Raw genomic sequence first — 102,189 nt, forward strand, 5'->3', positions numbered from 1 at the left:
CTTAGCCCATGTCCTCATACGCACTGGCTCTGCCCAGAAAAAAATTATTTTCTCATAGACTGCAGAGGTGTCGCAGCTCATAGCCTTGGGAGGACTCTATTACCAGCCATGTCCTGGCATCAGTAGTTGATGAGGATCTTTAGCATGGGGAATTTTCCACCTAAAGATCCGAAGTGGAAAGTGACGATTCGTTATTGGCCTTTGGGAAGTGGTTGTTGGTTATTTTCCTGTTTTCACTATACAGTTGATGAGAAGACTGGGTAAGACAGGGACTGACTGTGTTACTGAACTGACTGAATCAACATTAGCCCATAGGACCACAGACAGGTCCTATCTGGATAGGAATAACCAGTAGCAGAGGTACTGGGAGCAGAGCAAGTCCCTTCGAAGAAGTGTGTAGGTGCATTCAGCTGTTGTATAAGGTGCTGACGCTGGAGCATAGAAAGGCCATAATCAAATTAAACAATTCAGGAAATCTCTAAAGAGCTGCTGGGGTAAGCCCAGAGAAAAACAATGGATTTGCCCTGTTGAGATCACAAGGGTTGATTTAATTATTAGCAGTACGAATGTCTTGAGGACACTGTCTCCAGGGATTCTGAGATTACTACAAAGCTCTAAAGTGTCCATGCTGTAACAGCAAACAGCTTTATAACCCCGATTTGATACATCACCTGTATGCTACAGGCGAATCACCACAGCACTACAAGACTGAATCCAGCCTTGGCTAGGGTGCATTTGTGCTGGGTGAAAGCAACGTCTGGTTGGTCTCACCAGGCCAAGACACATTGGCAGCATCCCCCCATCAGTTCAAATCCTGTCTTGGGAAGACATAAAGCTGAACTCTTATGCTGATCATTTCAAGATTTTGATTTACTCCTGTGAGCAGATGGCAGGAATACAACCCAAGAATGTGTGTGTAAAAGGATATAGGCACAAAAGAAACATCAGATGCTTTCAGTGTCTCGTTGTGTAGGATTTAATAACTATCTCTGTTTCCTGTCCCAGGTTGGCCCAAGGACTGCAGCGAGATCCCTGCTGGCAGCCACAGCGGTGTCTACATCATCCAGCCGAAAGGGCTCCACCACCTCGTGGTGTACTGCGAAATGAATGTGACAAACGGGGGCTGGACGGTCATCCAGAGGAACCAGAAAGACACACCAGTCACCTGGGCCGAGTCCTGGAGCACCTACAAGTACGGCTTTGGGAACGTGCGCAGTGAGTACTGGCTGGGCACCGAGTACATCTATCAGATTGCCAAGCAGAAGGTCTACCAGGTCAGGTTTATCATCCAGGACTCCACAGACAACATCAATTTCGCAGACTACAACCTCTTTAGTGTGGAAGATGAGTCCCATGGCTACCGGCTGAGGCTGGGCTCCTACACAGGGACAGCAGGTGACGCCATGACCTCGAACGATCCCAACACCATGCATGACAACATGAAGTTCTCCACAAAGGATCGGGATCAGGACACTTACAGTAGGAACTGTGCCTACAGCTATGAGGGTGGGTGGTGGTACTCAGCATGTTATTCTGTACGGTTGAATTTCAAGGGCGGCATGACATGGGGCAGCCTCTGCAAAGGGAACTGCAAATCCTCCCTTATCCTCATCAAGCCAGCTCCATATTGTTAATGCTTCTTCCTCTTCCTGTCCATACTGGACATTCTGTGAAGGCTCTGCGTGGCCAAAGAGCTTGAGCCTTTCTGGAGCAGAAAGAGGAGCCCAAGGCTAGTAGGGTTTTAGTGAAATGCCACTTTCCAATTCTCCTCTCTGAGTGCAGGCTCCCCCTTTGCTCAGCTCTTTCCCTCTGTGCTTGTCAATGATTCCTTGTTATTATGTTCAAAATCAAGAATAAAAAAATCACTTGTGAAATTTGTGGATTCCCCATGTACCTTCCCAGCGACAGGAAGACCCTGGAATGACTTTTCATCAGAGTTTCTTAGCTGCCTCCAGAACTCACAGCAAGCAAAAAAGCTACATGCCACAAATTTCCATATACTCTGTGCCTCTCTGCATCCCAATAAATTTGCTTCCTTGAGCTTATTCTCCATTAATGAACATCTGTTCTATATCTCTGATATGCAAATGATTTTCATCCCAGCAGTGTTGTCTTCTGCTAGGGCTCTCCGAAGGCAGTGGAGACACACTGGCCTGGAGGTGCAGGAGAGCATCCTAAAATACCCTCACAGTGCAACCGGGCTGGCACCCACCAGCCCAGAAGGATAGGTTCAGTGAGTGGGTGTCTCTGCATTGCCATCTTGTCCTTCCACCACAGCATGTCCCAGTGTACAGACAGGTTCTCCTCTCTCCTACAACAACATTGGGTCCACACAGCTCCTTATTCAAAGCTACCTGTCCAAATGCTTCCTAAATCCTGCTGGGTCCTTGGCCACCATACAGCAGTGACCTCTGGCCCACAGCTGCTCCCTGGCAGCAGTGCAGGACGTACACGGTGTGGTGCAGTGCAGGATGCACACAGTGTGGTGCAGTGCAGGATGCACACAGTGTGGTGCAGTGCAGGACGTACACGGTGTGGTGCAGTGCACGACACACACAGTGTGGTGCAGTGCGGGATGCACACAGTGTGGTGCAGTGCACGACACACACAGTGTGGTGCAGTGCAGGACACAGTGTGGTGCAGTGCAGGATACATGCGTGGAGGTGCAGGACGCACGCGGTGGGGTGCGCTGCAGGATGCTCGTAGGAGGGTGCTGGGTGCACAAAGCAGAGCGCAGTGCCCAGGACGCACGAGGTGGGCTGAAGTGCAGGATGCGCGCAGCGGGGAGCAGGACGCACGCAGTGGGCTGCGCCGCCGTTTCCCCCCGCCCCAGCGGGGCCGGCCCGGTGCAGAACCGGAGCGCCGTGTGCTCGGCTGCGGCTCCTTTAAGGCCGGCGGGGCCGGGGGGCGGTGCGCGGCGGGGGCGGGCTCGGGGGGCGAGTGGCTCCCGGTGGCGGCGGCGGCGGCGGGGGGGTGCCAGCCCGTGCCCTGGCCCATGTCCCGGCCCATGTCCCGGCCCGCGGCGCCGCCCGGCTCCCCGCGCCGCTTCGGGGCGCTCAGCACCGCGCAGCTCCGCGCCCTGCTGCAGGACGAGCCCCGGCTGCAGCGCGCCGCCCGCCTCAGCAGGAAGGTACCGCCGGGGGTGGGGCGGGGGTCCCTGACCCGCAGCTGGCAGAGCCGAGCCGAGCCGTGCAGCGCTCGCCCCCCGGCGGGATGGAGCCGCCCGCAGTCCGGGCACCGGGCGCTGCGGGGCCGGGCATCACCTGCCGGTCCCTGGCACCGCGGCTCCTTGGTTTTCCCTTGATGCCTGAAATCCCGCCTGCGGAGCCCGGGGGCTCTGGAGGAGCACCAGTACCCACTGGAGGGGTCGGGGCGGCCGCGGGAAAACCTCGGCTTCGGGGTTCCGGCCGGCGGCTGCCCCGGGGCTCCTGGTGCTGGTCGGGGTTTCGGCAGCCGTCGCCTGCCAGGCAGCCTCGGGCCACCAAAACCCAGAGCAGGGCTACCGCAGCTGCCCCCGCTGCTCTCGCTGCCCCGAGATTTGTAGGAGGCTGGAAGGCCCTGGCCCCTCGCCGTGCCCGGCTTTGTTCCCTGCAGCTGGGATGAGCCCCGAGTGCTCCCTGGCTCCAGCGGTTCCTGGGGCTCCTCCGCGGGAACAGGGTCAGGTTATTCTGAAATCGTTCTCAGCCTGATCTCAGCATCTTTCCCCTGGGCCTCTCACAGCTCAGCCCGGCACCACGCTCCGCTCCCCTCGCTGCGTCGGCGGAAGCTGTGTGCGCAGCGAGAAGAGGGTGTGTGTCTCTCTCCTGGCATCCCCGTTAGCTCATGAGCCCTTTCCTCTACAAAGGGCGCTGGGTAGCCCACCGTGGGGTTTGCCGTACTCAGGGTAAGCTGCCCTGTGCTGTGCGTAGCCTGGGTCCAGCCGTTGCATCCCTTGTGGGACTCGCCTCCTCTCCAGGCAGAGCAGAGGGATGGGGACAGTGTAGAAGGAGAGGGTTCATCCCCCTACGGAGGTGGACCCCCTCCTGGCAGGCTGCCAGCTCTGACTGGTTCTGCCTGTTTTTCCCAATGCTGACCCACGCTGCCCCCTCCCCATCCCCACAGTTTCAGAGTCTGCAGCTGGAGCGGGAGATGTGTTTGGCTTCAAACTGCACCCTGGCCAGGGTGAACCTGTCCCTGCGCCCGCGGCTGGAGGACGGGAAGGCTTCCCTAGCCATCAAGTACCAGGAGCTGCGGGAGATACGAGAGTCATGTTGGGACAAGCAGCAGCGCCTGGGTGAGTGGGGTGCAGCGATTGGAGAAGGCAGAGCCTGGCACAGCCAGTGCAACCTGCGTTAATACAAGGTCCCGGGTGGGCTCAGTACCCTCAAGCCTGCCCTGGGGAAATGGCCATCGTCAGGAGCAGTGGGGGGTGACGCTGCCTGTGACATAGCCAACCCTCAGCTGGGACCTGTGCTGTGGTGGGACGCAGGCTTTGGTGGGCAGGTGGCTCCAGGAATATGTTTGGGGGTGTTTCAGTGCAGGGGTGGGGGGAGGAGAAGCTGGTGCTTGGGGATGGAAAACACCACAGCCCCAGCAGTGGGGGCAGCCAGGGGGAGGTTTGTTGGCAGCCCTGTCTCCTGCTGACACAGAGGAGTACCTGGAGAAGTGGAGCCCACAGAGCGCCCTAGGCCATCTTCAAGCCAAGCTTGATGCCTCCGAGGCGGAGTCAGAGGTAAGTCAGGCGAGACCCCTGTGCTGCTGCCTCTTCCTCAGCTGGGCCCCGGACTCCTCTCCATGCCCTCCTGTGTGCCAGGCCCTGCAGAAGAGGCCAGGGGGTGTTCAGCCATTTGGGCTCCCTCTGTCATCCCATGGCTTTCTTGGCTTGATGCTGTCCCGCTGCCTGTCCCACAGGCACAGATAGAGCAGTTCCTGGCCCAGGACCTGCCCCTTGATTCCTTTCTGGAGTCCTTCTGCCAGAGCCGCACACGCTCCCACGTCTGCCGGACGCAGCTGGAGAAACTGCAGGAGCTGCTGCAGAAGGACCAGGTGGGCAGGGACCCCGCGGGCCCCATGGGGCACCCAGGTGCCCTGGCTAGCCCAGCACCAGCCCGCCTTGCCCCGCTGCGGAGTGGAGTAGCCCCCAAAGCCTTCGATCTCTCCTACGGTTTTGTGCCCGCCTTTCTCATCCCCTCGGAGGCTGCTGTGCCCTTTGCCATGCCGGCTGCGCCTCCCAGACATCATCTCCCAGCCCTGGGACACCAGCCAGCCGCCTCTGAGATCCCCAGCCCAGGCTCACCCCTGCACCTCATCGGACACATCCCCCTGCTCAGTCCCCAGCCCTTCCGCAGGCAGCAGTGGCCACGACACCAGAAGCAGAAGCCTCCGCACCGGTAGCAGGGCAGGGACAGGGGATGTCCCCCCTCCTGGCCCTGTGCCTTCACGGGGGCTGCACAGGAACACCCTGGCTGGGGAGCATGTGGGGTGGGTGCATGGTGTTGGCACAGCTCTGAGGGGCTGCAGTGTCTGTTGGGCAGGCACAGGGTTGGGTGCTCACAGGGGGATGGAGGTGCTTTACCGGGGGTGGGATGGGGCAGGTGCCTTAGCTGGGCACTGGGTCCTGCACTTGGGGAGCTGCTCGTGGGGAGGTCTCTGCATCCATAGCAAGAGGAACAGAGACAGGAGGTAGGGGCGGGTGGTTTCTAGGGATGTCAACAGGATCAGTCAAGCGGGAGACAGCAGGGAAGAGGGCCCAGGAGCACTGGGTGCCATGTGCTTTCTAAATAAAGCCTCTTTTCCACACTTTGTGTTACCCCTTGGCTCTGGCTATGAACAGATGGGATGGGACAGGCAGGGAGGAAGTCGTTGTGGGGAGGATGCTTGCCAGGCTTGGAGGTGACTGGCAGTCAAGGAGGATCCTCCAGCCTGGGAAGCCCCCAGGTGTTGCACCTGCACTTGGCTCAGCCCATCAACACTTTGGGGAAGGTGAGAGCCCCCCCAAGGTGGGCAGTGAGTGTGATTTTCCTCCACACAGGTGCCAGGGACCATCTCCCAGCAGTTCAGCCCCGCACATGCTGAAAGACTTTTGGTAACCAGAGATGCCTTGTGCCAGCAGCCAAGCCCTCACCCCCGTGAAGAGTTGTACCCCACAGCCAGCCAGGCTCGCTCATGGCTCTGCAGCAACTGGTCTCATCAGCCTCTGTGCAGCCCTGCAGTGTTTTTAGTACCCATTCCCCATTCATCCTCTTGCACTAGCCCTGACCTGAGCCAGCGCTGGAAAAGGCAGCAGGAGGCCTGAGCTCATCTTGTTTCATCCCAGGCTCCTCTGTTGCTTTCCTTAATTTCGTGCAATGAATGGTGAGACAAGGCTGGGGGGGACAGCCCTGGTTCCTCCAGCTGCAGCCCTGGGCACTCTGCAGTACATGTTCCCTGCTCTGGGGTGTCTCTTCTGCTGTTCCTACCTTTCGATCTGGTTTCAGGCTCTTCTCATGCTTTCAGTCCTTGTCTGGTTGTAGTGTGTTTTTTTTTTCTTCTTTCCCAGTTGCCTGCCCACCCTGCAGCTTGGCACTGTTAGGTAGACTTCTTAGAAATCATCCAAAGCGGCAAGGGACCCTGGCTCTGACCACAAAGCACCCCAAAATATAGACCATTGTCTTGCAGTGTCTGATCACCCCCTCCACCACTGAGGGCACCCCCTCCCTTCTTACTCCAAACTCAAGCCCTCATTTGTGGGACTGGAGCCACTCATCAAATATAACCAGTTAAACAGGTTTAAGGCTAGGATACACTGGGGACCAGCTGCTGTGGCTTTATGGACAGGCGAGGAGATGGCAGTCACTGGAATATATGGGGTTTCACAGAGCACCTTCTGCCTCAGGGTCCTGCTGGGCTGGCCACCACCCAACTTCAGCCAAGGTCCTTTAACCACTGGGAAGCTGCCAAGCGAGGCGAGCCCCTGCCCTGGGGAGGTTCCTCCAACCCTGGAGTTGGTCCTGTCCAGTTTGGAGCATGTACTGCCCCAGGCGAGTGGCCGGACTCCCCAGCTGCAGTGGTCCTGGTGGGCAGCGTTGGTGCAGCACTAGCACACCCTGCACCCCTGCGGAAGGTGGCAGCGGTGGGCGTCTGCCTCTTTGCTCCCAGAGTGCGCAGTCAGCACCCTACCGTAGCGGCAGCTCCAGCCCCTTCCGCAGGCAGGCCTGGGCTGAGGACAAAGTCCTGCACGGGGCACATGATGGAGACACTGGTAACAGGCAGGAGCTGGCAGCGGCACAGGGTGATCCCTCTGTGCCCCTCCTTGCCTGCACCGTGGCTCTCCCTGCCTGCACCAAGTGCTGCCTGCCCCTCAGGGCCATGTTAAGGGGGGGTCAACATGCCCCCCCTCACCCTGGGGACGAGGAAGCATTGCCACCAGGTGTGCACCTGCATTCATTTCTGCACTGGGCCAGGCAGCAGCCTGGGGCCAGCTCAGCCCCTCTGCCAGCTGGTGCGCAGCCAAAGCCCGGAGGGGTAGGCAGGGAGCTGGCCCTGCAGGCTCTGTGGCCTCCCCGTTCCCCCCCCACCTGGCTTTCAGAAGCCAGGCTGGGTAAGCAGCAGTCCACAGCCCAGGAGGGACAGGACACCTGGGAGAGAAAGGGTGCCCCCAGCATGGACACCCTCCAGGAGATCCTTTGAGCTGCAGCCCCAGGTCAGTGGGGGATGCAAAACGTTGGGCTGGGGCCAGCCAGGAAGGGGTGGTGACAGGGTGTCCCAGCTGGGCCCCTCTGCAGCACGCACTGCTGCACTGTGCAGGCAGCAGGGCTCTGACGGAGGAAACTCTGTTAACTGTTAACTCTATTAACAGAGGAGTCGCTGCAGGGGATGCAGTTGAAGGGAGGGAGACCTGCCCCCCATCCACAGGTGCTACCAACCGTGTGGCCCTTCCCCTGGGGAGTAGGGCCACCACAGGCACAGCACCAGCAAGACCAGGGTGCAGAGTTCTGCCCACAGATCCCAGGGCAGGTGAGAGTTGGGGCTGTCCCAGCCATTGTTCCCTCACCCCTGTCTCTGCCAGGCCAGCACCTCTAGGGGGGGACACAATGGCCATCCCTCTGGTGCTGCTCAGGACCCTACTTACCCAGCCTGCAGCTCCTTGCCTCTGCCCCTCATGCCCCCAGCCCGGCCAGCACCCACAACCTACCAGGAGCCAGATTTAATCCCTACACAGACACCAAGGTCAGTGAAGATGGAGCGGGAGGAGGTGTGCTGGAGCTGAGATTCCCCTGCAGCCTGTGGTGAGGCAGATGGTCCCCCAGCAGCCCATGGAGATTAATGGTGGTACAAGGATGCATCTGCAGCCCATGGAGGACTCCACGCTGGAGCAGGTGGCTGCACCCAAAGGAGTTCATAGAGGACTGTCTCTGTGAGAAAGGACCTCACGCTGCTGGAGACTGATGGTGAAGCAGAGATGCATATGCAGCCCATGAGAAGGGACTCCACACCAGAGTGGGTGGCTGTACCCTAAGAAGCCATGACTCCATGGGAAAAGCCCGCGCTGGAGCAATCTGATGGTTAAAGATTGCATCCTGCAGGAAGGACTCACGTTGGGGAAGTTTGTGGAGAGCTGCCTCCTGTTGGAAGGGGCCCCACGTTGGAGCAGGGCAAGAATGTGAGGAGTCCTCCCCCTTGAGGAAGGAGCTGCAGAAACAGCATGTGCTGAACTGACCACAACCCCCATTCCCTGTCCCCCTGCAAGAAGGGAGGGGTGGAGGAAGGTGTTTTTAAGATCTGGCTTTGTTTCTTCTTAACCTCTCTGAAGTAACTGTTAACGGATTAAATTGATTTGTCCCCAAGCCAAGTCTGTTTTGCCCAGGCCCATGGTCGGTGAGTGATCCCTTCCTGTTCTTATCTTGACCCTCAAGTCTTTTGTTAAGTTTTTTTTCTCCTCTCCACCCCACCAGGGCAGGGAGGAATGAGCCAGCAGCCACATGGCAGCTTAGCTGCTGGCTGGGCTAAACCACGACAGAGGTATACATCATAGCACCCCAAAAGTGACAGACTGGATGCCCCAAAGCATCCCTCCATACCCTGCATGCCTTGCTTCTCCTCCTCTGACCACACTGAGCAGCAAAACTATGCGCTGTCTGCAGCACATGAGTACAGAGAGCGCAGTGAGCACAGAGGGTATGTCTCAAGGGCACAGCAACCCCTGTGTTTCAGAGGCAGCACAGAACGGGTCTCCAGCAGGCAGGAATGAAGTCCATGGTGGCCCGGGGAGGCCATCCTACCCACCCTCCACTGACTGCAGGCAGCATGCCCACCCTTCTCAGCATAGCCTCAGGGAAACAGGACCTCCCTCCCCACCCTCTTCCTCAACCTGCTGCAGTCACTGCGTGAAACACCAGCCTGTCCCCTACCCTCCATTTTCCAGCAAGTACAAGGAATATTTACCACTGAAGCCCACCAAAAGAAAGATGTTGTCATTTGGTCACCAGTTTACGGCTGGATATCTTTAATGTTCAGGATACATCATGGAGACCTGAGGAAGAAGAGCAAGAACCAGTAATACGAACTACCCAAACCACCCATTGAAAGCTCAGTTTTGGTGTCCGCGTACTTCATCCCCCGATTTCAGACGCAAGCACCAGGCAGAGCAGGAGAGTCAGCCCAGCCGGCTTACTGGAGCAGCTCTTCCTCGTCCCAGTGTTAGGAGGCAGAGCAATGCAGGCAGCACACCAGCTAGCCTCAGTTCCTCGTGCTTCATGCTGCACTGCACCGGACCCTCTGTCTGCTGGGAAGCTGGCTCAGGACTGGGAATGGAGCCTGTCTGCGGGAACAGTCCACAGCCCCAGGCCTCAGCACTACAGGGATTTAAGAAAGATCAATCCAGAGGACACCTTCTGTTTGGCAGGGCTGCCTTAAAATCCACAAGCAATGACACCAGGAACTGGAGAGGTACTCCCTAGTACCCACCGCTTCCCATGGACTTCCCTAGCTTTTCCAGCCTAGAAGAGATTTCCTGTCAAACTCTGCCACCAAGTGACTTGGTTTATAGCATAAAAACACATCAGTGTGTGACACAGACCCACAACTCCAGAGATTTTCACTCCATAACCAATTACTTTGAACGTCAGGCTCCTGCTCTTCACATGCTGACACTTTGGGACTATAATCCCACACAGAGGCATGGACTGACTGCCAGAGAGGATCCTGGAAAGTGTGCTCTCTGCCCCTGGGCTGACTTTGCTCCAAACACGCACCAGTCTCTGGAGTCTGCAACTGGAAGTGCTTTCCAGAAAAGGCAGAAAGCTCTCCTGTATGGTATATACCCTGTACCAGTACACATTACATTCCGTGCCATGCTCCTGCCTCCAGCTCAGTTCAGTATCACAGAACTCTGCAGCTGGAAAACACAGGGCATTTGCTTTTAACATGTCTGTATTGGGAGAAAACATAACCCAGGGTCACTGTAGTGAGAGGCAAGGGCTTGGCTCCTGCACAGGCTGCTGCCAGCCAGGTCTAGCAAATCCAGTGCAAAGTAACGGAGATGAAGTCTTTGGCACGCTTAGAGTTCACTACCATGAAGCTTTGCTCACTCCATATAGTACCCGCATAGCACAGGTGAAACCTTCACCCAAGGAAAGACCTTCTGGTCTGAGAGACATGAGAGAACAAAAGTTCCTAAAACACTTTGACACTTAAATAGGCAAATACTCTGATGTGCAAACGATGCTTAGGTCCATGTAAAACATAAATAATGCCACTCCGTGCTCAGAAGCACACCACTCCCAGCCACGGACGCCTATGCGGGATGGTCAAGCCCTAGACAGGACAGGCTGTTCCAAACACAGAAGTGTTTTGGGCAGCACCTCCAGGCGATGTCACACGCTGACTAGGACATGAGCCACCATGGGCCCAGGTTTCCTTCTTTGAGGCTGCTGATTCCAAGATGTCCATACTCGCCACACAGCGAGGCAAGCCCTGAACAGGGACAGACAAGGGCAATGATGCAGTTTGGAGACCAACACACCTCAAATTCCCCAAAGATGTAGTCAACAGCAGGTGTGACAGCACAGAGGTGGCAAGTGTCGGATTAACAGAAAGCCACAGGGAGCCATAACTCAGCACCAGTGAGAGCACCCCCCACGAACACACACAGCACACAAACACCACTGACAGCCATTTAATCGCTGCTGTGGCTTAAAACAGGCACGTGGTTCCCACCAAGGTCCAACAGCTGTGCCAAAGGACACGTCACAGTCCACAAAGCGGAGTCCATGAACTGCATTTATCTGTCAGGCACTGTGTCTACATGTCATATCAGCAGAGGGGGCACAATGCAGCCCCTACACCACATCTGCTACGTCACGCTGGTGGCAGGGGCACATCGCAGCCTGCGGAGCAGAGCTCACACTTGTGTAGGTCACATCACAGCCACACGCTGCCTCTGTGCCCGACGGCCATGCCGGCAGAGGGGTCAGGTCCCAGCCCACGGAGCAGACCTTGCACATGGAGCCGGCTGGTTGTGCACCACCTCCGAAGGTCACACCGGCAGAAGGGACATGTCTCAGCCTGAGGAGCAGAGCCCATGCATGGTGCCTGCTGGCCACGTACTGTGTCTGAAGGTCACACTGGCAGAGAGGAAACGTCGCAGCTCGAGGAGCAGACCCCATACAGGGTGCCTGCCAGCTGTGCGGGTGCAGGGGACACCCCTCAGCCGCTGCCATACTCGCTGGTGACACTCTGTCCTGCAGCAGCAGCGGACCTGGGTGGGTGCCCCGGTGGTCGCCCAGCCCCGCCGCACCTCGCTGTCACTTGAGGCCGTAGAGGATAGCAAAGCCCAGGAACAAGAGGAGCCCGACGGAGACGTCAGAGAGGAGCTGGAAGCTCCCCCGGGTCGTGGCGTTTTCCCGGCGGAGACGCAGCTCCTCCCGCCGCGCCCGCAGCGCCCGCTCCCGCTCCAGCTGCTCCCCGTAGTGCGCCCGGTAGAAGGCGTCGAAGTCGAAGGGCACCCGGCCGGGCCAGCGGCGGGCCGGGGCGCGGGGCGGCGGCGGGGCGGGGGCCGGCGGGCGGCCCGAGGGCTGGGGGGCGCCGCGCAGCCCCTCGGAGCTGAGGAGGCCGCGGTCGTACTTGCGGCGCAGGTCGGCGCTGCCCAGCACCCGGTAGGCCTCGCTGACGGCGGCGAAGCGGGCGGCGGCGGCGGCGCTGCCGGCGTTGCGGTCGGGGTGGCAGCGGAACGACTGCTCGTAGTACGCCGTCTTGATCTGCGCCGCCGTCGCCGTGGCCGGGACCCCCAGCACCTCGTAGAGGTCGCGGCGCGGCCGCGGAGCTCCGCCGCTGCCCGTCTGCCCGCCGCGGGACGGCGGCGGGACGAGGCCGGGCCGCGGGGCGGTGGGCAGGAGGCGCCGCAGGCGGCCGAGCGCTGCCGGCTCCATCGCTCCGCCGCGCCTCAGCGCCGGCCCGCCGCCATCTCGGGCGCGGCGCGGGGAAGTGACGTCACGCGGCGGCATGGCGAGCGGCGGGCGGCGGCCCGAGCACCGCGGGCCGCCCGAGCTGGTGAGCAGCCGGGCGGGCGAGCGGGTCGGGCCGCCCGGGGGTCCCGGGCCTCACCGCCCCCGCCTCTCGCCCTCCTCTCTCTCGTTGCAGTTCTACGATGAGGCCGAGGCGCGGAAGTACACGCAGAAGTACGGCGGGGCGATGGCGCGGGGGGTGCCGGGCTCCTGCCGCGGGGCGCCGGCGGGGGCGAGGGGTTTTGCCGTGGGGCGCACGGCGGGGGAGCCCACCGGGGGCGGGGGCGCGGTGCCGCCATCAGGCCCGGGGAGGGCGAGCGCGCCGTGCGGCAGCGGCGGCCGGGTCCGGCGGGGCGGCCGGGGGTGGGAATCCCGCCGCGGCCGTGGCGGGGGGTGCCACGCCGCGGGGCTGCCGCCAGCTGCCTGTGCCCTGCCCGTGCCCTGCAGCTCCCGGGTGGTGGAGATCCAGTCGCAGATGTCGGAGCGGGCCGTGGAGCTGCTGGGACTGCCCGAGGACCGGCCGTGCCTCCTGCTGGACGTGGGGTGAGTGGCGGCCTGGGGCGCACGGGGCGTCCGAGGCTCCGGGCGCGGTGCGGGGGCCAGCCGGGCGCCCGGCGGCCGGGAGCATCCGTGCCCCGCGGTACTGGTGTCTCTGTTGTGGGCTGGAGAAGAGGAGCGGACTGGGGTGGCCCCTGGACTCGGCCCATGGTCACTGCGCTCTCCTCCCTCCCTCCCTCTTCTCAGCTGTGGCTCTGGGCTGAGCGGGGATTACATCTCCGAGGAGGGTCACTACTGGATTGGCATGGACATCAGCCCGGCCATGCTGGGTGAGCAGGCCCTCCTCCCCTCCCTCGCTTGCCTCGCCTCGGAGGTGGTCCCCAAAAGTGTGAACTGGTTGCCTAAGCCATGCTCTGTTCTATGCAGATGTGGCTATGGAGAGGGAGGTGGAAGGAGACCTTCTCCTCGCAGATGTGGGTCATGGCATTCCCTTCAGGCCTGGCACGTTTGACGGCTGTATCAGGTGTGTTTGTGTACATGAGCGAGCTCTCGTGGTGCTCCACATAACCTCCTCGTTTGTACGGTACACATGGCTCACGCGTGGTGCGTAACTGCCCTTACCAGTCGCTGTCTTTGCTCCATGTGACTTGACTCCACCTCTCTGGGACAAGCTGCTGAGATTCTGGATGGTAGAAGTGGCTTTTGACAGCTGTTTCCCAAGTGATGCTTGTCTATTTTTGTGCTGGTGAGTTAGGAAGTTTATTGGAGTAAATAAAATAAAATTAGGGATATTGTCAGGAGGGTTGAGACCAGCTCCAAGGAGGAAGACAAAGTATGTCTGTACCGTTGGTCAGCTGCAAGGTCAGTCCCTGGATCAAAGGTTTGAGGGTTGGTTTTGGAGTGAAGGGCGAGGTGAAGGGGACAGAAACACTTCTCTGCTTAGAGAATTCCTCAGAAAGGTGCTGGGAAGGAGCAGGGACTGTCCGTTGCTGATCTGACTGCTCTGTTTGGGATTGCTTATTGGCAAAACCTGTGTGGCCATGCAAGGGCCACAGCTAAGCACTTGAATTATTTGAGCACCTGGCCTAAAGGGGATGTTTGGTGATTCTTTTGTGCTCGAATAACTACTGTGCCTTGTTGGGTTTTGGTGTAGTGAGTCTCCAGAGGGGCTCATCTAACTGCAAAACAGAAGGCAAAGCTATATGGAGAAAATGAAATAATTTCCCTGAAACCTAGCACATGCTTAGTGCTGGAAGTAAGCTCAAAGGGAGGTGGCAGGCTCTTCGAAAGAATCCATGGCTCAGTGTCCCAGGGGTCTTGTTTTCTTTTGCAGTATTTCCGCCGTGCAGTGGCTTTGTAATGCTGATAAGAAATCACACAGCCCTCCAAAACGCCTTTATCGATTCTTCTCAACTCTTTATACTGCTTTGGTAAGTGTCATGCTCTCCCAGTCAGGCCTCTGCTGGCTTTTACATCCTCACTTGTGCATTTTAGCAAGATTAAGTCAGGTACTGGCAGTAGGACACGTTTCCTGTCTCCTTGTCTGCATGGTGTCTCATGCCTCTGTGATCCCTGCTGCTACCCCGCGCCTTGCTGCGCTGTTGAGGAGGTGGCTCTGCAGTCCGAGCAGCTCTCCTAGGAGAGTTTTCCAGGAAGCTTTGGGGAGGTGGGTGCTAGTATCTGGGCTAGCAATTGCATGACTAGAGGGGTTGCCTGCACTGAGTCAGGGTTGTGACTGACTTTATTTCCTGTAGGCCCAAGGATCCCGAGCCGTCCTGCAGCTGTACCCCGAGAACTCAGAACAGGTACAGGGCATCAGTCAGTGGGGAAGATGTACAGGCAGAACCAGGCAGAGAAGTCGTGTGCTGTTTGGGACTTTGAATGCATCATGTTTCTCCACATTGGGTCTGTGCCTCTGTCCTTCCTGCCATCTGTAAAGCTCTTCCACAGCCCCAAAAAAGCCTGTGGGGAGAATGTCCTATGCAATTTCTGTTGCTTCACAGGTTGTCTTGGGCTGAGCCTTAAAATCAAAGAAATTGGCTGGATACAATCTTAATCTGCTCTGCTGAGTTTTCCCGTACGTGACTGTATTTGAAGACTGGCCTGTAGTCATCAGCACTGAACTGTATCTTCCCAGGGCTGGAAAATCCAGTATCTCTCTCCTAAGTCTACTGTGCTAATAAACCCAGGCTGGACTGAGGAGCAGGGAGAACCAAATAAAGGCAGTGGACTGGGGTCTGGATGGTCCTGCAGAACTGGGAGCTTGGTGCAGAGTTTAACAGGAGCAGGAATGACCCATTGTTGGCATGCACGGTTAGCTGTGGTTGAGCCCAGAGGTCTCTTGGGCATTGCTGGTGGATGACTGCTAAGTAACTTTTGCATGTGCTTCTTTTTCCAGCTGGAGCTCATTACGACCCAAGCCATGAGAGCTGGCTTTACCGGGGGAATGGTGGTAGATTACCCTAACAGCGCCAAAGCCAAGAAGTGAGTCCGGTGTATGTGTGTTTGGGACAAGGCCTGGGTTTAGCAGTAATTTTTTTCCCAAGCTGTTCTCTCTCCCATGATGCAGTCCTGGACAGAGGTTACAGCTTAGATCTGACTCTGTTGTAAAACAATCTCAGTCTTGCTTGAGGACTGGGAATCGTGTGCTGAATCTCAGCTTCATGCTCCTTATTCTTGTTCTTTCAGGTTCTTCCTTTGTCTCTTTGTTGGGGCATCTGGCGTTTTACCAAAGGTGAGGAGCTCCGCGCGACAGCAGAGGTGCCTTTCTGGCTGCTGAGTGACGTGAAAGAGCTGTGGGCGAATGAAAGTCACAGAGTGGGAGCCAGGCAGCTCTGCACATCCAGTTGTGACTTCATTTATATATTTGTTGTCAGTCTCACTAACCCCTGCACTCCCTGAGACCTGGTTTCTTTGCCACAATTTCTGGAAGACCAGTTTGTTCCTGTTCCAGACCTTCCCCTTGCGGAGCCCTGGGTTCCCTGTAACTTAGGGGCATGACTGTTAGCTCTGTCTGCTCCAGAGGAGAGAGAAACTCACCAATTGTGCTTTTCAGGGCCTTGGTACTGAGTGTGCTGATGGAGAAGAGACACACCACGCCAAGTTCACCAATGAGAGGTATCATGTTGGGGGTGAAGCTGCAAGTGCCCCAAGCAAGGAGTGGGGGGGGTATAAGGGCTGGGTTTTACTGACTGAGGACCACAGCGCTGCCATGTGAGAAGTGACTGAAGGGAAGGGACTGGGGGCAGTGGGTGAACCCTTGGCAGGCCAGATGGGCACTGCTTTGCCTTACTGAAGGGCCCTAGACACAAGGAATGGAGCGAGTTAGTTTGGGGGGCTTTGCTGTGGTGTCGTGGGGCTGTTGTTAATGCTTACCCTAGAGCTGCCGCTGAGCGTTCAGTTTGAGGGGCGCTTTCTGTCCAGCACTTGGCTCAAGCGCGGTAGCGTAGGCCAGTGGTGATGGGAGGTGGAATGTTTGTAGTGCTGGTGATGCCAAGCATGGCTGCTTTTTTGTTGGGGAGACAGGCTGCCGTGCATGAAGCCTGATGTTCTCTTTCTTCTGGTGTCAAATTCTTTGCTTAACTCTGCTTAGCTGTGGCCTGGGGATTTCTCCTGCTGGCCAGGTCTCCTCCCATGGTAGTGGTGCAGGGAGGAGCCCCTCTTGCAGCCAGTGGGAGAGACAGAGAACAAAAACCAGAGGAAAGTCGTCGTGGCTGCCAGGAGCTTGTGGCTGCCATGTTTTCCTGCCTCTTACACTGCTGTTCTCTGCGCAAGGAGGGTACCTGATCTTAGAGGGCAGTAGCATAACTGGCAACTTGTTGGGAAGCCAGAGGCTTTGTCTGCTTCGTTTGGAGTAGAGCAGACAATGGGAAGGTGGTTGTGCTTGAGCCCATATTCCCGAGATCCCAGAGCCTAGCGTGCTGCTGGTGTGTTAGACATGGCACAAGTGCTGGCCTGCTGCAGCCTGTGAGGGTGGGTATCCCTAGGCTGAGAGCCAGGGCTGGCTGAGCCTCTCTCATCGTGGGGCTGGTGCAAGGGGTACTTGCTGGTTTTATGAGGCAGAGGGCATGCCCAGTTCTGGGTGGCAGTCCTCGAGGGCAGAAAGCTGTGCCCCCCACCTCAGTTCCTCGCCAGCTGCTGCCTGCTTTCTCTGTAGGACAAGGTTCAGAAACGCCAAGGGCAAGTCTGTGAAAAAAAGCCGGGACTGGATCCTTGAGAAGAAGGAGCGTAGACGACGACAGGGCAAGTAAGTTCATCTGGGTCCTGCCTCAGCTCAGGCTGACTGTGCTGGAGTGGCCTGCTGTCACCTGTTCAAACTCCTGCCATGAAACCACTTCCCTTCCCCTCCCAGAATGACCTGTGGATTGTGCTTAGTTGCTCTCTGCTTTTCTCCACAGGGAAGTGCGAGCAGACACAAAATACACGGGTCGAAAGCGCCGCCCTCGCTTCTGAATTGCTCTGGACACTGCTGGCGTGGAAGATGGTGTGTTGGTCCTTCCAGTGAGCCTCCCGTGGATGGCACAGATGGGCACCCCAGGCCTAGGACATTTTGGGATGGGTCATTGTTGCTCTCGAATGTGTAAACTGGCTCAGGTGCTGCCCAACACCCAACTGCAAAGCTTCCAGCCGTGTTTCCCTGGTGAAGGTAGAGTGGGAGACAGTGCTCTGGCCACTTGGTGTCTGCACTGTCATAAGCCATAGCTTATCTTCCTGAGAGTGCAGTGAGCCATCTGGAGCTCCAGGTGAGCCAGAACATTATATCCAGCCTCCTCACTAAACAGTCAGTGTGTGAGAAATGTTGCTGGTCTCCTGTGTGCTGCCCTCAGTGCAGGCGAGTACTGAGGTGGAGTATAGCACCTAGTTCCCTGCCAGCTTCCCTCTGCCCGCAGGCAGGGAATCAGGCAGTGTAAAGGTGTGTGTCCTATGAGGGCAAATCTTCCTCATGGCAGAAGTGTTATTCCTGTGGTGATGGCTCCTGTGAGCACTTTGCATGAGGCCCACCCTGTAAGCTTTGGTGCTCCCAGGGTGCTGGGGTTGTCAGCACGCCAGCCCTTGAGCTTCATCACCTCCTCCCTTCCCCTGAAACAGAGGTACCAGCCAGAGCTTTACAGTTACAAATGTTTATTCTACATAAAAATTCCACAAAATGGGAAGCTGTTTTGCACCCAAAGCTTTGGGAGAAAAAAGGGAGGCTAGCAGGGAGGGAAAGGGTGAAGGAGAAAAGAGGCAACATACAGTGTCATCCAGCCCAGTGAGACAGAGCAAGCCAGGGTCAAGATCCACATAGAAAACAAGGACACTTAGCTCACAGTACAGCAACAGTACAACTCCACGGGGGGCTCGGAAAGCCTTCAAGTACATAAATTACAAAAAAACCCAATCCCCAGTTCGAGTGCAAGCTGTGCGTGCCCCACACTGTTTGTGGAATACTGCATCGACACGCTCCTGGCGCTGGGAGGGCAGGTGGCACCTGGAACGGAGGTGGTGTAACCCAAAGGACAAAGCGGTCTGAGGTTGGGGGCTGGAAAGAAAAAGTGAAATGTCTCCCCGAAGTACAACTACGCTGTTGGTGATTTGGTCTGTACATGCAACGACGGGTAGGTAACAAGGAACTGAACGGGGCTTCCCGTAGTGCAGGGGTAATTATTGCACCAAAACACCCTCCCCTCACAGTGAGGACAGCGTGAGCCTGCCTGTGCGGTGGCGATGGCAGCCTGCTCCTCTGCCCCCCTCACGTCGGAGCCTGGCACCACCACTGCCTGCAGGATCCCAGCAAAGTGCCAGTGGCAGAACTGCCAATGGTGGCCCTGTCCGGCTCCTGCTGCTGGGGAGCTGCTGCGGTGGTGGTACCAACAAGGAAGGAGCAGGTGTCAGAATGGCCCCAGTGCTGTTCTTGGCCTCGTGCCTTGACAGGGGTGGGCCACAGCCCTGATGTCATGTGAGCTTGTGCCACAAAAGCTGCTGCTTGGAAGAAAAAGTCACCTTGTGCTAGCAGTGGGCATCGCTGCAGGGCGAGAGCCTGAGAGGAGCTTTTTTGCCTTCCTGCCCAGGAGCAGCCCTGCCAGCAGTGTTATTGCTTCCCAGAGGAGGGCTCAGCACTCTTCCTGGCTTAGCAGAGCAGAGCGCAGACTGATGGCAGGGAGCTGCACAGGACCAGGAGCTGTGGGCACTCATGCGTTGCCTCTAGCTCCCCTTCTTGTAGCCAGACGCATCCCCACAGAACCAGGACCCTGCCCATGCCTACCTCCTGCCCTGGAGGGGGCCTCCGGAACTGGTCTACCCGTGCTTGCTGGGGTCCCAGTGCCCCAAGCCCTTTTTCCCACACAGGCTGCAGTGCTGTAGCTCACATCAGTTGTTGCAGGAGTGAAAGAAGGGAGCTCCGGTCTTGGATGTTCCCATGGCTGCACCCGCTGGGGGCTTGGGCTGGGCAGGGCAGGGAGCCTGGGCTGGACACGCTTCCCAAGGGCGACTGAATGCAACCAGGGGCTGTAATTGTGGGACCTTGGATAACAGTAGCAGGGAAAGACATGTCTGAGTTGCTGCTGGGCACGGCTGTGCGTGGGGAACGCAGTGCTGTGTGTTCTTTGCAGCCGGCTGCCTTTCACGCCGTACCCATGGGCACCATACACAGGGCCAGTGCCTGTGCTACAGCGCCCAGCCAGGGTGGAGGAGCATGGGGTTGGAGCAGCCCTGCCCTTGCCCCTGCTACCTGCAGCTGGAGTACCTGCTGCCATCAAGTGCCCTTTTTCTGCTACCAGCATCTGGACTCACGTCCAGCCCTTATCCCAGCGTGTGGCGGTGAGCTTGGCCCCAGGTGCCTACCCTGCTGTGGGCTCCTCTGTAGTGCTTTGGCATGTGCATGGGCCAACTGGAGCCCTGGAGTCTCGGGAGGAATGTGAGGGCAGAGCCCTGCCCCCAGCCCGAGGAAAACGGACAGTAGCAATGCAGGGCCCCTGCGAGCTGCCAGCAGGCTCAGGCCACCCCACAGTGGCTGCATCCCTGTGGCGGGCATGGCAGACGGCATCCAGGTGGTCCCACCGAGTGTGGGTGCCTCACTGGGTGGCCCAGGGGATGAACAGGCAGGACACTGTGCCAGGAGGAGATGGCAGGGGCAGGTGGATGCCAAAAGGTGCACGAAGAAATGGAAGGGGCAGTGAGGCACTGCCATGCTCAGGAGCTCGTAGGACAGAGGAGGAAGGCTGCTGCTCCTACCTTGCAGGGGGACGGATGCAACAAGGGCTGCTCCTGGGAGCGGGACAGATGCTCAGCTGCCTCCAACCCCCAGCCAATGGGTGCCTATGTGGAGAAGTGAGGCTGGAAGCAGCTCTGCTCCCAGGCAAGCACTGCTGGGAGCTGTGGGCATCAGACCCAGCCCCAAAACCCAACGGCCAGAGCCCAGGCCTGGAGGCAGCAGGATCCAGGGCCATGGTGTACTGGGGCTGAGGACAGAAAAATGAGGCTTTGGTGCAGGATGAGTGGCCAGGGAAAACATGCTGGCCCTAAAGTGCCTGTGCCATCTTGCCTGGCCAGGCCAGCACCAGGGTGCAGCACAGGTCCCCACATGGCCTGTCCCCAGGCAACCGTGGTGGCCCCACGCAGCAGCTCCTCATCCCGCATGGCCCCATCAGGCACCCAGCACCAGCAGCAGCATGTCCAGCCCCAGGCACCCACACCGAGGCGAGGGCTTGCCTAGGGAGGGGGCAGCTCTGCCATGGGCAGAGCAGCAGGGATGGAGGTCCGCAGCTGGGTACAGCCACGGGACAGGCAGGCATGGGGGGAGGCAGGGCCTGGCAGAGCGCACCCCTGGGGAAGGGCCCCGTGGGAGAAGCAGCCCAAGGAAAGGTGTTTGCAAGCACAGGCATGGCTGACAGACATGAGAGCTCTGGCTGGAGGCGATGGGGGAAGCTGGAGGAGGTTGACTGGGCAGTGTGCTCCCGAGGACCCCTAACACCCTCGCTCCTCATCCTCAGCTGTTGCAAACAGACTGCCCAGCACAGGAGGAGCAGCAGCACCCAAGGGCACCTCTGTCCCCACCTGGTCCCAGCCAGCCACCCAGGCTGGAGCAGTGATGAGAGCTCGGGTTCCCTCCAGGGTCGCCCTTGCGCCCATCACCATCCCCTGCACCCTGCCTGCACCCCGGGGCCGGCGCTCCCTCCACACAGACGCACCGCACCGCACACACAGCGTCACAAACAACCATGCATTAGAAACTGAAATGCTGCTGGGAGGCTCCGGGGCTGCGTGGTTCGCTCCGGCGCGGCTGCGGCCCCACGGCACGCGCGGCTCCGTCCATCGCACACAAACAGTCCCGCGGGGTGAGTCTAGCCGAAGATGCCGCCGAAGGTAGAGGCAATGACGATACCCAGGATCACACAGCAGATTATGATCATGATCTTCTTCTGCTCAGATGTCCCAGCACCGGCAGGGAGAGAGGGGAGAGGGGACCGTGAGTGTTGGGGGCAGGCTAGCCCCGAGAGCTGGGGCTGCCATCTGCCCTGTTCCTGTTTGCCCGTGGTGGGCTCTGGGCAGCATGGTGGGAGCCAGAGGGGTTCCAGCAGCCCTGGGGCAGGGATGGGCAGCCCAGCTCCCCCTTCAGCCCTGGGCTGGCAGAGCTGAGCTGATGGCTCCCGGGCCCCCGAGCTGCTACGGGACCAGGCGCGGGGACTGGGACAGGCAGCTGGCACTGCGCGCAGGGTCATGCCTTCTCTCTGCTTTGTTTTGCAAGGGCTGTGGCTCTCACAGCAGGCCTGGCCCACAGGGTCCACCCTGTCCCTTTTCTTCCTCCCAAGCTGCACCCCTGCTCCATGGCTCGTCGTCAGCGCTCATGCAGCCTGTGCTGGGCAGCTCTGCTGCAGCTGATGCCACCAGCAGGACCTACGCTGCACCCAGTGGTGTGGGGTAAAGCAGTGCCCAGCTGCCATTCTGCCTGCTCCTCCGCGCAGGCAGGGGTGCAGGCAGGGGTGCCAGGCAGGGGCCTGCCGCCGGGACAGAGATGCCAGCAGTGTAGGCAGGGGAAGACGGGCCCCAGCCAGTGCCATGACTCACCCGTCTGGCTTTGCTCTGGTACTTCACCGCTTTTTTGGTGTCGGACACAGCCCGCTCCACATAGTCCACTGAGTGCTCCACGTTGTACTCAATGCGGTCGATCATCTCGCCCTGTAGAGCGAGGACAGAGCCCCCACGCAGATGTGAGCTCCTTCTTGCTCTGCTGCTCCCTGGCACCGTGTGGATGTCACCATGCCCAGCAGCCCTGCACAGGAGAGAGAGGGAGAGTCAGTTACCTGAAGGCAGTGGGTGCCCCAAGGTACCCTTGGGTGGGGGCTCCAGACCACGGGCTCTGTCCCAGAGGGCTGGGACCTCTGTGCACATCGCAGCAGGCAAGCAAGGGTGAGGGTCAAGGGGGTTCCCCAGCCTGCTCCTGGCCTGGTGGCCACCCTGTTTGATATCTCAGGTGATGTCAAAGCCACAACAGCATCTCCACTGACACCACGCTGCACACTGCTGAAAGAAGAGGCATGGTGGGGGAGCAAGGACAGCACCAGCAGCGCCATGTGAGATGCTCACAAAGCCATGCACATGCAGGGATGACCGCTCTGATCCGCACAAGCACCCTGCTGAGAGCCGAGGGTCCCGGGGCGAGGCTGGTGAGGCTGGACCGCCGGGCCGTACAGGGACTCCTGCCCCGCTCTGCTCTCCCAGCTGCAGAGATGGGCTGGGAATGTGGACTCCTGTGGATGTGGGGACACAGACTGGGGTGAGCTCCCCCAGCCTGCCCACCTCCTTTGGCCCCCCTCCCCACTGCACAGGGAAGCAGCCAGGTCCTGCAGCAGCTGGAGACAGAGTCTGACAGTTCATGCAACCAACAAGGTTGGCGGGTGTTGGGGGAACTCAAAGCCCAAGTGCCCTCCTGCATGGCACCGAGGGAATCAGGGCTGCAGAGCCAAGGGGTCACAGCCAGCAGCTCTGCAATGCTCATTTCTGAGCCTAATGCTGAAGAGCCTTGCAAGCCCAGAGGTGTTCTGGTGTTATCCCCGCCAAGTACTGACCCCCATGAGGCTTCCTGCTGCCCCTGTCTCATGCCCATGACATGCCAGCCTGGCTGCCTTGTCTAAAGTTGCTGCTTCTCCTTCCCACCTGTGCCATGCCTGGAGCAGAGCACGCACCCCTCTGCTCCTGGTGCCAGGAGCTCAGAGCCTCCCACCCCACAGGGCAACACAGGGTGCTGGCACGGTCTAGCCCTTAGAGCGGGGCAGGGTGCTGTGAATTCCCCACGTCTGTCCCCCAAGGCAGGCAAGACAGGGCACCAATGCCACCACGCCATGGCCACGCAAGAGCCACAGACATGCAGGGTGCAGCCATGCAGAGTGGAGCATGCAGCACCAGCAGGGGCTTGGCGGGGCTTTACCTGCCACTGATGTTTCCTCAGGCCGTGGCAGCATGGTGAGCAAGAAGGGGGGGTGAGCAGAGACACCGGAGCATGTGCCCGGCTGAAGGACCAGGTGCTGTGGGCTGGCAGCACAGCCAGGGGTGGCCTGGCAGGACCACCGAGGCTGGCGGCACCCCAAGCTCACCTGACAGGGCCCAGTGCTCTGGGAGAGATGGAGATATCTCCACCTGTGTGGCAGCCAGCTGCTGCCCTTCTCCAGAGCCCATCACTGCACCTCCCACCCCAGCCATGCAGCAGCTCCTGGCTCTGGGGCACAGGATGGGTGGCTCTGGCCTCGGGGAGCCCAGCTCAGCCCCAGTGGGAGCCATGTCAGTCCCAGATACAGTTTTTCCCCTTGGCACCCACCCAGGCAGAGGGACGCCAGCAGCCCTGTCCCCCTCCAGCCTCCCCAGGTGAGCTGGCCACTGGGTCGTGGCATCTCCCTACCTGGCTCTCCACCAGCATGGCCATGTCCATGAACATGTCATGCAGCTCTCGGATGCTGTTCTCCAGTTTTATAATCTCGCTGTGCCGTGTCTCAATCTCATTCAGTGCCTGCTTGGTGATATTTGAATCCATAATGATCTGCAAGAAGACAGGGCCACTGAGCACCATGCTCAGCTCCTCAGATGCCAGGACTAGGGGCACCAAAAGAGAGAAGAGCAGGAGACCCTCCAGCCCAGCACTTTGCAGCAAACTCTCACTCCACCCTCCAGCCAGGATGCGGTTCCTGCTCTGGCAGCATCCTCAGGACAGACCTGAGCATCCAGGTCCCACGTCCTGCATGGGCTCTGCCCATCACTCCTGTACTGGGGCCACCATGGCAGCATGTCCACCAGCCACATCTCCCTGGGACCAGGGGGCTGGGTCAGCTTTTGCCCATGCCGGGCTTGGACCAGGGCCAACATGCGGTGCTTACCCCCGAGGAGAAGATGGCTGGGTTGCCGCTCTCCAGCATATCCTCCAGCTCCTCACTGGTGGTGGTCCTGCCAGCTGCAAGCGACAGAACATGGGTCAGCCATGAGTTCCCTGTCCCGGCTACAGGTCCCACAGCCCTACCGCAGATGCTGGCTCCATGGCATCTCCTGAGAGTGGACCAGTGCAGACCTTTGAGCCACAAGAGCACACCGGGCAGTTCGAGGGGATGCCATCCCGCAGCCCAGCACTGTGTCAGCCCTGTGACCCCTCTTTTTAAGGGTCACAGGGACCCAGCTCACCCAGGAAAGCCTGTCTGTTCCTCCTGGTCAAGCTGCTTGTTCTTGCAGGACAAGGAGTGGTGTGAAAGGACCAACAGCCACCAGCACCCAGTTGGTGGGCTGTGAAGGAGGAGGGATGGAGAGCAGCGAACCTCATCCTGGGCCAGTTCAAGGCCATGAGGACACTGGGCTCAGCAGGGCTCGCTGGCCTGGCAGGCACTGCTGCAGTTGCTGGGCTGCCTCAGTTTTAGCCCTGCAGCTGCATAACAGAAACTGGGCTCCCTCCGTCCCACCGCGACACAGCCCTCCTCCTTGGCCCCAAGTGGACAGTGGGATCAAGTGCACCCTCAGCACATTTGCTGATGACACCAAGTTGTGTGGTGTTGTGGACACGCTGGAGGGAAGGGATGCCATCCAGAGGGACCTGGACAGGCTGGAGCGGTGGGCCTGTAAGAACCTCACAAGTACAGGCTGAGCAGAGAATGGATGGAGAGCAGCCCTGAGGAGAAGGACATGGGAGTGCTGGTGGATGAGAAGCTCAACATGAGCTGGCAATGTGTGCTGGTGGCCCAGAAAGCCAACCATGTCCTGGGCTGCATCCAAAGCAGCGTGGGCAGCAGGTCAAGGGAGGGGATTCTGCCCCTCTGCTCTGCTCTCATGAGACTGCGTTCAGCTCTGGGGTCCCCAGCACAAGAAGGACATGGAGCTGTTGAAGCGGGTCCAGAGGAGGTCACGACTATGATCCGAGGGCTGGAGCACCTCTGCTATGAAGACAGGCTGAGAGAGTTGGGGCTGTTCAGCCTGGAGAAGAGAAGAGTCCAGGGAGACCTTCTAGCAGCCTTCCAGTACCCAAAGAGGCTACAAGAAAGCTGGAGAGGGGCTTTTTACAAGGGCGTGTAGTGACAGGACAAAGGGCAATGGCTTTAAACTGAAAGAGGGCAGATTTAGATTGGATATAAGGAAGAAATGTTTTACAATGAGGATGGTTTCCCTGAGAAGTTGTGGCTGCCCCATCTGTGGAGGTGTTCAGCCCCACAGCTCCTGCAGGAGCAATTCGCCCATCATGAGTGGTTGCTGTCCTGGTTCCAGGGAGGGAGAACAAGGGCTCGAACAGCAAAAATTTACAAACCCTCCAGTTGACTACGCTCAACTCCGCGCAGTCACTGGCAGAGTGACAAGGAGGAGCGTGCCAGGTGCGGTGCATCAAAGGCTATTTGCTCTGCCCAGTCCAAGCCCTAGAGACAGCCCTGAGGGTAAGCAGTGGGATCAGCATCAGCAGATGCCTCGTCTCTTGCAGGCAGAGGCCAGATGGGATGCAGGATAAATGTTCTCATATCGCCTCTCACCACCTCCTCACTGCACTGTTCCCCTATTGCAGAGCGTGCGGACAGTAAAAGCTGCGACGAGGCAAAGGATGAGAGCAAAGACATCACATGGATTAACAACCGGCCAGCTGGAGCAGGCTTGGCCAAAGGCCATAGCTGGTCAGGAAGAGCCTGCTTTAATGCTGAGCCAAAGCACAAGGCCCAGAGGCTGCATCTCGCCCACACTGTCCAGCACACTTGCCAAAGCCGTATAACCAACCTGCAGGACTCCAGAGGACTTCCCAGGAAGTCCACCTTCTTCTGGCTGGTTTGGAAAGGCTGTCATTAGCTCCTCAACAGCAATAAAATCAGACAACTGTGCTAGATACTTGGTTGATCTGTTTCCCACATCACCACAGAGCTACTGCACAGCCACAAATGGGAATGAAAGGACTGAGTCAATGCAAGGTGCCCACAAAGGCAGAAGAGCCTGGGGGAAAAACCCCTGCCCTGAAACTTGGAAAAACACTGGAAAATCACGAGAACTGGTCCTCTGCCTCCCCAGAGAGTTCCAGAGTAGATCTACCTCTTACTTAGCATCTCTAGAAATAAAGTTTCCCGAGGAGAAGAAGGTTTGCCAATGAGCAAAGTAGCGCAGAGCTGCAGCACAAAGGGAGAAGCCAGCTGAGCCCTGAGCAGGCAAGGAGAGAACGGCAAGAGACGATGCACAGGTCATGGTGCAGCAGGGCCAGCAGAAGCTCTGGGACAGGCAAAGACATGAAGCCACCAAGGGGACTTTCCACCTCGAGGCCACTGCACAGTCCTTGGCCCCGCGATGCTCAGCTGGACGGAGTGACCATCCCCAAGGACCAGTTCCCAGGGGATGGGGCAGGACAGCTCCATCAGAGTGTGCAGGGCCCTGGGGAAGCTCCCAGGGAATCTTCCGGTGCCACAGCTCACACCCATCACCCCGCTGATGCCGAATGCCAGTTTGCCCAATTCTGCATGCCACACGCTCTATAAATAGGAAGGATTTCGGGCACCTCAGGGCTGCCGAAGTCCAACATGCCACGGCTGAGTTAACTGTAACGGCTCAGCTGTGCTCCTTCAGCTCGCAGCGTCCCTCCTCCCGGCTGCACGAGCACCCACAAAGCAACAGCTAAGGCTCAGATCGGAAACACCGTGGACAAGGCAGCTTTCCAAGGCTGGGATCCTCTGTCTGGATCTGGCTTTCAAGCTCTCATTAGATGCAAATCCATACAACTCATGGAGAGATGGATAACACTGCCCCATCCACCTGTGCATGCAGAGGTAATGGGTACGAGTGACCTGACCTGCTTGGCCGTTCCCCAGCTCAGACAGGTCCAGCGCTGCAGCGGTGCTGGGATGAGCAGTCTCAGCTACAAAAGCCTTCCCAGCACGTCACAAGCTGCCACCTGCCTCAGGTCCCTCCGGACCCCTTCTGCTCAGCTGGGGGACTTACAGTGCTGTACAGGCATCTCCATTCAATGAGACATTTTTAGCTCAGATAAATCCCGCGGTCAGTCCTGAGATGAAAGTGTGACAGAAATCCTAAATAAGCCCGTCTCAGCATCGGGGGCTCCAGGCCCACCCAGGGCTGCCCAGAGGAGCTGCCGGGGCAGCCCCCAGACTCTCGTGGCTCAGGAGCAGCTTGGGATCATGCACAGCTTGCCTTTCTGAACATCAGTTAACCTGGTCTCGCACAGTGGCGCTGATTAATTCTCACAGTGTCTTTGGAGATGGCAGATGCTTTATTTTCGGCTCCTTGGTCTCACACATAACAAAACTGTTCATAAAAACAAGCAGCTTTTGCACAGCACCTCCATGGCTTCAAAGCTGCACACCCACCATAGAAAGCTCCTCCAAGCCTCAAATTCAACTTCTCTGGCAGCAAAACCTTATTAGATCTAAGATGTCATTTCTCGTAACGGACAAAACAGAGAGGAAAAAGACGAAGGAGCGACACCTCACACCGCAGGCAGCACGGAGGCTCGTGCCTGGGGAGCGCAGCTGCCAGCAGCAGACACGGGGACACCACTGGGGAGGCACGGTCCAGCCAAAGCACAGCCACCAAGTGTCTGTACTGCTGTCACCAACGCCAGGACATGGCACATCCTATGATCTCCCCATGGCATCTGCGGTCACGGTGTGTTTGGGAGCAGAGCAAGTGAGTAGCGGGGGCGGTGAAGGCAACAACTAAGGCTGGGGCAGAAGCAGTGGGAGAGGAGAGGACATCCACTTCATCACGTCAGATGGGCTCCCGGGCTCAGCATGTGCTGGGCAGACAGGGGTGACGGCGAGGGTCACTGAGGCACAGCCTCTGGCACACACAGACATGACAGTGCCTACATAAAGAGAAGGAGCAGATCCTGAGAGGGCTGTGGGGAGCCCCAGGGGGTGGCTATGGCCCGGGGCAGTGGCTCTACATTACCATTTCTTCTGCAACTGTCCCATTTCCAGAGTAAGAAGCAGATGCCATTAGGACAGAGAAGCTCAGCGGGCACTGGGGAGCCTCCCCAGAGCAGCTGAGAAGTCCCTGATCTCATACTTCCAAAACCCGAGTGATTTATTGGCTTTGCTGCCAGAGCTCCCGGCACTTTCTATCTTTGGATTCATCAGCTGAAAACAAGAACTGAGGATTTTACAGAGCTTTGTGCAGTTGCCATATCCCAGCTGAGCCCTGTTCAAAAGAGCCTGTTCAAGAGCCCCCGAGCAGCAGGGACTGATGGTGTTGGCTGGGACACCCCAGGACAAGCAGAGCCCTCTGCCCAGGAAGCACTCCTGATAAAACCTCAATAAGCTTGTTGCTTTTGACGAGCCTTTTTGCAAGAAGAGATTTTCCACTGCCCTGATAGAGGAACAGAGCTTTTGCAAAGGACTGTGCACAGGATCACATACCTTCCCAGCACAGACCCCATCCTGCATCTGCACCTGCTCCACATCTCCACCCTGAAGGGAAAGCAGGTCCCTCACCATCACTAACCAGGACACCTCCCGTGCATCCAACTGCTGCAACACAGTGAGTCCTGAGCAGCCTTTTCCTTGTGCCCTGTCAATGCTGTGTCAGGCACTGACAGCCTGGCAGGACAGACAGAGCGAAGACAAGTATAATTTACTATATCTGCATCATTTAAGCGAAGCAGCAGAGTCCTTCCAAAATCTGGGAGCAGAAAAACAAAAGGAAGGTTTCTTTCAGGTCTGAAGACAAGCAAGGACCTGGCTAAGTCCTTTAAAATCTCCTCCTCTCTTAGAAGGGAGACATAGAGACACCTTAAATTCCTTAAATGCCATTACAAGCCACCCCTGTGGCTGGGTATCACCTACAGAATGATGTTAGCTGATGAACGAGTCCAGCTGGACTGAGTGACACTCATCATCCTGCTTCACATTAAACATCAAGCTCTTGTTGAGCCTCATGTCAGTCAACCTTCCCCTTCAGCCAGTGTGAAACATTTCTATTATCATTATACATCATAAAGACTAATCTTAACAGAGGAAAGGCTTGCAAAGCTGAGACTCCTTCTAGTCCTCCACAGAAACCACCATACCCCACTGGCAGCCAAGTTCCCAGGCATCTCCAGCTCACGAAGGACATTCCCACAGATGACCTTCAAGGACACCATTCTGACTCAAAGATCTCCTACCTTATTATTCACGCTGAGTTTTGAAAGGGAATTAAAACACCCATTTGCTTGTGAGGAAAAAAATCTGGATTAGGCTTCAGACTTTCACTTTGAGCACAAAAACCCATGCCGCCTCTCTGACAAGGAGATTATTTGCAAAATCTCTTCTAATCTCTGCATGCCCCGACTTCTCCCTTGCTTGCTTATTTCCCTAATTATGGTGGTGGTATGGTTCTTTTTTGCTGGGAGATGACCACGTTTCTATAAAACTTGCTTGCTTATTTCTCTAATTATGGTGCTCTCTATGCAGCACTTAAGAAAATCTGACAGGAATTTTGCTGGACGCGGTTTGACACTGACATGCAAGGTACCACCACGTGTCCACCTCCCAGCAGGAGCCGTGTCCCGGTTGCTCCCATGGGTGCACACACAGCCCCGTGCACTCCCGGGTTTTCACGGGAGAGCTCCGCACAGCTGCGGCAGCAGCTCTGACCCGGCGAGAGCCAGTGCAGGATGCGGCCCCGCGGTGCACACAGCCCCTGTGCTGCTCCTCCGCGTTTACTCACTGATCTCCAGCTGCCTCTGAATCCTGCCCTTGCAGCGCTCCCGGTAGTCGGTCTGCGTGGCGTTGTACTCGGACATCACCTCCACGAACTTGCGCGACAGCGTCGAGTGCTGCGGAGGGGAGAGGAAGAGAGAGCCGGGGTGAGGGTCCTGCGGGAAGGAGAGACCTGCCACCCTGAGCCAGAGGAAGGCTCAGCCCTGAGCACCCTCCGCACCTCTGGCAGCCCAAAAAGCATTTTTAGCCCAAAAGCTGCTCTGAGGAGTGTGACAAAGCGCGAGCTGTGAGCACGGGCACGGCTAGCGGAGGGAGCCCAGGGGCCGGGCACACAGGTTGGGCCAGGGGAGCAGGAGACATCTGGGGTAACTGTCCCCATTCCAGAAGCAAAGTCCTACTTTTTCTCCCCACACTGGAGGGCTCCCCAGAGCATCAGCCCCCCAGGGACACCGGGGCTGACTGCCTGCCCTAAACCGAGCAGCTGCCCACAGAGCTGCCAGCCCAGGGCGGGTGGTGCAGTGGAGTCATCAGCCCCCACACACAGAGCATCCTCATCTTACTAGGCTGCTTTCTGTTCTCCAGGGAACATGCTGGAAAACCTTGGAATTACACCTGACCAGGGTCCCCTGCAGTGCTGGCTGCCGCCCCCGAGGGGGAAGCTCACCCCATGTGAGCACTCACACTGAGCCCTGACTTGCTGTCTGACCTGGCTGCCAGGCTGAGCACAGCAAACAGCCCTGAAGATGTTCCAGGAAGATCAGGACAGAGCATCACATGCATCCTCCATCCAAACACTTGTATCTCTTGAAGCAGCCCTTTCCCCAGTATGCCAGAAATTGAGTTTCATAGGATCATGGACTCACAGAACAGTTTGAGTCAGAAGGGACCTTCAAAAACCACCCAGTTCCCCCCACCCCCGCCATGGGCAGGGACACCTTTCACTACACCAGGTTGCTCAAAGCCTCATCCAACCTGGCCTTGAACACTTCCAGGGATGGGGCAGCCACAGCTTCACAGGCTGCCAGAAGATAAAAGCCTTCGGACTGGTGTTTGGGGTTGTGGAAGGTTTTGTTTGGAGGTAGCTTTGCTTGCAATTAAAAAAGGGATGCATTTCCCTCGTCTCATTCTTGGGAGCGGTCGAGCTGTTTATAAAGGCACACAGCTGGAGCTTCACTCTGACCAATGGCACTTGCACAACATGAAGAACCGCCAGCTCCTCACCCACCATGGCTGTTCCCTACGGTGTGTTCCCATCTCCTTCGCCACGCCAGGCTGGAAGGGCTGACAATGGCGTGTTGCAGGTCGCCCTTGGTGGGAGTGAAGCTCTGTCATCCTAAAAGATGTAACGGTGGCTGGAAACAGATTCCAGGGGGGGGTCTCAGGAAGGTGGAGCAGAGGGGGAGCATCCCCTCCCTTGACCTGCTGGCCACGCTGCTGCTGCTGCAGCCCAGGAGACGCTTGGCTTTCTGCACATTGCTGGCTCACGTCCCATTTGTCACCCACCAGTATCCACCAGACTGTCTCTCCAGGGCTGAAAGCCTCCCTTTCCAGAGAAGGTAAATTTGGTGCACAAGTCTCAAGCAAAGCCAAATCTGCTACGGTGTCAAGCAAGAAACACTTGTGTGCTTCTTCAACAGGAGATATGGAGAAATGGTGGAATGTGAAAGGAGAAGAGGCGATGGAAAAAGGGCAGGAAAAGAGGACACTCAGGATCAGAAAGAAGATGATACAGAGAGGCTGACATGATGAAGAGACACCCAACAAGTGGTGGGAGCCACCAGCACAGCCTGAGCTCACCCTTAGGGAGTTACAGCTCCCAGAGCTGAACCGAAGGACTGTGCCCAGCCCTGCCGAGCTGCAGCAGCTCTCAAAGCCTCTGCGCAGGGCGGCACCGGTGCAGCGCAGCATCTCCGCAGGGTCAGACGTGCCCAGTGCACGCCGGCACTCAGACACTTCTACCGGGGGTTGGTACACCCAGAGCAGCCCCAGCCAACACGGCCCTACCTCCAGGAGATGGCACTGGAGACATCTTGAAGTTATACAGGCGTTTGCTTTGCAGCTATTCTAAGCGATCAGCAGCTCGGTATTTATGGCAGAGCCCCAGCCTCAGCCCATCTCATTCCTCCTCTGCTGGCAGACCTCACGCGAAAGCCCCCTGGCAGCTCCAGCTTCAGCAGACAGCTTCTGCTTGAGGGGTGCCCGGCCCAAAGCAAGGTCAAAACGGCTCCTGAGCATCACGGCTGGAAATCCAGCAAGGACATGATGTGCTATCCGAGCGACTCTTCTTCTGTCTTTTCAAAATTGTTTTCCTAAAATCCAGTTCATTCTCATTCAGCTGAACAGTATCAGCATATGTTGATCTGCAGCCAAACATAGCCTGGGTGTTGAGTGACACCCCTTTCTGCTAATCAGTACACCACCTCATACCTCTTTTACTCAAGAAGTTATTTAACTTAGTGTTTATTTTGTCAGATGGTTATTTTATGTTCCCACGGGCATCCCACGTGTCTAAAAAATGCATTTGATTTTTGAAGGAACATGGAGTTTCATGCAAAATGGGCTGGAAAAAGCATTTTAAATGGCTTTCAGTCATTAAATAAAACCACTTGAATATTCAGAGTAAATAAAAAGCACATCAAAATGTACCTTGCATTTGAAAGAAACTCATTAAACAAAAATATTTAACTGAAGCTAGGAAATGGGGTTGTTTCACCTGGGGCCAGCAAGTCTTCACTCCCTGTGGTGAGTCGACCCTGTCTGGATGCCAGGTGCCCACCAAAGTCGCTCCATCACTCCCCTCCTCAGCTGGGCAGGGGAGGGAAAATCTAACGAAAGGCTCATGGATCGAGATCACTCACCAAGTACCGTCATGGGCAAAACGGACTCAACTTGGGGAAATCAGTTTAATTTATTACTGATCAAATCAGAGTAGGATAATGAGAAATAAAAACTAAATCTTTAAACCACCTTTCCCTCACCCCTCCCTTCTTCCTGGGATTAACTTGACTCCTGATTTTTTTTACTGTGATCCAACAGAGGCCACTAGAGCCATGGCCTGGTCTCTCCTGCCTGCATCCTGACATGCTCTGCAGTTCTGGGATGTCCAAGACAATTGCATAGCTCTGACTTCAGAAAATCAGTAAAAGCATGTCCTATTTTCCTAAAGTACACACTATTTAGGAATTCAAGCCCTGGTTTCAAAAGCAGCTGGAGACCACGGGTAACATTGTCTTATGAGACCTCAGGTCATCCGCAGTCAAATCCTTCTGAGTCAACTCGAGACCTGTGAAGATGCCACAGGCTGTATGAGGGGTGTATGAAGCTCAGTCGCCTTCCCTGTCCCCAGCTCCCCCTCAAAGTCCTTTCCCTCGGCACTTCCCCAGTGCTTTCCACTGCCTTCCCAAATCGTGCCTACATGCTGCTTCCCCAAGGAAATATTTTTTTGGCACTTTCTGCCATGTTGTTGACCTTGCCGCGACTCCATTGACTGCACTCTTTCTGTTGGTGTTCTCAAAGTCTTCCCACTAGCACCTACCACGGATATCAGAGATGTTCATGACCTGTCCTCGCTTTCCAGCTGCCTCAGGCCAGGACCTGAGCAGTGCTCAGCAGGGCCATCTGCAGCAATCAGACCTTCCCACCGCAATCAGCTCCTCCTGAGAGAGAAAAGCTTCTCTACAAGATACTCCAACACTTCTTTTGTTAAATATTTCTAAGCTATTTCTTGACTTTAGGGAGGTGGGAGGGGAGTTACTCAGAATTGTAGGATGATTCAGGCTGGAAGAGGCTTCAGGAGGTCATGCAGCCCAACCTCCAGCTCAAAGCAGAGTCGGTGACTTCCACTTTCCGGTGCGTACCATTGTAGCCATGGACAAGTCCCATGTCCCTCAATCCCCATCTCTTGTAGAGCCAACAGACTCCATCCCGCGGCTGCAGACAGAAGCACGAGCAGCACAATAGTTCATCACAACTGAGCATAACGCAGCCTTGGGACCACCCAGGTGGAAGAGATAGATGTGCACCCCATCTCTACCCCTGCCCCTGGATAACCCTGCTAAGACGTCCATCAAAAGAAGGTGCTAGTTATTGGTGGTCTCATGGGAACAAGAGGAAGAGTTGTGTCAACCCTTCAAAAGCCTACCGTATCCTGGGCTGCCAAGCCACATCAATGCCCAGTGGAGAGGCAACCACAGCCCCAACAGGGAAGAACATTTCCAAATACTCTCTGAAAGACCACCCGTCTTCTTAGATTAAGTGAAATTTTAGGTGAGTTACCCAGCTGCATCAGTAAGCCTTGGTCTCATTTACGAGCTGCTCAAGCATCCTTCTTGGCTCTGCAGAAACACACAGAGACTTTGGGTTTCTGAACACATTGCAGGCAAACGTTCTTGCCTCCAAAGCTGGCACTTCAGAGGGTAATTTTGCTCCAGTCAAAATCACCTTTAGTGAGATGCTTAACATGGATGTGCAGAAACCCACCTGCCTGTTTGTCCATGCAGATGCCCAGACTTGCACACAAGGACGACGCAGATGCACGCTGCCCTCCCCTCCACAGCTCCCTCTGCACGTACCTATGTCACAGGTCCTTCACGTTGGCTTTTTCACTGATCTATTTGGAAATGTGCTGCATTACTTTCCCACTAATTGCACACCAGAACTTGATTGCTCTAAAGCCAAGCACAGTTCTCCTCTCCCATCACCTCCTGGAATCCCTCAAGGGCCTCCAGCCGCTCCCCATCCTCCCCTTCCCAGTGCCACAGGGCAGAGACTCACCTGAGTTTTCCTTATCCGCAGGTCAGCAGATGACCTGTTCAGTCCTTCCTCTTGTTCAATACTCTGCTCAATACCTGGTTAGAGTAGAAGGACAACACAGATTATTTTGCACTGTTTAGAGAAGGAGAAGGGATTGTTTGGCAAATGGGACTGTAAAAGACTGAAGCCTGAAAATCGAGGAGCATCTGGCACCGAGCAGTCCCCAGCTCCTGACTCTAGCCCGTGATTTAGCCTGGACTGGCAGCAAAGCCCCGTTTCATTATTGCAAAGCACCCAGTGCCTGGCTACCGGCCGAGACTTGGTGCTGTCGAGGGCAGCACCCGTCACCCCCCGGCTGGTAAGTGAGGATTTCAGTACGAAATCGATGTAACGCTCGGGTCTGATCTCCGCAATTGTGGAGTGCTGTCCTCTCCCTGCTAGGCAGGAGAGGGAGCCCAGAGCTAAAATGTCTCTGCAAAATACCAAACCTCAAGACTTCTCCAGGGACCCTAAAAATAGTAGGACTGGCAGCTGCCTGGCCTTGGGCAAGGAGGACCCACCAGGCTGGCGAGAGTGTGCTTCATCTTGCTGAACAGTCCTCTGCAGCAAAGCAGAGGGTTGCCCTTTTCATGATGCCCAGTAGTGCAACTCAGTGAGATGAATTCCTCACTTGCCTGAAGACCATAAATCAAAGCAGGGAGAAGGTCTGCCCTGCTCAGCGTCTCACCGTGGTTTGAGCAGGGAGAGGGCACAGGGTTTCAAGGCAGAAGGTCTGGTACAGAGTAAGGCAGTGCAAATCTGCTCCTCAAGGCCGGCTCAGGACATGCTAATTCAAAGACTTAAATTCAAGAACTTAAAAATCCTGGAAGCAAGCTCCCATCACCAGGCTGGCCCAGCATGCAGAGATACATATCTCCATGTGGACTACCTGGTGTGAGCTGGTGGCATCCCTTGAGTTTGGCTGAAGATCCCATTCCCAATGCAGATGTCCCACAGTCTTCTGAGCCCAGCTGTCCCCAGCACCTTCCACCCTGCAGCAGGTCCACGAGCCCAGCATGGGGCAGGTTTCTCCTGCAGCACAGGGTCCTCATTCCTTGGAGCTGCCCAGTGGCTCCCCATCACCATCCAGCGCAGCAGGGCAGAGTGCAGGACACCACCACAGTGGGCATGTGTGTTTCTGCTGCGTGCTGGTTAGCACGGGTGGCCCCACAGTACCACCCTGCAGAGAGCAGCAGCGCTGTAAGGAAGACTGAGGGCCTGGGGAACCCTTCACGGTTCTGGTGGAGGGTGTCCAAGAGCACAGCATGCTCTGGGGAAGTGCTGGAGAACATCAGCACAAATTCTGCACTGCCTCCTATTCTCTCCTGGAACAAGCATCTATATCCAGAGCTTATCGGAAAGGTCTCATCCCACACAGCCAGACGGCCACGGCACTTCTCCTGTGCACCCCCTGCCTGCGAGCGCACTGGCTGCTGCCTGCCCAGTGTATTTCATCACCAATTGGTCTTCCTCCACACTTGTCATAAACTGTTCCCTGTTCCCAAGGAACAGTATTGGCAAACATTGTGCATTTATGGTAATTAATAAAATCACATTTTCCCAAGAAGCTGGTAATTAGAATTAGCCACTGCATGAGCAATGTCTGTCCTAAAGAAGTCAATTTGTTGTCAGCAGATGGTGTTTTTGATCAGTCCTGACTGTTTTCTTTCATTGATCGTGCTGGCCACGAGGCGATGTGGGACAAAGCACAAGGACTAATCATCTGTTGCTCCAGGTAAATACGATACCAGTGAGTCTTTTCTGGAAGAAGCAAACGGGAATCGGAGCCTGTTCTGCAATCCTTCAGGCTCTCAAAGGCCCAGAAAAAACACAGAACAAAACGTCTATGGAAAAGGATTTTTGTTTTGCACAGGCTACACCCTGTCCCCACCTGGACACCAGGGATGCCAATATGGCCGGGGAGGCTCTGGTCCAGGGGAAGGGATCTCCTGGACTATGAAATGGGTAAGATGGCCCCTAGCTCTCCTTCCTGGGTCTAGCTGAGATCACGTGTCAGGAAAAGAGGGCAGCAAGGAGAAAATGGACATACAAGTCTCCTTGCGGCATGCACATGGGACATGGCCACGCCAGTGGTGACAAACTTAACAAACAGCTCCAGCCGTATCTAAGTCCTCCATGACTGCAGGGCTCTCATGAAACCCTGGGATAAGGGAGAACGCTGCTGTCATGAGGGAAGCACCAGCTCCTCTCCCACCCTTCAGACACAGCGAGGTCTCCTGCAACAATCTCAACCAAATCCCAGGCTGATGTTCAAAACAACTGCAGGCAAATCCAAGCTGCACTGGGGTGACCTGTCTCCAGCCTCAAGATTCTGCTGTCCTCAATGACCTGCTGAATCCCCTGGGGTCCAGTCTTGGGCTTTTGGACTCATCCAAGTGTTCCAGCAAACCCCGGCTGTCGGTGGGCTGACAGTCATGTTGTTCTCTGTCCCTGCTTGTCGAAGGATTGACTCTTCTGATGGTGGAAACTAATTGTCACGTTGGCCACGCTCTGTCCCTACACTGCCCAAGGCAGAGGCATGACAAGACAACAGGGTGTGCTGATGAGACAGGACAACATTCCCCGAGCCCGACAGCCTCTTTCCTCCCCACCACCTGTCTCACAGAGCCCATGTCTGGGGGCAGTGGTGCCTCCTGCCTGTCCAGCTACGCTGCCTTGGGCAGAGCTACCAGCGATGCAGCCTGCATTGGAGATGGAAAAGCAAGACTAGTCTGGCAGGAGTAGGATAGGGGCAGCGAGAAGGACAAGGCGCAGGGCAGCATGCCCCATGCCAGCACACCGCCAGAGAGCTGGCAGCACCACCTCGCCCAGCCGGAGTTGCACGGGGAAGAGGGACCATGGCTCTCCAGATGGGACCCCTTGGTGCTGCACCTGCCTAGGCTGCCCGTGCCAATATGGCTCACCAGGAAAGAGCCAGCTCTTCTTGGAGGCTTGCAAGTCCCATAATGGCACCTCTTCAACCACTCAGCTGCGGCAACGCAACCTTTGGCCATGCCATGTGTTTGCTCAGAGCTGAGGCTCACCGGCAGAGCCCAACACCTGCCAGTGCTGGTGGCATGGGACTTGCTTGCAGCCCACCAGGTGCTCATGGCCCCGTTCCCTCACCTCCATCCTGGGAATGGGGGCAAATTCACAGAGGGCAAATAAAAGCAGCTAGAGGATACTTGGGGGAGGGAAGGTGATGCCCATCCCCAGGTGATTCCTGCAAAGCAATGGCAGATGCCACTTCTGGCCGTCCCTCCAGCTCCGTGACCCCTCCCAACGCCAGCTCAGGTTGCCAAAGGACACACAGACAGCACCAGGCTGTGTGTCTGTAACCTGCCCATTCCTACCTAGAGCAAACCATCACCAAAACAGTCTTGATCCTAGTGAAACACCAGCTGCTGCCAGCACAGGGTTGAGACAATGGCCAGGGCCCCACAGCATTTCTGGTCATGGGGGACAAGTGGAAGTGCTGCGCAGTGGCAGGACCCAGGGCAGCAATGCTCCCTGCCCACTGCACACCTTGCCCAGGACGGGAGCCGTGGTACCCGCTGCCTGGGGCTGCAGAGCCGGAGCGCAGCGGGCAGAGCCCCACAGCAGCACCGCAGGCGAACACTCACTCTTTAGCTTGGAGCGCACTTTGTTCGCCGTCTTCTTTATGTCGGACATCAGCTCTTCCAGCTCCTCCTTCGTTTCTGGGGAGAAAGAAAAGAGCAAACACGGATGTGATGGAGACACACATGCTAAAATCTGCTGCCTGGCCCCACAGCACGTGGAGACCAAAGCTATAAGCACTCCCACTTCCAGACTGGGAACACTTCTACACCACACACCCTGTTGGACTCTTCTCACAGTCCTGAGCCTGGAAATAACCCTGCTGCTGGTTGGGCAAGCAGGGAGCCAGGGAGCCATTCTGCGGGACACGCACAGCCCTAACCTGCCCCATTCCCAGCATTCTGCAGAAAGTGGAAGGGAAGGGATACACAATCCACAGTGCTGGTTCCTGAAGTGGAGAGCAACCCACTGCTGGACATCAAAACCCTTCTGCTCACCAAGGGCTGATCTCCTCAAGCTCCTGCCACGCCAGCCAGCCCTCCCTAGGGTGTTATGAAAGGTCACATCTTCCACTGGCACCCCTGACTAACAGCCAGTGTGCGTGTGTTCACTCTCCAGTCTGAATTTGCTGCTTTTGGCGGAAAAGTAGGAGCTGAAGTGGCCAGAAATGTCCCCAGTCCCACAGCCCATGTCTCAGGAGAGACTCTGGGCAGCCCAGCAGTGTTGGGAGGGTGTAAAGCAGTTCTTGTATTTCAAGAGGAAAGGGGCACAGGAGTTGCAAATAAAAACAAGTATATGCAAGTCCCTTTCTCCTTGTCCCCACGGACATCCCACACGCACCAGCACAACCTGCATGTGCCTCCCACTGGGAGAAGAGCCCTGACAAGCACAGAGTCTGTCGAGAGCCCGTTGGTGAGTCTCGGCATCTCCCCACGGCCACTTCTCCAAGACTCCAAGGGCTTTTACAAGAGTCTCCTGCACTCCCAGGACTATTGACTCAACTACAGAGAGAGGAAACTACAGCATATGCCACACTCAAGAGAAGTAAATCAGCTGCGGATGTTCCCAGCCCTGCTTGACCAACGGGATCTGGCACAGGGCTACCTGCCCTTACTCCCATGTGCAAGTGCCAGGAATCAGCTCTGAGCTCACCACCACTGACAGCACAACCATTGCAACATTTCCAGGCACTCGTGTCTTGTAGGACTTTTCTCTGCACTGCAGCAGCATCTCCAAGCCACAAGCCATGCTCAGCAAACCCAGATCAGAATGAAGCTCCTTGATCAGCCCTGCAGAGAAGGACTGGGGAATACTTGTAGGTGACAAATGGGACGCATTACCAGCAGCGTGGCCAGCAGGCCAAGGGAGGGGAAGCTCACCCTCTGCTCTGCTCTCCTGAAACGCCCCTGGAGCACTGCATTGGGCAGGGCTTTGAGCATCCTGGTCTAGTGGCAGATGTCCCTGTCCATGGTAGGGGGGTTGGACTGGATCATCTTTGAAAGTCCCTTCCAACTCAAATCATTCTGTGAGTCTATGGTCTCAGCCAGGTTCCTCTCCCAGAAACCAGAGTGTTCCCAAAGGAGCCAAGATGTGCAGTGTGCCCCTCGCCACTCTGTGCTTCAGAAACTGCCGGACCCCACCAAGCACAGGGCACAGCACCCATGCCCAGCACACAGGTACCCAATCGTGCTCTGCCTGTACAGCCCTTCATACTGCGTGGTACAGAACACCCTGTGCTCACCCATGGGCTTGCCAGGGACATGGCCGTGCCTCAACCCTAAAACTCAGCAGTGTGACCAGCACATTGCAATATCTCAAGATCCAGCCTAAAGGAAGTACAAACCACCTGCCATTCAAATATGATTTCTCAGAAATGCTGCCACCCTAATGCTCCCTCTAGATTTTGATGAGATCAAGACTTACTTAATTAAATAAAACTTTGTTTAATAGACTCTAGGCACATTAACTGAGTCATTTCAATGGCTGCGGTAGCTCCGATGCTGTACGCTCCCAGCTGGCAGTCACAGGCATAATTAGAAAATCACGATGATGGGAATGTGCTGGGGGAAGGTCACATCCTATCCACAGTTGTACACATTTCTGACTCAGAGCTAAGAGCTTCAGCACTATTGGGAGAAGGAGAAAACGAACACATCTGCAAATACCTTCACCCCAGGCTCCAGGTATTTCTGAGCAAGCCAACACAGCGGCCTCACTGGGGCAAGTGGTACAATCATGTATTTGCTGGAGAATAAGCACAAATGCAGGAAAAAGACATGTTCAGTTTGACTTCTCATCTAAGTGACTAATTTTTTTTTTTTCCCCATTCTTGAAAGAACTTGTCTTTAATGAAGAAACAAACCAGCCTGGGCTGAGTAACTCCCTGCACTCGGAGAGGCGGAGGGCAGCCGACGGGGAAGCGGCAAAGACCCAGGAGCGCCGGGGGACAACAGGCTGCCACGAACACAGGGACAGGCCGAAAGCTGGGCTTGTTCACCTGGAAAGGGGAAAGCGAAGGGGGTTCCTACTGCTGCCTACGACTGCTCAGCAGGAGGGTGGAGAGAAGCTGGAGCCAGACTTCCTCCTGCCCCTTGGAGGAGACCTTCAGCTTCTTGCTGAAGCTTGGAGGTGCACAGGAACAGGACAAGCAGTGGTGGACCAAGCTGGGACAAGCAAAACTCAAATTAGATATTAGGAATAAAAACTGTCATCATGAAAGCGGTCAAACACTGGACCCAGAGAGGCTGTGGGTTGTCTATCCTTAAGGATATTCAGCATGTGGGTGGGTGAAGGTCTGAGCAACCTGATCTAATGACCTGCTGGAAAGTACTGGACCAAGGACCAGGTCCCTTCCCATCCATATCCACCTTCGATCCTATGAAACAATTTCACATAACTCACTCCTACGGACTTTCCCTTCTCCCTGTCAGTTCTGGCTGAGGGACACGCTGCAGTGATGCTATCGCTGAGGATGCACAGAGCAAGCGGTGAGTGCAGGTGAGCATCCCGCTGTGCTGGCTGCTCAGGAAGGGGACAGCACCACGCAGACGGATGGAGGGGATGTGAGACAGGGAGCTAGGCTGCCTTCCCTCAAAACATTTCCAACTGAGCAGCAGGGAGAAAACACTCCTTCTGGCTGGCTTTGAGTCACAGGACGTGTGAGGATTACTTGGAGACCTGGCAGGCACAGGCTTCCCAGACAATTATTTTCACATCCATGGCGTCTGTTTAAGTGACTCACTCAAATCTATTTAACCATTCACGGCGAGTAACATTCAGCAACAGGAAGCTGAAGCGCCACAACATCACTGCCACTGCGGCCAGCATCACCCCGGAGCAGAGTGGTGCTCAGGGCAAACATGATGTTTAATAGGACGGGCCAGGCTCCCCGTGTCCCACCACCGCCGTGGGATGTCTGCTCCACTCCCGCTGGCACTGAGCGCAGCAGGGGAGCAGGGATGCCTCATGGCCACCAGCACAGTGAGGTCATGTTCCCAGGTCCTGCTGGGAGAAGGGAGGAGGCTTTAGAATCACAGAATCATAGAATCATAGAATCATGGAATGGTTTGGGTTGGAAGGAACCTCAAAGATCATCCAGTTCCAACCCCCTGCCATGGGCAGGGACACCCTCCACTACACCAGGTTGCCCAAAGCCTCATCCAACTTGGCCTTGAACACCTCCAGGGATGAGGCATCTACAACTTCTCTGGGCAACCTGTTCCAGTGCTTCACCACCCTCACAGTGAAAAATTTCTTCCTTAGATCTAATCTAAATCTCCCCTCTTTCAGTTTAAAGCCATTGCCCCTTGTCCTGTCACTACAGGTCTTTGTAAACGGGTCTGTAAAATGGGCCCTTGTAAATGGGCTTTGTAAATTATCAATGAAGGAGGAGGAAAAAAAGCCCCCAAACCAGGCAGCCGCGAGCAGAAGGGCAGCGGCGGCAGCAGCAGCAGCAGCAGCAGCAGCAGCAGGCACCAGACCTCCACCCTGCACAGTTATCTGCAGGTGACTGACACCTGCCCGCCGCAGCACGGCTGAGCATCACCGTGACGGTGACTTTGCACACACAACGCGGCTCTCAGCCGTCAGTCTCCCGCGCTCGCTCATTATTCGGATTAATAAACCTTCACCTCTTTGCGACCTGCAATTCTTTACCGACAACAACCAACCAACATAATCAAGCAAAGTACGATTTCAAACTAATTCATAACTGACCTCCCTGACAAAGCTGGGAAGAAGGATCTTTTTTGGCAAAGACACAGCTTTTTCAATAAAAAATTAAACACGATCCTGACCACAGTCCCTCCAAGGAAATTTTAAAAACCAAACCTTTCTTGCCTTAAAACTTTTCTTCTGTCTCTTGCAGGTTTCCACTGATGTGCCTGTTTATTTTTGCACTTACATTTACGCAATGTAGGGTATTTTTTAAAGCCAAATATAAAGAGGAAGCACAGACCTGGCAGCCCCCACGAGCAATCTGGTCTCAGAGCAAACCCTAAGGGATCCTCCCTAGGGATCTACAGAGTTAGTTGAAACATTTTCCATAGTGTTCCACGAACTTAAAGTAATAAAAATGAAACTTGTTTTAAAAAACACCAGGGAGGAGATTGGCTAGAAAGGCTGTTCCAGTCCCAAGCTGGAAACTACTGACCAGTCAGCCTCACCTCCATGCCCAGTAAGATCACAGAGCAGATCCTTCTGGAAGACATGAGGAAACATATGGATGACAGGGAGGTGATGAGAGACAGCCAACATGGCTTCACCAAGAGTAAATCGTGCCTGACTAAGGTGGTGGTCTTCTGTGATCAAGTGACTGCATCAGTGGACAAAGGAAGAGCTATGGATGTCATCTATCTGGACTTCTGTAAGGCCTTTGACACAGTCCCGTACAACTTTCATGCCTCTTATTTGGAAAGATAAGGGTTTGCTGGATGGACTATAGATGGATAAGGAAATGGCTGGATGGACCCATCCAAATTGTTGCAGTCAGTGGCTCAATGTGCAAGTGGAAACCTGCAACAAGTGGTGTTCCTCAAGAGTCTGTACTGGGACCAATACTATTTAATATTTTTACCAACACCACAGTGAGATCGAGTGCACCCTCAGCAAATTTATGGATGCCACCAAGCTGAGTGATGCAGTCAACACGCTGGAAGGAAGGGGTGGCATCCAGAGGGACCTGGAGAGGCTGGAGGAGCGGGTCCATGTGAACCTCTTGAAGTTCAACCAGGCCAAATGCAAAGTCCTGCATCTGGGTCAGGGCAATCTCCAGTACCAGCACAGAATGGGGGATGGAAGGATGGATGGATGGCCGGCCGGAGAGCAGCCTTGTAGAGGAAGACCTTCCAGTTGAAGTCCCATTGGCCAGAAGAGATTTGGGACATCAATGACCTCTATTCAGTCCTTCAGTTCCCAAAGGCTGATGTTCCCTCTTGGAAATGGAGCTCAGAGTCTGACATTGCAACTTATTTATTCAAGCCAAGTAAAACAAGAAGAAAAAAAATTGACACATGGTTTGCAAGATGCTGATTCAACGCTTTCCTAATTTGCTAGAGTTTTTCTTGCTCTGACCAATACAACCAATTCCAGCAGGTATGGCAGAAAGGGGGAGCATGCGAAGGGGTGGGCACAAGAGAGCTGTGCGACCACCGCCCCAGGCAGAGCTGGGATTGTCCCTTCCACGCAGAAGCAACACAAGGAGCTCCAGCTGCTTGCCGAGCTGCAGAAATAGGACATGGCGGTGCCATCTGCCTTTGCCAGGAGCGAGGGCATGGGAGTCATCCGGTACCATCGGGAGGGGCCAGCAGCCCTGGGATTTTTAACTTCCAGCGTGCCAGGAGGGATGAATCCTGCTTGACGCAGCAAGAAGAGACACTGCCAGGATTCAATGTCCGTGCAAAGTGTCGTAAGGCTTTTACACAGGAGCAGAAAAGAGATGATGCATGGAAGGACCTGAAAAGCTTTGATGGATCCTCTGGGACTAAAGGCCCTCCCTGAAACGCCTGGTCTGCACCATCTGGCTGTGTCTGGAGGTGATCCGCAACAGACTAAAATTGTAGCTTTTGATTTTTTAAGTCACTAAGAATGGAAGCAGATGAGATGTTTAACTGATGTTTCTATTACATATTTCCGGGTAATTAAAAGCTGGGTATCGGTAACATCAGTGGGACTGTGCTTATAAAACACCCTTTTTTATGAGTGGTGCTGGATCCTGTTTCACACATCCTGGAAACCCAGTGTGCTCCTCGCAGGCTGCTGGTCCGGCCGGGCCCAGCTGCAGTCACCGAGGAGCGGGCAGACATCTGTCCGAGTTCACCGACCAGACAAGGACGCTGTGAGATTTGCGCCAACAACTGGCCTTGCAACCACGGAGCAGCCACGGGCAGCCTCGCGTGCAGGAGCCCAGCGTGCAAAAGCCCCTTCCCAGATGATGGCTGCGCGACCCCCGAGGCTGTTCTCATCCCACAGCCGTCCTCCTCTGACTGCTCCTGTCATGCCGGGCTGGCCTCGGAGACGGAAACCCACCCTGGGAGGCAAATCTCAGGATGAAGGGAGAGCTGTGCTACGCATTAACTGCTTCTCCTGCAGCCATGGTTGTTGGTTGCTTACAGCCCAGCAGCACAAATGATGAGATCAAAGTTTGCTGGCAGCAAAGTGGTTTGGTTTGGTGGTGAACCTGTGCAAAAGGCAGAGAAGACACAGACAGTGCAGTGCAGTACATCATTCCTTCCAGTTCAGCCTTGAAAAGAGAAGACTTTAGGGGGGCCTAATAGCTGCCTTCCAATACCTGAAGGGAACCTACAGAAAGGCTGGGGAGGGACTTTTTACAAGAGTGTCCTCTGATAGGACAAGGGGAAATGGGTTCAAGTTGAAGGAGAACAGATTTAGATTAGATCTTAGGAAGAAATTCTTCAGTACGAAGGTGGTGAGACTTTGGAATAAATTGCCCAGGGAAGTTGTGGATGCCCCCTCCCTGGGGGTGTTCAAGGCCAGGTTGGACGGAGCCTTGAGTAGCCTGATCTAGTTGAGAGGTGTCCCTGCTCATGACAGGGAGGTTGGATTAGATGATCTCTAAGGTCCCTTCCAGCCTATGTCATTCTATGATTCTATGATTCCAGTTCCCTTTTTTTTGGATAAAGTGTTGGGATTTCATTTTTTTTCCCAATTACACTAAAACAACACTTTGCAGCTGGTGCTGAAGAGCTAGGGGTGAAGGGGAGCCACGCAAACACCGTAACCCCACCTAGACATTCAGGTGAGTTCAAATCCCACCCGTGCAACAACACAACTCCCAGGACCGTTGCCCATCCTGCCTGCAGTGGGCTCCCGGGGCTGCCTGCCACCACAGCCATGGGAGAAATGGCTCGCATTCAGCAGCAAACCCAGTGGGACCTGCAGCTTGCCTCTGGCACCCCCAGCCCATCACGCCCCACACCGGCACACCAGCTTACAGCTCCACTGGAGAGGCTGTTGGACAGCAGGAGGTCACTGAGCTGCCAGGAAACACCAAATATCAATAGCTCAAAGCAGGGGGACCTTTGTAGATCTTTCAATTAATTTTTCAGCAGTAATTACGTATCTGGAGTTACAACGCAAGCTGAAGAGCGCAGTTCTGTGTGCACAGCAATGAGGTCCTGCTAAAATGTGGCTCAGAGCAGGCAACAGGCCAGATGAAAGCACAGGAGTTTTGCACAGGACTAATCTGGTAGGTACTGTGCAGGAGAGGGGCATCCTGGCCCACGACAGAGCCGTCTCCACGAAGGGCACCCAATTAAGACAGTGACATTTATGTGAATGAATGGCTTTGGATGGTTGCTCCCACCAGCTGCAAACGTGCCCATTTGTCAGAGATTTCCAGCCCTGGCTGCTTCATAGCATCGTTTGCGAGGTTTCGGGGCGCCCACCTTTCCAGGAGCAATTAGCTGGCTGAGGAGCAAACTGCTCTTTTCCTTTCCATGGCCTCCTCCTGTTTTCATCCCAGCGCCCCGTCCTGCCCAAGGCTCTCCTCTGAGCCTCTCGATCCGCCCCCGTGAGCTCCAGGGCGGCACTAAATGCCATCACGAGCCGCGCTGCACCAACCACCCTGTCCCCTCGCCACCCACTCCCATCCCGCTCGGGGCCACGCACACACCCCCGGGGCGCTCCAGGATGGGCACCGGGCGCAGTGGGACGGCAGTGCCAGGGCTCAGGGGGAGCAACGCTAAGTCAGTCGTCCCGCGGGCGCTCAGCACGCAGAGGTACCAAGTAAAGCTGCTCAAATCTATTTTTACAACACCAAACCACATTAATTGTCTCCTTTAATTCTCTCAATCGAATTCCACTTCAAATACTCCATTATTTTGCCTAGAAGCAAGGTCAATTAGTGAATAATTACCCAGCCCGTTCCCTCTCTCTTTCTTTAAAAAATTGACACTGTGCTACCTCCGAGCTTCTGATGCCCATCAGGTATGTGGAGCCTTATTGGAAATCAACACTAATGGCAGAGCCACCATCTTACTCAGCTCTTGGAAAACTTCCCGATCGATAACTTCAGGTAGACTGGATCCAGCAGTTTCTATTTCTGGTACCGACTGTTTAGCAACAACTGGAATTACTGTTGGAATGTAAGAATTTAATCATCACAAGATACATCACGTGTTTTCTCAAACACTCAAAAAAAGCGTTTCCCATACGTTTCTGACCTTGAGACAGCAAGCCCAGGCTAGAGAGTCTGTGCCAGCATGTGGCCCTGGGCACTGAGCAGGCCAAAGGGCAGTGGAGAAGCTGGGCTTGATCAAGGGACTGGGTCCACAGAAGGAGGGAAGTCCTTCACCTCATGCACAAGGTGATGATGCAGATTTCATACGGTGACCCCATTTGGACAAAGAGAAACAGGACTTTGTGCAGAAAGGCAGCAGCCAGGGAATTGTGGAAAGGTTATTTTTAGAGTTGTACATTTCCATGACAAAGAGCAAGCATTACCTCTAGCTGGAAAGAAAACTTTTTCTAGCACTGGTGGAAAAAAATGACCTGAAGAAGTCCTACCCCCTGGAGCTTCAGCTGCGAGAGCACTCTTCAAGATGCTGTTATTCAGTACCCAAAGCAGCACGTGCAAAATAAAGCCCCAGAAAGCACCCACCAAAGAGTTCAGACACCTTTGCTGCCCAATCCAGCATTTTTTTCTTTAAAAAAATGGCCTGATTCATGTTTTTAAACACAGACTGAAGAGCAGGGTGTGACTGTTCACTCAACTCCTGCTCGGATTTTGGCTGACATGCTGGAAGCAGCACCATTAGGTCCAAGCGCGGACAACACGCAGGCAGGACACGGTGAACAGAAAGGGTGGACGGTCACTCTGCGGCTGGCTGTCTCCTGCAGCCATCATCCTTGCATATTGGTTGTCTGGCAGTTTCTTCAGAATCCATATCTCATGAAACTGGTATAGACCAAACTTCCAAGCTGGAAGGTACAATCACATCAGCTTATCCAAAGCGTATCCAACAGCAGTCAGGCTGCTGAGGCTCTCATACTTCCCGGTGCGACAGAGTGCCCGCACCGTGATGGAGGTGGGAGGATGAGCACTCTCACCCTCTGCTAGGTAACTGTTTTGCTCACAGATGCATGAGTTACAAATTGCGAGTTACGAGTTGCAAGTTACGAATTAGAGAACTTTTGATTTAGAAACCTTATGAATTAAGTGATGGATTAGTGAATTCACATGTTAGACTAGTCTGTGCAAAGGGTTTGTCTCAGCAGCCTGACTGCTGTTGGATACGCTTTGGATAAGCTGATGTGATTGTACCTTCCAGCTTGGAAGTTCGGTCTATACCAGTTTCATGAGATATGGATTCTGAAGAAACTGCCAGACAACCAATATGCAAGGATGATGGCTGCAGGAGACAGCCAGCCGCAGAGTGACTGTCCAAATGGACCATGACAAACTGCGCTGCTTGTGGTCCATTCCCAGGCAGGTTGGCTGGTTGTTCTGCTGTTGTGGGTCCCAGTCCCCCTCACCCCTGACTCTCCCCATTCTCCCCACCCTGAGCCCTGAGCAGGGCAGTGGCCATCTGAGAGCTCCCAACCTCAGCTGGAGCTTCCACCAGAAGGTTTGCCAGGACAGCACCCTGTTTGGGTCAACCAGTCATTGCAACCTGCAGCTCTGTCGGGTGGCAGAGCAGATGGCATTGGGCACAGGGAGGCCAGGAAAGTCCCTAAGAGCCACTCGCTGTACAGCAGCCCACTCCTGTAAACAGCAACCCAGGAGCAATAATTGTAACACATTTAACCAACAAACGGAAATGGGCTTTGGTGGGCGGGAGGCTTTAGCAGCAGCCCAGGTCACAGAATGTTGCTAAAGAGGCAGCAGGAAAGGGATGGGAAATGTCAAAAAGGGAAAAAATGCACCTCACAGGGCTGGGCACTTGCTCAAGTATCTTTTTCATAGAGTCATGGACCCACAGGATGATTTGGGTTGGAAGGGACCTTGAAAGATGATCCATTCCAACCCCCTCAACATCTTCCACTAGATCAGGAAGCCCCATCCAACCTGGCCTTGAACACTCCCAGGGATGGGGCATCCACAGCTTCTCTGGACAACCTGTGCCAGTGCCTCACCACCCTCAATATAAAACATTTCTTCCCTTATGTCCAGCCTAAACCTTTTTGCTAGGCCACCGGCAGGGACAGTGCTGGCAGGGGCTGCAAAGCCCCTGTGGCTGCCTGCTCTGCCAAGCCCCCACTGAAGGCTCTCCAGGGCAAAGCCAGCTCTCCCCAGTTTCAGGAACTGGCTTCGTACACTGAGGCTGGTGACACCCAGGCCCCCAGGGCCACGGTCGGGGTGAGCAGGTGACCACAGTTGCCATCATCCTCTCCTGCACCCATGCCTCCAAACATAAAAGCAAGCCAGCTCCGAGATGAGCCCTTTTCCACCATCGCTGTCACAGGGCTGCCTCGCTGCTGAGCTCTTTTGTTTGTTTGTTCGTCAACAGAAATCAGAAACAAATTGTTCCTGATCAGGAACTTCTCCCTGCTGCAGCTCAGAAACACGAGATTGCACCGACCGCTGGCTGGAGACCTCCCTCCCCTGAGCACATCAGCAGTCCCTGACCATCGCCCTGACCCTGCAACTCTCGACATGCTGCTGCTTGGGAGCTCGTCCCGGCCTCCCCCTGCCCTCGCTGCCCGGCCACCACGGGCTCAGCCGCCGCCGGCCACGGGCAGCGCCGGGAGCTGCGTGCCGCGGCAGGCAGTGCCGACGTGCTCCCCGGCACGCTCGCTCCAGCCTCCCACTCCTCCCCAGCATGATGTCAGCTGCCGGCGTCACTGGCGTGTCACCAGCTGCCTTTTCCACAGCACTCATTAATTCATCCGAGGGGAAAAGCTCCCCTCCGACGGAGGAGGGAACATGGAATCCCAAAAGCAAGGGGACCACCATGACCAGCAAACCTTGCTTGCTCCCTGCTTCACTGCTCCAAACCTCCCTCGTTGTCCTTGCTCAGGGCTCCTCAGGGAAGGGCAGGTTACCTATTACTAGGAAATGAAACTGGAGAAACTGGGAATGGTGGTAGGAAGGGAGGAAAACCAACTTGTCTTTAACGAGGATGATGAAACAATGTAGCCTGAATGAACAGAAAATAACAGAGACCCTACAAAATTACTGCAAAATAATGCAAGGATGTGTTCGGGCTGTACAAAAAGGAAGGGGAAAACAGGATGGATGCAGGTCTGGGATCAAACAGACCGACTGCCAAATACTCATTCACCCTCCTCGGCTCTCGCATAGGAAACATTTTTGTGTGCTGTCTGACGGCGGCCCCCACTCTTCCTCCTCAGCACCCCCTCACTCGTTCCCTCCCAGCCCCACGTCTCAGCAGCCTCCAAACTCCTCCACCCCCCAGCAGCTACGTTGGACTCGTCTTGCTCCCGCCACCCGTCTCCCTTAATTACGGGTTCCCCAGTCTATTCCCTCTCCACGCGCTGGAACTCCCCCTCCCTTGCCACTTGGCTCTCCAGATTCCTTTCTTGGCCAGGACTTGCCTCCCCTGTTCGCAGCGCTGCTCACGCTGAGCTAATTACGGAGCAGGATGGCAGGCTCTGCCCTGCCAGCTTTCACGCTTCGCCCCAGGCATCTGCTGTTGGCAGCTGGCTGGTCAACCACCGCTACCTGTCTAATTGCCTGCATACTTAAAAAATCTCTTTAAAATTTAACTACTGTGGAAGCAACGCTGTCTGCAAGCACCGCAGCCTCTGCTGCACCTCCCCGCTGCCACACAGCTGGGCAACCCCACGCAGCTGGCAGAAGGAGGTCCTCACGCAAGAGCATTGCCCAAAGCTCACCCTCTCCAGGACATCAGCACCTCCAACATGGGCAGAGGAGCCCTGCTCCTCCCCAGCTTGTGCAGGAGGGGATGTCCCTCTCCCTGCAGGGTGGTATTTTCACCTTTTAGACAGCAGGTTTTGTATTCCCCAGGGGAAATCCTTGGGGAAATATCATACTGGGGTGTCTTCTAAACATCTATGGGCATCCTGGGTCACAAGATGTGGCTGTGTGCTCCACCCTGTACACTACAGTCATGACGCATCCTGGTGCTCCTCACCAAATCCTAATAGACAGAGGCTGTTCCCCATCAACTGCCTTTTTCCAAGTTATCCTTCCTCGCATTTCTGGCCCCTCGATCCAAATCCAAAGCGCTGCCGCTGCAGGCGTGAGGCTGCTCCAGGCACAAAACAGACGGCCGTTGCCTGCACTCTGCACCGAGGCGTGCAAGCCGTTCTGCAGTGGCTCCTGCATGGACAGCAATGTTTTGCCCTGAGACTGCAAAGCCCAACACTAACCCTCAGTAAACAACAGCTTTAACAGGCACAGATGATGCTCAGGAAAGACAGCAGAAACCTCCAGCTGTTGCAGATGTGAAAAAGGCATTGCTGCAGAGCACACTTCAGTGGGGTGGATCTAACAGAGCTCAGAAGCAAAATTAGGTCCAGGAGAGGTGAAGGTTTTAATCAAAGCAGAACGTGCAAGGAAGGAAAAGTGGCAAAGAGAGCGTATCTTTGGTTTTCCTGCCAGATGTAGCATCCAGAGGCTAGGCAGGGATGTGCGGGTATATCACACCCGCACTGCCAGGCTGGACGCATGGATCGGATGATTAAAGATTTGGAGTCAGATAGGGGGAAAATGATGAATGAGCCCCATGTGGGGGTCACTCCTGGGTCGAGTTCAATTCAGTATTTTCATTAAGAGCTCGAAGGCTGGAGGAAAATCCACTCCCTGGCTCGCAGAGGCGGCACACGCAAGAGCTGTGCTTGCTTCGCCTATCTGATTTAAAGACACATTTGATTAATGACAAAACCAGGCTAAAAATCAATTACAGAGATAGTGAAAAAGGATAAATCTCAGCTGGTTCCCATGGAGAGAAGAATCTAATGGCCAAATACAACTCCAGGACCTTGTATCTGGTCGTACGCTGGGAGGAGGTTACACGAGAGCCAGCAAGGAAGGCAGCAGCCGATGGCAGGACGATACACACTGGGATCAAAGGCATTTTTTTCTTGGGAAACAGCAAATCTGAGCAGGACTCAGGTAGACAACTGCCTCCCTGAGCTCAACACAGCACCATGCTGAGGATGGGCAGCGCAGACAGAAGGAAGGGGGTTGTGATCCCACCTCCGAACACAACATCAACCCTTCCACATCTCCCAGACGAGGATGTCCTAGGAGAAAATCAAGTGCCATAAAGGCAAGAAAGCAGGATTTCGTCCAAGAAAGGTCTGGAGATGTCACCTGAATGCTGCATGTGGGTGCTGGCCCGAGGAAAAGATGCCGGCACGCACAGCAGTCTGAACGTTCCCTAATCTCAGCAAAAGATCTGGTTAATCCAATTTTCCAGAAGTAGTTGATGTCCGCTAATGCCTGGCTTGCCTACTTCTTGCAGTCTGTGGATAGTTAATCCCCTGTCCAGTCCCCTCCTTCTGGGGTCAAGGCACGATCAGGATTTCCCATACCAGCCTCAATGGGGCCACAGCACTGTCAGCCTGGTGCTGGGACAGGGACCACACTCAAACGCTGCGTTGCAGAAGATACGACACCTGTGTGCAATGGTCAAGGAGGGATACGCTCTCCTCGTTTCCATTTCAGTAACTAATGATGGTCTCCGAACTTCTTCTGAAGACCAGACACTAGCCATCACTGGACACGGTCTGCTTGGTAATGAAGATCTGTGTCCTCAAGAAGTCTTCTCTGATGCAAAGCTCACATGCTCAGGACCAAACGAAGCACCAAATCTACACTTGGGTTGTCAGGAACCTCCACTGACAGGGGCCCCCATCTCCTTCATGGAGGACACATCACCCAACCCCTTTGGCATGGGAGGATTTCAGTCTTTCCTGCTTTTGACCTACCACAGTCTCCAGAGGTGGAGCAGAGGTCCCTGCCAACCTCAGCCAGCCTGCAATACTGTAAGGAAAGGTTTTTTTTCACTGTGATGGTGACTGATCACAGGTCATCTAGAGACATCTAGAGTCTCCATCCTTAGAGATATTCAAATACCATCTGGACATGATGAACCAGCTTAAGCAGGGGTGTTGGACCAGGTAACCTCCAGAGGTCCCTTCCCATCTCAACCAATCTCTGATTCTGTGAAAGTAAGGAGCTGCAATGCCCTGTGATTTATTGGACCATACAAGAGAAGCTGTTGTGCTGTGTGTTTCACAAAATCTGTGAAAAGCAGCCATGTCACAGGAGGTAACATGGCTGCAGAGCATCACCTGACCCCATGCAGCACCACTGGGGGGTAAGGGGGACAGCATGCAGCTTGCTGGTCACATGGAAGGAGAACTTCATCTGGAGACCAGCTGAAGCAGATAGGAAGAGACCAAATAAAGCAAGGAGGTGGCATTAACAGTAGAAATTGTTCAAGAACGAGAGAAAGTGACTTACAGAAGGAGATTCCAGAGCCTACAAGAAGACTGTCTTCATTACAATCTGCTATCACCTTACAAGGAGGACATGCTGAAAACTGAAGAGCTGGTTAGTTAGTCTTAACTATGTCCTTATATCAAGACCTTGATCTTCTGCACCACCTCCTTTGTCAAACTCAAGCTACCAAGTTCAGTGGAAGGAGAACCAGGACAAACACCACGGCTCAAAGCGTACAAGCACCCAGGCAGCACCACAGTCCTGCCCAGCCCTGCCCTATTTGGTCAGAAAGCCCAGCCAAACCACGAGGCTGGCTAAATCAACTGGTTGCCTTTTTCTCTGCATGTCATATCTGGCCATGTCCGGCAACTCGCAATGCTCTTCATCTCCTTCCCTGGACAGCCCGCACACCACAGGAATAAGGAATGACCAGGAACAGCAGCATCATCACACTCAACAAGGATGTGACATCCAACAGCTGGAGCAGTGCTGCTGATCCCACAGCGCTCTGTAGCCACCCGGCTCTGAAGGGGCGAACCTCCGTAATGCTTTTTGGCCAGAAAATTCCAGCAGTTTCACACTGAAAACACCATCCAGAGCAGTAACAGTTAAGGTTGGCACTGCCTTTCAGTATCGATCACACACGCAAACACTGGCAATGACGGCAGCTCTCGCCCTGGCACACCTCGTATCTCATCTGGGACAAGCCCATGGCCTCTCATCATTAAGTATCACACATTAGGAGCCCGTAAAGTTCTATCAGTTAGTTCCAAAGCTGTTTCTAGTTGTTTCAGCACTTCCCTCCTGCCAAGGCAAGGTGGGACCATCTGCCCCCACACTGCAGAAGACGCCATGCAGCAGAGGAAGCCCCCAGTCCCCCGGACGGGTGCTCCTGCATCCCAACAGCATGGAGAGACAGCGGCCAGGACCCTTCCCCACCACCAGTGCTTCCCCCGAACAGACGCACGTGCGAGGCTGGGTGGCACAGGCGGGGAGGACACGGCTAGCAGCGGTGGCCCTCGCTCTGCCAGCACGGGTGGACAGCTTTGCAGCAGCTTTTATCTAGCACTTTCCCAGAGCTTGCTCCAAGCCACACTCTGACAGCATTTTAACGAGCCCTCGGCGGGTGCTGCACCCCTGCGTGGCAGCGGAGGGCACGTGCCCCGACTGCGCACGCAGCAGTGGTTTGTCAACACCGTGACCGCGCGGTGACAGGCTTTGCCTGCTCGCTCTTGACATTTCAATGGCTTCTGCAGGAGCTATTTTTGTCCACCTGCCGTGCAGTCTCTGCTGAGGGCAGGGCTCCTGCATGGGCAGTGAGAGGAAGGGGGAGGTGAGGGGGGGATGCAGGAGCCAAAGCCCCCAGACAGATGCTCACAGTAGCAGCAGATGGTGCAGCTGAGCATCGCTGCCAGCAGGCTCATCCCATGGCCCACCTGCGCTGCATCCCCCACCCCATGGGCTGCACCAGATGAGGGCAAATTTGCTTCCAACCTGCCCCAGGCTGGGAGTTTGGGAACTCCCACAGGGCTGTCCTGAAGGAGGACATGGAACCACCCAGCACATGGAAACCAATGCCATCAACCTCCTTCCTACCGCCCCCGAAGCGGCAGCACCCTGCACATCCCAGCACAGGGTGAGCCTGTGCCTGAGCACGAGCAGCTTGGCAGAAAGCCAAGGAGCCTGCACAGCATTTACCTTTGGAGGATCAGGTTAGGGAGCACATAGAATCATTGAATGGCTTGAGTTGGAAGGGACCTCAAAGATCATCTAGTTCCAATCCCCTGCCATGGGCAGGGACACCTTCCACTACAACAGGTTGCTCAAAGTCCCATCCAACCTGGCCTTGAACACTTCCAGGGATGGGGCAGCCAAAACTTCTCTGGCAACCTGTTCCAGTGCCTCATCACCCTCATTGTAAACAATTTCTTCCTTATGTCCAACCAAAATCTCCCCTCTTTCAGTTTAAAGCCATCACCTCTTGTCCTATCACTCCACACCTGTGTCCAAAGCCCCTCTCCAGCTTTCTTGTAGCTCCTTTAGGTACTGGAAGGCTGCTAGAAGAAGGTCTCCCCGAAGCCTTCTCTTCTCCAGGTTGAATAACCCCAACTCTCTCAGCCTGTCTTCATAGCAGAGGTGCTCCAGCCCTCGGATCATCTTCGTGGCCTCCTTCGGACGACTCCATGTCCTTCTTGTGTTGGGGACCCCAGAGCTGAACACAGCACTACAGGGGCGGTCTCACAAGAGCAGAGTAGAGGGGCAGAATCCCCTCCCTCGACCTGCTGCCCAGCAGGTTCCATCTCAGTACCAGGAATCCAGCCTGGGGCAACAGCTCAGGGCTGGCAGCCAACACTGGTCTCGTGCTCCACCCTTCCTGGGCACGTTTTTTTTGCCTGTGAGTGAATCGGGAGGGATTTTGCATTTGCATTCATTCAGGGATGTTAATTATGACCCCCAGGCACATGTAACAAAGGAGAGGCTTCCAAGCCCCAGGTCTCACCAAGCCAGAATTGCTACCTAAAACTCCAGGTCACGCTTTAGACAAACTTCAGAAGTTAGTGCCTTCATGTAACTTAATTTGGTATCTTACTGAATTCAAAGTTAGGACATAGGAAGAGGCTACTGCCTGAACACTAACCCTGACAGCCAAGCATCATGGTCCTCTTGCTAGAAATGGAGCAAGGCGGGCTGGTGCCTCAGCATCAGCACTCCCCACTGCTGGGGGCACCGAAGCAGCCAGCTGCAAGAAGACACCACCAGGGGGTCACAAAAGCCTGTTTCCATCACGAGAACCTGGATTTTTCACATAACAAATTACTTCCACCACAAAAATACGGATTTCTTTCCATTCCTTCTGTTGCTCACAACCAGCCATTCCCATCCCACGACGGGACGCCATTTTCAGCTGCTCCATCCACATCAGTCACCTCTTTCCCACCAGCGGAAAGGGCGGAGGCTGGTCCCAATGGGAAGCCTTTCAGCAGCAAAGTTAACTACTGGTTTCTTCACTTCAGGCTGCTGATAAAGGCAGCTCAGAGCTTCTCTAGTGAGACAGCAGGAGCTCCCCAGGGTTCGGACGCTGTGAGCAATGCTCAGAGCTGGTACAGAGATGGGTGCACCATAGAAACAGAGCTACGATGGCACATGTTGACAACTCCTTTTAGACAGCATTTTTGCACATAAAACTGAACAACAGGACACACACACACAAAACAAGAATAGAATTGAGGGTTTAGATATCACTTATTTGCAGTTAAGAGCAAAAATTATGCATCCTTCCACAGCTAAATCTTGAGAGCAGCTCCAGTTGACATGGCTCCACCACTGCAGAAGCAGAACTGCTAAGCAGGATCTTCTTAAAACTCAGAGGAAAACAAGGTGGGTGATGTTCTGCTTACGTTCTTCAAATCACTTTCCCACCAGGCTGCTTTCCTGTAGCACCCTAAGCTATTAAAAGCCCTTGCAGTACTCTCAAGGCACAGAATTATCTTCCAGATTGGGAGCTCCAGATTCCTTTTGGTCATGGTGAGATATATAATCCACGCATGGTGCCATTACCCACTCCAAGCATCGTCTCTGCAAGAACCCAGATGGATGCCAAGAATAAGGCACTTCTTATAGCTGTAGCATTTTTAAGAGACGATAACATGCCTTGCATAAAAGTGTCCTAATTTCTGACTTGGGTTGAACACGCATGAGTCACTCAGCTGCATTATTCTCAAAGCCTACACCTGTACAGAAAAATCCCAACTTGTCCCTCACATATCCAACCTGCTTAGCAAAAAGGACATTATAAAGGCATGGACATGCTAGTTTTTTCTTCATGCCTCAAAACCTTTAAGCTCTCAATGCAAAAAATGTTACTACACACACCAATCCCAAACACTTCGCAAAGAGCACTCCTCAGCTTAGGATGCTGCACACACAGTGTCATCTTCTACCATCACCACAGGCTGATGCTTTTACAGGTGACCCTGCAGAAGGGCCTTGGCCTCAAACACCTGGGAATCTGCAGGAGGTTTGAACTGTCTTTCGTCAAAGGACAGTAGGTGGGGTGACAAGACGCGATGCAGAAACTCCAGTGCTCCTTCCAAGCTGAGGTACAATAGGGAAGATGTTCTCCACCACACAGCAACGGATTTACCGCCTGCGTTCAGAGAGCAGCCTTAGCGCCTGGCTCTCTGCTGTTCCTCCTATAGAAAGAAGCTGCCTTTCAAGACTTGACATTGCCACCTCTTCTCAAAGCCTTCTCACTGTGCTAAAGAGAACAAGAAAGGAAAGGACCGGTGGGGGTCACACCGGCTACAGTTTCTCACCAGCAGCTTTAGCCGACTAAGAGAACTCCGTAACTCCAGCCTCGTTTCTTCAATGGGAAAGCTTCGAAGAGAAGACCTGGTTACCTGGGAACAGCGGCGCCCTGCAGCCAGGAAGAGCAGGGCAGCATCACGGGCTGTTCCAACAGCCAAAGGCAAAGGGAACACAGAAAAAACCTTCCAGTGAGTCTGCTCCTGCTCTGCTTTTGACCTAGAAACTTCTTAGGAGAAACTTGTGGGTTTCTATCCACTGATTAATTGAAGTAACCACAGAAACAAACTGTGCTGTCTCCCCATCTTTGCTGCTTTGCTCTAGATAAACTCTAATGCACACTGAGCTGCACCAACTGCTCTCAGGGCTCCAGAGACCCCTCAAGGGGTCAGCTCCTTCTTGAACTCAGGTGCTCTTTATCCGACGTTAAGGTCCTCTTTCTGCTGAGCCTTTTTATGATTACATCTTTTAAGGCGGCATTTAAGAGATTAAAGACCAATTGTTTGAAGTGGAAATTAAGACCTGAAGATAAAAACAGCGAACTTGAAACCCTTCAACACAACCTGTCCAGTTGTAATAGCCCAACTGTTTATAACAATTTTTGAAATATTAATGCAGCTCTAAACCTTTTCACGTTGCAGTAAAAAGCCAAGCAATATTCAAAGCGTCAACCACAGGCATAGAACGAGTGATGGTTTCACGCTGCGGCACTAGAGAAAGGCTGAAACAGACACAGGCTCACGTCTGCATGTGGGCACGTCAGGATTTGATTATTTTCCACCAAAACTTTCTCCAGAAGCTGTTCCCTTCATGGCTGTGGTTAGAGGGACAGAGGAAGAAGTTTCAACACTTGTACCCACCACTTTTGACCAGACCCAAGAGGGAAAGACTTCCAGCAGGCTGGGGCCAAGGAGGTGACAGTTAAGAGAACGCCAACAAATAAGTCTTTGGCTTGTAGGAAACAGCACACATGTCCTTGCATGCACACACACACACTCAACAGCTGCTTTGGAGAGAGTTTCCATCAAAACAAACTTAAACAACATCAAGAGCACTTAAACGAGCATCTCTGATCTGATCTGTCTCAGATAGGGTCAGTAAACAGGTAGGGTGCCCATAGGGTGAGGCCTGCACGTGGGGACGGTGGCACATTTTGCCAAGTACACCAACAACCCCTCAAAACTCTGTTGTGTGGGATCCACCATGGGACAACCTTCTAGGTCTCTGCCTCACCAGCGCACTGGGTAGCAGGGAGGAGAGACAGTACTACAGCCAGGTCCTGGCAGCAAATGCTATAGGAAATTACCAGGTCAATGCATCTCCTGATGGCCTCCAGCTGTGCCTGGAGGGCACACGGAGAAAACAGAAAGGCTCCAAGGACAACTGGGCACATACAAAGCCTTCCACAAGCAGGCTACATGTGCACCTGCTGGAAATAAGGAACACCCCTGGTTTACCAGAGGGACAGAATACCAGTGCTTTTCTCTAAGGCAGAGGATCAACCTGGTAGGGAGATCGCTTTCTATAAAGAAAAAGTAAAATAACACTAGTTTACGAATAACTGGAATTCTCACTCATCCTTGCGTTCCTCCTTCAAGCTTTCACCTTTTCCAAGGTAAGAGGTTTCACTTTGTCCTGGATAGAAGGTTTCACCTTGTCCTGGATAAGAGTCTTCTCATTCTTATTGACATAACATCGCTGGACTCAGCACCCAGAGCACTGGGCAACCCTCCTCAGCCAACACTAACGGGAGCATGAGCAGGCTCAAAACACAAAAGCAGAGATGCTTCCCCCAAGTAAAGCCCTTTCCAACACAGGGTGCAATGTCTCAGCATCATTTCACATCTCACCTCCGGGCATCTCCTCTCTGGCAACATCTCCTCTTGCTGATGATCAAGTTGTGCAAACATCAGCACTGCACACATCTCGCTCCCATTTCCACAGCCTGCCTCCAAGCACTGCCACCAGCGCGGGGACGCCAGGAAGGTCTTCATCTCCTCTGTTCCTCAGTGCCACGCTTGTAAATGGGACAGGAGCTGTACCTCCTTTCCCATGCAGCGTTATTTCAGATTTACAGGTCAGAACGCTGCTACCTAAGCGCTACTACCAGCCGTGACAACCTCTGGCAGTTATCTGAGCAACGAATGATGGATCATGCTTCTTATTAAAAGTGCACAAAGAAGTGGTTAGCAACGGGCTGGAGGCTAGTAATAAATAATATCTGCACAAGATGGTCTTCAGCTCTGTGCACATCAGTATTTACAGATCAGAAGCCACGTTCTGACCTGTTGGATTCTACATCAGTTGATTAATTATTTACCTCAAAGCTAATTAATCATTCATTAACTCTTCGTGAGCTCTTCTAGCAGCAGTGTACGCTCATGAAGTGACTCAATAAATGCTTCTAACATTTACGGCTTCATAAGATTAAGAAGAAAAATCTTTCATGGGAGAGCCCCGGGCCAGAAATCAGAGGAGGCCACATCCCAGATGCATTTTATCTTCTTTCCCTGACAATTATTTGGCCTTGCCTGATCCTTCAATTATCTGCCACGTGGTGCTCACAACAGAGTGCTTCTCCAGATAGCATTTTTTTCACTTGCAACCAAAGCAGCTCTTTTATTTGCATTTTTGCTAATAATCTGATAACTTGATTAGGAAATACAGTTCTGCTCCACCTCTGTGGGGCCTGGAAACTCATTAACAGTGCTAGGAGATTGCAAGAAGCTTAAAGCTGTTAAGCAGGCTCTGCTGGCATTAAAAGCAGCTCAAGATTTATGCTGCCTGTCCTCAGAAAGCATTTTTCTCCAGCAGACCCACAGAAACTGAGGCAGGATCAGCTGGCAGGTCTCCAGGGCCATGGGAAGAGAAATGCCACCACGAGGGAAGCGTCAGGGCCACGTACCTGCCACGCTCTCCTCCAAGAGCCTTCAAATCTAGTGCTGCCTGGCCAAGCCTCTGCAGCCACCCTGCCTGAAACAGCAATAATTATTCCCATTTCCCCATCCAAATGCAAACTAAAGGCCTCCCCAACCCCACAGGTCTCAGGTTTAGGGCATTTCTCCTGCGATGCGGTAGCTCATCACCATTTTGCTTCCCATGTGAAGTGTCTGCATCAGCATCTGCCAGCAAGGCACATGTTCCCCACCGCTGTTTGACTCCATCGATACCCGTGGTTTCTTTTGTCAGAGGAGTTTTCTTTTTTGCTTAATTTGAGGCTATAACTCAACAGATTTCCTAGATGGTAGAAATGCCATGGGAAGAAAAGTCCCCCAGTGACCCTGCACCAAGATCCTCCAGCCCCTTTGATGCTCGCATTTTGCCATCTCTTCTGCACGTGAATCCAGCCACCCTTGCACCTCACTCCCACGCCCAGGGTCTTTCTCACACACCATTCATCTCAATCCGCTCATTAAACTGGGACCTCAGACTGGGATTTTAAGGGGATTTGGTGTCCCACATGTGGCTGACAGGTCCCTGATTTGAGGTCCTTGCCTGCCTGTACAGTGGTGTGACACAGCTGCCATGTGGGGCTCAGTCCCAGTCCCACAGCAACGTTACCTGCCTGTCCAGAGCCCAAAACACTCATTTCACGGTTCTCTGAGCAGCAGGAGACAGGAGCTGGTCATCTGTTCATCTCCAGCTCTGTAGGCTCAATGCTAGGGGAACCCATGGTTCAATCTCCTAACACTGGGATCATAAGAAGCAGAGCCAAAAGAGATGGGGATGTCACTTGGCCATCACCCCTCCACCCCAGCAGTCCCATCACACGGCTGGCAGTTCTGCAGTTGCTTGAAGAGCAGTCTCCGAGCATGCCCCCAGCCAAGCCCTACGCAGGGTGACACCCAGGATGCACACAACAGCTTTTCTCACATGGGTGCAGCCGTGGACCATCTCAACAGTTTCCATCCCAAATGTAGCTGCCATCACTCCCTGCTCTTCTGGAGCACTTCCACCCCACACCCCTCTCCTGGGGGCACAACTGGCATTGGCAACGAGATCTCATAATGCATCCAAAGTCTTCATCAAATAACAAGCACCACGAGCCTGCTCAGGAAGCAGGGCATCAAGCCAAGACCTCCTACATCCCCCATACTCCGATGGGGACCCCTGTCAGAACCACTATTTCAACATCCAGGACCACATTGGGCATGATTTCAACACCAAACTGAAGACTCCGTTGGTCACACACATCTGGTTGCCACTCACTGGAAGTGTTCAAAGTCAGGCTGGACAAAGCTTTGAGCAACTTGCCCCCATGGCGAGGGGCTGGACTGGATGATCTTTGAAGGTCTTTTCCAACCCAAACCACTCTGACTCCATGATTCTGTGGGGAAAGCCAAGCCACTACAGCCTGCACCCACGTGCACCATGAAGGTCACCATTCAGCTCCACCACACTCCAGACAGAGCCCAGCAAAGGGCAAAAGCACCCGGTTACTGGCATGAGGGGCAGAGGACACTTCTCCCAAAGCAACCAGACCGCTCCCATCTCTCCCTCAAGTATCAGAATAACGTCCTGGCCACGATGCTGAGCTCACAGCACGGTATCACCTCTCCTCCCCACTCTCTCCCCTGCGTCCCACAGCCACGAATTGCTCTTCTCCCGTTCTGCAGGGAGGACCCAGCTCATCCCCTGCCGCGCTGTGCCCATCCCCTGCTCCGCAGGCACCAGCTCCCTCTTCCCCGCGGGCGGCTCAGCTGAGCTGTGCCCGAGGCAGCTCGGGGACAAGGGCTCTCCGTTTGCATTTCGTGTCAGAGCTGGCTGTTTCCGTATCAGCTATCAGAAGGGCTTGCACGCACCAAACATGCTTCTTCAACTACGTGGTTGAGTCCGGCTCGCTCTTCTTCGCACCTTCCCGCCAGGAGGTCGCACTGATCACCACCACGTGAGCCCAGCGGCTCAGCCGGTTTGCAAACCACTCACTGCCCACTTCGTCAGTGGGGATGTTACGGGAGACGACGTCAGAAGTCTCGCTGATGCCGAGACAAACAGCACCCGCTGCTCTGCCCGCACCCACCGAGCCACATGGAGAAACGATAGAGTTGGTCAGGCACAATTTTCCCTTCATAAACCTGTGCTCCAGGTCACCTTCTTGTCCTTCGTGTGCCTGGAAATAGTTTCCAGAATTAGCTGCTTCTTCCCAGGCACTGCGGAGAGGCTGACCAGCCTGGAAGCTCCCCTGACCACCAGCAGATACTGGCCCCCAGCTCCACCAGAGCACCCCCTCCTCAGGGGACAAGAATGTATATTTTGAGGTCCACTTGATCACTGTCATGTTTTTGCCCCCCAAAATTAAAAAAGCGAGGAGGAAGAAAAGCAACTTTCCAAAACACGGCTCACAAACCACCCAAGGTCCAGACAGCGTCCACCCTGCTGAACTGCTCTTCTCCCACAGGGCCAGCACTGTCCTAACACCCACCCACACGGGACATCAACACTTCCCACACCACCACAGGACACAGCAGCCTACAGTCCAAGACACCACGAACTCAAGCGCAGCCTTTGCCTGAAAACCACTTTTAAGGCCAGACGCTGGCTGGGGGATACGCGGAGGTAGCACAAGGGCAGCAGCGAACTCATGGAGAGTGGCCTCAGCTCGAGCAGCTCCAGACTCTCCTTATGACTTTGGCAATAACCCTTGATGCACCACGTCAAGGGCTGCTCCCGGAGGTGGAGGAAGCATGGTGAGGAGAGAGGAAAGCCTGGCCTTCAAGAAGTCATCAAGAACAACTCACTGGCAAAAGAAACCAGTTCCAGGAGAGGGTTGCTCACCCCTGTGGTCACCAGAAGCAATGTGGGGCACTGAGCTCTGGTGTCCATTGGCAGAGAAGAGCCAAGAGGGAAAGATCTGCCAGCTGAGACTTGGACCACAGCCCTCACCAGCAGGGAAAAAATAGATAAAGCTGAATGAAAGCCCCTAAAAAAGGAAAATCCTCCCAGGCTGAGAGACTGGGCAGAGGAAAGGGCCATGCAAGGTTTCTCTTACCTCTGGCTTGCCAGGGAAAACCAGCCAGCTACTGACCATCACTGTCACCAACACAGTGCAGACGTTGCTATTGGGGTGACAGATTAACAATTCATTTCCTTGTCTCCATCAGCCAGCACCTGGAAACATCATATTCAGGCTGCTGAGTCTGGAATATCAATCCAAATCCCATTTCTAATCTCTCAGTCACAAGTCAGGATTTATGGCAACACCTCCCCAGCCCACGTGTCCTCATGTCACTGTCTCCAGGGGAGACTGGTCCAAACACAGCACACCACTGCCAACTGGAAAGGAACTGGAGCGTGCTAACGACACGACACGTCCCTGAAAGGACAGCCCAGCAATATACTGATTGCATTAATTGCATCTACGAGCCAGCCACGTTATGCGGAAAGTCTCAGGTGTGAGAAAAATTATTCAGCAGTGCCACATCCCCGGAAACCATCCCCAACCACAGGCCAAGACATCGCCACCGGGCAGAGTCTCGGCAGGCTGGGTGGGCACCAGATGAGTTGGGGGGTGTCCAGGGCACAGACACAACTGGGCTGCATGCTCACGTCTCCATCCCCCCCTGTGCACACAAAGCTGCAGAGCATCTGCAACACACACCAGAGAGCACCCACTTGTTACAGGCAGGGGATCTAAGCCCTGATAATTAAGCAGCAAATTGCAGGGGAAGAAGCCAAGTGACAGGTCAACTGGATTTTTTTCTCCTTCTGAATAATTCCTAGTTCATGAGCAGCAAATGTCCCAGGTTGTGGCAGCACCTTCCCTTGAGATCTCCCCTCCCAGTTGCTCACTTCCTCAGCCCTGCCCTAACATCTCTACTTGATACTTCCCAATGAATTAACGTGAAAATACCTCAGGGCCCCTCACCTGCAGCTCTGCTCTAGCTGAACAAACAAAACCCGAGGTTGGCACCTACAAAATCAGCTGCCCGAGGAGGGGGTGTCGCTGGCCTGGCACCATGGCCGGGATGACCAAAAGAGCGGGTGCACACACAGCTGCGGGGCCCCCTCCTCTCTGGCCAGCACCCAGCGAGTCAGGTCCAAGCAGAGCTGGGTCTGCAGGAACAGCACGGGGGGGTGGTGCTTTGGGGGAGGATTTGGGAGGCGGGCAATGCAGCAGAGCTGATGTGTGCACAGGGCACGCAGGGATGCAGGACTCACAACCCAGCCATGCAGCCCGTGCGTTTGTGCAGGAATCTCATCTGCAGAAGGTGATTTTTTTGGTTAAATCTTCAGCTGGACAACTGGGAGGCACTCTGCTGTCCCGGAGCCAGGCGGTGGGAGTTGCTGCGTCGCTGCAGATGTTTCACCTGGCTGCTTGCAGGAAGCTGGCTGCACACCCCCTGCCAGCTTGCAGGCACGGTGCACAGCCCTGGCACCGTCCCTCTGCTCCTGGCACAGCGCGCAAGCCAGCGCTTGGTAGGGCGGGTCCAGAGGCAGCCTCCAAAACGGTCTGAGGGCTGGAGCACCTCTGCTGTGGAGACAGGCTGAGAGTTGGGGCTGTGCAGCCTGGAGAAGAGGCAGCTCCAGGGAGACCTTACTGCAGCCACTCAGTATTTAAAGAGGGCTTATAGGAAAGATGGAGAGAGACTTTGGACCAGAACCTGCAGTGACAGGATAAAGAAATATAGTTCAGTGAGGGTGGTGAGGCACTGGCACAGGTTGCCCAGAGAAGCTGTGGCTGCCCCATCCCTGGAAGTGTTCAAGGCCAGGCTGGATGAGGCTTTGAGCAACCTGATCTAGCGAGAGATGTCTCTGCCCATGGCAGGGGGTTGGACTGGATATCTTTGAAAGTCCCTTCCAACCCAAACCACTCTGCGAGTCCATGATTTTATGAACTGGGCTGCAGCAGTGGCCCTGTGAGAACACATCAGGAGCTGCCCCCTTCCTGCACACCACCAGTGCCAGTGGCTCCAAGACAGACCTGCCAGTGGCCAAAGCTGAGGCCATCAGTGATGGTGTCTCTGTGATAAAGTATTTCAGAAAGGGTAAAAAACCCTGTCAACAGGGTGACAGCTGTGAGAGAGGAGTGAGACAATGTGAGAGAAACAACTGTGCATACACCCGGGTCAGTGAAGGAGGAAGGGGAGGAGGTGCTCCAGGCACTGGAGCAGAGATTCCTCTGCAGCCTCAGGAGAAGACCATGGTGAGGCAGGCTGTGTCCATGCAGCCCATGAAGGACTCCACATTGGAGCAGGTGGACGTGCCCTGCAGGAAGCTGTCACCCTGCAGAGAGCCCACACTGGAGCAGGTTTCCTCCCATCTGCATACTGAAGCTGTAGCTGCGGCCCTGACACCCAAAGCCATCGCCCACCCACAAGTTCCCCAGTGCCTTGCCATCTCCAGACTTGCAAAGCAACCATAATCCCTGCTATTCACGCCAAATTCCCTGAGCAAACAGCCTCAGCCTCATCAGGACCTAACATAAGCTGGAGAGAGTTCACCTCCATGTTGAGAGAAGAAGCCAGGGGACACACTCGTCTGGGCTTTGGAACATGCATGAAGCCAACCCCCTCCATGCCAGGCCCATAAGTCTTCCTCCCACTCCTGCATCCCTGCACGAACACCTAAAGCTGGGCAGAATGGAGGTGGACACAAGTCACTCAGCGTAGGCAAGCCAGGGAGATAGCAAAGGAGCTTGACAAGGGGAAGCAAAAATGAACCCCAAGTCCTGATCAAGCTTTTGGGCAGCTCCCAGCCACAAATACCACCCAGCTCTGGAAACAGGAGGTCCCAGTGATAACCAGTAATGTCCGGGAGATGCTCAGGCTGCGCGTCTGGTGTGTGGGTGGCAGGGTTGGAGAATGCCTGTGCGGATGTCCACGCACACCCCATGGGAGGGCTGACATCCACACAGGAGGGAGCAGGGCTGGGGAGCAGCAGCTCCCAAAGGCACAAGGAACAGCGTGGATCTATCTGCGAGTGCTCCTGTCAGGACCTCTGATGCCCTGGTGAAACATCAGGCCACCTCCGCGAACGCAGGGGACAAGCCCTCGCTGGGCAGGCAGCCAGCTCCGCGAAGGCGGCAGGGCTCTGCCTGCTCAGGCTGGAGCTGGCAGCTGTCGGAGCGGTGACCGCTCCAAATTGGCAGCTCCCAGGCACTTGCCAGGAGGCAGATCCCCACCACCCAGCTCCCTGCAGGGCTCCCAACGAATGGCAAAATGGGCAGCCAGAACCCCGCGGCGATTAATCATCTTCCTGGGTGCAGGGAAACCAGTATTTCCAACTACCCCCGTGCAGCTGCTGATGCACCCACACGCCAACGTGGGACACGCAGCCCGGCAGCACCGAGGAGCGGGCAGGCAGGCAGGAGCCCTCGGGATCAAAACCACGGGTGCAGTAGGAGTGCGGCAGGCAGAGACTCGAGAGAGAGGGGGCTGGCGCGACGTGTCGGGAGAGTAGGCAGGAGCTACATGCTGAAGGTGGGCGGTGTTGCGAGGCAATAAAACACAGGGATTTTGGGGGGGAGTTTAGGGGGAAACGGGAGATATCTTCTGTGTGAATATTTTCTCCTAAAAGAAGTGCTGAAAAGATTTGGAACGACATTAAAACACTTGATTGTTGCAGCAATTCGATCAAATATACAGCAGCACTGTGTTAACTACCTTTAAAAGGAACAAGATTACATTCCAAACCTTCCCCTACAAATCATTTTTTTTTGCCTCCTTGCATTGTAATATTAGGCCACACTTCTGCATATTTTTGAGCACCGGGTAAAATATTGGTTTGGGTCTCCAAGCCAAGACCGGAAATTCTCTCTATTTTCTGTATTCTCCTTCCTCTCCGGTTTTCCGAGCGCGGTGGCTCCTGCCCCTCTGGGTGTGGATGCACGCACCACACAGCCCCGCGGCCGTGCCACGGGCCAGCACAACTGGGCTGGACTATCCTACGATCCTCTTCCGAGTGTCTTTACTTCTTTATTCAGAGGGTAACAGGTTGCAGGTATCTCACAAACAGTTCCAGCAGTGCTACTGGTGTTGCCTGAACTCTGAACAGCTCCAGCTGTTCTCGAAGGAGCGGAGGGAGCTCAGTGGTAAGGACCCACCGCAGGCGGCAGGGAAGGGCGGTGGGCAGCTCCACTGGTCCTGCCCATGCGGGCAGATGTGCCCAGCCACCAGCTTTGCCACAGGCCAAGGCAGCGCAGCTCGATTCGCCGGTTCCTGCCGTTCCCCAGCCTGGCCCACTCAGACACTGGTCACTCTTTCCTGAACTGGTTTTACGAGCCCCTCTGCTCTCCACTGACCGTTGTCAGGGGTGGGACAGGCACCCTTCCCAGCAGCAAGCCACCCGCCCTGATATCAAACCCGCTCCCTGGCTGGGCTTGTCTAGCTGGGTGCTCCCAACACCGAAAGCAACCATCAGGGCTTTGCAACCTGCAGGAGTGTCTCGGAGCTGCGCCCAGCACTGTTCAACCTGCTCTCCCCACCAGCCACCCAGTCTCCCACTGGGTACTTTGGCCATCAGCCCTTCAGTCACTCTCCCAGTTTCTCCTCAATGTCCTTAGCCATTGATGCACATTGTTCTCAAACCACGGACAGCCAACGTGACTGCAGCGCTCACATCCATTCGCTCCAGAGGACCACGCAGCAGAGCCAGGGACTCTCTGCTTCTGACTGTCACAGCCTGGACATCGACACGATCCAACGTGTCGTTCTGGAGAACACCAGCCCTGTCTAGCATAAAGTCTCCCGTGTTGCAGCCACGGTCTCTGCTCCTCAGCACGTAACCGCCTACTTAACCAGCCCAGCCAAACGGCGCCTGCACACCCATGCCAGGGACCTGTCCCACCTCCTCCTCCAGACCCAGCCCACACGTGCTCCTTGCTGTGCTCCTGTTTCTTCACGCTGTAAAAGCTCTCAGGGTCCTTCAGCACTTGGATTTCCTGCTCCATCCGCCTGCTTTCTCCCACCACTTGCCTAAAATCTCCACTTCAATTGACTCCTCCTTCTCCTCCTCCTCCTTCCACCTGAAATACAACCATGCACAGCACCCCGCCACACGCAGGTAAAGGTTACCCAAAGACACACACACAACTGCTATTTTCCCAACTTCCCCTAACCCGATGGGTTTTTACCAGTAATTCCTCCCCAAGCTGTTTCCAGCAGTTTCCAATCCACCATCCCCAACTCTTTCATCTCTCCATAAATCAGCCATAGCTCTGCAACGCTCTGTAATTCCCAGTTCTGGGAAGCCCCCGCAGCAGGAGCCCCTTGCTGCCGCAGTGCCCACAACACGATCCCCAGATGCAGGTGATGTTGGGGACCCGGGAGATCACAGGGCCTCTGGCCACCCTCCTCCTCCTCCTGCCTGCACCCTGCCCTGCTCTGCCAGCCAGATCCAGGCCGCCCCCCTGCCCTCAGCACGCCTAGAAAGCACAAAGTCTTCTCTGCGCCGCAGCGGGCAGCAGTGCCAAAGTAATCCTGAGAAAGCACAGTAACAGGATTTGCGGCTTGCTCATCTCAGCCCTCCTAAACTCATTTCTGCAAATAATGGATTATCCCGTCAGTGTCAACACCGAGACAATGGAGATTTAGCAAGAGAAAGCCGAGATCCAGCTGCAGAAAGCAGACTGCTGGGTTTGGACAAGGTCTGCTGGAGAGTGTCCTAACCCACCTCAGGGGCTCTGCCCTTCTCTGCCTGCACGGGCAGCACCCCAAGCGCCCCGTGCTGCGCCAGCCCCAAGGCGAGGGCACGCTGCTGCGCACCGAGCCGCGCTGCTGGGCGACACGGCTGCTCGTACAGCGGGGACATGGCTCTGAAAAGCATCAGTGCTGCAAAAGCCATGTGCATGCAGGTGTGCAGGGCAGGGCTCACCCGCTCGCTGCGGAGACGTCGGGCTGAAACCCTCTGATCTTGCCATTCCCTTTTCCCAGCGCTTCCCGAAGCGGCCCCACGTTTCTGCTCTTTCACCCTTTGGCCTTCAAGCCCCCCTCACCTGCCTCCCCCGCCAACGCCAAGCCCGGCAGCATTAGAAACCACAGTAATTTTCATGTCACGTGGAGTGTAGAAGGGGATGGGGAAGGGATCCTGGCTGCTGTAAGCAGACGAGAGAAACTCAACCACAGGCTGGAGTCAAAAGCAACACCCAGGAGTGGTGCCACTGCAGTGCATGTCCCCATGCCACCCAGCATCCCGCCCGCTGGGGCCAGCACCACACCCTGGCTCGCTGTCCACTGGAGCGGGGCTGGCTGCTGCAGAGGAGTCTCCAGCTCCTCTTCACCCCTCGGCATCCAGGTCCCGGCCAGCACCAACTGCCAGGAACCCAGAGCCCGAGCCCAGCCGTGCAGCCACGTGCCTCAGGCACCAGCCCCACCTGCTGAACCCATCACCTGCTGGAAGAGCCCCAACCTGCTGGGCAAGGAGGGCTAAACTCTTCCAGCCAGCACTGCGAGGGGCACAGCTGCCATATCCCCTCTCATTTTTGCTCCTTTCCCTTCTTCCTCCCTCTTTTCTCAGGCGAAACGACTCAGACTGCGGGAGAGGGCAGGCAGCCTCACCGTGCAGCCGGGACCCCCAGCGCGGCACAGCTCGGCTCACCCACCCGTCTGGAGCCCCGCCACGGCTCAAGGCCAGCCAAGGCTGGAAAGCACAACGGGAGGAGACATGGGGTGAGGAGCGGGGCCAAACTAGCACGCGGACAAGAGGAGCCAGTGGAGAAAGACATGAGGGTGCAACAGGCAGTGGGGCTCAGGGCAGTGATGGCTCTGTAGCCCCTCGCCCCCAGGGCTGCTCGCCTCCTGCCAGTCACCCTGTCCCAAACCCCAGGGGACACAACAAGGACAGGGGCTATGCTGCTGCAAGACGCACGAAGCCAAGGAGCCACGGGAGCTCTCCCGTGCTATGACAGGAGCAGTAATACCTCTGGCAGCAAGGAGAGGCTTCTGCTCCAACACTTGCCTCCTCGGAGGGCACTGCCGTGCACCCTGCAACAGGCTCTGGGGCACAACGGGGTACACAGCCCAAAGGAGAAGGCTTTTCAGCAAAAGCTGCACCTTGTGGCAGTGACAACACGTCTTCCAGGAGTGCCACTAACCGTTTGGTCTAAATTAAGCCCAAAATAATTACAGGGTAGCTGATTTTTATTCTTTTTTTTATGTTGCCATGAATCAGACTACAGTTAATTGATATTTACTCTGGATTTGCTCGGTGTCACGGATCACCCAGCGTTGTTCAGGATGACAGAGCAGACAATAGGCACCAGTGATCACAAAGCTCGGGCATGCAGGGGGGCTGCCCAGTCGCTCCGCGTTAAAAGGGAACCTCGCCTGGACTAACACGTGGCACATCCAGGGAACACGAAAGGAAAAGCCACAAAGGCACAAGGAAGAGAGGACAGAGATGTCCCAGGCATCCTTGCTGAGGCGTAGGGATGGTATACAGAAAGTCCACACGCGCTCTCCCACGACGCTTCAACGCGCCAGCTCTGCAGCTCCCACAGCCCCACGAGCCAGCGGCAGTCACTGCCTATCCTGTTCCTCCAGGCAGCACCCGGGAGCGGGTGCCGCCATGCCGGGCACAACGCAGCTGCAGGAGCTGCACACAAGTCTGTGCTGAGTGGCAGCAGCGCCAGGGGAGGTGAGGACCAGCATGAGCATCCCTGGACCCACAGCATGAGCACCCACACTCGCCCCTGCACCCCGTCATGCCCACTGAATTGGTGCCAGGAGGTGCTGGGCTGGTTTAGCACTAAAGGGAGGCATTTTGCCAGCTCGTTGCCCAGCTCCACCAGCGATCCCCCCAATACACCGAGGAGGGCTGGACTGTCCGCTCCCTGGACAGCTGTCTTCACAGCTCAACATACAGCCGACCCTTCTGCTCACATGCAGAGAAGTCACCGTGACCCACCAGCCCTCACTCTGACAATTTCCTTCTGACAGTCATCACCTGGGGGTGCCCGGGCCTAGTAACCACCACCGGGCACCCGAAGCCCTGGCCCATCACACACAGACAGATCCCGACCTCCACAGGGGTAGTGACATAACAAGGTAAGACAAGGGCAACCTGGTCTGAAAAGCACAAGAAATACTGACCAGCAGCCAGGGTCCCCCAAAAATCCTGGAGAACTCACTCCCCAGTGTACCCCAGCCCTTCAAAACCAGAGCTGGGGCAGGTGACGGGGACAGAGAAGGCAGGGATTGCCCAAAGCCCTTGCAGAATGACCAAGCTGCTGTGTAAACCAGACAGGATCAAGCCAGAAGGGCAAATAGCTATTTAAGCTAAATATATTTGTTCTTAGGATGACGTTGGTATGTAATTCGATCATAAATAGACTCAGGCTGGAAATAAGAAGACGGGTCCTGACCACTGGAGGTTGTCCTAGAGCAGTCCTTCAACAAGAATTACTGCGAGAAGAAACAAAACTTGTTCAAGATGTTTCGTCAAGGGTGACGAAAAGCAGCTCTGTGTGATACTGAGACAGGACGCAGCCACCCGAGGCAGCCCCTCAGCACAGCATGGCATTGCCATAATGGCCATAGGCATCATTAGCGCAGCTCTACTCGAGATGCCCAAGCCAAGCGAGATACTGGAGCCACTCTGCAGGAGCGCAAAGAAAATCCCAATCGCCGCACCAAGCAACCCTCCAGTTTCTCCATCTCACTCCAGGTTTGCTACGCTGGGCAGCACTGGCAGAGCCGTGGAGCCATGCCCTGCCACAGCTGAACCAAGCACAAGGTGCAAATACAGCCTGAGAACACCTTAGGGACCTGCCCGGAAGAGGAGGAGCAGGATGCAGGGAGGTAGGATGCTGAGAGCCAGGGTGGCAGATGGCACCTCCTCCCGACTGTCCCCACTGGTGCCCACACTGTCCCACACACCACTGCCAGCACAACAAAGTGCTCCTTTGCCACGACACGGCTTCTGGATTCAGCATCAGCTCACCCACCTCAAAGACGCGGCAAGAGGAAGCAGGCAGGCAGCAGGACCACTGCTCCCAGTGCTGGAGGCAGCAGGGGCAGTTACAAGGGAGGAAGATCGGGCTCCCCACTCCCCCTCCTCAAGCAAGTAGGGCCCAGCAAAGCACGTGCTCCCTGGGTCCTGCAGCACGCAGGCAGCTCTGCTGCTGTGCCATGCCCCGTCAACCCCACCAAGGCTGAAGAAACACCTGTGTTGGTGGGGACCCTGCCATCTACCAGCTGCATTGGTGTCCTCCCCATCCCCAGCCCTGCTCTGGAACATGGGGTGAGCAACCAGACCCTGACCAACCTCTGTGGGCCACTCCTGATTAGATGTCCATCAAATCCACTCCACATCTTGCAATCCAACCATGTCAAGTGCAAGGTCCTGCAGCAGGGTCAGGGCAATTCTCACCACCAGCACAGACTGCAGGATGGATGGATGGATGGGTGGACAGAGAGCAGTCCTACAGAGAAGAACTAGGGGATATTGGTGGGTCACAAAAAGGACACACGCTGGCGATGTGCACTTGCAGCCCAGAAAGCCAAGCATCTCCTGGGCTGCATCACCAGCAGAGTGGCCAGCAGGCCAAGGGAGGGGATGCTCCCCCTCTGCTCTGCTCTCCGGACACCCCCCTGGAGCACTGCGTCCAGCTCTGGGGTCCCCAGCACAAGACACACATGGACCTGGTAGAGCGGGTCCAGAGGCGGCCTCCAAAATCGTCCAAGAGCTGAAACACCTCTGCTGTGGAGAAAGGCTGAGAGAGTTGGGGTTGTGTAGCCTGGAGAAGAGGCGGCACTGGGGAGACCTTACTGCAGCCCCTCAATACTTAAGAGGGCTTATTGGTAAGATGGAGAGAGACTTTTGACCAGAACCTGCAGTGACAGGACAAGGGGTCTGAAAGAGGGTGGGGTTAGGTTGGACATTGGGAAGAAACATTTTACGATGAGGGTGGTGAGGCACTGACACAGGTTGTCCAGAGAAGTTGTGGATGCCCCATCCCTGGAAGTGTTCATGGTCAGGCTGGATGGGGCTCTGAGCAACCCGATCTAGTGGAAGATGTCCCTGTCTACAGCACAGGAGAGTTGGACTGGATGATCTTTGAAGGTCTTTTCCAACCCAAACCACTCTGAGTCTACCCCTGCTTCAGGCTGCAGAACTAGAGCTGCCTTTGCCGTGCCCCTGTACTGCACCAAAGACAATCCCCACAGCCCTGCCTGCACCAAAAGCCTCACCTGGTCAGAACTGAGTGGGACTGCAGATCAGGAGTGGGAGCAGCACCATGAATGGGAGGGACCAGCCGCTTTGCTTTTTGTGTCCAGGACATGCCCAGACACCCTTTGCCAGGTTCCTTGCTCTGCTGGGGCCACGCTTGCTTCACCACAGCTCCAGCTCTTCTTGCCTCCATCTCCAAGGTCTGCTGAAGTCCAGGCTGGCTCTTATTTCCCATCCCAGGGAAGCTGGGAGAAGCAGCACAGAGGGTGGAGGAGCAAAGAGAGGCCAGGAGAACAAGGCCAGGCTTTTCACCAAAACCCTTGTTTGTCCTCTCACACTGCTTCTCCCGAAGGAGCATCACACGAGCTGGAGCCTGAAGCCCCCAACACAGCATGACTGCGTCTCCTAATCTTCAAGGAAACATCCTCTCTGCACTGGTGGGTCTGGGCACCAGGGTGAACGTACCCCTAGAAAAATCACAGCACAGTGGGAAACAGAGCTAAGAGGGCATGGAAAGCAGTGTCAGAGGAGGGCAGCTCCAGCAAGAACCAGCTGCAGCCTCCCTTCCCTTGGCACCAGCCGAGCGGCACCTGCTCTGAGCAAAGCGGGCTTGCAGCTGTGACACCTACCAAAGGGACCTGGTGAGCAGCAAGGTTACGCTTACATGAGAGCACAGAGCCTGCTCAGAGGTGTCTGGCCAGAGCCCAGGCATCGATACGACTCCAGAGTGCCTTTTTGGTCACCAGCCAGTGTTGCCTCAACACATTAGACAGAGGTGAGAAGCTACAATTTGTCTCCTTGACCACCTGGCACATCTCTCTGCCAGGAGATGGTCTGCTAGGAATTACAGACAAATAACTCAAATCTCGTCCAGCAGGCAGAGAGCCTGAACCCAGGACCTGCGCCCCGGTGTCCAAAGGCACCACCTCGAGTCTGCACAGCTTAAATTATGAAGCTGGAGGTCAAGTGTACACACAACCGAACCTCCCCTTCCATCCTCGTGCAGAGCCATAGGGGACCTAATTCCAGGTCTGAAATATTTATCGGGTGTTCCGAAGCCTGCAGAGATAGACTGAGCTGACAGGCCGAAAGACACAACTTCAGATTGGAAGATTTATGTTCCCGGAGGCAATTCATCCAGCAAACAGCACCCGTTACATAACACAGCGACGAAGGAGCCGGGGAGCGCGGCCACGGGGAGGGATGAGATGCACGGGGAAGACGGATGGCAGAGAAGACCTTCCCAACCGCTCCAGAAAAAAAAACAATCATCACTTCACTCCTCTCCGGCTGGCACCTCGCCTCTCAAAGCCACGTCCTCTGGGAAGCAGCCTGGACCGAGGAGCAAGGACAAACAGCCTGCTTCAAGCGCCAGGAGCAGCAACAGATGCAGCAGCTCACTGGGAAGGATTTTAGGAACAGGTTTACCAGGAGCTGTGACTCAAATCAGGAGTAGCAGTAGTGACGACTCCGACCTGAGGAGGAATAGAGCCCCACAGCTCCTCTGAGCCCACCTGTGCCCCGAGATGATGCTGCCCACCCCGCAGCTGGAGCTGCTCCGTGGGGAAATCCTCCCTGTCTCCCTACAGCTGGGCATGGGCCCATCGGAGCCACAAGGCACAGCCAGGCAGGGGGCTTCCACCTTGCTGGCACGATGGCAAAGCTGGCCAGCTGCCCACCCACCAAGCGCCAAAATAAGCCCAGGGAGCAGCAGCAGCAACACAGATCCGAGAACAGTCTGTGCAGCCAGAGAGGGATCAGTGGGAAGGAAGTGGAGCAATGAGCTCTCGGTGTGACACGGATCCAGCCTGGCATCTCCACCCGTGCTGGGCAGGTGGGTAAATCCAGGTCTGACACAGGGTCCTGGACCTCACTGTTTTCTGCAACAGCAGAGCACATGCAGGAGAGCACCAAGGGCTTGCATCCACCTAAGCACCCAGCCATTTAAGACACAGGTTCCAGCAGGATCGCACCTGCGGGGTCTCTCACCTCTATTAGAGACCCTGAAAAAGCAGCAAACAATTCAGCCAGCAGACATGGTACATCCGTCCGTCCATCCATCCATCCTTCCACTCAGTGCTCCAACGGTAACTCCAACCACTGTTCATCTGTTTCCCAAATTACCGGCTTAGCTCTGTCCTGATTTTCTGAAGGTCCATCAAGTACCAGCACAGACTGCAAGATGGATGGATGGATGCATGGATGGATGGAAAGCGGCCCTGTGGAGAAGAACTGGAGGATATTGGTGGGTCACAAAAAGGACACACGCTGGCAATGTGCACTTGCAGCCCAGAAAGCCAAGCATCTCCTGGGCTGCATCACCAGCAGTGTGGCCAGCAGGCCAAGAGAGGGGATGCTCTCCCTCTGCTCTGCTCTCCTGACACCCCCCTGGAGCACTGCATCCAGCTCAAGGGTCCCCAGCACAAGACACACATGGACCTGGTAGAGCAGGTCCAGAGGCGGCCTCCAAAATGGTCTGAGGGCTGGAACACCTCTGCTGTGGAGAAAGGCTGAGAGAGTTGGGGTTGTGTAGCCTGGAGAAGAGGTGGCTCTGGGGAGACCTTACTGCAGTCACTCAATACTTAAAGAGGGCTTATTGGGAAGATGGAGAGAGACTTTTGACCAGAACCTGCAGTGACAGAACAAGGGGCAGTGGCTTTAACCTGAATGCAGGTGGGGTTAGGTTGGACATTGGGAAGAAATGTTGTACCATGAGGGTGTTGAGACACTGGCACAGGTTGTCCAGAGAAGCTGTGGCCGTCCCATCCCTGGAAGTGTTCAAGGTCAGGTTGGACAGGGCTTGCAGCAATCTCATTTAGTGGCAGATGTCCCAGTGCATGACATGGACAATCTTTGAAGTCCCTTCCAACCCAAAGCACTCCGTGATTCGGTAAGTCTATCTACCACTGAGCACCTGACCAGCCTCACTGCACCTCCTGGACACACCACAATATCACAAAACAGTAATTTCTAACCAAGGTGCAGGCTCTTCTTTCACTGCCCAAACAGGTTTTGGCATTACAAACTGAATTTTCTACAACACCAAGGTCAGGTAACACCGTAAAACAAAAGCAGAAGCACTCCCAGCGTCCTGGATGCTTCTGGAAGTCACATCAATGTCACCATATCTTGTTCACTGCAGATCTCAAGACTTTTAAATAGATTTATCATGCTTTTAGGCCACAAGTGCCCTTTGCAGCCCGAGCTCTGGCTCAGCCCCAAGCGGACGCCGTGCCGATGCGTTCTGTACGAGCCCAGCAGCCAGGAGCAATGCAGTGACAGCTCTTCGCTGAAAACACCCAAACAGAAACACTGCAAAATCCTTCAGTGCAAGCGCAGACCAAAAGAGCCTGGAGGATGATTGAGCAACAGCCTGAGACACGTGAATTCACTTGAGAAAATCCCTCACTTCCAGGCTTGGCCAAGTGAATTTTAGCTGAGGAGCAGCTGCCAGGAGAGGGGAGTGTAAGACAATTTAGGAAGGGCCAGGTTCTTCCAAGCAATTAGCAATATCTATTGATTTGACCTAGGGCTGGACACAAGAAAAAGCGTGTACAGGCAACCTCCTGGGGCCTCTAGAAACAATTCACAGTTGGATATGAACAGGCATGGAACTGCACTGGGCAAATGAAGAGAAGTGGATGGGAGGAGGGTGGATGGCAAGACAGAGACCTGGTCTCAGCTTTCCAGCCCCTGAGCACACCAGGGCCACTGCAGCCTGGAGGGCACAAGCAGCATTCAGCTCCTCAGCAGTTGCCCCTTGGCCCATGAAAACACCATCGCCAATGCCAAGGGCTGCCAGCAGCTCAGAGCCATCAAGCAGAGCTGGCCCTGCAGCAACTATCAGCCCCACAATCACCAGTACTGAGTGGGGCGGGCAAAGGAGAGCCCACACGGCCTCACGGCAAGACTGAAGGACAGGTCTGGGGCAGCAGAGATGTTCAAATGCTTGTCCAGGGTCCAGCCCCAGACCTCCACTCCAGTTCCCCCAACAAGCAGCTCCGCTCAGCTGTGCTTACCCCTGCTCTCCCTTGCACAGCTCAGCACCTCAGCCCCACCCGCTCCCCAACGAGGGGATGCAGACACCAAAGCTGGAAAGCCTCTGCCCTAAGGAAGCCCAGCTGACCCCACTAGCCCCAAGTGCTCTGTCAGTGCCAGCTCCTTTGGCTCCCCTGAGAGATCTCTGCTCACAGCTGAGGACAGGGGAACTCATCACCCACAGCTCTACCTCTGCCAGATTCCGCAGACTCCCAGATGTTGTCATCTCTTGGGTGCTGCTATCCTTAATTTCTCTTCCTGGCAACAAACCTCTTCTCCAGAGCACAAGATAGGAAGAAAACAGCGATACACCAGTAAGGTCTGAAGTGACAGACTCTTTGGCCAGCCAGCAACAAAACATCCTCCAGGATGGAGAGGACAGCTTCACAAGGGCACATCGCAGGCTCAGAGAAGAGCTGCACCACTTCTGGGCCAAGCAGGCAATGCTCGGCCAGTTCTGCAAGTGCTGCCTCATCCACGTACCCTCCCCAGGCAGCCCGGGGCAAGACAAGGGCCAACCAGCATAAAACCATTTGCTCTTTCAGCCTCCATGTTGCCCCATCCATCAGGAATTCCACTCCAGCAGTCTTGCTAGACCCTCAAGGTCAGAAAGCCATCAGCCATCCCTCCATCTCCTGCCCATGCATGTCTCAGCCCTCCCTCACCCCAGCCATCAGCCACCTTGGCAGCTTATGGCTCTCCAGCCATGGCAGCCTGAAGACAAGAAGACTTCTGACTCCATCCACCCCGCAAGCGGCCCGGCCCAGCAGCCACGTGCCTGCAGGGACACGAGCAGATCACGGCTCACTCACTCTCATCGGGGTTGGGCGAGGCAAGAATGGCACTGTGCTTCCTCTTCACTTCCTCCACGTTCTCCGAAATTTTATCAATGAACCCTCGAATTTCTTCCACCTGTGGAGATGGACAACAAGACAGGTCTTCTGTGAGATGCCTAGACTTTTGGAAAGGGGAAGGATTATTAAACCCTATTCCAAAGCAACCATGACAGCAAATGTCCTCCTGGACAAATATCTTCCAGCTGGATTCTCAAACTGTAGCACTTCCATGAAATCAGACCTTCCACACCACAGCAGCCAGCTTTGCAGTCACAGCAGTGTAACACAGACTCTACGTCCTGCCTCCTTCACAATGTACTGAGAAACACCTGAGGTTTATTTAAATTACCATCAGACCTGCAGATTCCCAGACTCTGCCCCTCCGCCATGGAGAACATTGCTGAGGATGCACAAGCCAGGCTCGGTCCTGGCTCAGTCCCCCATGGCTCTTTGCTCCAGGGGCTGAGAAACCCAGTCTGACCCTCACCCACAGGCCAGGGAGGTCACATTTACCAGCAAATCCACACTGGCATCTTTCCCACGTTCCTGTACTACAAGGAGACACGCCGGCATTGCCGGGAGGGGGAAACTCTACCTGTGCCCTCTGCCTGCCGGGCTGCCCACCCTCCAGCTCTGTCTTCTCCTTCGACTCACACCACCATTTTGCTCATCTTCCTCCATCTGCACATGAGATTTTTTTCATTCCTCACTCCATTGCCTGCACAGATACATTTTAACACCCCCTACACACATGCCATGCTCAGGGTGTGCTAAAAATCTGCATGCAGATCTTACAGCCACCCACATGCCAGAAGACAACCTCTTGTTTAGTAACGAGGCACGAAATTAAATCAATCCCATGCTGAAAGTGCTACTCTGCAGAGGTGCTTTCAGGAGAGGCTGGAGAGCCAGGCTGCTTCGGTGGCAGGCTGGGGGCAGGTGGGCTGCAAGGCTCACCCGTGCCCGCCAAAGGGTCACCTGGCCCAGCTGCCACCCTGTTTTCTGGAGGAGAGGTGGAGCAGCAAAGCATCCACAGGGCCAGGTAAGCCCACGACAGCCCCAGATCTGCATGGAAGCCTGGCTCCTGCTAATCAGCCCTCCGAGCATAACCTCTGAGGACACCGAGCATCAGCTGAGCAGGACCCCCATCCCCACCTCCACCACTGCTCCCCGCCCGCGGTGGGAGCCTGTACCACAGCCTGCCCCAGTGCTAACAGAAAGGTCTGAACTGGCTTTAAAGCTGCACTGGAGAAACAAACCTCTCACCTGCTCAAAGAACTCGTCCATGAAGCGGTCCCGGTCCACGCTGACGGTGACTTCATCATCATCGTCACTGTCCTTCGCCTGCAACAACATGGAGACAGGCATGAACGAGTGCTTCCCGCAAAGTCTGCAGCTCCATTTCAGGAGCTCCTCAGGGGTGTCTTCCCCTTCTCCTTTGCTCACTTGCTCCCAGGAGCTGGGGCAAACCCCAGCCAGAGTGTGGGATGCCACAGGTTCTGCCACAGCAGAGCCTGCGGGGACACCCAGAGAGCAGAGGACAGCCAACCCCAGCAATAAGGGCACGATGCAAAGCACCACCGCAGCCAGCTGCCGCGCCGCATGGCTCCCACGGCAAGCGCAGAACGAGGCTAACGATAGCTGTGCGTTCAGAGCGAGCGGAGCTACGCTCAGCTGCACGCCAGCACAACGGCTCTGCAAAGAGCAGTGATGGGAAAACACACAGGACGCTGCAAGGAGAAAACACGCAGGACGCTGTGATGGGAAAGCGCGAGGGATGCAGCGATGGGAAAGCGCGAGGGATGCAGCGATGGGAAAGCGCGAGGGATGCTGCAGAGTGCAGGAAAGATGGGAGAGAACAGAAAATACAACAGAACTAGCAAAGCCACAGCAGGCAAATGAGGGGCTGTCTGCAGCAGCATGTGTGTCACTGTCACCAGAGATGAAAACAACTCCCGTCCCAGCAAGGCAGAGGACGCAAGCTCATGGGGGAAAGAAAAATTACAGTCCTCTGGATAAGGAGACATTTAAAAGATTATTATCCAAAGCAAATACATGGTGGAGGGAAATGGAAAATTAATGGGGTAGAAAAGTTTCTTCTTACTCCAACTTCACTAGAGAGAAGGAGCCAGTGGAATAGAGAAGAATTGAGAGAGGACTGTCTCTGCTCATCTCATAATTGTCCCACATTTTTCAGACGTTCACAAGTCAAATCACGGCCCCTTCACACTTTGTAGAGCTGGTCAATACAGTCTCCATAGAGACGCCTCTTACCCTTAAATAAGTCAGATGAAGTACCTATCCTTCCCCTCAAAATTGTCTTTTCAACCTAGAGTGACTGATTTGGGTGGAGTCACCCAGAGGAGACCTCAGCTTTCAGTCTTGCCACCGCTCGTGGCACCCTCTGCTTTGGTAACCACTTCATGAATGGCTGATCCAAAGGCCGTGGGAATCGAGAGATGCCGTGATTCAAGTGAAAATCTCACCTTGACAAGGAAAAGCAGACACGTGGCTGCCCTCACCCACCACTCTGTGGACATGAAGAAGAAATATTCCCTGAAGCCAGGAACTCACAAGTTGTCCAATTTGGCCACAGCCAGGCCTCCACGCCATGGGCTTGGCTGGCAGGAGCTGCCCGCGCAGTGAGGCTGGGGCACAGTGGAGCTGCCAGCCCAGGAAGAGGTCGACGCATTTAACTTTTGATGGAGCCGGGCAAGATGAACCTGAGGATGAGCACACAGAGCTTTCTCTTGCTTTGACTTGGATCTCTTCCCTACGTTACTAAAAATACACCATGGTGCTGAGCACAGGGATGGGGAGCGGGGTCGGCAGCCCCCTGCCCGCACAGGCACGCCTGCACCCGTCTGGGCTTGCAGAGAGCTCTGCACGCTCCCTGCAGAAGGCAATGCCCTTTGCATCAGGCAGGACTCAACTCTTTCCCTGAAGCTTTTTGCTTTCAAAATTTGGCGGCTCGCTCTTGCACCAGATCCACAACAGCCTCTCCCACTCCCCACCAGCGGTCCCAGCCCCGCACCGAGGGCTGGAGCACAACTCAGGCTTAGCACAGAGCTGGACGCAAGGCTACATCCAACAACACTCACGCAGCCCCGGGGCCAGGGGCAGGATTTGGCCATGGGCTCTGTTACACCCCTCCTGCACCCTGATGCCACTAGACAGCCAGGCTGGAGGGACCTGTGCCCTCCCATTCCCCACGTGCCCTGCCACGGCTGCTCTGGCCTCGCTCAAACCCACCTTAGCAAAATAAAGGCTGTCAGCCTCAAGTTCCAGCTCCGCTGCCGACCGTATCACTCATTCAGCCCGCGATCGAGCCCTGCTTCGCCGGCACAGCCACTGCTGGCTGTAAGCACAGGCCCATCTGGGGTCCTTAAACGCACCCAGAACGATGCCTACACCTGCTCCATCGCTCCCAGAGGCACTTCCCCACTACCCGCAGCATGTGAGCAGGACTCAGCATCAAGGAGGTTAAAAAACATCATCTGCTAAAGCCAGGAAGGATGTCTGCATGGATGGATGTGTGTTATGTGGATATAGCTATCACCCATGTCTGCATTTCCATTCACATGCCACTAGAAATCCCGCTCGGTTTGTGCCATCCTTGATTTTAAGCCTTCCACCAAGGCAGGTGGTGCCCAGAGCCCATCAGATGGGCAGTTCTGACACCCTTAACCCCTGCACAGACTGAGGGACACTTTGCCAGCACACACAACCAGGCACAGTTTCTGCCCGCCTTGTTCTGGCATTATCCCAAACAGCGTGAGCGGTCACAAAGTCCCACCCACACCCCATCCCACCCCAGGGACCTGCGAAATACATACTGCCAACAGATCCTGGGGACACACGTCGCGAGTGATGGAAGATGCAGCCACCAACGCAAACATGGCCTCGGACACACGTGCCGCCAGGTCACAGCATCCTCCTTCCCACCGCCCTGCCCACCCTCTCCCTGCTGTGACAAGGATATCCGTGACAGTGCCCACAGCCAGCGGTCTCCGCACACGGGATTTCAGCTGTGGGTTGTCTTCATTAGCTCAGTGCGACCATTAGGCTGCTGGATGGTGGGCTGCATTTCAGGCAGATTTCTCAGAGGAAATCAAGCTGTTATTCCAGTTGACCTCCTGCTCCTGCTCTACTACTCCTTTTCTGTGCTCCTTCCAGCTCTGAGCCACGATGCTTTTCCTTGGGTAGCAGTCCACCACCCAACCCATCCCCAGCACCTGCCATGGACAGACTGGCTCATCCCTGCATCTGACAGCACACAGCCTGTCACATCGCCCTGCCCGGAAGCTGACCCCCCAGCACAGGGGCTGTGCAGGGCTGGCACCACAGCCCAAGCCGGGGGCAGATGGCCCAAGGGGCTCTGTGTGCAGAGCAGCTCTGGCAGGACCCCGTGTCCTGCCTGCAGCTCCATGTCACCTCGTCACACACCCAACAGGATGGCCACCTGCAGGAAGGGGTTAAAGGAAACAGCGCTGAGAGTGGCCCTGCAGAGAAGGACTGGGGGATATTGGTGGGTGACAAATGGGACATGCGCTGGCAATGTGGGCTTGCAGCCCAGAAAGCCAAGTGTCTCCCAGGCTGCACCACCAGCAGCATGGCCAGCAGGACAAGAGAGGGGATGCTCCCCCTCTGCTCTGCTCTCCTGACACCCCCTGGAGCACTGCGTCCAGCTCCGGGGTCCCCAGCACAAGACAACAAGTTTAAACTGAATGAGGCTGGGTTTAGGTTGGACACTGAGAAGAAATGTTGTACCATGAGGGTGGTGAGACACTGGAACAGGTTGTCCAGGGAAGCTGTGGATACCCTATTCCTGGAAGTGTCCAAGGCCAGGTTGGATGAGGCTTTCAGCAACCTGATCTAGTGAGAGATGTCCCAGGCCATGGCAGGGGGGTTGGACTGGATGTTCTTTGAAGGTCCCTTCCAACCCAAACCACACTGCAACCCTATGAAAGCCCCCTCCTAGGGCAAGCAGGACGGGAAATGCCAGTGAGCCTCTGCAGCCCTGCACAGGAAAATGCACCTCTGTCACAACTTGCCCTGCATCTATTCAGCCTTTTTTGCCTCCATTCTGGCAGGACTTTCATTTGCAGAAATTTTTCGCCCCTTTCTGAAGCCTGTGAGGAAAGCATTCCCCAGCATTAATTCTAAATGCAGGCTTTTATCACCACCACGCAGGTCAGAGAGTACTGGCAGCCGAGGAAAGGCAGCAGGTCAGCATGCCGCCCCTAAAGATGCCCATCTCCTCGTCACCTACTGCTTGTCTCTTCAACCTCCAAAACGGTCCTGGATGCCACATCACTGCTTTGTTCCATCCCCGCTGCCCACAGGACTCTGCCATTTGTTAGACCCAGAAATCCCAGAGGAAGGCAATCCACTGCCCAGGGAGGGGGTTCCTGCCAAAGCCCCACGCAGCCTTGCTGGAAGCCCCTCGATTTTCAAGGCAGCTCATCCCCCCGGCGCAGCAGAGAGCTGATGCACAGGGAGGACGATGGTTATTTAGGGCAGGCGCGGAACGCAGCGCTGCCGTGCTGCGCACAGGGAGAGCGGCACAAAAGCCCAGCCAGGATCCGCGTGAAAAGGAAATTACAAGGATGGAGCCTGCTGATCAGGAGGGCACGTGTCACTCCGGGCTGGAGAAGGGCACCATCTGTCCAATCCACGTCACTGGAAATACCCTCCATGCCACTCCGCCTCCGACACACGGCGTCAGGCTGATTGCTCAGCCTCACTGCCCCGACACCCCCGCGCGAGGGAGGCACAGCAGCGTTGGTTGTGGGGCTAACCAGGCCTCGAGGGGGAGGAGATGCCACCGGGCAGGCACAGCTTCCCGCGATGCAGGGCACTGAAGGATCATCTGCTCCCAGCATCTCCCTCCACCCCAGGGCTTAGTCCAGGCATGATGCCGGCCCTGGCAGGCACTGTCACCCCAGGCTTGAAGTGTTTTCCCGTATGTTCCTGCCAAAGTAAAAAAAAAAACAAAATACCTTTCCTAAGTAAACCTAAAGCGTTCATCCAGCCGACAGTGTTTTGGCTTCATGCATCCCAGCTATGAGCATCCCAGGTTTTCAAAGCCACATGGAAAGCTCCAATCTAGGTCAAAGCTACCCACTGGTGCTGCTCAACACAAGCCACCAACAATTCACAGTCTTCAAAAGCCCAGGCTTGCTCGGCAGCGACAGGCGAGGAGCTTACGCTTGCTCCCAACCCCACGCAAGCACACTGCGCACGCCATCCTCCCGGCGCGACCCCAGATGAATCGACACAACCAGCCAGCAAGCAGCTCTGCTGCCCTGCGGCAGTGGTGGGGCACCGGTGACGCTCACTTTATGTGCACAGGTACCACTCGGCAGCGCTGGTCGCTGCCTGCGTCACCGGACAGGCAGCGGGTGCTCTGCCACCCGTGCGACCGGAGCAGAAGAGCAGGAGGAGTTGGAACAACCTCTCTCCACTCCTGCTCCTGCCTTGGGCACTTCGAGGCAACACAGAGGAGCCAGGGTCTCCAGGCTGTCACCCCTACACGGGGTAGGTGAAGACAACCCTTCCTTCACAGGGTTTTTTATTTTTCCATCCTGCCGGAGATGGGCAGCACGGATGGCTCTGGGAACCGCTGCCTCCCTGGTGCCTCCGGTGCTGCTGAGCGCAGGGAGCAGGATGAGGAGGGCAGGTCCCAGAGCCCCTCCAGCATCCCTCGGGGCCCCACGGCATTAAACGTGCCCCTTCACAAGGGCTGAAGTCCCAAGAGAAGGCAGAGCTGAGCTGTGATACTCACCCCGATACCACCCCCAGCAAAGCGGAGCAGCAGATGGGAAGACGGTCCACAGCCCTGGAGCAACCTGGCTCTGTGGGCTTTGCAACAAGCACACCACTGATAAATTCATTATTGAGCAGGTTACATCCCTCTGGTTCAAACCAGCCCCGTTTCCTCCACAGGTGCTTTCTAGAAGATGGCAGAGGAGCACAAAACAACCAAAAAGACGCAAAGCCTGCTCTCCCCAAAAAGCAAGAGGCAGCAGGCAGGGCGAGCTGCGGCGGGGTGTAACAAGGTCTCTATGATCTTGGCAGTGGCTACACACAGGCTTTAGGTCCTGCCCTCTCCTGTTAGCGTTGCAGATGAATTTGACCGTGTCCGGATGCATCTGCGGAGCCGGTACAGGCAGCAGAGCCGCGCCAGGGCAGAGGAGCAACAGGCTCAGCCACCGCTGGGCTCCTCCGCATCCCAGGGGACTGTGTCCACCCCGGGCCCATCCTTTGGCCAAGCCCTGCCAGCAGCACTCACAACTGTCTGAGCCAACCCCTTCCCAGGAAAATCTCCGGCGCTGCGCAAACAGGCAGCGAGCTCTAGCCCTGCCTCCAGCCGCTGCGCAGGGCTGTGGGGTCCCCACCAGAGATAAGGAAAAACTTCACAAAAGCACAACGAAAGGAAAAAGCCACAACAGCTGCTAGTCCCCTTTCAGGGACCATGAAGTTAAAAAAAAGAAAGGAAGGGCTTTTTCCCACAGAGATACAGGATGCTGCTTGCCAGCTTCGCTTCCAGGCTGAATCTGTGGGTTTTTTTTATTTACCGGACACCTCCGCACTGCTCTGCCTAGCCTGAGAAATATCAGCCATCTGGGCTTGACTTTCTTTGCAAAATAACCGCCCTTTCTGCACAAAAAGCAAAGTGCCCTGTGGGGAGGTGCTCAGTGGGGAGATGCTCTCTGAGCAGCAGCGGGTCGTGACTGGGACCGCGGCCGCGCGCAGAGCAGCACACACGGGTCCAACACCAGTCGCCTTGCTCCCCACGTCCGAGTCCACGAGCCCAGGGCATTGCTGCCGGCTCGCTCCGTGCGGCTCCAGAGGGTGGCTGCATGCGCTGCTGAGAAGAAGTACGAGGTCAGAATAACTCAGCAGCGAGCTGCACCAAGATCTCTTCCTCACCCTCTTAAAAAGCCTACAGGACACGTATTCAAGCGTACAGACGCCCAGATCCCTGCAAACAGCACAGCCCAGCTCCGTGACGCTCGGCAGAGGAGCAGCTCGCTGCGGCTCTGCTGCTGAAGCTTCACGTGAACAAGGTCCAAAGCACCCATGTGTCTCCTACCCACCACCAAACCACCACCACCCTCATCCTGGGACTCTGCCTTGACCCTTCAAGCCTTGGGGTTTGCTTTAGTGTTTCGCAGCAGCCAAACCAAGCCTTTCCTGAGGAGTCCAGAGGCAGAAGTCCTGCTCCAGGGGGTTTTCAAGGCGGTTTCAAGGCCGGTTGGTCTCCTCCTGGGAGAACACCCTGGACAGCTGGACAACCTGAGATCACAGCTTGAATTACCTACAGCCTCAGCCTTAACGTTTTTTGCAGACTATATATGTAGTACAGCTATGCAGCCCAACAAACTGGGTATTTATAGCACACAGGCCTCAACTCGGCTATGTCCAATTCCAATATTCACCAAAACCAGCCCATACTCTCACCAACAACTTTTTGATGAATAAAAGTTCAAAGCACAAATGACTTTAGCATTCGGCAACATCCGTGTGAGTCAGTAGGAGTTTCCAATTTCCAACACCAGCAGTGCAAGGGAGAACGAGGTTTCCAAGAGTTTTGTCCTTAGGTGTTGGCTTTCATTGCTGCAAAATTATGTTGCCGACCTTTGGCACGAAGCCCAACCCTTTTATCAGAGTCATGGTTGACTCTTTAGCTGAGTTCCAGGAGAAGGCATGTAAAATTCCACTTAACTATTAAGAACAAATGTTAGACATGACAAAGGTGCCACCCGTCCTGCAGAGAGCAAGGACCTGAGCTCACTGACCTCCTGCTGTAGCTCCAGGACATGGGCAGTACTGATCTACTGGAAAGGCATCGGCACTTTACAGTCAATACTTTACAAATTTGCAATCATGGCTAAAGAACATTTCAGGTGAAAAACAGCAGACAAACTTAATTCATCTGAAATTTACTTCTTAACATCCTTCTGATGGTGGCACCATCCTTGTTATGGCTTTCACGTAGACCAGAGCTTCACACAGGCAGCAGCAGTGCCTGCAGCCACAGCACTCATCTCTCCTCTCCACCCTGTCCCATATTCACCAGGGCCAACACTCAGAGAGGTTTCTGCCAGCATCACCACCATGCTTTGGTGTCTACCAACTGCTCTGTGATTGACATCAAGCCCCAGTGATGCCCACCAGTGACCATGACATCTGTACCAGGAAGCTGCCTTTGAAAAGAGAAGGAAAGCCTCAGTGAGAGGAGGTGACACAGGCAGCACCGCAGGTCCCACTGCCCATGTCACCAGGAGAGGATCAACACTTGAGAATCAAGGCTGTCCATAAAATGGTTACTCTTCAAATCAGATGGCAGTACCTACAAACACAAATTCATGGAACTTTTAGGGTTGGAAGGGACCTTCAAAGATGCTCCAGTTCAACGCCCCCTGCCGCAAGCAGGGACATCTTCCACTAGATTGGGTTGCTCAAGTCATCATGAATGCTCAAACACAGGAATGACATTTTTTTGGTGTCTTGCCTACACCAAATAACGGACACCAGAAGAGCAGGCATCAGGGAAGAGGAACTTTCTCCAGCAGCAGGAGAACACTGGCCTAAGAACAAATGAACACAAATAATGCGGGGCATGAAATTTAGAATTTTACAACCCAGTCAGAATCTGATCTAGTGGAAGATGTCCCTGCCCATGGCAACGGGGTTGGAATAGACGATCTTTGAAGGTCTTTTCCAACGCAAACCATTCAACAACCTGATGACGGTGATCCTGCAACAATTCTCCAATGTCAGCAGGGACAAGAGACTTCTCTACAATAGGTCTTGACAAGATTATCAAATGGGCCAAGGAGTATGTAAGGTCTTGAATGCAGTTGTGCTTGCACGGCATTGGCCTCAACCTCAAAGGACAACCTCTCCTCACGGGTAGTGCCAGTACCATTGGCGATGGACGGGAAGTTTTTCTTTAGCCTGACTGTGGCTGCTGCAGTGGAAGAATTTCCCATTCTCCTCTGGATGCCCCCAAGGACAGTTTTTGGCCAGTCATCGGCAGACGTCCTGGCCTCTACTTCACTACTTCCAAGGTTCCTGCAAAAGGTGATGGAGGAGAGACCCTCCTGCCAGAGGAAATTGGTATCTCCTGCACCTCCACTGGAAGTACTCAAGAGTATCACCTGAAGAAGGCTGAAAGTTGCTTCAGGACATCTCTTGTGGGACCTGAGCACTTAGTATCTGCTTGTATTCCAGGCAGATTAAAGAAAACCAAATGAAACATCTATTTACGAAACTCACACTACACAACACGAGTACGCCCACAGCAGGGGGGTTGGACTGGATGATCTTTGAAGGTCCCTTCTAACCCAAACCACTCTGTGAGCCCATGACACACCCCATGCCACAGCCTGTCCTCTGCTCACAGCCATCAGGACTGTTTGGGGGCCAAGGCAGCGCCCACAGGTCAAACAGTCGCCCTGCAGCCGGCTGCTGAAGGCAGGGACACGAGCAGATCTGTGGCACATCACCGCTGCCCTCTCCCCCTGCCTTCCAGCTCAGCAAAACTTTCTACTCCTCGTACTTCCAGAGTTGTCTCATTTTATGTTTTTCCTGAGTACAGACAGTCCCGTTGGCTTTATGCCTGGTCTGGTCCTGACACAGCATCGCTCTGGTTGTTTCCCAAACCATCCTTCTCCGCTCGCCTTCCCCTCCCCATGCATCTCCTCTAAGGATAATCCTGCAGATGTCACGGTCCAAGGACATTCAGCCATCCCCTGCCGCAGCTTTGCTCAGGTTACCCTGCAGGTGCCCCGAGCCGGGACATGACTGCGCATTGCCTTCCCGGGTCTTCCACTTGGGCTCGCTCTCCTCCTTTCTGCTAATATATGTAATTTTCTGGAAGTAGCAATTTATCACAGTACTTAGCTTAATGAGCCTTACTGTACATGTTCTGCCTGTAGTGATAATTTTGCATATTTCCTGGGAAATCTTGTTAACGGGGAGATACATAGCAAAACAAACATTTGTATAGCTCCCGAGCAGCTCGCACAAAGACACTCGCAATTAAACCAACGGGAACTAGTCTGAACCCCTTTAGCTCGAGCCCTTTCAGACATCCAGGGGCAGCCAACAAACACGGCTTGTAAACCCAACACCTCATTACTCTTCGGTGCTCACAGCGTGGCACCGCGTTTCAGGAGGCAAAGAGTATTTCTGCATTCAGGCTGAATTCAGCGGGACCACCAAGCCCCCACTGCACCAAACCCTGAGATTCCCAGCAGACACCAAGGGACCCCAGGGCTCAGCCATCCTCCAAACCCCTGTCCATCGTCCCACTCCCGTGCAGGGTGCAGACCCCCACTGCTGACCCCAGTCTTCTCCTGGGGTGGGGCATGAAACACCATCCAGAGTCAACCCAGAGACCGGGCTCTGCACGCTGCTGTGTTTGAAGCACATCAAGAGGCCTTTCTGATTTTAAGTTTTCTTTGGCTTGTCCTACTCAGGTGCACGCCCACTGCTGCTAACAGCATCCCTGCAGCATAGGAAAGCCCAGGACCCCCCAGCTGCTGGGGAGCAGGAGAACATCTCAGTCAGAAAGCGTGCAAGGCAGGCACTGTGAGCTCACTCATGTCACCTCCGTTATCTTCTGCCATGCTGGGCTGACAGGCCCAGCAGACCCCAGCGAGCAAGGACTCACCCACGTCTCATCCCATCCCACTCTCCAGGACCACGGGGGAGCAGGTGAAGCAGCTTCCTTGCCCTGGAGATGCACCCTCACGTAGGGGAGACAGTTGGGCCAGGCGCGGTCCAAGGGAAGCCATGGTGCAGCCTTCCCCAGCAGCTCTGCTCCTTCCAGCCCCCAGAAAATCAGCTTTTCAGCATCACTGCCCACCGCGCCGACTGCAGCCAGACAGGGCGGCTGTGCCGGCTGCGGACACACAATACGGAGCCGCCGGCTGTCACCCGCCACGTGACAGCCCCAGCTCCCCGACGGGTGAGGGAAGACATGAAGCTGAATTATTTACATGACTCTCTTGGTTGAACAGAAGAGCTCAAAACCAAGCCAGGCAACCGAGAGGGTTAAAAACCGAAAGGAATACAGCATTTAAATAAGCAGAAATATCTATCTCTGGGGTCAGCAGGGACTTTTGCATCGGGGGTGGCTCCGGAAAAGCCCCGCTGCCCAGATGGAAATCGAAGAGACTCGACTCCTGCTGCAAACAGCAACTTTGGTCGACTTCCCATTCATGGCCTCGAGAGAGAAATCATCAGCAGGAGCAGCATGGGATTATTCACGTGAGAGGATGGAGCAACGTCTGGCTGCAGGTCCTGGGGGGCCGCGCTGCAGATTTCAGTTGCTGCAGGAGGGAAGAGGGTGGATTCACGGAGCAGGACCTGTAGCCCACACCGCTTTCTCTCTCCTTTTATTTTTAATGTACACCTCCCCGCAACTCCCACAGGCAGGAGGTAATGCTCGAACCAGGGACGCGGCAGGCAGGAGCGGGGGGTTTCAGCTGGCTGGGGAGGACAACAGGGTGGCATAAATGCGCGGACATTGCGGGAGAAAGGTATCTGGAAACAGCTGCCAGAAAGGAGAAACAGGTGCAGGAGGAGAGGTCCTCGTAAAAATATTTTGACCATTTCAGCAAGCTGGAGACATGCAAAAGCAGGTCTGGTTTTTCAGCAGTGCCTCACCCATTGACGTGGTTTGGAAAACAGCTTCTTAAAAATGAGCTATGATGAGAAACGAAAGCTGGACATGAAATAAAGAGCAACTCTTCAAACCCTAGAGAGATTATTCTCAGTTAACACTCATTTGGGCAAAGCCAGCCTTTGGACCCAATAGGAAGGTCACCAGAAACGTGACCATCGCTCTGTACACTTGCTTTGTTGCAAGCAACCACAGAGGCTTCGGTCCTACAAACACCTCCATGCCCACCCAGTCTTAGACAGATGACCAGTCCCACCACACAAGGTCTGTGCTGGGGGGCAAAGGAGAATCTCCAGGTCCAAACTGTGCTGCTTCTCCTGTCACCACTCCAGAGAAGGTCCTTCTCATGCTAGGGAAGCTTCTGCCAGCACTGAAACCTGCCAGGCCTGGACACCATCCCACAAGCACAATGGCCTTGCCGAACTTCTGCCCACAGCATCCGAATCCACAATTTGGGCAGTGTCCACTCTAGCAGCTCAAGGAATATTTCCATTATATAATTGCAAGATAAAACATCAGGTAAGCACTGCCTGGTAGGGAACAGGGAGAGGATCTGTCAATAAATGGTCTTTCCCAGCCCAATTGGAGCCCAGCAACTGCTACAGTCACCAAAAATCGGTAACTATAGGAAATTCTGCTAATTGGCTGTATGAAATGTTGACAGCAGAGTCCCATCCTCCCAAAATCACCCAGCCACTTTCTTAACAACCAGTAATGCAAAGTGGGTGCAGTTCCCGCAGCAACAGCAACTCTGTCTTAAACCATCTGGGTCCACCCAGCTCCTGTGTTCCCTCAAAACCCCCTCTCCTGGCCCTGGCAGGCATCTCACAGCAGCCTACAGCTCCTCGGCAGCCTCAGCAATGGGGAACAAGTGCAGGGAACTGAGTCTTGCTGGAAACAGGGCACTTTGGAACCAGGAACTGCCAACTGCCACTTCCATGGCCTGCTCAACATCTTCATGAACAACACAGACAGTGGGATCAAGTGCACCCTCAGCAAGTTGAGTGGTGCAGTCGACAAGCTGGAGGGAAGGGGTGGCATCCAGAGGGACCTGGACAGGCTGGAGGAGTGGGTCCATGTGAACCTCTCGAAGTTCAACCAGGCCAAGTGCAAGGTCCTGCATCTGCGCCAGGGCAATTCCCAGTACCAGCACAGACTGCAGGATGGATGGATGGACGCATGGATGATCGGAGAGCAGTCCTACAGAGAAGGACTGGAGAATATTGATGGATCACAAACAGGACATGGGCTGGCAATGTACGTTTGCAGCCCAGAAAGCCAAGCATCTCCTGGGCTGCACCACCACCAGTGTGGCCAGCAGGCCAAGGGAGGGGATGCTCTCCCTCTGCTCTGTTCTCCTGACACCCCCCTGGAGCACTGCATCCAGCTTCAGGGTCCCCAGCACAGGACACACATGGACCTGGTAGAGTGGGTCCGGAGGCGGCCTCCAAAATGGTCTGAGGGCTGGAACACCTCTGCTGTGGAGAAAGGCTGAGAGAGTTGGGGTTGTGTAGCCTGGAGACGAGGCGGCTCTCGGGAGACCTTACTGCAGCCACCCAATACTTAAAGAGGGCTTATAGGAAAGATGGAGAGAGACTTTTGACCAGAACCTGCAGTGACAGGACAAGGGGCAGCGGCTTTAACCTGAATGCAGGTCAGGTTAGGTTGGACATCAAGAAGAAATGTTGTACCATGAGGTTGGTGAGACACTGACATAGGTTGTCCAGAGAAGCTGTGGATGCCCCATCCCTGGAAGTGTTCAAGGTCAGGTTGGATGGGGCTTTGAGCAACATGATCTAGTGGGAGATGTCCCTGCGCATGGCAGGGGGGTGGACTGGATGATCTTTGAAGGTCTTTTCCAACCCAAACCACTCTGTGATCCCACGACACTTGCCATCTCACTCATCTCCTCCTGCTCTCTCTCCAAACACCATTCATAATTATTTTACCATTTGGAGCTGTCTCACGCTCTGGAAATCTCAACATCTCACCCAAATGGAGCTGTCACCTCCCAGGCAGGACAGCGCAGTGTGGGACTTTGCCAGTCCTGCACGCAGGCGCCATCTCGTCCCGGCCTCGCAGCGCTCCGGCCGCGGTGCCCCGCTGAGCCAGGACAGCAGAGCCCTCGTGCACTGAGCACAGCTTCGGGCTCTTCCCCTGCCACAGCAGCTGATGGCTCTATGATGCAGCACCCTCAGCACCAGCTCTCCTCAAGCTTTGGAGGACACAACATAAGCAGACTCTAAATAAAGACATTTTAGATGCGTGGAGCACAGGGAGAAGCAGCTTAGAGACTGGCCCAAATGCAAAATAAATTATTTTTCAGATAATTTTTGGCCCATCCTTGCTCTGTCACCAGCACTGCATAGAGGAAGGGGACTGGCTCCAGCCTCGCCCTGGATGGGTAGGAAACACCACCTGTGGCAAGAGCCATGGCACCTACCCACCAGCAGCTGAGAGCAAAGCTCTGCAGGTCTCATTCCAGTTCCAGGCTGCTCTTCCTCCGAAACAAGAGGGCATTTTGAGCCTTAAGCGAAATTTCCTGTCCCTGGTTCAGAGGAGGCCTGGGGCAACACCACCCCAGGGCACTAGATAAGCTCAAGTGAGTCTGAACACAACCAGGAGCACCAAGGTTCAGAAAAGACACAGGATTAGCATTTTGAATTTCAAGTACCATTTTAAAAATCCCATTAAGACACGAAGCTCTTGTTCTCCAAGGCAGAGAAAGCCCTGCATCCCCTCCTTGGCTACAATAAAGTCAGCTCATTTTTTTTAAATTCTTCTTTTTTATCATCCCTGGCAGAATTTAGACACTAAATTAAAACGGGAAGAGACTGTCTCAGGCTATTAAGGAGGCTGGCTACTGGCAGCACAGAAAAAACAAGCTCAAACACTTCCTATACTCCATCCACTGCAGCATCTCGCTCCTCCCAGGTGACCATCACCACCAAGGCTGTAAATCCACCTTTCCCGTGTGCACTGCCCTGCTTCCCACAGCCCTGCTGGACTCTGCCCTGGCATGAGCCCGCTTGGCTCCAGGGCATCCGGATGCTCCAAACCGGATCTCCATCCCCAAGAGGCCCTGGCTGCAGCAGGGAGCCCCAGGGAAGATGCTGTACTCAGGGGCTGCGCTGCCCTTCAGCATTAGGCTGATGAATAAGGATCGTCAGCAGGAGCGAGGCGAAAACGCACTTTATTTTTTCTTCAGAGATATTTAAAGGAATGGAGAGATTTTAAAATACTCCACGGCATCACTTCTCAGCCAGCACCGGCTGCCAAGAGGACATTCACAGGGCTGGTTTTTACTATTATTATTAAAAAGCCTATTTTCCAATCCCATTTCACAGCCTGCGCTGTTGGTGGAGAAAGAGCCCCCTGTTTGGGTGCTTTCCAGGCACTCCGGCTGCGCAGGGAGGGTACACTCGTTCTTTATATAGCCCCTTCCTCCTCTGGCATTGACAGCCACCCCCTCGTCCCTTTGCTGGCGTCACCCCAGCTCTGTCCTCCTTGCGTTTTCCAGACCAAGCTCCCGGCTGAAGTGATGCCAGTAGGATCTGGGGTTCTCTGCGGGAACCAGCCAGCCTGGGAACTCAATCGTCCCTGCTACCCCTCGCTCCACGTCTGGGTCACCCCCTCGCCTCCTGCAGGTCACCCTCCAGGGACAGCATGGCCAGACCCCCGCTCACCTCCCAGGAGGCTCAGCAGACCCAATGGTGAAGTAATTATGAAAAAAAAAAAAAAAAACCAATAAAAAGCAGCAACGCAAGCAGCACATAACGGCACAAGGCGGGAGGCCGGATGCTGGAGCAGCACCCCAGGATTTCAGGCTCTCGCCCCCCCCGGGCACTGCCGCATGCTGCAGAGCTCGGCCCCACGGCGTGGGAGGCAGCACCCCCTGCCCCAGTGCGAGCGAAGGGGGTCCCAGAGCCTGCGCGGGCAGGGCCGTGGCCCCAGTCTCCGGCAGGCAAGGGGACCGGCAGCGAGGGGGCGGCGAGGGGCTCCGCAGTGGCACGCATCGACGCTGCTGCCCGCTCTCCACCACCCACGGCCCCGGGACCCGCGGGGGGTCTCCGAGGGGCTGCGAGCGCCCCGCCAGCAGGGCAGAGCCACCGGGGCGAGCGCTCCCCCGGGACAGGCTGCAGCCGCAGACGGTGCCCGACGCCCCCGCTCACCCCCGCGGCCTCGGCAGGACCCGAGTCACGGCACCAGGCACCAAGCGGTCGTTTGCAGCGGAGATGCTGGGCCCCGGGGGGCACCAGGCAGCGCTGGGCAGAGGCCCGCGGGCACCGGCTGGCGTCCCCCCGGCGAGGCAGCACCCGAAGGGCTGCGCGGCCCCGGGCTCGTCCCAGGCCAGATGACATCAGCAGAGCCAGCAGGATGAAAAAGCAAAACGGGTGCAGAGCGGGGCGGGAGAAGGCACCGGGTGTGCACCGGCACGGCACGGGCAGGGCCCTGCTGCCCACGGAGCATCCCCCGCCCGCAGCATCCCCGCCGGGCGCTGCCCTCCCTGCTCCGGACAAAAATAAGCGTTTTTGGTTTTTTGTTTGTTTTTTTTTTTCCGGCTGGGATCGCTTTCAGCCTGCTCGGCCCCTCGGCGGCCAGTCACCCGGTGCCGCGGGAGATGAGGTCCCCCGGGGCAGCGCCCGCGGCTCGCAACGCCCGCCCGGGAACCGCAGCCGCCCGGCGCCGCGGAGAACCGGACAGGGCCCGCGGAGAGACGGGAGGCGCAGCCCGGGGGACCCCACTCCCGCCCCGACACCCCCGCGAGAACCGGGGGGACTCGGCCCCGGCCTCCTCCCGCCCAGCCTGCCCCAGCACCGCCGCTCGGATGCCGGCCGGGGGCGGGGGGGGCGAGGCGGCGCCGATCGACCCCCGAGCACGGGCAGAGGTGCTGCCCGCCCCCGCCCCGCGGCCCCCACTCACGGCGCGCAGCTCCCCGGTCCGGTCCTTCATCCTGCCTGGCCGCCGCCGCCGCCGCCGCTGTGTCCGGCCGCCGCGGGGGAGGGGCGGGCGCGGCACATGCGCGCAGCCGGGCGGAGCGGGAGCGGGACCGGCGGCGGGGGGGGGCGCGACGGGGAGGGCAGCGCCGGGAGAGGCACCGGAGGGACACACTTGGGGTCACAACGGGGGAAGGGGCATGCGAGGTCTCACACCGGGGGAAGGAGGCAACCGGGGAATGGGGGGGAACACCGAAGAGGGGGCATGGATGGGAAGGTCACAGCTGCGAGGGGGAAAGTCACGGGGGGGGCACGGGGGGCGTCACACTTGTGGGGCCACACGAGGTCACACCTGGGAATAGCATCAGGAGTGATCACACCTGGGGTTCACACTCGAGGCTCAGCTGGGGTCTCTCACCTGGGGGGCGGTCGCACCTGCGGGACATCACATCAGGGTGCTCTCCTTGGGGGGGCACATAGCAGGGCACCCCCCGCTGCAAGGTCACACCTGGGGGTCCTCGGGGCAGCGGCAGCACGGGGGCTGGGCACCCGGCAGACACCACAGTTTGGGGACACCAGCAGGAGGGGCTCGCCCTGATTCCCAGCCCAGGCACAGGCAGGGGCGGGGGGGTTCACCCTATAGGACCCTAGGCCTGGGCTCGCAGGGAGCAGCGAGGTGCCAACAGGGCTCAAACAGGCGGTGCCAGTTTGCTGCTTTTGGGGAACTGGTGGTGTCGGGGAGACACCATGCCTTATGCCTCCCTTTTCCCACGTACAGACCAGGAACGGGACCTCCTACAGCCTGTGCCCGCAGCTGCCTGCACTTTCTGAGGCTGCCCTGGGGCCAGCTGGTCCAGCCTCAGGGCCACCGGCCGCAGCTCCGGCAGCCCTGGACATGTCCAGCATCCCTGGGGTGCTCAGTGCTGGGGTGCACTTGGCATGGAGGCTCGAGCCTCCTCCTCCCAACACTCCTGTGCCAGGGAGAAGCTCCAGAGCCACCAGTGCAGGGGGTGGCTCTGCACACAAACAGCCTTCCGTGTCCTAAACCAGCCAGGTGGGAGTCAAGCAGAAATGTCCCAGCAAAACTCTTGTTCCCTGCGAAATGTCCAGCCATCAAAACTCAATGTCTTGACAAGGACCTCTTCCCCATGGGCCTCCACGTTCACGCACGGAGCAGATAGTCTCTAGAATTGGATTTATGGCTCGATGAGATATGGCCTGAGAAAAATCTGCTCAGGTTTAAATGTTTCCATAGAAAAATTAGGATGCCGGGATTGAACATCCATGGGACCCTGACTGATTTTAGAGAATGAAAATGGCAATATGCCATTTGCCAAGCAAACTGCTGTGGGATATGAAACGAAGGAGCACCGGCCAACTGGGAGATGCTGCATGCCTGTGCCAGAGGAGATGCTCAGAGATTTCTTGGAGCCTGTCGGACACAGGCTTAGCCTGGGGCTCCAATACCTCTGGCAGGGATGTGGCTGCAGGATGAAAGCCCGAGGTTTGGGGGCACAGCAGGACTCCCCTGATGGTGCTGCACCACTTCCACCACAGATAAATTTGGTACGGATGAGTTTTAGCAATTCTCCCCCGCAGCCCTCCTGGCCTTTCACTGCCTGCTGCCCTCGGCTCCAGGACCGGGATGTGGCAGCGGAGCCCTGACCCAACTTTCCCAGGAGCCCGGCGCGGGTTTTACGCCCCCCCCGCGCGGGGCCGGGCCCGCGGCTGCCCCGGGCCGGGGGCTCCGGGCGCGGCGCTGGGGCCCGGCGCCCCCTGGCGGCCGCGGCGGGGACCTGCGGGGGTCGCACCCCCCGCCCCGCCCCGGGAGGGACCCTCGGCACCCACCGGAGCGGGTGCGGGTGGAGGCGCCTTTCCTCCTCCTCCAGGAGAACAACCGCCACTGCCGAGCTCAGCCCACCCCGCCCTCACCCTGTGGCTCCCGGGAGCCACGTGTATTCCCGTATTTTCCCCATGGTTATTCTTCCCCGAATCACCCAGATCCGTCTCTTTCCCCACCTTTGCTTCCTCTTCTAAGCATCCCCTAACAAGCTCTGTGAAAACCCCAAACGCTCTTCCCCTGCATTCCGAAATGTCTCCCATGCCCCCAGGCAGACGTAACCCCCCTCACTCCAGCAGATGCCTTCACACCAGGGCCCCGAGTCTGAGGGGCTCAGACAGGGTGTCCCTTCCTCTGAGCCCTAATTTGGGTTCCCACCCACCCTTGTGCCTCTGTGCTCCCCAGGCTGGTGCAGATGGGACTCACATGGGTTGGTGGCTCCCGGGAAGGGCCCAGCCGGGGGTTATTTGGGCTCCCCCACCTACCAGTGTCTCCCTGTGCTCCTTTGCAGGTGGGCAGAGGAGCTCTATTGCACATCCCACCAGTGAGAAGAGTTCCCATCACCAGGAACAGGGCTTAATTTACTCAAGTGACACGAGCACTGTGCACTTCCAAAAGAGACATCACCTCCTCTGCCATCGCCCCCATGAGCCCTCCCTACAGCCCAGGCTGAGAGCTCACCTTCTCCCTGATCTGTTGTCTTCTCCTCTGTCTCCTCCTCCTGCTGGGGAGGCTAAGCATGTACATCAAGGAGGTGTCTCTCCTGCCACCAGCCCCCCTGAAAAGCAGTGCCAACGCAGTGCCCAAACCCACCCTGCACACACAAGCCACCCTCCCGTCCAGGAGGAGCCGCAGCAGTGGGTGCAGACCGGCCAAAATCACGCCTGATGCCAGCACCTCAGTGCTCGAGCCTTGGCACCTTCTCCAGCTGCTCTCAGGATCCCCACGGACGGCTTTTGGCACAGCACACACTGCTATGCCCCTGCTGCATGCTGCTGGTGGTTTCTCACACCCCTCTGAGTCCAACATCTCCAGGAGCAACCTCCTACCCTCCCCAGGCAGCTCTGCTCACCTGCCCCACACAGACATGGGCCTGGGTCATTCTGAGACAGGACCAGTGTCCTGCAGCATGCTGCTGCCCGCTGGCTCCTTGACCCAAACCGGGACCATTTGGGTCAAGGGTTCCTGCAGGGGAAGGGATCAGCTTTCCTCCCAAAGGATTTGAAGCTCCTGCTCCCATCACATACACACATTACCTTGAAAACCAGCTCCTTGCACACTAAGAAGCGGAACAGGCATCTGGGTCTGTCTTTGGGCCACCACCATCTTGGTGCCTTTCAAGAGGTCTGATATCAGGGGATGATCGTGGACACCCCAGCTGGGAGTGTAGGAGCAGGATCTCACTGCACAGAGAGGTCTCACTGGTGGAGCTCAAGAGTTGGGCAGAGCTGTATGGGTTACCTGGATCCAGCCAGCTGTTGCAGCCTTTGTCATGTTTGTGCTGCACTTATTCACAGCAGCTTGTTCGGACAGGGGCTCACTTCACCCACACCCCCACCCCACATGGTGTGCACAGAAGACCCCACTGCTGCAAACTGCTCTAATGCCAAGGATGGTCTCACTCATGGAGGGACACACAAAGGCATAACAACACAGCACGGAAAAGCCCGTGTCTGGTGTCCTCCCACATGGCATCAGCTCAGCCCTGCACTGCCCATCACGAGATTTCACCTCTCTGCCTCTACCTCCCCGAACACCTCTTCCCCTCCTGTGGAGGGAAGAGGCCATTCCTTGGACAGCTCCAAGTGCCCTATGCTCTCCATGCTCACCCCTCCCCAAGGCAGGTGAGAAGGATGAAGCCTTCAAGACCCAGCTCTCCATCCTTAGCTCTCACCAGAGCCAGGACACCATGCTCTGGCTGTCCCGGCTGACAGGACTGTAGATGAGTCCAACCACGCTTTTGTCTGTTGTCACACTGGAGCATCCTTTTCCCTGCTAGATCTAACGCTGAACAGCTCATCCTGCCTGTCCTCTCGTCGCACCACTGTGGCCCCGCTGCTCAGCATGCCGGGAAGATCTCCAGTACCAACATCAGGCTGCCAGAGCAGGGACCCCTGCTAGCAAGACAGGTCAGCACCTTCCTCTATGCCAGATATCAAGCAGGATCACCTCTCCTCCATCTGAAGTATCCTTTTTGCTAGGTCCCATCAAGAGGCTCCCAAATAAACATTTTCCTCCCCTCCTAAGCTCCACAGAGTACCATGGTAGCCGGCATTCCCTCTTTGCAAACTCCACCATCTGCTACATGACAGCCTTTCCCATTTCCAGTCCCAACAGCTTCTCGCCTCCAGTGAGGACTGCAGGGCTCGTGTCCCTTCCAGACAGCCCCTGTCTATGTGCCCCCCCTCCAGTGCTGGCCACCACCCGTCTCATACAGAGCACTGGAGAGGGCTGCAGGAGCTTTGCGGTGTGGCAGGAGCTGAGACAACGGACAGAGCAGCCTCTGACCCCAAGAACTGAGACACAGCTGAGGGGAGACTGGCACCCTCAGAGTTCTGTGTGTATGCCATGCACACAAGAAGAAAAAGTCAAAATAGGACAGAAGAGGGGAAAGAATGGAGACAGAGAGGTGACTGAGCAGAAAAGGGATGGAATCCAGCTCTTGCAAGCACAACTGCAGTGGAAAACGTTGGACATTGCAAACAAAGCGTGAGAAGCAAGCCCAGCTCGGTGATTCCAGCAGCAGCAGGACAAGTGGCCATTCACATGAGTCTACAGCTTGTCTGATCTCTTCGACTCCCGATGCCATCTCCAGAGCCGTGAGAGAGCAGCGCAGCGCTCACAAGGAAACTAGCAGCAGAGAACAAGACATCACAGGCACTGGCAGTGTGGGACGGGAACCCCCAGAGAAACAATAACCACCTGGCAGGAATCACACGCTCCCTCCTCCTCACGCCCCCAACAGCAGCCTGACAACAGGCCTTGCTCAGCTCATGCATGAGCTGCCGCCGTCAACTGCTCTGTACAAGAAAATTTGCCACAGCAAAAAAAAAAAAAACGACATCTGGAAGAGATGATCTGTAGTCTCCATCTTCACGTAAAGAATAGGTTCAACAAATGTCTCTCAGGTGTTTGACTTGAGTCAAAGTGATGTTGCCTAAAGGAAAGCAGTGGACTAGATCTTGATTTCCAACTTGACCTTTCTGGCTTTTCAAGGCCGGATGAAGTCACAGGAAATTCACCTTGCCCACCTGCCCAAAGGGCCAACCGATCTTCTCACTCTCAGAACTGGAGAGCTTGAAACAACCTGGAATCACACACCTCCAAGACAAGCTTCTCTTTCACACATTGCAAAAAAACTCCCAACTGTTTGAAAGTCAGATCTTTTAAGTATAAGAACTTGTGAATAACTTATAGAGAAGTCTGATTCTATCAGTCCTTTCTGATTTTTTGCGTTACCCTAGAAAAGGATCTTGACAGATGAGAGAGAAAGGGAAGTACCTCCAGCCTAGGTGGCACTTGGGTTCACTTTAAAAACCTGCTTCAAGCAAAGCAGTGAGAGAAATTCAATCAAACTAAAGCAATGATTTCAATGCAGGAAAGGGGGCACACAGACACTTATTTTTTGACCGATCCAATGAAGTGTGAATTTGCTCGGGTCAGCTGTGCTCTGCCTTGCATTGAAATATTGACATTAGCTTGAGAGAACACAGGCTGCACCTTGAGAAGACAATAAGCATAATAAAAAGGCAGCTGGGGGCGAAAGGCAAAGCAGGCCACTTCTCCACTGCCAGGAGAGGGCCTGCAGGGAGCTTTCCTCTGATACTCCAACCCAGTGGCTAAAATGAAAATATATTGAGCCGACAAGCAGCCTCCTGTAGTTGTTTAACGATGCCCACTTAAACCCCACAGTGCAGATAAAATAGGCCTCTCCCTCTCCATGCACCACGCAGCGATAAGACAAATCTCTGCAGGACACGTGCCTGCTGCAGCTCCTTCTCCCCCAGAGCTGGCAGCTCCCCTTCGCACGCAGCCAGCATCCTTCCCAGTACTTCCAATACTGGGCCAGCAGTAGGGAAGGAGGGCAGCACAGCCC

At 55.4% G+C, this 102,189-nt stretch overlaps 5 protein-coding genes across 5 annotated transcripts in view; 3 read left to right on the forward strand and 2 right to left on the reverse strand.

The window, feature by feature from the left end:
- Positions 1-1,634, forward strand: part of LOC104381252 (fibrinogen-like protein 1-like protein) — a 5,648-nt gene extending 4,014 nt beyond the window's left edge. Inside the window, exon 4 of the mRNA XM_009988928.1 lies at positions 1,006-1,634. Within this exon, the coding sequence (XP_009987230.1) occupies positions 1,006-1,634 (629 nt within the window). The remainder of the gene's footprint in view (positions 1-1,005) is intronic.
- A 1,373-nt stretch (positions 1,635-3,007) lies between these two features.
- Positions 3,008-5,373, forward strand: VPS37D (VPS37D subunit of ESCRT-I). The gene is made up of 4 exons (XM_086624396.1): positions 3,008-3,130; positions 4,102-4,273; positions 4,629-4,711; positions 4,891-5,373. Exons 1-4 carry the CDS (start codon positions 3,008-3,010, stop codon positions 5,371-5,373), a joined length of 861 nt encoding a protein of 286 aa, XP_086480522.1.
- Positions 5,374-11,191: 5,818 nt separating this feature from the next.
- On the reverse strand, positions 11,192-12,386 carry DNAJC30 (DnaJ heat shock protein family (Hsp40) member C30). The gene has a single exon (XM_086624398.1). It carries the CDS (start codon positions 12,384-12,386, stop codon positions 11,763-11,765), a length of 624 nt encoding a protein of 207 aa, XP_086480524.1. The 3' UTR covers positions 11,192-11,762.
- Positions 12,387-12,459: 73 nt separating this feature from the next.
- On the forward strand, positions 12,460-17,743 carry BUD23 (BUD23 rRNA methyltransferase and ribosome maturation factor). The gene is made up of 12 exons (XM_086624395.1): positions 12,460-12,507; positions 12,598-12,635; positions 12,909-13,004; positions 13,206-13,288; positions 13,386-13,482; positions 14,293-14,389; positions 14,714-14,764; positions 15,358-15,443; positions 15,648-15,693; positions 16,015-16,076; positions 17,116-17,205; positions 17,357-17,743. The coding sequence occupies exons 1-12, from the start codon at positions 12,460-12,462 to the stop codon at positions 17,409-17,411; spliced, it is 849 nt and encodes a 282-aa protein (XP_086480521.1). The 3' UTR covers positions 17,412-17,743.
- A 3,537-nt stretch (positions 17,744-21,280) lies between these two features.
- Positions 21,281-79,954, reverse strand: STX1A (syntaxin 1A). Its single transcript, XM_009981180.2, has 9 exons — positions 79,883-79,954; positions 78,593-78,692; positions 38,503-38,577; positions 34,862-34,935; positions 30,096-30,204; positions 24,305-24,378; positions 23,833-23,970; positions 22,005-22,115; positions 21,281-21,358 (listed from the first exon to the last, which is right to left on the reverse strand). Exons 1-9 carry the CDS (start codon positions 79,901-79,903, stop codon positions 21,281-21,283), a joined length of 780 nt encoding a protein of 259 aa, XP_009979482.1. The 5' UTR covers positions 79,904-79,954.
- Between the last annotated feature and the right edge of the window lie 22,235 nt (positions 79,955-102,189).

Source organism: Tauraco erythrolophus, chromosome 21 (genome assembly GCF_009769465.1).
Source record: "Tauraco erythrolophus isolate bTauEry1 chromosome 21, bTauEry1.pri, whole genome shotgun sequence".
In the NCBI taxonomy this organism is placed as follows: Eukaryota; Metazoa; Chordata; class Aves; order Musophagiformes; family Musophagidae; genus Tauraco; species Tauraco erythrolophus.

Bases quoted from the DNA above. Each gene is read 5' to 3' on its own strand.
- VPS37D (XM_086624396.1), top strand. From the start codon at position 3,008: ATGTCCCGGCCCGCGGCGCCGCCCGGCTCCCCGCGCCGCTTCGGGGCG. The intron at 3,131-4,101 runs GTACCGCCGGGG...CCATCCCCACAG, and splicing joins CCGCCCGCCTCAGCAGGAAG to TTTCAGAGTCTGCAGCTGGA. The intron at 4,274-4,628 runs GTGAGTGGGGTG...CTGCTGACACAG, and splicing joins GGACAAGCAGCAGCGCCTGG to AGGAGTACCTGGAGAAGTGG.
- DNAJC30 (XM_086624398.1), bottom strand. From the start codon at position 12,386: ATGGAGCCGGCAGCGCTCGGCCGCCTGCGGCGCCTCCTGCCCACCGCC.
- BUD23 (XM_086624395.1), top strand. From the start codon at position 12,460: ATGGCGAGCGGCGGGCGGCGGCCCGAGCACCGCGGGCCGCCCGAGCTG. The intron at 12,508-12,597 runs GTGAGCAGCCGG...CTCTCGTTGCAG, and splicing joins ACCGCGGGCCGCCCGAGCTG to TTCTACGATGAGGCCGAGGC. The intron at 12,636-12,908 runs GTACGGCGGGGC...CGTGCCCTGCAG, and splicing joins GCGCGGAAGTACACGCAGAA to CTCCCGGGTGGTGGAGATCC.
- STX1A (XM_009981180.2), bottom strand. From the start codon at position 79,903: ATGGACGAGTTCTTTGAGCAG. The intron at 30,205-34,861 runs GTGAGTCTCTGC...TCCCCTCCGCAG, and splicing joins TGCGGATAAGGAAAACTCAG to CACTCGACGCTGTCGCGCAA. The intron at 24,379-30,095 runs GTGAGTAAACGC...TGTCGCTTGCAG, and splicing joins TCAGAGGCAGCTGGAGATCA to CTGGCAGGACCACCACCAGT.